Source organism: Mesoplodon bidens, assembly GCF_964165515.1.
Source record: "Mesoplodon bidens genome assembly, chromosome: 13".
NCBI lineage: Eukaryota > Metazoa > Chordata > Mammalia > Artiodactyla > Ziphiidae > Mesoplodon > Mesoplodon bidens.
This window is the reverse complement of record NC_138169.1, coordinates 37,542,200-37,643,893: the sequence shown is the minus strand read 5'-3', so window position 1 is coordinate 37,643,893 and position 101,694 is coordinate 37,542,200. Positions and strand designations below refer to the sequence as shown.

Here is a 101,694-nt window from a genome sequence, read left to right as displayed (position 1 = left end):
TTTTTCAGAATGGGTCTCTGGCCTGGGTGATATATTCCGAGTACTTTGTGTTCTGAAGATGTCTTTGTTTTTCTTTCAGATTTGAAGGATTTTATTGTATAGAATTCTTAGTTCAAATGAATACTTTTTAAAGTAATGTTAAGTCTCATTCTTCAAAGAATAAGCTGAGTTTTGTTTTTTTTTTTCCACTCTCCGGAAAATGTTTGGATTTTCTCTTTATGGTTTTAAAATATTACTAATATATGTTTAGGATGAACTTAAGTATTAATCTTACTCTACAACTGATGGATTCTTTCAAGTCAGAAGCAATGTATTGCTCTGGAAAGTTTTCTCTACTGTTCCTTTCACTGGTTCTTCCTCTTCATCTGGAACTTATGTTGGTTTGATATTAAACCTCTGAATCTGTCACCCGTGCTTTAACTTAAACAAAAACAAGAAAACCACAACTTTTTTGACTCTTTGTTGAGTTCTGGGCATATCCTTTGGTTTAATATTCCAGCTCACTGACTGGATCAGTTTATCATACAGGGAGAGGCCTGGCTACCCAGCTATTCCAAATGCTGACCATACCCCCCATCCAAATCCCTATAATTAATAGCCCCATTACTTCTAAGAAAAATAAAGTAAAAGGGACAGGATTTATACTCCCATCTTACACAGCTAGAAAACCAGTTAAAATATTTGGAAGAAAGGACTTCAGACACTGGACCACAGGAGAGCAGAACTGTGATCTTGGAGAGAAGAAAAACAAACAAAGCACCCTACAGTTGCACCAGCTTACTGTCTGGAGGCTGGAGGCTACTGGAAAGGGGGGTCCCATACTGAGTCTAGCAGGCTTACTGACTTGAGAAGACTAATATTAGTGTTTGAGGAGGCCAATGTGGCTGTAATCTGAGAGGCAGAAAACAGAAGGATCTCTTCTAATCTTTGGCTAAGTGTGGATATGCACATGAATTAGAGGAAACTATTCAAATTTGAGGAAAGTCACCAGAAAGGAATAGGCAAAAAAATTATTGGAGGTTGCACAAGGTAGGGAATGGTACCTATTCCTGCCAGCCAGAGTGAGAAGATTTAGTAATACATGGGGCATCAGGTAGAATCCTCAATGGGTACTGCCTTACTGGCAGAAAAAGTCTCCTAAGACTAAAGATTGTTTTGGATCTAACAGAACTTGAATGCAAAACTTGGAAGGATTCAACTGATTCCAAGTTAAGAATAGACAAAATAATACCTGGAGTTTCCACAGGGCTTAAAATAGTTCCTGTCCCCACGAGCCAGGGTAGAAAGTGTACATGAATCAAAATTCAACATTATTTAAAGGAATGCCCCCCCTCAAAATTCTAGCAACCAAAAATTACAATTTATAGTGTCCAGCATCCAATCAAATTTACTAGGCATATATAAAAGCGGGAACATATAGCCCATGAACAAGATAAAGGTCAGTGAATAGAAACAGACCCAACAGTCCTAAAATCAGACAAGGACCTTCAAGATGGAAACCACAAGCATAAGGAGGAGAGGTATGAAGGATACAAAAAAGAAAAAAATGAAAGCTACAATTTCTAAGATTAAAAAAATACATTGTATGGGATTATAAGCAGAAAAGACACTTCAAAAGAAAAGATTAGTGAATATGAAGACAGAGCAAAAGAAAGTATCCATAATGAAGCAAAAAGAAGGATTAAACAGAAAAAGAATAGGACAGAGCATCACTGACCTGTGAGACAATAGTAAATGGCCCAGTAGACATGTAGAGTTCCAGAAGTGAATACAGAAAACAAATTGAAAAATAATGGCCCCAAATTTCCAACTTTGATGAAAACCATAATCCACTGAATCAAGCATCTCAAACTCTAAGTAGAATAACCTTTAAGAAAGTCATGTGAAGGTACATCATAAATAACTTGCTGAAAACCAGGAATAAAAGACTAGTTTTAAAACATTCTGAAAAAAAAAAAAGACACTCTACATTTAAAGAAATAAAATTGAGGACAACAGAAGACTTTTTGTCAGGAGTAATGCAAGTTAGAAGACAGTGAAGACATCTATAAAGTACTAAAGGAAAAAAAAAACCCTGTCAACCTAGAATTCTTAACTGAACTAAAACATTTCAAAAAGGAAGTCAAATAAAAACTTTTAAAATGCAGTATGATCAGACCTGTGCAAGAAGAAATATTAAAGGAAGCACTTCATGGAGAAGGAAAATGGTATCAGAAGAAATCTGGATCTATACAAAGGAATATTACCAAGGATAAAGGGAAATATTTAATAATGATAAAGGAGTCAATTTGTCCTGTGACACAATAATCATAAATGTATACGCACCTAATAAGAGTTACACAACACATGAAACAAAAAAGATAGAATTAAAAGGAGAAACAGAAAAATCTACAATTATAGTTGAGGATTTCAACATTCCTCTTTCATTAATTGATAGGAAAAGCCAACAGAAAAGCAATAAAAATATAGAAGACTGAGCAATACTATCAATTAATTTGACCAAACCGACATTTCTAGAACACTCTAGCTGACAAGAGCAGGATGCATATTATTTTCAAGTACAAACAGAACATACATCAAGGTAGAACAGATTCTGGGCCATAAAACAGAGTTTTAATACAGTTATACATTTGAGAGGATTGAAATTATACAAAATATGTTCTCTGGCCAAAACAGAAATAAACTAGAATAAAAGAGAGATATCTGGAAAATCCCCAAATAATTAACAATTAAATAGCAAACATGTAAATAAGCCACGAGTCAAATAAGAACTCAGAAGAGAAATTAGAAAATATTTTGATATGGTAAGAACATATCAAAATATGTGGAACGCAGTTAAAGTAGTATTTAAAGGGAAATTTATAACATTAAATGTTTGTATTAGAAAAGAAGGAAAGTCTCAAATCAATGATCTGAACCTCCACCTTAAAAAAAGCTAGAAAAAGAAGAGTAAACTCCAAAATGACAGAGCAAATAAAACCCAAAAGGATGAAATAAGATAGGAAATCAGTGAAACAGAACACACATGCACATGGGTGATCGTGCACACATGCACACATACACACACACAAATACACGCATATAGAGCAAATCAATAAAACCAAAAGCTAGTTCTCTGAGACAAACTAAAATTGATAAACCACTAGCCAGACTAATGAGGAAAAACAAAGGAGAGAAGACACAAATTACCAAGATTACAAATAAAGTGGAGGCAGCACTACAGATCCTACAAACACTAAACAATAATAAGGGAAGATTATGTACAAACCACCAAAGTTCATTCAAGAAGAAATAGATAGAGGGTGGGAGGGAGGGAGATGCAAGAGGAAGAGATATGGGAACATATATATATGTATAACTGATTCACTTCGTTATAAAGCAGAAACTAACACACCATTGTAAAGCAATTATACTCCAATAAAGATGTTAAAAAAAAGAAATAGATAAATAATCCTATAACTATTACGAAGTTTAATAATTTAATTCAAAGTGAAAAATTTTCCCTCAAAGTAAATTCCAGGCCATCTCAGCTTCACTGTTTACCAAACATTTATGAAACAATAGCAATTCTATGTAAACTCCTCAAAAAAATATGAGGGAACGTTTCCCAGCTTTTAAATAAAGAGGTTAGTATTACCCTGATACTAAAACAAAGATATTATAACAAAACTGCAGAATAGCACTCATGAACATATACACAAAAATCTTTTTAAAAAATAGCAAATCTGGGCCTCCCTGGTGGCGCAGTGGTTGAGAGTCCGCCTGCCGATGCAGGGGATACGGGTTCGTGCCCCGGTCTGGGAGGATCCCATATGCCGCGGAGCGGCTGGGCCCGTGAGCCATGGCCGATGGGCCTGCGCATCCGGAGCCTGTGCTCCGCAACGGGAGAGGCCACAACAGTGAGAGGCCCGCATACCGCAAAAAGAAAAAAAAAAAAAAAAAAAAAAAAAAAAAAAAAAAATAGCAAATCTGACACTAGCACTATATAAAAAAGAAAAAACATCACGACGGGGTGAGATTTATCCCAGTAATGCAAGGTTAGTTTAGAATTCAAAAATCATTAATGTAATTATTCTTCTTAATAAAGACTAAAAAAGAGAAACTATATGATCTTCATACAGACTGAAGAAGTATTTGACAAAATTCAACAATGATTCATGATTTTAAAAAAAAATCTCTTAGCAAAGTAGCAAAAGAAGAAACTTCTTCAACCTGATAAAGGACATTTGGAAAAAACTATTGTCACCATCTGACTTCACAGTAAAAAAATGAATGCTTTCCCCCTAAGATTAGAAACAAGGCAAGGATATCTGCTTTCACCACTTCTATTCAACATAGTTCTGAAAGTCCTAGTTAGTGTAATATGGCAAGAAAAAGAAACAAAAGGCATATTGGAAAGAATAAAGTAAGCCTCTTTATTCTTGGATGACATGATTGATGGTCTTTGTACAAAATCAACTTTGACTCACAGACACAGAGAACAAACTTACGGTTACCAAAGGGGAAAGTGGGGGTGGGGGGGAGGGATAAATTAGGGGTTTGGGATTAGCAGATACAAACTACTATATATAAAACAGATAAGCAACAAAGTCCTACTGTAGAGTACAGGGAACTCTATTCAATATCTTGTAATAACTTATAACGAAAAAGAATATATATATGTATAACTGAACCACTTTGCTGTATACCAGAGACTAACACAACATTGTAAATCAACTATACGCCAATAGAAGTTTAAAAAAGAAAATCAACTTTGTAGAATTTACCAAAAAAAGCTACTAGAATTAACGAGTTTAGCAAGTTTTAGGATTCAAGGTCAATTTAAAATCAATTAGGGACTTCCCCGGTGGTCCAGCGGTGAAAATTCCACACTCCCAATGCAGGGGGCCCTGGTTCAATCCCTGGTCTGTGAACTAGCTCCCGCATGCCACAACTAAGAGCCTGCATGCCGCAACTAAAATAGCCTGCATGTTCCAACAAAGATCCCGCGTGCCACAACTAAGACCCTGTGAAGCCAAATTAATTAATTAAATATTAAAAATATAAAATAAAATCAATTACATTTAATATAACTAAAAACTGGAAATTAAAATTAGAAAACAATACCTCTTTGTATTAAAAGTCTGGAATACTTAGACACAAATTTAACAACGACAACAACAACAAAAAAGCAAGATCTATACACTGAAAACTTAGACCTAAATGTACAGAAAGTTCATAATCTTGGATTGGAAAATTCAATACTGTTGAGATATCAGTTCTTCCCAAATTGAACTACTGATTTGATGCAATCTAGTCAGAATCCCAGCAGGATTTTTTGTAGCTATTAAGGACTTGATTCTAAAATCCCCATGGAAATTTAAAGAACCAGAATAGCCAAAATAATCTTGAAAAGAAGAACAAAGCCAAACAATTTAAATTACTTGATTTTAAGACTTAACTATTCTAAAAGCCACACTAATTAAGACAATGTGATATTGGCATAATGATACATGTAGATCAATGAAACAAGAGTCCTGAAATAGACCCACACATATATAGTCAACTGATTTGAAAAAGATGCCAAGGAAATTCAATGTGTAGAAGTCTTTGCAACAAATAGTGCTAGAACAAATGGATATTTGTATGGAAAAAGAAACAAAACACTACCCTTGGCCGTTACCTTACATCATATACAAAAGTTATCTTGGAATGCAGACATAAACATAAGAGCTAAAATTATAAAACTTCTGTAGAAAACAATGGAGAATATCTTTGTGAACTTGGATAAGGCAAATTTTTTAAGATACAAAGAGCGTAAATCATCAAAGGAAAAAAATGATAAACTGCACTTCATCAAGATTGAAAATGTTTTCTCTTCAACAGACACCATTAAGGACATGAAAATGCAAGGTGCAGAATGGGAGAAAAATATTTGTAAAACATTTATCTGGTAAAGTACTTGTATTCAGAATACTGAAAGAATTACAACTCAGTAATAAGACAAACAACTTGGTATCAAAAGATGGGCAAAACAGACCCTCCACCAGAGAAGATATATGAATTTGAAATAAGCTTATGAAAAGACTCTTTTTTAACATAGCAGCCTTATTCATGATACCCCAAACATCCATCACTTGGTAAATGGACAAAATGAAATTGCAGTACATTCATACAAGGGGAAATTTCTAAGCCATAAAAAGATGAATCTCAAAAGCATGTGCTAAGCGAAAGATGCCAGACACAAGTGACGACATACTGTGTGATTCCATTTATGTGAAAACCTAGAATGTAGAACTGGAGTGGCAGAAGGCCCTCAGTGGTTGCCACGGGTCAGGAGTGAATGGAGAGGACTGACTGTAAAGGGGCATGAGGGAACTTTTTGGAAAGATGAAAAAGTTCTAGATCATGATTCTGGTAGCGGTTTCATGACTGTATACGTTTGTCAAGACTCATCTAATTGTACACTTAAAATGGTGAATTTTATTTTATGCAATTATACCTCAATAAAACAAACAAAAAAATGTTGCACTGGGGCTCCCTCCTCTTTTTATTTGTTGATTTTGAGTCTGAATTCTCTGAAATTGCACTTAAAACTCTCCAAGAATTTTCTCTTGTATTTATTTTGGACTGGGTTTCTTCTGGTTCCAGGAGTTTCTCAAAATTTCTGGATTGATGTCATCTTTCTAATTTTCTAGCAGTGGTAAGGATTAAGAAAACAAGACAAACCAACAACCCAAGATCTTTGATCCTTTCAAAGGGATCGGGAGACGTAAAAGCATACATGTAGTTTGCTAATTCCACAGTATATTCTCTCAATGTTTTAGGAGACAAAGGCTGAGGCTGTCCTTGAAAACGGTAATTATAAATAGCAATTGTAAGAAAATAAAAGGACTCTCATAACATTTAAGGGACACACCACTTTAAATAATTCAGTTTTTCTATTAGGATCACTGTCACTCCTTCTGGCCAACTGCAAAGTTGTTTATTTCTCTTGTCCCTATTACCACTTGGGCTGGAGGCAATTTTTTACTTCGGATTCTCAAAGTCCTCCAGCTTCCTCAGGCTAACTTGACCTTTAAGATGTGAGTGAAGCTGTACTGAACTGCTCCCCTGTGTATGTGGGAAACCTAGTGTCTGTCCCTCCCAGTGTCTCTGAAGCGCTTGGCGGACTTTTATTTCGTCACAAGGTTTAAACTCTTCCGTGTGAAATCCACCCATCCCCTTTTTTGTACCTTGTCAACCTTCTGGACATTCCCTAATCCCTTTACTTCCCTAGATGCCACCTACCCAGGGTGTGTAGCAGAGTTGAAGGAAAGTTTGTGGTAAGAGAGGAGAGCTGATCAAGCATCTTAGACATCTTGTTTCTTGAAGGTCGGCCTTCCCTGCTACTGTGGGGTTCTCATACCATTTAACTTGGCTTTTATTGTTTTACTAATTTTCTGGGTACCTCCTTTTTCTTCCATTTCCTCTTTCTCTTAGGTCAGCACTCCCACCCCCTCATTCCTATTCATTTTTCATTCTACTCATGAATTGAATGATTCATTCATTCTTGGAGTGTTACATCTAACTAGTCTGTTCAATGGAGTTTTAACATATATAGCTACCAATTTTTGAAAAATAGAAATTTAATTGAAAAATTCTTAAAGGTTCCAATTTAGAAATTAAGAGTTTTGAATATGCTCAACATTTGGTATGTTCTCTCCATTTAATAAGGTCTTATGGTAACTTTACATTTAACAGAATATTGTATATTGCTACTGTACCAAAAATGTTACTGTTTTGTATTAACTCTCACTTTGACATATAACATAAAAGTTTCCAATTTTCTACTGATACATCTAGTGGTGGCATGATGAGCATCAGTCAGGGTCCCAGCTGGAAACAAATGGCACACTCGAATTAAGATAAATCAAGGATATTTACAAAGAGGGGGGGAAGGATAAGGGAACCACAAGAATTAATGCAACAACCAACATTAACAGAAGCACCCCTAAGGCAGAAAAGATAGGGGATGGGAGGTCCCCCAAAGGAGAGGAGGTCCCTTCAGTTGGAGGACATAGCCAGCCCAACCTCACAGGGAGTGAACCAGGGGAATAAATACCTTGACCTCTCTTTCAGATTTCCTCCGGTCTTCTGCTAGAGCTCCTCGTTGGCTCAGCCCAAGAGGAATCCAGAGCGAGGGAACCCACTGGTGAGTACAGGCCAGCCTTCCAGCAGAGTATGGCTGTGGAAGGACAAATGGAAGATACCAGGCACACATTGCTTATTTTAATCAGAAATATTCCTTTCTGTATCGACAATTTGAATGTTAATCGGGACTCTGATTGCTGTTGAAGGAAACTCAACTTGATGTCTTAAAAAATATATATATAGAAAGAAAATGGAAGAAAGGCAGGGGAGAAGCTGATTTTAGGGAAATAAATGCTGTTCAGGCACTCACTCTCCTCCTCATCTCTGCATATGCTTGTTTGTTTTGTATCCAAGTGGGGACCTGGACTCCAAGAGCATTGAGCATTGGGGTAGATCTTTAGAGCAGTATAATCAGACAAAGGATGACTCATCTTCCAACTCCATGGAGAAAAGTCTCAGAGAACTTTACTAGGAGATTTAAATCTTGATTAAAAGAATAAATCAAGGGATGAATAAACATTTGAATAGACAGGATGGGAAGACTGATTGGAAAGATATTATTTCTTACAAGTTAACTTATAAACATAATGTAATCCTAACCAAAATCTCACTTAAACTTTTTTGGAGTATGAAAAATAAAGTCTAAACTTCATCAAGAACTTGCCAGAATACCAAGATGAAGAAAAAAAAAAAAAAAAAAGAATCACAAAGGCAACTTGCTTAATTATTAAAATGCATTATCAAGTGGTTAGTCATTTAAAGTATTATACTGACATCAGAATGGCCAGTTAACTGGACAAAACCAATACAGTGGGCATGGATTAACCAATAATTGGTGCTGGGAAAATTAACTGTATGGGAAACAATCACGCTAGACTCATAAGTCACATTTTATACCCAAATAACTTCCAAAGGAATTAAAGAGTGATGTAAAACACAAAAGCATAAAATGTAACAGATGAGATGAATATTTAATCTTGGGATGCAAAGAACTGTTTAGGCATAAAAAAGATTTTATAACATACAAATGTACAACTTAAATGTCAAAAAAATTACATGCAAACTTAAAAGGCAAACAGCAAACTAGGAAAACATTCTTAAGTTGAGAAACTATTACTGTACTGTATAAGAAATATTTAATAAATGTTTACTAAATGATGTGTTTGTTGATTAAATGTTACTCTTCTGAAATTAGGGAAAAACAAAGCTAAAAATTTTGATAATATAACAGTAAATGGCAATTAATATTATTACCTTATTGAAAATAACAAATGCTTTTGATTGGCCATTCATAATTTAGTATCTTATTTTCATTAAACCTATAATAGAAGTGTAAAACAGATAGAAATAAGGCTCACACATTTTTCATTTTTAGAAAATTGAGTCCCTTATGATCAAAAGTAGTTATTCTATTTTATACCCTTCACACAGATTCTTCTGTGAATAGCTTCACTTAAATCACTTAGGTTTCTCTGTATAATACATTAAAACTGTAGTTGCTGATATAATTAAAAAAAAAACCTGTAAAAATAATGTCACTCACCTGACATGGAAAATTAACCACACAGAATGAGTTCAATAATGTTCTGAATTTCATAAAGAATTGATTTAACTCTGCTCAAGAGTCATAACTCAACACTTTTTTTCCCCAACGGAAGAAGAAACAGAATATACTTTGCTTCAAATACCAATTCTTAAAACACTGATGAGAAAGTATGAGTAGTGGCTAAAAAGATAAATGGGTGCATTCAATGAAAATTTTTATTTCAGTTATCCACAAAACAATATAATAACACTTTATAAAAATATTAAGTTTTAGGCTACCATTATTCATTTAAAAAAGTGTGCTAGAAGGCTGTTTTTGCCAGCTTCCTCTTTTGGTAAGGAAAACACATTAAGAGGTTGAAGAAGAAAAGCTGTTTGGGAAAAATCTTCAAATGTACAAAGTTGTTTATTTTTCTCAGCAATTTAAAAATACATAACCATTTAAACTGAATACACATTAAGTTAGTGTTTTATTTCCTAACTATACAATCGATATTATAAAGAACTGCTCCATTCAGTTAAAACCTAATGAATATCATCAACTTTTTCTGGCCTATTTTTCTGAGGAGAATTAGTACATAAACATATAATTTTATCCTTTTTAAAATGCTTAGAAAAATTGTAATATCATAGTTCACACAAAGCCCTTTAAAACTCTGATGTCACAGGTTGTAGACGTTAAAGGTAAGTGATGACAGCAGAATTCTTGGGAAAATCCTCTTGGAAGAGGGATTCAATACTAAGCAGGTTACGTAAACATAAGAAGCCACCACAATTTTTAGTACCAGAACTGCTGCCAACCTGCATGAAGTTCATCTGTCACATTTTAAAATGGTCTGAATCTCAACATAGATACCACAGCACAGAATTTTAAATTTAATGATCAAATCAGGTATGTGATGGTAGTCAGTAATAATATTCCTAAAATACTGGGACCTGATGTGTTGCTTTATTTAAAGTGTGACTATAAAAGAGAGTATTTTAAAATGTAAATACCAGACTTTTGTCAGATTCAGTCTCTTTGCTAGACACTTAAACCAGTGATGCTGCCATTCAAATTTGTATTTTGGAATTTTCTTTTTGAGTTAGTCATAAAAATCAGTATTATTCTGTACATTTCACTTCTGTACTTTAAATAGGCAAAATCTGTCCCCCTCTTTTCACCACTGCTATTATTCCGAATATGTTTTCCTCCTCAAATCAACTAAATTCTAGAAGGGAAAAAATGATCATCATTAAGTATATTTAAAAAGTGAATGTAGATTCAAACATGGATTTGAAAACTGGAGTTCTAAAAATGTTTTGCATAAAAAGCTGTATCACTGGAATTAGTGGGAAGCCTTAACTTAGCTATTTTGAGGCTATAGCACTCATTTAGTATTTATGTTAAGAAAGATTAGTTTTATAGTCATACCTTATAACTCTTAAAATCTCAGAAAATAAGTGAGGAGCTTTGAGTGCCAGCAAAGCCATTTTGTCACTCTGTAACGTCAACATTAAACATTACATTCCATCTCTATATCTGTAAAACTTTCACATTTTCTTTTCTCATATTTCTTTAAATACATTTTCCTCTCTGTTAGTCTATATTCAATAAGAGCAAAAGTGCATTCAAGTCCCTGATCTAGTGATATTTTATATTTGTGGCACCCATCATTATAAGTACATATTAGCAATCTCACAGTACCAGTCTGTTTTTCAAAAAGGACTATTTAAATGCTGGGTTTATTTTTTTTCATGCTATCTAAAGATTAAAAGATTTCCCCTTGGATTGGATAGTATGATTTCAATTATATATTGCCTTTAAAAACATCAGTGCAACCTTATAAAAGATTAACCCATATTCTAGTTACCTTCATTATTTTAAACTGAGCTATTCAGAAATGATTAAAGTGAAAAATTTCTTCTACTTTCCAGTTCCATGAGTATACTGAGTATTAACATAGTGCATTATACTTTCAAATTCCACTGCTGTTGTCTAACATTTAATCAAGTTTTAGATGCTGTTTATATTCCTTTTTGCTTCTAAAGACCTGGCCCACTTCCATGCAAACAGAGGCATATATTAAGGTTGCATATTAACTGTTCAACTTTGAAAAAACTTTTAATAATAATAAATGCAATAAATTTTTAAAAATTGGAATGGAATTGTTTGGTCCCGTTAAGTTCCATAATTCTAGATTTTAGTATGGTATAACTTTTTAATCTCCCAAGTTTTGTCTATACTGATTGATAAATTTCTCTTAATTATGAATTTGGGGAATAAAAGGTAGTGATTCATAAACAGTAGCCTTGTTGCTCTTCATTGTCATGCTATCACTCACACAGTCATCAATATCTTAACTATACTTTCTTTGGACCCTGAAGTAAGCTGAAAAATTCACCATTGGTACTTTAGAGTTTAACACTTAGGAAAAAAAAAGTGGTTTTGTGCAACCATATCTGTAATTCCAGTTTACCATCAAAAACATGCAGGGTGAAGAAGATTTTCTTCTTTTGATTCCTGTACGTGAGGAAGCCTACACAAGTTCTTTACATTTTGGCAGATTTGTGCATATAAAATTGGCTTCTTGGATTATAAATTTTCTCCTGGCTGGTACTGTGGCTCTGTAGCAGTGAAGTAGTCTTCCAAGAAGGACTGGATATATTCAAACGTTGGTCTTTCATCAGGGTCCTTCTTCCAACAAAGATTCATCAATTCATGTAGGGACTCTGGACAGCCCTGTGGGCACGGCATCCTGTACCCTCGTTCCACCTGTTCCAGCACCTCGCGGTTTACCATACCTATCACGCAAGATTCAAACACGAAAAAACAGTGACGCCAAATACCACTAGCAAAAAGAACAAATCCCCTAACCACTAACTAATTGGAGGTATATTTGAGTGAGTTTATTTAGTGAAACGATTCTTTCAACAAAGAAATAAAGTAAATTTTAAATGTCAAAGTACATCAACAAGAGCTTAGAAAATGCTAATCTGTTTCAACATATCTTTCTTCATTCCACCTAAAATCTGGCTTTTAATACTAATGAGAATTTTAATACAATGAGAATTCAGAGTGCTACTCTGAGGTACTGATACTTTCTGATACTAACAGTTAATAATGACCAAACTTGGGCTAATGAGGAACAGTGGCAAGACAGTGTCTGAAAGAACTTTCAAACAGGAATTCAGAAGAAAGAGTGCTAGTCCTGGTTTTGCCAGATATACTAATTATGTTATTTTATATCAAGTCACTTCCTTGAAACAGTTTCCTTATCTACTGTCACCTGTTTGACTTACCTCAAGTTATTACACAGTTCCTTTCTTGTATTCCTCTGTAATCCCCACCAACCCCATCAGCAGTGCACCCTGTGTTATCACAGGGTAAGCACACCCTCAATTACCTGGGGAAGGAGAGGACTAGGATATATTTATGCTCATCTCCTAAGAGAACAGTAGAGCGAAAAGGTCCTTTTAGAAAATGCCCTAAAGGGAGAAAACTGAGCACACCTTACCCTATCTCAAGGACTGTGGCTCTCATAGACTGCTCCCCATCCAATGACAAAAAAAAAAAAAGAGACGGAAAAATAAAGGTCTCCCCCAACCCCTTACACTTTTGCTCATAATAAACTCCAGTTATATGAAATGCAAACTTACCTGGATATGGCACTCTGCCCTTCGTTACCAGTTCCGTCTGCAGAATTCCAAATGACCATACATCAGACTTTATTGTAAATCGACCATATAGTGCAGCCTCAGGAGCTGTCCATTTGATTGGAAATTTTGCACCTAAAACAGTATTGACAAGCTTGCTTCAGTAATTTGTTTTTCCTCTATTTGTGTAAATATGGCATAAGCAAGGTTAATTTTCTGTCACTATCCCTACTGTACATGTCATGTGTCAAATTCTTCAAAAGTACAAGATACATGGGAAAATTTTCTTTAGTACTATTTAAAATTTGCATTAATAAAAATCACATTTCTTCCTGATAAGATATTCAATGACAGAATGGCTGGTGGGGATAGAAAATCATTCAAGAAAATAGAGGTGGGGGCGTCCCTGGTAGTGCAGTGGTTAAGAATCCGCCTGCCAATGCAGGGGACACGAGTTCGAGCCCTGGTCCAGGAAGATCCCACATGCCATGGAGCAACTAAGTCTGTGCGCCACAACTACTGAGCCTGTGCTCTAGAGCCCGCAGGCCACAACTACTGAAGCCCATGTGCCTAGAGCCCATGCTCCGCGACAAGAGAAGCCACTGCAATGAGAAGCCCGTGCACCTCAACGAAGAGTAGCCTGCGCGCAGCAACAAAGACCCAACGCAGCCCAAAATAAATAAATAAATTAATTTTTAAAAAAGAGAGCGGTAAAAACTCAAGTAAGAAGCAACCAAATACATGGGTTATAGGATCTATAACTTTTAAGTCAGTCTAGCTCCTAGTAGTTCTAACTATTGGTTGCCAAGAACCTATTCTATCGGTTCTAACGTCTACTGGTTTTCGACCACAATCTCCTTTCTAAATATTTTATGATATCTCTCTGGAAAATTTTATTGTACTATCATTTTTAAAAGCCTAAAAGACTAAAAAATATTTAGTCAAACATTTAGTGTATACTTACTTTTTATGCACAAGACATTATGCTAATTGTTACAGGAGACACAAAAACACAGCCTTTGTGACATTTATACACTTAAAGTGAAAATGAGATTATAGGTGTCTTAAATACTTGAAGTTGCTTGTATATGTATATAATGTTGTAAAATAGTTCTTTAGATGTTCAAACAGAAGATCAATTTTCATTAGCACAATCACAAAAGGTTTCATTTAAAAAGTGGAGGCTAAGTTTAGCCTTAAAGAATGCTTAGAATTTTTGCAGGTAAAGATTAAAGAATAGGAAGATATTTCAGCTGGAGGGAACAGCACAAACATATGGAGATTGAAAAGAAAGCACTGTGTTGAAGACAGGGTTTCTCAACCTGGGGACTACTGGCATTTGGGGCTGGATAATTCTCTGCTTGGTAGGGGCTAGCTTGTACTTTGCAGGGTGTTTAGTGGTATGCTGGGCCACCCCCAGTAGATGCCAGTAGCAGCCTCCCAGTTGTAACAACTAAAAATGTCTAAAGGGACTTCTCTGGCGGTCTAGTGGGTAAGACTCCACACTTCCACTGCAGGGGGCACAGGTTCGATCCCTGATCGGAGAACTGAGACCCCTCATGGTGCGTGGCGCGGCCAAAAAAATAAGTAATAAAAAAAAATAAAAATGTCTCAAGATGTTGCCAAATGTCCCTCGGGGAGCAGTACCACCACCCCTGGTTGAGAACTGTGATTTAGGGAACAGTTCCCAGTGGTCTGTGTACCAATATAGTCAGTGACAAAAAGATACAGTCCAATGAAAAAAAGAGAAAAAAGATCACATATCAATTCATAAAGCTAAAATCATTAATTTATAGGTATATCCTGTATTCTGAGATTACATTCTTCCCACTTGTATAGTGTTAAAATGCTCTTTCTTATATGAAATGATGGTAATAGTGGATAGCTGAAAAAAAGTTTTTTTGGGTATATCTACTAAATAAATCTTTGCTAACCTTTATGTTGGTCTTACTAGTTTGTATTGAAATAGTCTGTTTATAATTCAGTTGCAGACAGACATTAGTCAGTGAGCTCCCTGACAGCAGAAATCATGCCTCTTACAGCTGTGCCCTGACGTCCAGCACGTGGAAGGACTCAAATGTTTGTTAAAGACAAGCTGGAACTAGACAGTAGGAGATACTGAATGCCAAGGTATCTTTTTTATAGGTGTGGAGGCCTGAAGGTTTCATCAGGATGAACAACCTATGTGCTGATCTGCACTCGACCTTACTTACTCTCTGCCTGTCAAAGTTACACTCTTTCTTTTCATAGTGGACTGAGCGTCCACTATGTTAGGTAATGTCAGGCACTCTACATCTATTAATGCATTAAGTTTCACAACAATTTTGAAAAGTAAGTATTACCATCTAATATTTATAAGTGAGGAGACTGAGGCCCAGTCAAAAAGGTTAGGTAACTTGGGTGAAATCTCTGGGCTAACAGGAGATGGAACTGGAACTCAAAAACCCACACTCTTCCTGTATGCATATATTTTGCCCTTTACTGAATGAGAGCTCAGAGAGATAGACACCAAATAAAAGAACTGACCTGTTGTAATTTCTGTAAGCTCCCCTCCCTCACTGTTTACAGTGTCAATCTTATTAAGTGTTTTTTTTTCTTTTTTCTTTTTTTTTTTTTTGTGGTACGTGGGCCTCTCACTGTTGTGGCCTCTCCCGTTGCGGAGCACAGACTCCGGACGCGCAGGCTCAGCGGCCATGGCTCATGGGCCCAGCCGCTCCGCGGCATGAGGGATCTTCCCGGACCGCGGCACAAACCAGCGTTCCCTGCATCGGCAGGCGGACTCTCAACCACTGCGCCACCAGGGAAGCCCTTATTAAGTGTTTTTATTTACTACAATTTTATATATAATAAAGAATTATTGTAAATCTGGCATGGAAATGGTTTCCAAAGCCTTTATAGAATTGTATGCTATTTCTTGTAATATTAACTCCTAGTCCTTAGTGTAGTAAAAACTGGATGGTTCTGAAGTTCGTTACAAAAGTTATTTTAAAATGTTTCTTATTTGTTGGCATGCCAAAGGAAGTGTGAAGAGGAGAATACTGCTTGCTATATTTATAATGCAAAGAACACCCACAGTCAGATTCTTCCTTGGGGGAAATAACTATCAGAAAGCCACAGTACTATGCACCGTGTATAATTTTATGAATAAAAATCAATGTTTTTATGACTCTTTTTTTTTCTTTTCCTTTCTTTTTTATTGGAGTACAGTTGCTAATGTTTCTATGACTCTTCTGAGCAGACCGAGAGCTGTTCTTCTTATTCTGTAAAACCCTGTATATTCAAAAGAATGGTAAGAAAAATCCATGGAAAACGAGGTTACAAGCATTTATTGAAAAGTCATTTTACCTTGTCTAGCTGTATACTCATTGTCTTCAATTAACCTTGCTAAGCCAAAATCTGCTATTTTGCACACAAGGTTTTCTCCTACAAGAATGTTAGCAGCCCGAAGATCTCGATGAATATAGTTCATTCTTTCAATATACGCCATACCATCAGCAATCTTGGGAAGAAAAAAAACATATATGATACAAAGGGAAGGAGGGAGAGGACAATTCTGGTTAATGTTATGTCAGATCGCTGAAGAATCATACATCTTCAAAAGAGATGATGGTAACGGGGCATAGTCTAGCAGATAATAAGAAGAACAGAAAACCTTTTAATGGAGGGGGAGGGACAGAGGGAGAGAGAGGGAAGGAGAGAAGGAGAGGGGATAGGGGAGTAGGAGAAAGGCCCACAAAGCCTGAAGCATTTACCTGGCCCTTTCCAGAAACAGTTTGCCGGCCCCTAGTATAGAGGGGCTCAGAGCCTTGAGCTCAGGTGTGTGGATGAGGCTTGACATATGCTAAAGTCTCACAGGTATGGTTTCTTGGTATAAAGTTTCTCTAAATTGCTAGATCCCATGGACATCTGGACACTCACTGAGAGAGGAGTCTTAGACCCAATGTGTCAACCAAAGCCAATAAAAGGCCCCCTGAATACCTACCACACATCTGAATATAACTTTTAATAGTTTTCATTTATATTTAAAAACAAAAATCCAGAATAGTAAAACTATCCCATCTTTAACTGTATACTGCCATCTTAATTCTTGTTTTGGACTATATTAAATAAGAAATTCAGCATATACTTTATTTATTTATTTATGTATTTAAAGACCAATATTATTAATTATTTTAGGTATATTACTTTCCAACCTTCTATCCTGGTAGGATCAGTATGATACTATGTTGCTTAATATCTGCCTGTCTACGGCATCACACTCCCAGCTTTGTTCAGTGCCTTTTGCAGCACACACTTTAGATTTCTAATATTTTCTTTGGAATAGTGATCATTCATTGTCTTAAAATTTATCTACTGAAATATAAATACATATAGATTTTATATTTGTGGATGTATATGTTTCTGAAAGGCCGTATGATACAGGACAGCACTGTACTGGGAGTTACTTACCTGATTCTAATACTAATAAGTTATATGACGTTTAGATACCTGGGTCCTCAAGATACTACAGTATCTGTAACATACGGAGTTCAGACTGGATTATCTGTAATGTTCCTCCCAGCTCTAAAATTCCATGATTTCACTATTTGAACAATAGTATCTACTAAGGTTAGTTGACATTTTTAATGTACACTTGCAATTCAAATGGACACATGTATAAACACACAAGTACCTGAGCAGCCATGTCAACCAGTTGTGGGAGCTTCAAGTACTTTCCATCTCCCTCCTTCAGGAAATCTAATAAGCTCCCTGTAACAGACAGCAAGACATTCATGAAAAATAAGCAAATCTTAAATCAGAATTGCAACAAACATTCCCCTACCTCCAAACAAGTCATATCACAATACAAAACTTCAGCTTTTTATTCTTCAATATTTTTTGCAGCTTTGGAATTTCTGAATAATTATCTTTAAGATTCTAAAAGAGGGCCCTAAACTGAATTTTTTAAAACTTCTGATAACATGGGAAAAAAAGGGAAAATGCAATCATCTCACCAGATTACAGACATTCTTTCCTTGTTTGCTTTGATCAAAATCAGTCCAATTTTTAGTCAAGAAGTAGTATTAGATACTTATATTTTTAAGTCAATCTGTAACAAGAGCTCAGACAACTTGAGGACATCTTGGGGTACTTGAAACTAAAGCTAGGTGGCTAAATAAATGAGGTGATGTGAAGTGTTAGTACAACCAACTTCTCTCAATTTTAGCAGAAGATACCATGCAACAGCAAAGTACTATGCATTACAGCAGAGATAAAGGCTGGAAAGAAAATGTCTAATTGCTATTCTATTACAGGTTAAAAGCTTACCATGTACCTGAATTTAATCACGAGAAAATGTCAGACAAACCCAAATTAAGGCACATTTTATAGAACAACTTTGTTCTCTTAAAAAAAATAACAATGTTATGAAAGACAAGAAAACCTGAGGACTGCTCCAGATTAAAGGAGACTAAAGAGATGGATGACTAAAAGCAACGCATGGCCACGGACTGGATACCAGATAGGGGGGAAATTGCTATAATCATCACTGGGACAATTGGTGAAATCTGGATATGAACTGTATTTTAGGCAACAAAATTGTAACCATGTTACATTTCTTGAATTTGATCATTGTACTGTGGTTATGTAAGACAATGTTCTTGTCTTCAGAAGACAAACTGAAGTATTTAGAGGTAAAGCGAGCATAACGTCTGCAATGTACTCTCAAATGGTTCGGGAAAAAACCCTCACATTTATTCATACATATATATAGCACTGGGCGAATCTGGCTGAAACATACATGAGAATTCTTTGTATTATTTTTGCAACTTTTCTGTAAGTTTAAAAGTACTTCAAAATAAAAGTAAAATAAAACAAAAAACCAAGGCAAGGCAAAGAAAGCCCTTTCCGTGTTGACAGGACTATGAAGCAAGGCGCAGTCATGACTTGGTCTCTTCATTTATAGAGATTCAAAGTCAGGAATATCTCTTTTCCTCTGGTCCATCTATGGCAGGGAGGACATGTTACTGTGTTTGCCCATTTATCTGCCCTTTCAAATATTTACTGAGGGTCTACTACATGTGAGGCACTGTAAAAGGCATAGAAGATACAAAGATAAATAAGATCTTAAAATACTATATGAAAGTATAGTATATAGCTCTAGAAACTATATGCACACAAATAAATAATGTCCAGTAGGTGTTATAAAAGTTACGAAATTGAGCTATTTGTAATGAGGTGGATAGACCTAGAGTCTGTCATAAAGAGTGAAGTAAGTCAGAAAGAGAAAGACAAATACCGTATGCTAACACATATATATGGAATTTAAGAAAAAAAAATGTCATGAAGAACCTAGGGGTAAAACAGGACACAGACCTACTAGAGAATGGACTTGAGGATATGGGGAGGGGGAAGGGTAAGCTGTGACAAAGCGAGAGAGAGGCATGGACATATATACACTACCAAACGTAAGGTAGATAGCTAGTGGGAAGCAGCCGCATAGCACAGGGAGATCAGCTCGGTGCTTTGTGACCGCCTGGAGGGGTGGGAGGGAGGGAGACGCAAGAGGGAAGGGATATGGGAACAGATGTATATGTATAACTGATTCACTTTGTTATAAAGCAGAAACTAACACACCATTGTGAAACAATTATACTCTAATAAAGTTGTAAAAAAAAATAAAGTTACTGTAAAACTACAGTGGAGACACGATGGATCTGGTTAATTCTATGGAAAAATCAGGAAAGGCTTCACAGAGGAGAGGCATCTTGAAGAAGAATGGGGGCAGATAGGAAATTCCAGGAAGAGAGAATAACAAGTACAAAGGCAGTAATTAATGAAACGGCACAGTAAGTTCAAGGAACTGAAAACGGTCCTTCCTATGCAAGAACATGGGCCCAAAGATGGGAACTGATGAGAAAGAGGCTGCAGGAGTCAGAACACAGAAGGCCATGCATAAATGGACTTTATCTTTTTTATATGAAGTTTTATAGAGAAGCAATATGATCAGATTTATGTTGAAAAAGCAATCACTCCAATTTGATGAATGAAATTGGACTAAAATTGCATAAAAGAAGTTTAAAAGTTCCTGCAATAGTCTAGGAAAGAGTGAGAAGAGGAACATTTCCAGAGACACTTAATAAATGGAATTAACAGCCTGCAATAGACTATTATTACATAAGGGGGTGGGAAAGTGAAGACTGCGGGGCCTCACTGCCAGAGTCTGTGTTTCTAACAAGCGTCCAGGTGATGCTACTGCTGCCGCACCCAATGTTCCAGAGTCTCTTTCCCCTTTCCAAAAAGGGCAAGTTCAAGAATATTCACTGCAGCACTGTCTGTGATGCTGCAAACTAAAAGCAACCTAAATGTTCATTGGGAAAGGAATGAATAAACAATGGAATACTCATAGAGAATTTCATTCAATAGTTAAAAGTACACAAATGAGATCTTCCCTTATCCACATGAATAACTCTCAAGCACGTAATGTTGAACGAAAATAAAGCCGGTTAAATTTATGTAATTTAAAAACATACAAATACTGTTAATAGGTAACTATATATTAGTAAAAGTATATCAACATGAAAAACAGAGATGGGAAAAGCAACAACTTCAAAACTGAGGTTACCTCTGAAGGGAATGGGCTCAAGGAGGGGTAAAAACAAGGATTCAGTTAGATCTTTAATGTGTTGTTTCCTTAGTAGAAAGATCTGAAGCAAATATGGCAAAATGTAAACATTAGTTAAATTTGGATGGTAGGGACATGGGTGTTATGGTATTCTTTGTATGTTTGAAATATTCTGTAATTTAAAAAGAGTAAAATGGCTAGTTAGGAAGTAAAGATGTAATACTGTCTGTTCTTTAAAGAATCTTGGGGCTTCCCTGGTGGTGCAGTGGTTAAGAATCCACCTGCCAACGCAGGGGGACAGGGGTTCAAGCCCTGGTCCCGGAAGATCCCACATGCCACAGAGCAACTAAGCCCGTGTGCCGCAACTACTGAGCCTGCACTCTAGAGCCCACGAGCCACAACTACTGAAGCCCACGTGCGTAGAGCCTGTGCTCCCCAACAAGAGAAGCCACCGCAATGAGAAGCCCACGCACTGCAACAAAGAGTAGCCCTCACTTGCCGCAACTAGAGAAAGCCCATGCACAGCAACGAAGACCCAATGCAGCCCAAAATAAATAAATAAAATAAATAAATTTTTTAAAAAAAGAATCTTGGCTGTGAAGGGAAGCAAAAGGTAAAGAGAAGTTGGTGAAAAGCAGATGTTGGGACCAAGAGAGGGTTTTCTTTTTAAACAAAAGGAAGGATTTAACTGTCCTTAAACAGAGGAAGGAACACTTCTTTTTCTTAGCCTGCAAGACAGACTGATGTTATATAAATACTCTGCATGACAATGCTGAATATACAGAAAGAAGCAAAAGCTACAGTTCTTTGTTTTGGGATTTAGAATCTAGATAAGGAGCCATGATCAATCCACTATGTAGAACATCATTCAGTGTAATGATATTTGCTAAAACAGCGCAAAGGCTGCAGAGCTCAGAAATCCAGGACTGGAATGTGTGTTATTTTGACAATTCTTTTTTTCTGATCTTTAACTAATTACAACAAATCCCCCCTCCCTTAAAAGTTTCTTATATCCATTTATCAGAGCATTTTGGATCATATCAGTGGGTCCTTAACCTTTTTTTGGTTATGGGTTATTTTGAGAATCTGATGAATGAGAGAGTCTATGGACTCTCTTTCTAGAAAAACATACATAACTGTGCAAAAATTGACAGAGAACTTCAGAGGAAGTTCACTGATCCTCTGAAGCTCATTCATGGCAGAGAGAGCATGTACTCGATAAGTAATTATGAAACCAATTCAGAGCAGTCCTTAAGTTTGTCTCATATACCTCTTGGGCCTTATTTCCAACCAGTTACCTTCTACACTTTCCACTACCCATGGTTTTGTTCCCCATTTCCTCATAGCTCTGCAGAAAAATACTGATACCCCTCACTATACTTATTTGTGTCCTTCATAATCTTAAAGGGTATTTCAAGACTTGTCTTTTCTACTGATATTTCTCATTTTATTCCAACCTATGTTATCTCTTCCTCAATTTCTATGTTACTTACTGAATGTGTCAAAACACCTAGAAATCCATTATGCTTTGAACTTGTTTGTTTATAGCGAGCTGTTATTTACTTTTATACTGAAAATTAACTTATCAGGTTAGGTCTTTTATCTCTTAATTCAATGTAAGTTGAATAAAGATGGCTTTATTTCTTTGATACCTTATAATACTGGCACACTGTTTATATATTAGAAGCATTCAATACATTTTAATTGTTAACAATTTCTAGAGCTTTCTGATTACAAAGAGAACACATGAAGCAATGAGTTTGGATAGATTATGGAGAGCCAAGTTCTAAGTGCCTGAATAGCAAGATGGGGAATTACAGAGTTTAAAACTAGAAGGGCCTCTCTCGCCTCCCTGCTTCCAAGATGACCAAGAAAAGAAGGAATAATGGTCGTCCCAAAAAGGGCCGTGGCCACGTGCAGCCTATTCGCTGCACCAACTGTGCCCGATGCGTGCCCAAGGATAAGGCCATTTAAGAAGCTCGTCATTCAGAACATCGTAGAGGCTGCAGCCGTCAGGGACATTTCTGAAGTGAGTGTTTTCGACGCCTGTGTGCTTCCCAAGCTGTATGTGAAACTGCATTACTGCGTGAGTTGTGCCATTCACAGCAAGGTAGTCAGGAATCGTTCTCGGGAAGCCCAGAAGGACCGAACACCTCCACCCCGATTTAGACCTGCGGGTGTTGCCCCATGACCTCTGCCAAAGCCCATGTAAGACGCTAAGTCCTTAAAGACTAAAGAAATACTGTCCCCTGGAAAGACAATAAAATGGAAATTATACTTTAAAAAAAATAAAAAAATAAACTAGAAGGGGCATTTGTGATCTTGTATTCTAAACCTCCCATCTAGAAATAATCCTAACCCAGCAATCTGACAACACAGACTTCTACCATATTCCCCAATTAAATATTTCTTGAAATCAATATACAAAGCTAAACGAACCATTAGCTTTATCTCCACTATATTCTTATGCTATCAATATCCTGACTTAAACTTTCTCCTTGTCCCTTTTCTCCCTTCTAGTTCATCTAATATACTCTGACATGGGATATTTGGCAATTGTTTGAAGTAGAGATTCTTTGCCAAAAGTGCCATGTGCTTTGGGAGCTTTAGGTAATGTTTTGGCTCTCAATTAGTAGGCTATGTCAATTCTTAACTTTTGGTTTTTCTGTTTCTTTTGGGGGGAAATATTTTCTTATGGTCAGTGTGTAGCTTGTAGTTGGTCCTGTCACCGCTAGATGGAGTTACATCACTGACCAAGATAGACAAATGGTGAGGGATGACTCCATCAGTGGCTTTAACTGCAGATTAGTGACTCATTAAGACTAAAAAAAGGAGATAAAATTCAAAAGGATAAAAAGCAGGCCTGTCAGCAAGCATATTTGGTGACTTACTAGTTCCTCTTCTAATGCATCATCAGCAAAGGGAAAAAGAGAGAACAGTGACAGCCTTCCCTTCTCCTTCCCCTGGCCCTAACCAACCCTGTTACTGAAGATCCCACACCTTGGGGTCTGGGGTGTGGAGAAACAGAGAAATTTCAGTTGACAGTAGTGGAAAAAAGCAGTTTCTAGGATTCCTGAGTGAGATTATATTAAAACTAGATAAAGTTAATTTTCTTAACTTTCCCTGATTTCTTTGCTTTAGTACTAAAGATATAAATAGCCTTCTGATTCCATTATTTTAAATCAACTAGTGTGAATACTTTTCTTCTTTTTCACCTTCCCAGCTATTCCACTGACTTTAGTCAAATGGAATGAAGGACTGTTTACTTTCAAAATAAATTCAGTGCCTTATTTCCTTTTTAAACTCTGTACTATCATTTGGAATAACTGGAGCTAATTTCCATTAAACAAAATGTCAGGGGCTTCCCTGGTGGCGCAGTGGTTGAGAGTCCGCCTGCCTATGCAGGGGACACGGGTTCGTGCCCCGGTCCAGGAAGATCCCACATGCCACGGAGCGGCTGGGCCCGTGGGCCATGGCCACTGAGCCTGTGCGTCCGGAGCCTGTGCTGCGCAACGCGAGAGGCCACAACAGTGAGAGGCCCGCGTACCGCAAAAAAAAAAAAAAAAAAAAAAAGTCAGGTTTTCTCTTTTCCCATGTCTACATAAAAAATCTTAAGTTAGAAAATACAGTAAAAATCTGTATGCATAAAAATAGAGATGAAGACTTAAAATTTATAATAACATGCATACCCCATGAGATACTAACATACACATACCTTTTGACATAAATTCAGTGACAATGTAAATTGGCTCTTCAGAAACAACAGCATATAGTGGAACAAGTTTATCATGTCTTAACTTTTTCATTATCTGAGCCTCCTGAAGAAAAGCTTCTGGCATCATTGTACCTGGTTTTAGTGTTTTGATTGCAACTTTTGTGGTTCCATTCCATGTTCCTAGAGAAACAACCCACATTTCACTATTTTAACCTATATTTTAAGAGATTTACAACAAACTTCAATGAGTAGCAGTAACCTCAAATATTTCAACATATCTTATCATAAATTGGGGCATTTTCATCTATGGCTAAACAATGACAAAAAACAAAAGTTCAGGCTCCTTACCCATCCATACTTCACCAAAACATCCTTGTCCTAGTTTAACCTCCAGTCGCAAAGATTCTCGAGGGATTTCCCAAGCATCTTTTGCTAGACCTTGAGTCTGGGGTTTCACAGTTGGACACACAGTTGTTAACTTATGGCATAAACCATCAGCATGTTCTAGATAAATGAATAAACTACACTGTAAAATGAATAACTTACAAAAATTAAGGTACATATAATTGTACCAGTGTTTTTAAAAGTTTATATTATAGGAAATAAAAACAATGTTCTATCAGTTTTATTACAAAAGCCCGAACACAAAAAGGGAGTTCCATAAAAGAAAAACATACAAGAAGTCAAACATTTTATTAAATACATTTTAAAAGTTATTATTTATTAAATATTTATTATGTCCCATTATGTACCAGCTATTGTGCTAATTCAGCCCTTTACAAATATCTCATATAAATAAAAGAGACTTAGAAAACTTAAGCAACTTTCACAAGGTGACCCAGTAAATACATGATAGAGATGGGTTTCAAACCCTAGATCTGACTGCCTCCAAAGTTCTGCTTTTGACCACTGTGCTTCATTTCTTCCCAAAGAGAATGTTACCATTAATTGTTATTTCTAAAAACCACAAGCAAGGAACTTCCCTGGTGGCTCAGTGGTTAAGAATCCGCCTGCCAATGCAGGGGACACAGGTTCGATCCCTAGTCTGGGAAGATCCCACATGCCGCGGAGCAACTAAGTCTGTGCGCCACAACTACTGAGACTGCATGCCACAACTACTGAAGCCTGCATGCCTAGAGCCCATGGTCCACAAGAGAAGCCCCTGCAATGAGGAGCCCCTGCACTGCAATGAAGAGTAGCCCCTGTTCTCCGCAACTAGAGAAAGCCCACGAGCAGCAATGAAGACACAACACAGCCAAAAATAATAAACATTTAAATAAATAAATAAAATAAAAACCACAAGCACAAAAAGCACACCGAAAATCAAGGAAAAACTTCTTTACTTAGAGGACTGATCTTCAAATAAAGGAGACACAAAAACAGTGAATCCCAAATTTTTAATGGCTTAACTTGTGAATCCTGCTCAGACAATCTTTCTTATGTAAATATGACGTGCTCCCTTCCATTCTCAACATCCACATCACATCCAATTACAACTGATGACACTGCTTGGTAACATGTTTAATCAGTGTCAAGATTGGTGATTGACTTGATAGACTTAATTTGCAGTTAGCTGTCACTGAAGAAGAAATCGTCATGGAAGCTTCCCCTCCCCTAGTACTAAACATTTAAAGACTTTCAGATTCATTCATGTATCAAACTGAAGATTAAAAATTTTGAGAGAGAAGACTCTAATACTGAATACCTTTCAAAAGTCCTTGAAAGACTGATGAATGTCTACAGTTGCTATAACTTAATTTTCCATGACAATAAAAATGCATCTTCAGATCAAATTTCATTGGATTTACACTTTAGGAAGTCTTACGTGGTTCAGCCCACGCTGAGGAACGTAACCCAACAGGACATATGATACAGCTTCTTACTTAAGTGTTTAGTTTTACCTACTTAGTAAATGTCCCGAAATAAAATTTTTGCTTTTTTATTTATTGTCACATCTATTTGGTATTTAGCTGTTATGAAATGGAACTCCGATGTAAACAAACACTGTGCCAGTAAGATATAAGGATGCAAATGATGATAGTCTGATTTAGCACATCATCCAAGAACCCAACTCAGGGACTTCTCTGGTGGTGCAGTAGTTAAGAATCCACCTGTCAATGCAGGCGACACGTGTTCGATCCCTGGTCTGGGAAGATCCCACATGCTGCGGGGCAACCAAGCCCGTGCACCACAACTACTGAGCCTCCACTTTAGAGAAGCCACCACAATGAGAAGCCCGCACACCACAAGGAAGAGTGGCCCCTGCTCGCCACAACTAGAGAAAGCCCACATGCAGCAACGAAGACCCAACGCAGCCAAAAAAAAAAAAAAAAAAAAAAAAAGAACCCAACTCAATAGTACTATCTGTTCCTCATTTTAAAACTAAAATAGGGCTTCCCTGGTGGCGCAGTGGTTGAGAGTCCGCCTGCCGATGCAGGGGACACAGGTTCGTGCCCCGGTCCGGGAGGCTCCCACATGCTGCGGAGCGGCTGGGCCCGTGAGCTATGGCCGCTGAGCCAGCATGTCCGGAGCCTGTGCTCCGCAACGGGAGAGGTCACGGTGGTGAGAGGCCCGCGTACCGCAAAAAACAAAAACAAACAAACAAACAAACAAAAAAAACTAAAATACATTGGGCACATACTGGGTATAAAGTAGCATGTTAGACCTTAAGAGACATGACATGGATGCTGTCCTCATAAAACTGAACATGAGGAAATAATTTTCACCTTTGAAATATTCACGTACCTGTATAGTGTTTTACCAATTTCTGCAGGGTATCAAATTGTGCTCTGGTTGTGATATAGTATCCACCATTGTCAAGTTTCCTAATTTTGTAGTGTTTCACATTGTCACCCCTTACCTCATCCCAATCACGAATAGAGAGGGAATAAGCACCTAGAAGGGAAAATGAACACTTCTACTATACCTTTCTTAAAATACTGCCCAAGAAAAATTTTATATTTATATTAACAATATTCATACCTTTAGTAGTTTCACTCTCTCTTACTAAGAAAATACCTCGTTGATTCCCAGGATTCAGAAGTAATCTTTCAGCATCTTTTCTTCCCATTTTGCCAAAATACCATCTGGAAAAAAAAATGAGTAGTGTTCTGAGTTAGAAGGGTGTAATAAGCATCAGAAAAATTATACATAGGTATTAGTAAGAATGGAGTGGGATAGGGAGGATGACGAAAAATAGAACACAGCTTTAAAATACAGTAAAACAGAATGAAAGATCTTTCTTAAATATTACAAGTATTACTATCAGAATATATTCTGTCATAGTATTTTCATGTATTAACTACTCAACAAGTCTCTTAAACTCCACCTGGCAGTCACAGGAACCATAAATACAGAAGGAAAGGCAAAATGACAGCCTTTTAGTCAATGACAGATGAAAATATTAAGATTATAGTTGGAAGAGTAAAAGTGGTTCTCTGGCAAGTGTGATCATTTGTATTCAGTAAGATGCAAGTAAACCATATCCAAATTATTAGGGACTCTAAATTAGTGTGGGTTCATTTAATACAGTTTTGTGAATAAAAATGTAATTTTTGCTGAGGAGGAGCCACAGAATAGTGGAGAAGAAAGACCAAAGGACAAAATGGAAAGTAACAAGTGCCAAAGCAGAACAGAGAGTTATGGAGACAAATTATACATCACTAATAAAAAAGCAAACAAATATTGACAGAGCACCTACTATGTGCAAGATGCTGGGTTAAGTGCTGTGATATGAAGATGATGTATTATTTATGGATCCCAGATAAACCTGCTTTGACATAAAAGTACAGGCATACCTCATTTTATTGTGTTTTGCTTTATTGCGTCTTTTTAAAAATTGTAGGTTTGTGGCAACCCTGGTCAAGCAAGTCCATCAGAGTCATTTTTCCAATAGCATTTGCTAACTTCGCGTCTCTGTGTCACATTTTGCTAAGCCTTGCAGTATTTCAAACATTTTCTTCCACGTAAGACAGCAAACTTAACTGATAAATGTTGTGTGTGATCTGACTGCTCCACCAACTGGCTGTTTCCCCAACTCCCTCTCCTCATGCCTCCCAACTCCCTGAGATACACAATGTAAATTAGGCCAAGTAATAACCCTACAATGGTCTCTAAGTGTTCCTTTCTCTGAGTGAAAGGAAGAGTCAATCAACGTGGCAAACTTCGTTGTTGATTTATTTTAAGAAACTGCCATGGCCACCCCAGCCATCAGCAGCCACCACTCCGATCAGCAGCCACCAACATGGAGGAAGGACCCTCTATAGCAAAACAACTATGGCTTGCTGAAAGCTCAGACAATGGTTAGCATTTTTTAGCAATAAAGTATTTTTAATTAAGGTATGTACATTGCTTTTTTAGACACAGACTGTTGCACACTTAATATACCACAGTGTAGTGTAACCATAACTTTTATGCACTGGGAAACCAACTCACTTTACGGCAATATTTGCTTTATTATGGCTGTCTAGAACCAAATCCACAATATCTCTGAGTATGCCTGTAATATGTCACTGAAGGTGAACTTTAACTTTTTGGAAGTTTTAAGAATGGTACATAGAACTCCCATATACCCTCCACCCAGGTTTCCTGTTAACATTTTGCTTTGTCATATTCTCTTTTTCCCTGTGTATGTGTGTTTGTGTGGGTGTGTGTATTTCCTTCTGAACTGAATGATAGTTGCAAACATGCTGAATCATTACCTCTAAATGCTTCAGTGTGTACATCCTAAAAGACAAAGATACTCTCTCTCCATAGCCATGGAGCAAGCACCTAAGTCAAGAAGTTAACACTGATACAATAACATCAACAGAGGATAAATTTTTGAAGTGAAAGAGTCTGCAGAATACAAAAAGGGTTAATGCAATTATTTTAAAGTGAAAAAATAAAGGCTACGGACTAGGCATAATACAGTATTATAAATGCAGATTCATTTATGATCCTACTGTAAGCAAATACTATGGCATTAATTATTAATTTTCAAGTAACATCTCCTATTAATACGATACATTAGCTGTATTAAGACTGGTATGTAATTGCACATGTGTAAAGTTGTGGCTATGTGCATTAAGACATTTTAAAAATCAAAATAATTAATAAAATATGAAGCAGTGCCATACTCTTCTGCCTGAATGGAATCTGCAGGGGCTACATAATTGCTAGGGATATAGCCATTCTTTCCTGTAGCAATTGATCTTGCTTCCCACCAGTCTCCTTCCCTGCAACACATAAAACAACAATTACCACAAGGTAGACCACAGCTCAGGACACGATCTATTGCAGTGCCATCTTGTATCTGAAATAGACAAGAAGTATTACTTCCATTTTTATTTATGCATTCATTTGATCAAGAATCAAACTCCAAGAAGAATATTAAAAAAATAGGTTACAGGACATCACTGGTGGTGCAGTGGTTAAAAATCCGCCTGCCAACGCAGGGGACATGGGTTTAATCCCTGATCCAGGAAGGTCCCACATGTCGTGGAGCAACTAAGTCCGTGTGCCACGACTACTGAGCCTGCGCTCTAGAACCGTGAGCCACAACTCCTGTGCCCATGTGCTGCAACTACTGAAGCCTGTGCGCCTAGAGCCTGTGCCCGGCAACAAGAGAAGCCACCGCAATGAGAAGTCCACACACAAGCACGAAGAGTAGCCCCTGCTCGCCGCAACTAGAGAAAGTCCGCACGCAGCAACAAAGATCCAATGCAGCCAAAAAAAATAATTAAAAAAATAGATTACATGAATTAAGGGAATAAGGCCAAGCAAAATCACAATTGCGTTGTTTCTGTTTCAAACCAAAAAACAAAACAAAAACCCTGAAAAACAACAAAAAAAAACCCACTTTTAGTTATAAAATCTCTTTACGTAACCTAACCTTTCAACCTAAGACAATAAACTATGCTGAATAAAACAATTTGGGAAGTAAATCTTTCAGATTACTCAGTTTCGATGAAATGTTTTCTCATTTAAAAGCTTTACTGAGATATAATTTGTATACCATAAAATTCTCCCGTTTAAGATTTTTTAAGAGTTTTGCAGCCATTACCACTATCAATTTTAGAACATTTTCATCACCCCCAAAAGAAACCCTGTACCCATTAAGAGTTGCTTCCCTGGTGGCACAGTGGTTGAGAGTCCACCTGCCGATGCAGGGGACACGGGTTCGTGCCCCGGTCCGGGAAGATCCCACATGCCACGGAGGGGCTGGGCCTGTGAGCCATGGCCACTGAGCCTGCATGTCCGGAGCCGCAATGGGAGAGGCCACAACAGTGAGAGGCCCGCGTACCACAAAAAAAAAAAAAAAAAAAGTTACTCCCCATCCCACCCCTCCCCCACCACTTCCAACCACTAATCTGCTTTCTATTTCTATGGATATGCCCATTGTGGGGGCATTTCATATAAATGGAACGATACAACACGTGGTCTTTTTGACTGGCTTCCTTCACTCAGCATCATTTTTTCAGCATTTATCAGTTGCTCATTCTTTTTTTATTGCTAAATGATTTTTTTTAAATTTTTTTATTCTTTATTCTTTATCAGTTTTGGCTGCATTGGGTCTTCGTTGCTGCGCGAGGGCGTTCTCTAGTTGTGGTGAGCGGTAGCTGCGGCAAGCAGGGGCTACTCTTCGTTGTGGTGTGCGTGCTTCTCATTGCAGTGGCTTCTCTTGTTGTGGTGCACAGGCTTCAGTAGTTGTGGCTCGCGAGCTCAGTAGTTGTGACTTGCAGGCTCTAGAGCGCAGGCTCAGTAGTTGTGACTCACGGGCTTAGTTGCTCCGCAGCATGTGGGATCTTCCCAGACCAGGGATCGAACCCGTGTCCCCTGCACTGGCAGGCGGATTCTTAACCACTGTGCCACCAGGGAAGTCCCGATGATTTTCTTTTTAACAATGCATAAAATTACAATGTTTCTTTCTATCATATTAGGAGAAAAAACTCAGATGCCCTAGAACTACTGTAACCAAAATACTAGCAATGAGCAATAATAAAAAGATTTAATTCCTGGAATAAAGGATATTTACAAGAATGTTATCCATGAATATCCAAATAAGACTAAAATCAATTCAGAACATGAGAACTACATGTAGTTTGTAATAGATAAGCCTTGACTTTTCCAAAATTGATGTGAACGGAGAGTATATTATCAATCTGCAATGAGGAAGACATATGGGTTCTGCTACTATAGATTAGATGCATGTTTTGCTTTACCAGAGATAAGTATTGAAAATATTTTGTCTACATTGAAATTTTATAAATTCTTGAGGTGAATCTGATCTTTAAAAAATGAAATGGAAAATCCTTTTGTAATTCAAATGTTTACAAACTCATATACTTGGCTTGTAACTTCCTAGTATATATTAAGTACTTTCAGATATACAAACTGAAAACTTTGATCCTGATAATCATTCACTGATTCATTCAAACATTCACTGAATATCTTTAAGTAACAGACCTTACAATAGAGTGTGCTAGAAACAGGTAAAAAGTCCTTATCTTCAAGTAACTCCATCTAGAGCAGGATTTCTCAATCTCGGCACTACTGACACTTTGGGCTGGACAACGCTTTGTGGTGGGGTGCTGTCCTGTGCACTGCAGGATGCTGAGCGGCATCCCTGGCCTCCACCCATTAGATGCCAGTTGTAGCACCATGGATGTAACAAACAAAAATGTCTCCAGACATGGTCAAATGTCCCCTGGGTGATTCTGCCCCCATGCTGAGAACCACTGGTCTAAAAGGATGATAGGCAAGTGATAAATTTTAATTCAAAACTGTGATGGCAGCTATAATTGAGGTTTGCACAGGTTGCTATGTAAACATGTAAGAGAGACACCAAATCCAGCAGGAGGTGGGGACTGGGCCAGGCAGGAAAAGTAGAAAGAATATCAAGAAAGGCTTCCTTGAGAAAGGACACAGGAATATACACTTTGACGGATGCATAGGGTTGGCCAGAAGAAGGAAGAAAAGTGGAGGGACAAGAAGTTACATTCCAGAAAAAAGAAATCGCATGTGTGAAAGCACAGAGAAGGGGAGAACCCCCAGTGTATTCAGAATCATAAATAAGTAATTCAGTCTGGCTGGGCAGTGGAGTGAGGAAGGGGAAGCAGCTCAATGAATGACGCCTGCTCTTATTGCTCTTTTATCTTGACAGCAGCCAGTAGCTACTGAAGGATTTTTTTTTTTTTTTTTTTTTGCGGTACTTGGGCCTCTCACTGTTGTGGCCTCTCCTGTTGTGGAGCACAGCCTCCGGACACGCAGGCCCAGCGGCCACGGCTCACGGGCCCAGCCGCTCCACAGCATGTGGGATCCTCCCGGACCTGGGCACGAACCGGCATCCCCTGCACCGGCAGGCAGACTCTCAACCACTGCGCCACCAGGGAGGCCCCGCTACTGAAGGATTTTAAAGCCGAGAGACAGAATCACATTTCATGTTCTCAAAAAATAATTGGTAGCAAGTGGGAACAAGGATGGAAGGAAACATGACTGGATGCAAAGAGACCATAAATGTCTATTCTGAGAAGTTACAAAGTGGTCGCTGTGCCTGCTAATGAAATTATGGGATCTATTTTCCGTAACAAGCACTGAATTTTCTACGGTGGCCCACTAAATGACAAGAAGTCTGAGAGTCACTTAAGGAAACAGCAACATAACATGGTCAGTTTGGGACTGCAGGAGGTCCTTAGCCTTTTTAGTTTGTTTTTTTAAGAGAAAGAGATTAAGATCTTTAAATCATCGAGTACTTAGATAAATGGGATCATAGAAATATCTTTATAAAGGTTTTTTTAAGTAAGGTACTTACTTACATATACTCCCTCAATCCTCACTCTTAAATCTCTACTGTTTATGGCAGAACCACAGCAACACAATTTGTAGAAACCATAACTGCTGGCTCCGGCAGTAGTATTATGCCGTATGTCTAAAGAAACCAAATGTATCATCCAATCCAGTGGGCAGAGACCCACGCCCCACTACTCCCATCTCTGAATCATCAACCAGCTCAGTGGTTTCAGTGTAAAGTAGGCTGCCGTTGGTATTTCTCCCCCATAAAATGTTCATAACACTTACGTATTGTTAATTATTTGAAATCTTTCACCCTTCTTAAATGAAAGGTCTTCTGTAGTTCTAGCTTCATAATCATATAAGGCCACAAATACAGTAACACCACCTATTGGGGGAAAAAAAGACCAAGGTAAATTATATAGACAAATTAACAACAGAGAAATTTAAAAACATTGCCAACACCAACAAAAAAAGCTTAAGCATAGTTCTTTTCTCCTGGTCTCCAGAATCTATTTTTAAAAGTTGGAGATTTAATTCGCTGAAGTTTTCAAGTTATTAAGATGCTATCTTAAGGCCTTCCATGAGACTACTGTACTCTACAAATTCTAAAATTCTATAGACCCAGAGAGACATTTTTAATCTTGATTCATAGCTGCAACATCTCTAGCTTGAAAAGACAAAGTTCAAATCAATTCCTTGGCAGAAAAAGCATTAACGAGTATTATAAACTAGCATTGATCATCTCAATTTCTTAAAAACAATAAGTGAACATTCCCATCCTTAAGACTAATCATTCACTGTATAGCACAGGGAACTCTACTCAATACTCTGTAATGACCCATATGGGAACAGAATTTAAAAAAAGAGTGGATATATGTATATGTATAACTGATTCACTTTGCTGTACAGCAGAACACAACATTGTAAATCAACTATACTCCAATAAAAATTAATTAAAAAAAAGACTAACAGTAATAACTAGGGTTTTATTAAGATTATTTATTATATTTAATACAAAGATAAAAACAGCATGTTTTTCTTAGAAATTAAATGGTATGGCTGATATGGATTATAAATTCCAAAAATAATTTTGTCATATAAAGCACTGTATGTAGTTGCTTAAGACATAAGCAACTTAAATAGCCAAACTATTATCTGCAAGCGAAAGAACAGAATCTCATTTATCTGGCTTCTCCCCTGAGGCCCGGTCATATATTAACTACCTATTTGACATCTCAAATGTCTATCAAGCATTTAAAAGTTTTTAGGTACAAAACAAAGGTGTTGGGCTTCCCTGGTGGCGCAGTGGTTGAGAGTCTGCCTGCCGATGCAGGGGACACGGGTTCGTGCCTGGGTCCGGGAAGATCCCACATGCCACGGAGCGGCTGGGCCTGTGAGCCATGGCCGCTGAGCCTGCACGTCCGGAGCCTGTGCTCCGCAACGGGAGAGGCCACAACAGTGAGAGGCCCTCATACCGCAAAAAAAAACCACAAAAAAACAAAAGAAAACACAAAGGTGTTGACTTTTTTCCTCTAACCTGAAGTATTACTGAAGTCTTCCCTACCTCAGCGAACACTTCCAGTCAGGTATTCAAGCCAAGTCCATTACCAGCACTGTCAGTTCTACCTCTAAAGTACCTTATCTAATTCCTTTTCATTTCCAGCTCTTCCACCCTAATCCACGTCCCTGTTTTCTCTTACTGGGAAAGTAATAGCCTAACTCACTTCTATATCTGGTTCCCTACATCCACCCTTCATGAAGCTGCCAGAGGGAAGTTTTTAGAAAGGGAATTCAATCGTGCACATTCTTTACTGAAATCTCTTCAATAACTTCAATAAAATCATAAAATTTGAAAATATTGAAAATAAAATTTTCAATAAAATCATTCTAGTTAGTTCCTTCATAGTATTTATGAACCATTAATCCTCCTGTTCAGTTGTTTCTGTAATTATTATCCAACCCTCATTATAATGTAAACTCCATTAGGGCAGAAATCTTGTTTCTCTTGCTTACAACTCACTATACCTGGCACACAGACGCTCATCAATAAACTAATACCCATGAATGGACTATTTCCCGTAAATAAACTGCTTTAGGTAACTCAAGTATGTCTTCTCAACATTTAATCATTTTGGATTACTATCTTTCCAGAACATATAATCCTGAAAATAAACTTTTACTGGTGACTGAGAAATACCATCATGACCAACTATTACTGAAGTATTTAGAGTCAGGGGACTGGAATTAAGACTATAATTGACTCTTTGAAGTCCATAACTTCTCAAATGAAGAGTCTAACAGAATTTGTGATTGACATTCTCTGGTCACTATTTTTGGTCTGGAGGTGAGCAGAGTGAAGGGACACATTTATAGTCCATGCTTGTAGAAGAGATTCTTCTTTTGTCCCCTCATGTTGCTCAATTTGGTGCTGGCAGCTGTTCTGCCAAGCCTAAGGATAAAGTGGACACTCCAAGGGCTGCAAGGGAGACACCAAAGAAACTCGAGTCCTTGATGATATCAAGGAACTGCTGGATCAAGGAATCCTGGAGCTCACCCTACTTTTAAAGCCAGTTGTGCTTTGTTACTCAAGGGAAAAGCATCCCGACAGGGGACCCTTCACAAAAGAACCATCTCTCTTTTTGAAGTTTCTGACTACGTTTTTAGAGCATTTCTGCCTCCATGAAAGGTTGTTGGCCATCACTTCTTGCTGTTCTCTGAAAGGATATTGTAGGGTAATAAATGAAGTTCTAGAATAGGGCATTAAATCTGTGCCCTCCTGCTTATTATCTGTGACTCTGAAAAAAAAAATCATTTAAACACTGAGCCTCAGGATTTTTCTTTTTTTAGGCAGTAGTATCTAATAGGAAAACTGTATTATCATCACGAAACTGCCATTTACCTAACATTTATCAAGTAACTACTATAATACTTTAATAATGGTTAGCACTTTACAATCCTCAGAAGTTGTAATATTCTAGAGGGAGGGGTATACATTTTTCAGGGTTGTTCTTTTTTGGCCGTGCTGCATGGCATGTGGGATCCTAGTTCCCCAACCAGGGATCGAACCTGTGCCCACTGGACTGCCAGGGAAGTCCCCAGGAGGGAGGGGTATACTTTTTTTTAAAATAGATCTTTATTGGAGTATAATTGCTTCACAATACTGTCTTCGTTTCTGTTGTACAACAAAGTACATCAGCTATACATATACATATATTCCCATATCCCCTCCCTCTTAAGCCTCCCTCCCACCCTCCCTATCCCACCCCTCTAGGTCATCGCAAAGCACCGAGCTGATCTCCCTGTGCTATGCGGCTGCTTCCCACTAGCTACCTGTTTTACATTCGGTCGTGTGTATATGTCCACGCTACTCTCACCTCGACCCAGCTTCCCCCTCCCCCACCAGTCCCCAAGTCCATTCTCTATGTCTATGTCTTTATTCCTGCCCTGCAACTAGGTTCATCAGTACCATTTTTTTTTAAGATTCCATATATATGTGTTAGCATACAGTATTTTTCTCCTTCTGACTTACTTCACTGCATATGACAGAACCTAGGTCCATCCCCCTCACTACAAACAACTCAATTTCATTTCTTTTTATGGCTGAGTAATATTCCATTGTATATATGTGCCACATCTTCTTTATCCATTCATCTGTTGATGGACACTTAGGTTGCTTCCATGTCATGGCTATTGTAAATAGAGCTGCAATGAACACTGTGGTACATGACTCTTTTTGAATTATGGTTTTCTCAGAGTATATGCCCAGCAGTGGGATTGCTGGGTCATATGGTAATTCTATTTTTAGCTTTTTAAGGACCTTCCATACTGTTCTCCATAGTGGCTGTATCAATTTACATTCCCACCAACAGTGCAGGAGGGTTCCCTTTGGGGTATACGTTTTTAATCTTTATATTTCCAGTGCCTGCCAGTCAGCACTCAATAATTATTTGAAAAATGAATTAGTGAAATAATTATATAACCCAGTACATAATCACCATCAGATTACTACCAAATTTCCCAGAATAATATCCATGTACACAATAAGACTCGAATTTATGTTGGAGACACTAATTTTTACATAAACTTATTTTAATAGTCCCCCAGTAAGTTAGTTCTCTTACAGCAGGCAAACTTTATGTATTGCCCAAGGTCACATTCTCAAACCAACAACAGGATTGTCCATTTAAATCTCACCTGTTAAACCAGCAGGATAGGAACTTGGCACCCCTGAAAATGAGGAAGATGCTCCTCCAAAAGGTGTCACCCCTGAGGATCCTCCAAATGGTGTCATGGAAAGGTTGCTGAAGTTACCGGATGTGCTCTTTGTGGAGCACGTTGGTGCCAGCGCAGTGTGCTCCGCTCCATGATGGCTGACACTTGTACTGACCAGTTCTGGAGTGTTTTCTGGTCTGTATTTAATGGCTGGACTCTTGTTCTCTTTACTTTTAATGCAGCCCATTATCAAATCTACAAAGGTGATAAGGCAAATTTTGAGAAGCAGTTAACATAAAGTATACTTCAAAAGGTGCAACTCAATAGGTGACTTTAAATGAGGCATTTTCCCCCTGCAAATAAGTTAACAATAACGAAACAAACCAAAAAGAACCTAGACAGCTGCAAATAAAGTCTCGCCACCTCATTTATCTTTATTACAATTCTGCTAACGTATCATTCCAATCATGTCATTCTCCAGCTCAATCTCCTTTAATGGTTCAACGACAACATGCCACAGTGTATTGGGAAAACCATGGGCTCTGATGCCAGAGGCCAGAGTTTGAATCCTAGCTTCCTACTTCCTAGTGCAGTGACTGCAGGTATGTTGCTTAACTTCTCTGCACCTCAGTTACTTGAAAAAGGAGAACAATAATATCACCTACTTCATAAGGTTTTCTCTAAGGATTAAATTTCTCACAACTTCTAGACAATCTCTGGTTCTACATAGTGGGTACTAGCAAATTCTGGTTGTTTTCCTTCTACCTATACCAGCACTGTGTAACAGAAATATAATCTGAGCCATGCATATAATTCTAAATTTTCTAGTAAATACATTTAAAAAATAAAAACAGGTAAAATTAATTTTAATAATATATTTGATTTGACTCAATAAATCTAAAATATAATTATTTTAACATGTCATCAATATGAAAAATTTTAATGAGATGTTTTATATTCTCTTGTACTAAATCTTAGAAATCTGGTGTGCATTTTAAACTTACAGTACATCTCAAGCACATTTTAAGTGCTCAACAGCTGTATGTGGCTAGTGGCTACTACACGGGATAATGCATCTCTATATCTTTTCCCTTCCCTACCAATGGATACACTCTCAATGCTTGCCAAATTGGACTTCAATTTATCTTTCCCACTTTATCATTTCCTCACTTATCTTATGCACACATGGAGAAAAAATAAATTCCTGTTTCTCCAATACATATGCCCTGTGCTTTCCCATTTTTGTGTTTTCCGTCCTAAAAGTGCCTCTGTCAGTTAATAATCTCCTCACATCTCTACCTGCTAGTGAATTTATCCATTCACTGAGGGTCATTACAAATGTTACTTTAACATTCAGGCTGTCTCCATAACTGGTAAAATACCTTCTTCCTTAAAACTTCTAATGTACTTTTGGAGAGATTTTTTTTTTTTTTTTTTTTTTTGCGGTACGTGGGCCTCTCACTGTTGTGGCCTCTCCCGTTGCAGAGCACAGGCTCCGAACGCGCAGGCTCAGCGGCCATGGCTCACGGGCCCAGCCGTTCCGCGGCATGTGGGATCTTCCCGGAATGGGGCAGGAACCCGTGTCCCCTGCATCGACAGGCGGACTCTCAACCACTGCGCCACCAGGGAAGCCCTGGAGAGATTTTTGTACGAGACTCTCACTTGCATCTTGTTTTTTGCTAATTCCCAGCCTACCCTCAAGTCACTGGCAACACACTTCTTAAAAGGCAAGAGTTTCTCACCTCTTATATACTGTACAGCCTACCAACATGACTTGCATATAGTATGTTTACTGAAAATACAAAATCTGCATTATTCCATTCACTTCCTGCAGAAGAACTAATGGTGATTTCATTAATTCACTTTTTTTTCCCCTGGCTGTGATGCGCAGCATGCGGGATCTTAGTTTCCCAACCAGGGACTGAACCCGCACCCCCTTCAGTGGAAGTGCAGAGTCCTAACCACTGAACTGTCAGGGAATTCCCCTAATTCACTTACTTTTTACACTATTTCCCTTCTTTTACAGCATTCAAAAAAGGAAGGAGGTGAGTGATAAGATGACTGCTTCATCAATTCTGAAAGACTGAACATTTTTACAGACTCAACTACATAATATTGATTTAAAATGTAGCTATAAATATTAAAAGAGAAACAGTCTCAGAAACTCAAAGTTGGAAGGTTTTCACATCTATCTTAAAACAGGTATATTCTGAAGACGTGACAATAAAGCACAGGATTGGAACATGACTGGGACTGGAAACTTAAATATCTACTGAAAACACTATGAGAGAATAATAAACTAAATATATAAAAGGCAGTCTTCTAAATGTGTTAGAAAAAACTAAAGGTAAGCTGTTTCATAACCTAGCAGTTGGAAAAGCCTTTAAAGCGTAAAAGTAGAAACCTTAAAGGAAAAGACAGAGATACATAATTAAGTTGGGGGGGGCAGATGTGGACACAGAAACTCTTAAGTGAAACTAAAGACATGAGAAGTAGAGAGAATATCTTTGCACTTGCTCATGCTCTTACTTGTTCTCTCAACACATAAATGTACTCATATGAAAACTGGTTGACATTCTTAATACAGACAACTCTTACACATTAAAAAATATATATATAAGCCCCTTAGAAAAATAGGAAAGCCTATCAACAGGCAATTCACAAAGGAAATATGAAAGGCCAGTTAGCATATGAAGATACGTCCAACCATCCCAGTCTTCTAATAAATGCAAATTTTTAGGGAATTCCCTGGGGGTCCAGTGGTTAGGACTCCGCACTCTCACTGCTGAGGGCCTGGGTTTGATCCCTGGTCAGGGAACTAAAATCCCAAAAGCCGCGTGGCACGACAATCAATCAATCAATCAATAAATGCAAACTTTTAAAGGTATCCTTTTTGCTTATGAGATTGGCAAATTTTGGTTCAACAGTCAAGGCTGAAGGGTGAATTTTAATCAACAATCAATATATACCCACAAAATATGTTAAACTGCAAAAATATTTTAAAGTCTATACAAGACTTTCACTATTACCTATATCCAAAGCCTAAATATTAAAAAAATATTTAAACAATTACATAGACTTTGAAAGAACAGCAGTTGTATGACAGAGAAAAAATTATGAAAGACAGTAACGGTGCTAACATTTTAAATTTGATAACAGACCAACTGAAATACATCAATTCATAACCGAGGTTACCATAACTATTTACCCACCCTCATTTCTATTTCCAGCTTCCTTAATTCCTCATTTTCACCTTTTTCTTCACTCAGGATCTTTGCTAAGGTCTTTTCTCCCCGTAAGAAATCACTCCTAACTTAACTCCTCTTCCTTCAAAAGTCATATCTTTTTTCCCTCACTCTACCAGTTTTTCATTACTACTGTCCTCCAGTCTCTTTTTCTTAGAGTCTTTGGTCCAGCTTCTCACATCTACCCACTTATTCTTTTCAATAGCTCCAGGACAGAACATCATTTTCAGTCCAGTTCCAATAGCACCCAGTATCAATACACAGGAGCCATCACTGCTGCCCATCTCCTTTAGAAATATTAATATATATATGTATATAAATGTGTGTATATATATATATATAATATATATATATATATTGGCCACACTGCATTGCTTGTAGGATTTTAGTTCCCCGAACAGGGATTGAACCCGGGCCCCTGGCAGTGAGAGTGCCAAGTCCTAACCACTGGACTGCCAGGGAATTCCCTAGAAACATATTATAAATGTAGGATGCGATTTACATTTTTAAGTAAACTTCAGGTGCAATGAGTTATACAGATTTTAATGGACTGTCTTAGAAACATAACATTATTTAAAATATTTACATGGGAAAAGCCTCTTTCAAGTTCCAAGCTACTAACTTACAGATACATATTTATTAACAACATATATTTATTAGACACTACAAAGGGAGCTAAGGATGGCAAGAATGGTTCTTTTTCTTTAAAAAGGTCACAAATAAGTGAAGGAAAAAAATACAGTATTGTAAAATTTGAAAAATGCCAGAGTGAAAAAAAACACTAGAGCAGAGGTACGTACAGAACATCATGGGAATACAACAGAAGTCATGAGCTCTGCCTTGAGTGCTTGGGAAAGAAAATTTTGCAGACAATGTCATCTGAGCTAGGTCTTGAAGAGTTGGACATTTAGGGAAGAAGAACTAGGATATTCCAGGAAGAATGAAGTGGGAAGAATGGTTCAGATGTTTGGAAAAGCATGGTGTATTTGGGGAACAGAAAACCCTGTGGCAGGAGTATAAGGGGGTGTTTTTGAGAATGGTGGGACGGATGGCTAGTGTTAGAGGAGAATTTACACACAAAGAGGATTATTTGCTAAGCAATAACTTTTAGATTTATCCAGGGAGCATTGGAAAGTTAAGATTCTTAAAAAGGTGAATAGCAGAAAATATGTGTTTTAGAATAACTGTGGTAAAAGGACAAATTATAGAGTGGAAAGAAAGGAAGAATGGCGGCAGTTAGTCAAGTTACAAAACTACTGCCATGACCCACGTGAGGCAGGACAAAAGCAGGAATACTGGGGCCAAAGATGAGGGGAAATGAGAGGTACACACCAAGTAAAATAATCAACTCTAGGGGATCGGCTGGGTATGGGTGGAGGAGACATGAAAAAGGAGTCATTTACTCAGTCCCTACAATTCACCAAACACTTTAAAAGTAGTTACTGTGTGCGTGCTAGGGGCTGGATGATGCCAAGGTTTCTAAGTTTGAACTGAGTGGGAAGTAACACCATGAGGTAGAGAAAAGAGAAACAGGTTTTTCTGGACCAACCAGTTCAGTTTCAGATGTTAGTTTCAGGGGTCTGTGGGGCATGATGTTGAGAAGTCTAGTGGGGAATGACAGTAAGTGTAAAGCTCTAAAAGAGGTAGAAACCAGAGAAAAGTTAAAAATCTTTTCACAGTGTGACCACACTTTTTGGAGATAATAAAACTCACCCAAGGCACGGATTTGGAGGGGTGTGAAAAATTAATACAGTGTTGCAGGACACCTACAGATAAGGGATAGACGGGCAAGGAAATTAGGAAGCAGCAATTAAGAGTTGGGAGTGCTTTCATAAATACAAAAACACAATTGGAAAGGATAATCATTAACTTCAAGATAGTGGAAAGGGTTGGGGAAGAGTTTCAACTGTATCTGTGGCACTTTTTTTTTTTCTTGAAAGATAAATGAAGCAAATAGAGAAAAATGTTAATGTGTTAAACGTAGGTAATAGACATAATTCTTTTTGTTAGTTTGGAGTATTTAATACATTTTTAACAAGTAGAATAATACAGTGGGAATAGAGAAATAGACTTTCAAGAAGAAAATGACTAATAATGGTAAAGACCAACATGAAATCAAGTGGCATTTAAACTGATTTTAAAAGGCCAGCTGACTAGTAATTAGGAGCTCACTGATGACTTTCACAAGAGCATTTCTCAGCATCATGAAGGTAAAAGAGCGCAGTTAAGTTGAATAATAAAGTAATGACTAGGCCATGAAAATATGGTGACTTCTGGAATGCAACATCTTCCTAAGCTGGGAACATATACTTTGTATCAAAACATTTTCTATGATTTCTTTGTCTACTTCACAGATCCTTTCCTTCGCAGTCTTGGCGTAATCTAATTCGGCAGACACTTGGTTACTCAACAGCCATCCTGCTTTGATAAAAGAACCCTGATTTTGTTCACCTTCCTTCATTTGTCCAGCCCCAGGTAATAAATAATGACTGATTTAAGCCACTCTTGGTCCTATCCCTTTGCCATTAACTGTGTAAGCCATGAGTATGCGCTTCTAGGAAGTTTTTCCTCACTTGTAAAAAGGAATACAAGACAGAAGTAGTCCATTTTCACTCCCTAGATGTTATTGTGTTGATGCCTAAATCTGAGACTACCAAGCACCCATGTGAAAGGAGGACACAAACATACTGAAAAGGGGAGGGCAGAAAGATGAAAGGAACTTGGGTCCCTGATGCTGCTGCTCAGTTACTGAACTATATAACCCTACAATAACCCGAGAACACAATTTAGCTCCAGAAATCTTACTATGTGAGATAAATATCTACTCTAAAAGTCAATTTTTTGTTTGGTTTTCAGTTACTTGAAGCTGAAAGGATCTTAAATAATAAACTATTCAAATCACATGACAATGGTTAATATATTAAATCCCTTTCAACATATCAAGATTCAATACCTTAACAAAAATAGATCTTCTCTCCAAGTATTTACATAAATCTGAGCTATCCTTAAAGACTGTAAAATTTACAGTCTATAAAAGTAAAATTTAATTTTTAAGCAAATGATTTCATATAGATATTTGCTTGAGTATAAGATGTATGAATAAGTTGCTGAAAAACAAGGCTTTACCTCAATTTGAATATTACTGTTACTTTAAGATTTTCTGAGAAATATGAATTTAAAATTTAGATTACAGAAATTTCTTCCCTTAGACACTATCAGATATTCTTTCCTAAAATGTTCTTTTTTTTAAAAATTAGCTTTGGGACTTCCCTGGTGGCGCAGTGGTTAAGAATCCGCCTGCCAATACAGAGGACACAGGTTCGATCCCTGGCCCAGGAAGATCCTGCATGCGTGAGGCAACTAAGCTCGTGTGCCACAACTACCGAGCCTGCGCTCTAGAGCCTGCGAGCCACAACTACTGAAGCCCGCATGCCTGGAGCCCATGCTCGGCAACAAGAGAAGCCACCGCAATGAGAAGCACGTGCGCTGTAACTAGAGAAAGCCTGCATGCAGCAACGAAGACCCAACGCAGCCAAAAAAAGAAAAAAAAAATCAACTTTGAGGTGTAATTTACATACAATAAAATGCACCCATTCAAAGTGCACAGTTCAATGAGTTTCGGCAAATGTCTGTAACTGTGCAACCAATATTATAATTACAATACAGAAGATTCCAATCACCCCCAGAAGATTCTGTTGTACCCTTTTCCCAATAGGGAAAATCCCCAACCCCAGCCCTAAGCAATCACTGATTTGTTTTCTCTAACTATAGATTTACCTTTTCTAGAGTTTCATATAAATAGAATAATACTATAGTCTTTTTTGTGTCTGGCATTTTTTTTTTTAAATTAGGCATTGTGTACCTGAGATACTTCCATATTGTTGCATATATAGGTAGTTCATTAATTTTTATTGCTAACTAAACCCTATCATATACCATAATTGTTTTTCCATTCACTTGTTGTTCCAGTTTGAGGCTATTATAAATAAAGCAGCTACAAACATCCCCATACAAGTCTTCGGGTGGGTAGATATGTGCCTCTCCCCCCTCTCCCCATAAATACCTAAGGAATGGAATTGCTTGGTCATATAAAGTTAAGTTACTGTAATAAGCTGCTAAACTGGTTTCCATAGTGACTGTACCATTTTGCATCACCACCAGCAGTGAATGTGAATTCATTCTCCACATTCTCAACAACACTTCTAAGTCTTTCTTTCCCCTCTCAGAAACCTATCACATGTTTACTTGGGTTTGGATATGATCCAAGTAGTCTACACAGATCTTTGACTTTTTATTCTATCTAAAAAGCTTTGACAATTGAAATCTACTGATATCAAAGGTAGCTGACAATATAAAATGCATATGGCTGAATTGATGTTACACACATTTACAACATGAGCATTACCAAAATCATTAGAACTGTTGATTTACCACTGATTTTAGTTCACTGATATAAACAATGGTCAGGACTTAGGTAACTGCCAAACACCTTTACCACCATTCAATTTGCCAATGCTATCAAGAGCATTTCAATCTCAAGCCTGCCCTCTAAAATCCAGTATTATTTCTACTCTCAGATTAGATCCAATGGCAATCTAAGACTGCATGGTTACTAAGATGCAATGATGATTCTTTCATATCTTACTACATCAATAGGTCAGTTTCTCACTTTTAAAACCCTATCTTTAAAAATTAAGGCATAAATGTGTAAAATCCACTCATATTAGTATACACGTCTGCAAGTTCTGACACATGCATACAGTCGTGCAACTGCCACCTCAATGAAGATAAAGAACAGTTCCATCCCCACCCCCATCCCATGACACCTCCAGGCACTTTTTGTAGTCAACCTCTCCCTCCAACCCCAGGCAACCATTAATCTGTTTTCTGTTCTTACAGTTTCACCTTTTCCAGATACCACAGAGCATGTAGCTTTTTGATTCTGGCTTTTTTCAGTTAGCATAATGCATCTGAGATCCACCCATGCTTTTGCAGGTATCAGTTCATTCCCCTCCCCCACCCCCTTTTTTTAGTTCATTCCTTTTTATTGCTGAGTGGTATGCATATACCACAGTTTATTCATTCCCCAGTTGATCTGGGTTGTTCCCAGTTTTTGAAAATCACAAATAGAGCCACTATGACCACATACACATAGGCTTTTCTGTGAACACAAGTTTTCATTTCATTTGAGTAAATACTTAGGAGGGAAACTGCTGGGCTGTATGGGAAGTATAACTTTATAAAAAACTGCAAACACTTTTCCAAAGCAGCTTTAACATTCTGCATTCTCACCATCAAAATGAGAATTCCAGTTGCTCTACATCCTCATCAACACTTGTTATTGTCAGTTGATTTTTTTAGGTGTGTAGTGCTGTTGTTAAGGTTTTAATTTATATTTTCCTAATGACTAAGTACCTGATATTAAGCATCTTTTCATGTGCTTATTTGCTACTCATATCTACTTTGGTGAAGTATCTGTTCAACTCAATTTTTTAATTGGGTTGTCTTCTTTCTAATATATTCTGGAAACAAGAATATTTACTAATATAATACTACTTATTATATTATTTAATATTCTAGAATCAAGTTCTTTGTCAAATATAATATTTTTTCCCAACCTATAGGTTGCCTTTGCATTTTTATAACAGTATCCTTGAACATGATTTTTAATTTTGATGCTCAATTAAGAAGTTTTAATTTTATGGTTTGTGCTGTGTCCTAATTGAGAATTCTTCACCAGAAGAATTTCTCCTGTTTTCACCAGAAGTTTTAGCTCTTTATATCAGGCCTACTGAGCCATTTTAAGTGGATTTTTGTATACGTTGTGAAGTCTATGATCCCATATTTTTAAACTGGATATACAATTCTTCAACTGCCATTTGTTGAAAAGACTATCCATTTCCCATTGAATTATCTTGATACCTTTGTCAAAAATCAATTAATCATAGGGCTTCCCTGGTGGCGCAGTGGTTGAGAGTCCGCCCGCCGATGCGGGAGACACAGGTTCGTGCCCCGGTCCGGAAGAATCCCGCATGCTGCGGAGCAGCTGGGCCCTTGAGCCATGGCCGCTGAGCCTGCACGTCTGGAGCCTGTGCTCCGCAGTGGGAGAAGCCCCGGCAGTGAGAGGCCCGCATACAGCAAAAAAAAAATCAATTAATCATAAATGCAAGGGTCTGTTTCTATACTATTAGTTCCACTGTTTTATATTATATGTCTATGCTTATGTCAATTATCACACTGTCTTCATCACTATAGCTTTACAGTAAGTCTTGAAATTAGGTAAAGTAAGTCCTCCAGTGTTTTTTTATCTTCTCCAAAATTGTTTTGGATACTCTATGGAAGGGGGTCAACAAACTTTTTCTGGAAGGGGTCAAAGAATAGACATTTTAAACTTTGCAAACCAAATGGTCTCTGTCACAACTACCTGACTCCACCATGTCACTTGTTAGTGCATAGACAATACATAAGTGCTAAGTGTGGCAATGTTGTAATAAAACTATTTCCAAAAACAAACAGTGGGTCAGATTTGGCCTGGAAGTTGCAGTTTGCCTGTGCACTAGGGTCTTTCATTTCCATACAAACTGTAAAGTCAGCTTGTCAATCTCTAGAAAAATGCCTGCTGGAATGTTGACTGGGATGATATTGAATCTACAGATCAATTTGGGGAGAACTGACATCTTGAAAATATTGATCTCCTGATCCAAGAATACAGTACTCCATTTATTTAGAACTTTAAAAATTTCTCTCAGCAATGTTTTGCAATTTTCTGTGTATAGATAGGTCTTGCTCAATTTTTGTTAAACTTATCTCTAGGCATTTCATGGTTTTTGTTATTACTATAAATGGCATTACTTTATTTCTATTTCTAATGGTTCATCACTTATATAAATATATATTAATATATTAATAATATATATACTTGGTACTTACATATTGACCTCATATCCTGTGACCCTAATAAGTTCACATCTTAGTTCTAATAGCTTTTTTTTTAGTTCCATAGGATTTTCTATATTCAAGGTCATGTGTACAAATAAACACTTTTTCTCTCCTTTAGCACCTCTAGTACATGCTGAATAGAAGTGAGGAGAGAGAACATCTTTGCCTCGTTCCTGATCTTAAGGGAAAAGCATTTAGTCAACACCATTAAGTATATTAGCTATGGGGCTTCCCTGGTGGCGCAGTGGTTGAGAGTCCACCTGCCGATGCAGGGGACATAGGTTCGTGCCCCGGTCCAGGAGGATCCCACATGCCGCAGAGCGGCTGGGTCCGTGAGCCATGGCCGCTGAGCCTGCGCGTCCGGAGCCTGTGCTCCGCAACGGGAGTGGCCACAACAGTGAGAGGCCCTTGTACAGCAAAAAAAAAAAAAAAAAAAGTATATTAGCTGTAAGACTGTAGCTGACCTTCATTAGGCTGAGGGACATTCTCTTCTAATTCTGTGTTTGCTGAGAGTTTTTGTGGGTGTTAAATTTTGTCAGATATTTTTATGTATCTACTCAGATGATAACATGGGTTTTCTCCTTTACTCAACTGATATGGTGGATTAAACGAATTGATTTTTGAGCGTTAACCCCACCTTGGCACCTCTACATTCTTGGAATAAAACACACTTGGTTATCATATATTACCCTTTTAATATATTCCTAAAGGCTAATATTTTGTTCAACATTTTTATGTCTATAGTCAAAGAGATATTGCTCTTTAGTTCTCTTCTAATTTGTCTGTGTTTGGTATCAGGGTAATTTTGGCCTCATGAAATAAGCTGGGAAATGTTCCCTTCCTCCTCTATTATTTTAAAGAGTTAAAATTAGTATTACTTCTAAAATATTCAAAAGAATTCACCAGTGAAGCCATCTGGGCCTTGAGTTTTCAATTACAAATTTAATATCTTTAACATACAGGGCTACTCATATTTGATTTTTCTTGTGTTACTTTGGTAACTTTTTCAAGATTTGTCCAATTCACCCAAGTTATTAAATTTATATTAGCATAAAGTTGTTCATAATATTCCTTTATTAATCTAGTCTAGCACCACAGCCCTTTCAAGGTTTCTCTTAGAAGTCCAGAGTAACCAACAAGGACTTTTTCTCCTCCAGTTGGTAAAACCTCACATGCCTCCCAACCCTCCGTGATCTCAAAGGGCCACCAGCTCACAACAACAAACTGCTCTTTGCCTGACTTTACAGTTTCACACTCTGCAGGTACCTTCCAGAATTCAGCAAAAAATCAGAGAGACTCCTATGCAGACTGTTAGCCTTATTTTTCTTTTTTTTTTTTTTTGCGGTACGCAGGCCTCTCACTGCTGTGGCCTCTCTCCCGTTGTGGAGCACAGGCTCTGGACGCGCAGGCTCAGCGGCCGCGGTTCACGGGCCCAGCCGCTCCGCGGCACGCGGGATCCTCCCGGATCGGGGCACGACCCGCGCCCCCTGCATCGGCAGGCGGACTCCCAACCACTGCGCCACCAGGGAAGCCCTAGCCTTATTTTTCTAAATAGTGGTCTTTCTGCTGGAATTCTCCCCTGCAATTTCCAGCTGCCTTGGCCTCCATGAATTCTGATCTCCTCAACTTATTAAGACCACTCTCAGGCTTCCCTGGTGGCGCTGTAGTTAAGAATCCGCCTGCCAATGCAGGAGACACGGGTTCAAGCCCTGGTCCGGGAAGATCCCACATGCCTTGGAGCAACTAAGACCGTGTGCCACAACTACTGAGCCTGCGCTCTAGAGCCTGTGCTCTAGAGCCTGTGAGCCGCAACTACTGAGCCCACGTGCCACAACTACTGAAGTCTGCATGCCTAGAGCCCGTGCTCCACAACAAGACAAGCCACTGCAATGAGAAGCCTGCACACCTCAACAAAGAGCAGCGCCCCCCCGCCGCTCACCACAACTAGAGAAAGCCTGCGCACAGCAATGAAAACCCAATGCAGCCAAAAATAAATAAATAAAATAAATTTTTTAAAAAAGAAAAGAAAAAAAAAAAGGACCATTCTCCTTTGCCCAAGATCCCTATCCCTGCTCTGCAATTCAGACCATGCCTCTAGAGAAAGCTGGGGTGATTAGGTGACTGTCCAGCTTACCTCATTTGTTTCCTGTCTTTCAGGGAATCCCAGTCCTGTATTGTTACTGTTCAATGTCTGAAAACAATTGTTTCATATAATTTGTCCAGATTTTCAGTTTTTTGGTTTTGGGGGAGTGATAAATCCATCATGGTAAATCCATCATGGCCACTTTAAATGTTCTTAAAGGGGACTTCCCTGGCAGTCCAGTGGTTAAGACTCCACACTTCCAATGCAGGGAGCATGGGTTCAATCCCTGGTCAGGAAACTAGGGTCCCACATGCTGTGAGTCACAGCCAAAAAAAAAAAAAAAAAGTTCTTAAAAGTTAATCCCTAAAAAACACATTTCATTCCTTGGTTTTAATATCATTAAAGTGCAGAGAGTATTATTTCTTTTCTTTTCTTTTTTTTTTTTTTTTGCGGTATGCGGGCCTCTCACTGTTGTGGCCTCTCCCGTTGCGGAGCACAGGCTCCGGATGCGCTCCCGGACCGGGGCACGAACCCATGTCCCCTGCGTCGGCAGGCGGACTCTCAACCACTGCGCCACCAGGGAAACCCAGAGAGTATTATTTCTAAATAAATTTAAGTCAGTTTATGTAACAGATAATGGACTTATTCCTTAACAATAACCACTTTCACGACTTCCCTGGCGGTCCAGTGGTTAAGACTCTGCGCTTCCACTGCAGGGGGTGTGGGTTCGATCCCTGTTCGGGAAACTAAGATCCCACATGTCACTCCACATGGCCAAAAAAATCATCATCATCATCACTTTCAAACAAATTAACATTTTAAGTGTTTTACTGTAATTGGTTAAAGTGCACTGTAGTATTTTCATTTTAATTTCAAGAAATAATTTTTAAGGTAGCATTTATGTACCCACTTGGTAAGTCTAAAATTTATACTCACCTTAATGAGTTAGGCTCTTTTAGACTCCAGAAGGTTTTTATTCTAAACATAAAAACGGTAATAGGGAAGAGGCAAGAGTCTCATAAAAATCATAAACTACAGAACAATCTAATCATACAGATTAATCCCAAAAGGCTGATGGTGTTCAAGTTTGAATGCAGGTCTTGATACTGGGTAATCATTGGTTTATTGTTAGGAGCTTATTGCTTTCCTTCTATAACGTGGATTCAGCATCTCTATTTCCATACCCTTGATGCTTCAAACAACTATATCACTCTCTACTGGGATAACAGTTCCCTACTTCTAACCCCTATTTACTCATAATTTTGATTCATTTACAGTCTATTCCAGGTTTCCTCAAACTCCCCCAGCCACTGCCTAATTCACTTATTTCTGAGTTTGCAGTAGCATGAAGAAGAGTAAAAGCAAAAGAATGTAAGTTGCTATCTCATAGCCCTAACCTGCTGACCAGATTTGGCCGTCAGGTGCTCACCCCATGGTCTCCTTACGAGATTGTGGGCCTAGAAGTTACCGTGATGATTAGTCTGTTCATTGTGAGCTCTTGCTTTAGTACCTAGTAAAAATACATATATTTTAGCAAAATGTACTAAAAGTAAAAACTTTTCGAACTGAAACAAATTTCTGTGTTAGATTTTTTTTCTTTAGTGGAAAGGAAGTCAGAGATATGGAAGATTAATGTGTAATGCTGATCTAGCCCCACTAAGTCACCAGCCATTACCAGAGGGTAGAGTCAGGCGGGTTAACAAATGCAAAGTTTTACTTTGATCCCTCATCACACCTAAACTATTGTACTTTCTCATCTTCCCTGGATAAAGGGCAAGAGAAGGTAGAGTGGAACTAAAAACATCAACAGAGCTTTGCTGACGGGGCAAATTCTCAAAAGCAGAGAAGTAAAATGGCCCCTTTCTATTTCTCATATGGCTGTCTTGTCATCCCCCAAAAGAACATAAATTATAGTACTCGAAAACCCTTCGTTTCAAAATGCTATAGGAAATAAAGGATTGATAAGGTAGTGACAACAAGAAGAAATGCTACCAGATATTTAAGATGGTCAGGCATTCTCTTTTCAAACCTCTGGCCTTCATAATCCTGTCCATTTCAACTTTCCCTCTTCTCTCCACACATCCCACTTATTTTGGCAAAATTTTTTCTAACTTTCCTATGTTTCTCATACTCACTTAAAATATAATCCGAATTTTCTTGATTTCTGCCAATGCTTGCTGCTTCCACTACGTTAAAACTGCCCACTAAGGTCCCCAATTAACTTCACATTACTAAATCAATTCAGTCCTCATCTCACCTAACCAGTCAGCCACAGCCCATACAAGGGATCCCTCCCTTTTCCACCTAGTTTCTAGGACACACCCTCCTCACCTCCTGACATCTAAACACAGGCCTTCTCCATCTACACTCACTCCTTTGGTGGTACACCCAGTCTCATATCTTTAAATACCTGTACCATTTATACATCAACGGTTACCAAAGTCTCCTCACTTGAGCTCCAGATTAGTTTTCTAAGTATCTACTCAATATCCCCACTTGGATGTCTAAAAGCACCTCAAATTTAACATTTCCAAGACTCCTAATCTTTTTCCCCAAACCAGCTCCTGCAATCTTCCCCGTATCAGTAAATGTTAATGCTGTTCCTCCAGTTGTTCAGGACAAAAACTCTGAGGTATCCTTTAATCTCTTTATTTCACATCCTATATCCAACTCTACAGCAAATCCCTAGGCTTTATTTTACAAATATATCCAGAATCTGAAAACTTTTCTCCACCTCCACTGCTAATCTGGTCCAAGTCACACCATTTTTCACTAATTCAACAACATGGAATTACTCCCAACAGCCTAGATAGTCTCCCTGTTGCTGCTTTTGTGCCCCCTCACAGGCTTTTCTCAAAGTAACAGAGCTACTTTGAGAAAGTAAACAGAGTTTATGTTTTAAAACATGAATCAGGGACTTCCCTGGTGGCGCAGTGGTTAAGAATCCGCCTGCCAATGCAGGGGACACGGGTTCGAGCCCTGGTCTGGGAAGATCCCACATGCCGCGGAGCAACTGGGCCCGTGAGCCACAACTACTGAGCCTGCGCATCTGGAGCCTGTGCTCCGCAACAAGAGAGGCCACGACAGTGAGAGGCCTGCGCACAGCAATGAAGAGTGGCCCCCGCTCGCCACAACTAGAGAAAGCCCTCGCACAGAAACGAAGACCCAACACAGCCAAAAATTAATTAATTAATTAATTTAAAAAAAAAAGAAAAAGAAAAAGAAAAAAAAGAATCCGCCTGCCAAAGCAGGGGACACGGGTTCGATTCCTGGTCTGGAAAGAACCCACATGCCACGGAGCAACTAAGCCCGTGCGCCACAACAACTAAGCCTGTGCTACAGAGCCCGCGTGCCACAACTACTGAGGCCACATGCCACAACTACTGAAGCCCATGCGCCTAGAGCCTGTGCTCTGCAACAAGAGAAGCCACCGCAATGAGAATCCCGCGCACCGCAACAAAGACTAGCCCCCGCTCGCCACAACTAGAGAAAAGCCCATGCGCAGCCACAAAGACACAGCCAAAAATAAATAAATAAATTAATTAATTAAATCATGAATCATTTCACATCACTCTGTGGCACAATCCGTCCAAGACTTTCCACTGCACTCAGAGTAAAAGCCAAAGTTCTTACGATCGCCTTGAAGATCCTACTACAGAGCCCCCATTACTTACTTCTCTTACCTCATCTCCTACTACTGTGTCCTTATTTGCCCCATGGCCTTCTTGCTGTCCTTCAGACAGGCCAAGCAACTCCCATCTCAGGCCACTGCACCTTCTTTTCTCTGCCTGGAAAGCTCTTCTGCTACATACTGGCATGGCTCATACCCTCAGCTTCTTCGGGTCTTTGCACTATTACGACCTTCTCAATAAGAACTTCTCTGACCGCCCTATATAAAGCAGCAGTACAACATTCCCTAGAGTACTGCCTATTCCCCTTTAACCTGCTTTATTTTTCTTGATAGCACTTATCACTATATAAAACATAAGCATTGACAGCATAGACTATTCTGTTATTTGCTTATTGGATGTACAGCACAGTGCTTAAGAACAGATTTTAGAAACAGAATGTCTGGGTTCAAAGTCTGAGTCCATCGCTCAGCAGCTTTGTGAGCTTTGGCAAGTTACTCAACCTTTCTATGCCTGTTTCCTCATCTGTAAAATGGGAATAATAAAAGTTAAGACTCAAGAGTTATTGTGAGGATTAAATGAGTTAATACATGTAATGCGCCTACAACAGTGCCTAGCATATAATAACCACTAATGTTTGCTATAATGGTAATGACTTTGAGGATAATGATGGCTCTCCTCTCCAGAATCTAATGGGCAGATTTTGTTTTTAAATTTTATTGACGTATAACACATATGCAGAAAAGTAAATATAACAAATGTACAGCTAGACGAATTAGCACAAACCAAACACCAATGTACTCACCACCCAGATTAAGAAACAAACTTAACTGCCAGCAACCATCCTACTGGAAATATACCTTGCAGGAGATTGCTGGGTCACAGAGTACACACTGCCGAACAGTTTTCCAGGGTGGCTGCACCAGTATATAATCCCATCAGCAGATTATGAGAGTTGCCATTGCTTCACATGTTCATCAATACTTGGCATGTTCAATCTTTTAAAATTTACCTGTTCTGGTGGGTATGTAGTGGTCTCTCACTGTGCTTTAAATTTTATGTTCATAATTATTAATGAAGTGAGCACCTTTTCATATGTTTATTGGCCATTCTCTTTTGTGAAATGTCTATTCAAAACACTTATTATTTTTTATAGGGTTGTCTCTTTCTCTTATTGATCTATAAGGCATTCTCTATAGTATTCCCAGAATCTAGAACAGAGCCTGGAACATAATAAGCATCAATAATATTTTTAAAATGAATGAATGCCTGCTCTGTTTTTCTTCAGATCCTAATCATCTCTGTTTCTGCAACTATGCTACATAACTGGATAATTTATAGTGATTCTCAACCTCTAATCCAATCCAAGGAGGTTCTAACTTGTGAACTGCTTAATAATTTTTATAAAGGAGACCTTGTCTAGAACACCGTCCAGGATTAAATCTTTCAATGGCTTCCTACTAACTACAGAATAAGACCCCAACTCCTTAACCTGGTACTCCACGTTAACTTCCCCAATTTACCTTCCCAACCTGCTTTCCCTACCACCTGCTAATCTTCCCAAACACAGACCTGGGGTTGGGGGAGACAAAAAAGCCAATTAGACTTTCAGTATGTAAATCAGGGAGCAGAGACTGTCTTTTAGAGGCAGAGCTAGCAGGATGTACAAAAGCCCACAGACAAGAGAGAACAAAGTGGGATTTTGAAACCGTAAGTAGTTTGGTGCTGAAGTACAATGTGTAAGAGTAATAAGGGGAAAGATGAGGCCAGAAGAGACAGAAACAGGGAACAGAGCCTATACTACAAGGATCTTCTTCTGCTTAATACAAATTGCTTTAGTTGTATGGGTATTCATTTAATTTTTGTTGAAAGAATAAATCAGGGACTTCCCTGGTGGTCCAGTGGTAAGACTCTGTGCTCCCAATGCCTGGGGCCTGGGGCCTGGGGCCTGGGTTTGATCCCTGGTCAGGGAACTAGATCCCACATACCGCAACTAAAAAAGGCCGCATGTTGCAACTAAAGATCCCGCATGCCGCAACTAAGCCATGGCGCAGCCAAACAAATAGTTAGAAAAAGAAATAATAAATCACCGAATTGTAACTTGATTCTGACTTAATTCTTTCCAACAACCTGCCTAACATTTGTTTCTCCCCAAAAGGCCAAGCATAGCAAGCATTCTAGAAATACTTGTAGGTTTTTCAACTATTTCCTTAACTTATCAATTCCATAAGTCAGATAAAAGTTTTTCAAATTTCTATCAAGCAGTCATATATCAGAACTGCCTATACTATATCAGAACCTGCTTTGTAACAGTATGTTTAGTAGAGCTGGAACAGATTTGAAATAATTTTTAAAATGCACCTGGCTCAATCATTAGCAAGTAACACTTCACATTGTACTTTATGTTAAGGTATTCTGTCTTAATAATATTTTACACTTTAACAGTGTTTTACGTCTCCAAAGTATTTTTTTTTTTTTTTGCGGTATGTGGGCCTCTCACTGTTGTGGCCTCTCCCATTGCGGAGCACAGTCTCTGGACGCGCAGGCTCAGCGGCCATGGCTCACGGACCCAGCCGCTCCGCGGCATGTGGGATCTTCCCGGACCGGGGTACGAACCCATGTCCCCTGCATCGGCAGGCAGACTCTCAACCACTGCGCCACCAGGGAAGCCCCAAAGTATTTTTTATTATTTAATTTGACCCCATAATGATCCTAATATTACCAGGAAAAAAAAAAGTAGGTATAATCTCTACATCTTTTATTTGAAGAACCTGAAGTCTGGGTGGGTGAAGTCACTTGCTCAAGGAGATGAAGCTAAAAGTGAGCACAACTGGGGAACTGGGTCTGAGTTCTAGGCTGCCCTCTTTCTACTACCCATACACCTCTGAGGAAGCTTGTGTGTAACATTTTCTGTTCTTTGATAAGTTACTAAACATCAGCCCTTTAGAAAATGTTGCAAACATGATAATGCTATTGGCAGTCAGCCTCACTGCTCTACCGACAACACAAATCTACTAACTCTGAAAACAGCATCCCACCCCTCTCCACCATAACCATGTTGTTTTATTATTAGTAATAGTGATTAAAAATTCCCAGATGACTTAACACATTTTTGAACTCTTAAAAAAATTTAAATGTACATTATTTCTATAAACTAACTCTAGCAAGTTAACCAACTGTGACATTATATGCTGTATCCAGTAAGGGGGTAAAAAGCCCTAGTTAGACACAGTGCTCTATGGATCATAAACATAGATTTTTTCTCTTACTTTCATTTTTAAATCCCTTCCCTTTAGCATAAAGCACAAAAGATAAGCAGGACCATGAAAGAATAGAAAACAGACAGAGAGGAGGAAACATCACACGACTAAAGGGCGTGCACTTTGTCTAGTAAAAGCAAACAAAGAACTTAATTTCCCAAGAGTCAAAGGAGAATAGAAAATGTGAGCAATGGAAAACTGAGCTTGCAGTCTCACTGACAGCAATTTTCTACCACCATTTTTTTCTTTTTTTGCACTTTAGATGTGCAAACACAAGTGACCTTAAAGAAAAAGCCAACTCATTCTAAATTCTGGGTTGTTCCTCATGGTTTCTTTAATGAAGTCTGGCACAGGATCAGCCATAAGGACCTGATGTAAAGAACTGTAAAGAACACTTAAAATTTATTGTGTTAGGAAATATAGTAACAAATTACAAATTAATGTAAAGCCACAAGATATTTATTACTTGTAAGTATTTATAAGCATCATTCTCTCTACAAATTCAGTCAACTCTTGAAAAAATAAGCTGATTTTATACCTATCTTAAGATTTTTTTTATCGTTCTTTGTCAAGATTTTGGACTTAGAAATTATAGCAAACAATTAGTTAATACTTTCAAGTCCTTATGGAAATTAAATGCTCCTCAGACACTGTATGGATTCTTCTTTAGTTGTAGTTTTAAGCCTTAAAAATATATCATTCAGGGCTTCCCTGGTGGCGCAGTGGTTGAGAGTCCGCCTGCCGATGCAGGGGACACGGGTTCGTGCCCCGGTCCGGGAAGATCCCACATGCCGCGGAGCGGCTGGACCCGTGAGCCATGGCCGCTGAGCCTGCGCGTCCGGAGCCTGTGCTCCGCAACGGGAGAGGCCACAACAGTGAGATGCCTGCGTACCGCAAAAAAAAAAAAAAAAAAAAAAAAAATCATTCAACTATTTCTATAATAATGTATATATCCCTTCTGTTTATCTTTTTAAGACAAAAGAGAAGAAAGTAGATACACACACGATTTTAGAAACATCAGTTTATAAACCTGACCCAGAACTCTTTAGCTTTCTCCAAATTCCTGTAATATTTTTTTTCCACTATGCTTTTGCTGTAACAATATTTTGAGTTTCAATGCATGTTTTAGTCAATAAATTTAAACCTGAGACATCTATTTGGTAAATAAAATATACAACTGTAAACATGAAATTAATGCAGGTCTGAGGAAAGGGAGCTTTGGCAACAGAAGCAACAGCAAGGAATGGTTAGATATATTTCAAAAATCAAAATAAATCACATGATGAGGGGCATGGCTGGAGATGAGTTTAGGGAAGCAAGGCAAGAAGCAAATCAGTTTAATCTGTTACCACTCTCAGAGACCAGGAACCTTCCAGACCTTTGATACCATTTGGTGCAGGTCTTATATTCTATAAAATCAGGAATAAGCAGAAACTGTATCCTTGCCTCTCGAACTCAGGCTAGTTATTTCTACTAGTATGAAAGAAGTTTTTAAAAACACATTTTGGGGAGTTCCCTGGTGGCACAGTGGTTTAGACTCCGCCTGCCAATGCACAGGACACAGGTTCAATCCCTGGTCCGGGAAGATCCCACATGCCACGGGGGAACTTAAGCCCACGTGCCTAGAGCCCGTGCTTCGCGACAAGAGAAGCCACCGTGATGAGAAGCCCGCGCAACGCAACGAGTAGCCCCCGCCTGCCGCAACTAGAGAAAGCCCGCGCACTGCAACCAAGACCCAACGCAGCCAATCAATCAATCAATAATACATTTTGATTGGTATCCAGGAATTTAATTGTAACTTGTGCATATTATATAGGTTTAAAACCATCATTTATTTAAAAACTATTGTGAAATAATTGTAGATGTATGGAAGAATTATAACCTTCTTTTTAAAACACTGTCCTTTTTAGCTTATTTTGCTAACTTCTCAAACAAGATGTTACATTACTACATGAAGCAAACAGTTTACTTTGGTTTTCTCAGAGGTTAATAGTGTTTTAAAATGCTTGCTTCAAAATTTTAATTACCAAGTATGTTAAAAGATATTTTAATTTTTAACTTCCATGAAGAAAGTTCTGTCCTGTCAGCAATAATTTTTTTTTAAACTGTGGTTTTGTCATACAATATGTACTCAATAAATGTTTATTTTTCTCTTTCCTGGCACTGATTTTTTTTATTTTTTTATTTTTTATTTTTTTGCGGTACGCGGGCCTCTCACTGTTGTGGCCTCTCCCGTTGCGGAGCACAGGCTCTGGACGCGCAGGCTCAGCGGCCATGGCTCACGGGCCTAGCCGCTCCGCGGCATGTGGGAACTTCCCGGACTGGGGCACGAACCCATGTCCCCTGCATCGGCAGGCGGACTCTCAACCACTGCGCCACCAGGGAAGCCCCTGGCACTGATTTTGAAGGAAATAAAAGCTAATATAATTCTCTGGATATCTACTAAGTAAAAGGATACGTGAAGTACCAATTTTGCCTTTAAATAGGTTTGTTTTTTTCTTCTAAACATAAAAGTCCACAGAATAATGGTAATTACACAGTAGAATGGCAAAGTCAAGCAATGTCTTTCTAGCGATTTGCTGGAAGAGACCATGATTTTACTTTTTTAAAATTAATGGAAAAAGTCTTTCAGATCCTCTAAAATACCCAAATTCATTAGATACCTACAGGCACTGCCCTCCAGAAACATGAAGGATGAAGATGAAAGACTAGTTCCCATTTTGTCAAAATACCCACTCTCTGCAGGAGGCTTTGTTAGCTGGGACAGCTATCTTCCAAGAACTCAAATTCATCACGTCCGAAATGGAACCTGCCATCGTTCCCACCAAAATCCACTTTTCCTTCTCTGTCACCCAGGTGTCAGTGAATGGTGAGTATACTGTTCCAGTCCACCCTGCTGCGCCTCAGTCAGAAACCTGAGAGTCATTCTTAACTCATACCCCTCCCACGCTCCCACACATCCACTCAGTCACCAGGAACTGACTATACTACCCTGTAATCTCCAACATTCTTCCACTTTTCCCTCAACTAATTACTACTTCCCTCGGTACTAACCATTTACTGTCTGGATTACTGCAAAAGCTTCCTTCGCTGACCTTCACTGCCTCTAGTGTTAAGAATTTCTCCAGTCTTTTCTGGGTGTAGTGTGAAGGATGTTTGTGTTTTCTAAAGAGAAAATGATTAGGAGCCTTCAATGGTCCTGTCCATATACTGCTCCCAATATAAAGTCTAAATTCCTTAATACGAAATAGGAGACCCTGCATGATTTGCTTTATTTACCTCTCCTGGCTCACTTCTTTCCATCCATCTCCTTGCTCCCCACATATGAATTTTTTTTAGATCCTCAAATGCACCATTTTCTTTTCATAAATGCTCACCACAACCTACCTCTTTCCTTATGCTTGGCTTATGACTACTCAACCTTCAGCTCTTAGCTTAAATGTTCAAGGCATCTTCCCTGACCTCTCATGTGCTCTTATAGCCCATTTTATTCCTTCCCCACAGCATTTACTAAATTGTCACTGCCTGTTGGTCTCTGTTGTACCTTGGCCCAGTGCTAGCTAGCCCACAGAAGATGGTCAATAAATGTCTTTAGAGTGAACGAATAAGAACTGACTTGGAATTAGACCACATTTCAATTCTGGTTTTGTTTCTTATTAGCTACTGGGATTCTTGATCAAATTAGTTAATCTCTCCTAAACCCAGGTTCCCTCGTTTTTCTGGAGGAATGATACCTATCATGCAAGGTTGTGAGAATTAACTAATATTGTATGTAGAGCAGCTAGCAGTACCCTAACAAAAACAAGTGTTTGCTTTAGTTAAGACTATTCTGAGGGCCTCCCTGGTGGCGCAGTGGTTGAGAGTCCGCCTGCCGATGCAGGGGATACGGGTTCGTGCCCCGGTCCGGGAGGATCCCATATGCCGCGGAGCGGCTGGGCCCGTAAGCCATGGCCGCTGAGCCTGCGCGTCCGGAGCCTGTGCTCCGCAACGGGACAGGCCACAACAGTGAGAGGCCTGCATACCGCAAAACCCCCCCCCCCAAAAAAAAAACACACACACACACAAAAAAAAGACTATTCTGGCTACAAGGACAGAACTAACTAGAGGTAGATTAAGCAAAAAGAGCATTTTAAATAAAGGTTACAGCAGTGTCTCATGGAATCCAATCCAAGGTCATAAGAAAAAACCAGAATCAGGAGCCCAAGTCATAAAAAGTTAGTTTGTTCATTTTTCTCTCTTCCTCCTGAGTCCTCCTCTCTCTGCTCACTCCTTCCCCAACCCCCTCTTCTTTCCTCCTCTCCTCCCTATTTATCCCCCTCTCTTCTCCATTCCCTTCCTATATTTGTCTCAGTCCCTCTCCATCTTTCACCTCTGCTACTCTGTTCATCTGTCTTATTCTTTTCTCCTGTGGGAGAATGGCTTTTTGGCTCTTGACTTCACATGGTAGAACATGGCTGTCAACAGTTCCAGAGTTATGATCTTCATTTTAGAGCCAGACAGAGAATTCTAAGTATCAATTCCAAATTCCTAAAGGACTCTGGCCCATATTGGGTCAGCTACCTGCCTCTGGGTCGGTCTCTCTAAGCCAAGAGGTGGGATCACCAGCAGAAATGGCAGATCCCACTTTAACCATGAGATGGTGGAGAAGGTCCTAGAAAATGAGGGAGTCTGAGCAATCAAAACACTTGGGGTTTACTGTTCCATCAAGTGAAAGCTATTAACATTTAGAGAGAATTATTTTAGCTACAATAAGAATATATTAGTAATTAGTCATGTTTTAAGTTATACTTCTTTGATTTTAAATTTTATATGAATGGAAAACTTGATAACAGCATATATAAAAAGGATTATATTCTCTTTATTTCTAACTTCCTGAACTTCTGATCTCAATAGCTAATGATGTAAAACAGACTACTAAGGTAAATTTATTTACTTAATTTTTTTTTTTTATTGCCTCACTGCACAGCTTGTGGGATCTTAGTTCCCGGACCAGGGATTGAACCCGGGCCCTTGGCAGTGAAAGTGCTGAGTCCTAACCACTGGAGGGCTAGGGAATTCCCAAACATTTGTTTTTTATAAAGGAAGAGGATTCAAGGATATTCTAAGAACGTTTTAAAATTATACAGTATACTTAAGCTAGAGACCCAAAGACAAAGTTGAGAAAAGACGTCAAAAACACTTCTAAAAATTTTAACTAGCACACTCTAAATGCCTTCCCCATACCTTGTTCCAAATTGAACAGAAAAAAAAAACCTTAAGTGGAAAAACCATCACATAACCTTTTACAGCTCTCTAGCAATAAATAGGGATACAATGTTATAACAAAATTAAATCTGAAAGCTCAATTTAGTTGATTGGAAACACTAGGAAAAAACAGTAAGAAGCGAGTTAATTTCTGCTTCCCCGCCCCACACACAGATTCTCCTGAGCTTGTATCTCATGCTGGTCAATTTTTCACCTGATAATGATATTTGTAATATACTTAGTTTTTTAGCTTTTTCCTTTAAGGATAATAAAACTGGCATGATAAATTACTAACTCTTCCAGTCGAATTTCACATTGGCAAAAAAACCCCAAAAAACCCATTTTTGAGATATATTTTGTCACACATATAGCCAAAACTTTTCTTGTAATTCTATATATTTTGTCATACATATAGCCAAAACTTTTCTTGTAATTCTAAATGTTCATAAGACACTTACTAAATATAACTTCTAATTTCTTCTTGTAATAAAGTTTTTTTTTTTTTTTTTTTTTTTTTGCTGTACGCGGGCCTCTCACTGCTGTGGCCTCTCCCGTTGCGGAGCACAGGCTCCGGACACACAGGCTCCGCGGCCATGGCTCGCGGGCCCAGCCGCTCCGCGGCATGTGGGATCTTCCGGGATAGGGGCACGAACCCGTGTCCCCTGCATCGGCAGGCGGACTCTCAACCACTGCGCCACCAGGGAAGCCCTGTAATAAAGTTTTTACTTTTTTCTTTTAATTACAAATTTCCTACATGCTCACCATATTAAAATTTAAATAGATGTATACAAAGTTAAAAGGTGTTGGATGCACTAACTTATTTAATCCAGACAATATCCATTGAAGATATGTCCTATTACCCCTGTTTTACAAATGAGGAAACTAAGGCCTGAGAAGCTAAGTAACTTATATCACAAAAGGGCCAGAAGTTGAGCGTGAACTCAGAAGATCTTGTCTCAGCGTTTTTTATTTCTATTTCTACCACAACAAATTATCCATTGATAACCTCTATTCAAATTACCTATTTCTATAACTGCCTTAACAAATTATCATAAATGTACTGGCTTTAATCGACACAAATTTATTATCTTACAGTTCAGAAGTCTAGCTGGGCTGCTTTCCCTTCCGGAAAATCTAAGAATTGGTTTTCTCGATCCTTCCAGCTTCTAAGGGCTGCTGCACTCCTTGGCTCATTGACTACCTTCTTCATCTTCAAAGCCAGCAGCATTGCCTCTCTCTGGCCTTGCTTCTGCCATTTACACTTCTTCCTTTGACTCTTCTGGCTTCCTCTTCCACTCTTAAAACCCCCTGTTCTTACAATGGGCCCACGGCCCCCCTGAATAATCCAGGCCCCCCTGAATAATCCAGGCTAACCTCCGTATTTTTTTTTTTTTTGCAGTACGTGGGCCTCTCAATGCTGTGGAGCACAGGCTCCGGACGCGCAGGCTCAGCGGCCATGGCTCACGGGCCCAGCCGCTTTGCGGCATGTGGGATCTTCCCGGACTGGGGCACGAACCCATGTCCCCTGCATCGGCAGGCGGACTCTCAACCACTGCGCCACCAGGGAAGCCCTAACCTCCGTATTTTAAAACCAGTTTATTAGCAAGCTTAATTCTGCCTGCGACTGTACAGTAATTCCACTTGGCTGTGTTAACCTGATGTATTCACAGGTTCTGGGAATTAGGACATGGATCTCTCTGTGGAGCCATAATTCTGCCTGCCACTGTGCCCATATTTGTAATCAATATAGTCTCAAAATCACACTGATCTGAGGGCCTCCCTGGTGGCGCAGTGGTTAAGAATCCACCTGACAATGCAGGGGACAAGGGTTCGAGCCCTGGTCTGGGAAGATCTCATGTGCCACGGAGCAACTAAGCCCGTGCGCTACAACTTCTGAGCCTGCGCTCTAGTGCCACAACTACTGAGCCCGTGTGCCACAACAACTGAGCCCATGTGCCACAACTACCGAAGCCTGCACAGCTAGAGCCCGTGCTGCGCAACAAGAGAAGCCACTGCAATGAGAAGCCTGCGCACTGCAACGAAGAGTAGCCTCCACTTGCCGTAACCAGAGAAAGCCCGCGCACAGCAACGAGGACCCAACACAGCCAAAAAAAAAAAAAAATCACACTGGTCTGTCAGGGTTCAGAATTTATTATGATTTAAAGCTAATTCTGTACTAAGCAACATAACTTTGCTAAATTAGGAGAATGGTTTAACTAAGTAGAACAAAGTAGTTGAATCAATCAAATGAACAACTCATTCATTTAACTAGGTTTTAAAGGGAAATAAGCCAGTAAGAGTACCACCTTCCTCTTCCCTAACAAAGGGAAGTACTAGCCTTGGAGGAAGAAATAAGAACGGGCAGAGCTGGCCTGGCTCTAAGTGCTGGAGGAGAGAGAAGCACTGTAAAAAGTCCGAGTCCTGGTAACAGGGCTGTGGTTGGCATTACGAGCAGCCTGTCTGGATGACACTCTGGACCCAACTGTTCTTTTAGTGTCCCCTGAATAGGAATTCAGTAGGAAGCTGGTCTCAGCATAGCAATTACCAAAATCACAAGGACTCAAAGACGGGAGACTAAGTGGGTGGGTGACTTCCTTGACAGCATAACACCAAACTCGGAGGCATTTTCCTTTTTTCCCTCTATGGAGTGAGAGGGAGGGGGGCTTAATATAGGAGTACTGAATTTGGGTGACACATGCAGGAGAGCTAAGGAAATCTGAAATAGGACCTTTGTCTCTTGTGGTTAGCCCAGAAAATATTCTGCAACATACACTACTATAAAAATGTCATCATTAATAAATCCTCATTATCATGGATTCCATATTTGCAAAATAGCCTGCTTGTTAAGATTTATTTGTAACTCCCAAACCAATGATAATTTATGGTGTTTTAGCAGACACTTGCAAACATGAGCAGAGCTATGAAAAATGAGTTGCGAGATCCACACGTACCCAGCTCAGGGCAAGCAAGGCTCTCACACTGTAAACTAGTGTCCTTTCCACAGTCTATCTAGTGCCACTTTCTTTTCTTTTTTCTTTTTGTGTTTTTGTTGGTGATGTTACTGTTTAAAATAGTATCCCAGGTGTTGCTGCTGAAGCGCTGTCCTCTCTCTAAATACAAGAAGGCTGTGATGTACCTTATGGAGAAAATGTGTGCTGGATAAGCTTCATTCAGACATGAGTTATAGTGCTATTTGTTAGTTCAGTGTTATTGAATCAACAATACACATTAAATAAGGTGTGTTTTTAGTAGTTTTCTCCCTACTTGTTGAGCCTTCTAGGGCAGACTTAAGATGTATTACTGGAAGGAATCTTAGTTTTTTCAGGAGAGCTCAAAAAGAAGGCTAAATAACTGTAAACTTGGTGAAATCTAATTGTATTTCTCTGTTTTGCTAGATAAACTATTTGCCTCCTCCAAAAAAAAAAAAAAGGTGTGTTTTTAAATCGAAGCACACATAAAACAGATTATACATTTATCAGCTGACAAAACGTAATCAGAGGCTCACAGGGACCTAACCTCGTATTTCCTCTAGGAGCAATGGTTCAGTATTCACTAAATCAGTGTTCAAGGTGACTTTCTAGAACATAACTACTGCAAATAATGTAAACTGACTGTATATAAATACTTTGATAGAAAAGACTTCCATAAGCGAGTCAAAACTTGTGCTTTTTGAAAACTGATTACATACTGCTAAATTTCCCTCTAATAAATTTTTTAAAGGAAAAATCTAAAATGCTGTACTTTTAAAATGTATAGCTTTTTGTTCTGCTTTAAAATTATATCTTTAAATGTAGTAAAGCCCTCCAACAATTTCTATACCACTTTTGCATTTTTAAGTGAATTAAAATTCATTCAAACGAATTGTTACATTATATTGTTTTGCTCCAAATAGAAAAGTATTGAATTTGCTAGCCATGTATTTAGTTATCAATGACTAAAACAAAAATCAATAATTTAGCAAATCAAGAACAAGTAGTTAAGACATTCTTTTTTTTGTATATCTAATACTGTGCACACCCACTACATTTCAAAATGTTTTTCTGAATAAATGAATGAGCAAAAGAAGTAATATACACAAGGTAATATACCAAAAAGTAGTCTGATTAAGCATGTAGGGTAAAATAACTAATGAATTTAATCATAACCTAGTAATAAATATATTTCTCTTAATTAGATGACAATGATAATTTCAGAAAGAGCTAACACTTACTGAACAGTTAGTGTGTTATAGCCACTGTGCTTACCACTTAAAATGAATTATCTCATTTAATTATCAAAACACTCTAAAAAACAATTACTGTTACTTTCCTCATTTACTAATGCAGAACCTGATACACAGAGGATTAAGTAACTTGTCCAAGGTCACACGGCAAGTGCGACAGTAAGACTCCAGACCACCAGTGGTTTACCACTGTCAAATTGAACATCTTTAAAGCTTCAAGTTGTATAAATGGGTCTCTATTTTCAATTTTTCCATACCACCTGCGTGATAATGGTTTGAGGTACTTATTACAAATGAAGATTCCTGGCTCTCAGTCCAGGTTTACTGAATTAAAATTTCTGGAAGTAGAACTCAGGAGGCTACACCTTAACAGACATCTCAGATGATGAGCAGGCACTCATTTTTAAGTAATGATGAGAGCCACCATTTTTAAGTATATGATTGACCCCTTAATTCCTATGCTCCAAGCATACCTATTTACTATAACCAGAAAGCATCTTGCTTTCTCCATCTTCTCTGTGTCTTTGTTCCTATTACCAGCTCCCTATGGAATGTCCATTTTATTTATCCTTCAAAATCTTCCCAAATCTTACCTTCACCTGGCCTCTCCTGAATGGGCCTTTCTCTTGATCTGCCATTGAACTTTAAGACTCCAATACAATATTTCTCTCAGGTTATCTAAAGAAGTGGAATACTTAATTGATAAACAAAAAGGAGAGTTTCCTTTTTACCTCCTAAAAAGCCTTATTAATATGGTGCCCTGCCTGGAGTAGATGTAATTTTTTTTTAAGTTTGTTGAATTGAATTACAGATTCTTTTCCCCATCAATGTTTAAGACTTGACCCAAAAGATAAATATTAGTCAACAAATTAATGTTTGAATCTGGTTTCTTTAACCAAAGGGAATGGAGATAAAAAGACCGTAGTACAAAAAAAAAAAAAATCACCCTAAGTAAAAATAAATTTAGGGCTTCCCTGGTGGCACAGTGGTTAAGAATCCACCTGCCAATGCAGGGGACACGGGTTCGAGCCCTGGTCTGGGAAGATCCCACATGTCGCGAAGCAACTAAGCCCATGCGCTACAACTACTGAGCCTGCACTCTAGAGCCCGCGAGCCACAACTACTGAAGCCCGCACACCTAGAGCCTGTGCTCTGCAACAAGAGAAGCCACCTCAATGAGAAGCCCGGGCACTACAATGAGGAGTAGCCCCCGCTCGCCACAACTAGAGAAAGCCCGCGTGCAGCAACGAAGACCCAACGCAGCCAAAAATAAATAAATTAAAATAAAAGATAAACTTAATCCATAATAATTAACAAGATTAATTTACTAGTTATCTACATCTCCTTTAATCTGTGAAGACTGATAATGCTTATGACCTCAACAACTGCTCTAGCCTCAAAATGTCAGTATAAGGTAGGTGACAAGAAAACAGCAGCTATATGAGAAAGCTAAAATGCATGTTGACCATTTCCAGACATTTCTGACATCATTTTATCAATTCAAGGTGGCAACAACAATTGATAATATCGTTTTTCTGCATTATTATTTAGCAACTGCTATTACTCCACTTAGAAATAGGTAGGAACATTATAGACACGAGTAAATGAAAACTTATAGGAAAATAAGATTTGGTACTTATCATATTTTTATATAGTCAAGCTCCAAGGACCATATCTGTATCATAAAATCAAACAGATCTACATGACATATTTTCTGAAGGACTTCATTCCATTTACATTTGAATTTCCAAAGAATATCAATTTGCCTGCTTTGGCTCTTGGGAGTAAAAAATTAATGTGGAAGTAGTGTGAATGGTTTTATTATAGTCCAAGAGCTGTCACATTAAAAGGAGATGAAGTCTTTGGCCTCTCACCTTCCGAGATGGCCCACACACTGTCTATGGAGCGCGTATCTCCGTGATTAAACCTTCTTTCATTTAAAAAAAAAAAAAAAGGGAGACATGAAATTTTTAATCAAAGAAGAGTTGATGTTTTCTTTCTTTCTACTTTCATATTACATGAGAAGCCTTTTACCTTAGGCTATAAACGATCACAGTCTTTAGTTCCTTAGCATGACCTAAGAATCAAAGCCAGAACCTTGGTACAGTATTTCTGAACTGTTCCTTACTTCTGTGCTATACTATTTCAATCCTGAAGTCATTTTTAAAAACATGTATGTAATAACTATGGGAATATATGTCAACATTTAAAACATCTTATTAAAAAGTTAAAAGACTGCATTTGATTTTTACGGTTTATCATATAAAGGAGTACAAGTTTCCAACCAGAGCCACAAAAACTGTATTAGAATTGGTTAAGATTTTTTGCAATACTAATACTATTTTGTGCTCTTACCAGAATATTACAGTAGTATTAGCAGTATTTGCTTGCTTAGAGCAAGTATATAAAAAAGGTGGGTTGTATTATTATGGCCCACATTTTATAGTATTATTTATTTGAGGAATGGGTACTTAAAGTTCCATGAGACAAGTTACCTATAAATGCATAAACTATTTCTGACTGGAAACAATTTTCTCCTGTTTATCATTTTTGAGTATTGACAACAGAACACTATATGCTATAAAACCTAAAGAAATGGCACACAAGAGTGTTTTTTTCAAGTTTTCCTAAATAAGATGAATACATAAGATTTTTCATGATCCAGTATCTTGTGTCAAGGAGGAAATGCAAACTGAAATTATAAAATAAAAAGAATAACAACTTCCTACCACATCAATGAGCTATAGCAAAGGTTGTATTCAGAGCAAAATTCATAGTCTTACACACCTATTACTAAAAAGAAATACAAATAAAATTTAGGGAAAAACAACAAAGAAACTCAAAAAGAGGATTTTTACTTGTAAATCATACTGAGATTTCTTTTCCTGTTGTTTCTAATTAATTTTTCTTTTAATTTTCTTTTATTTCATTATTATAATGGAAAAACTTCCAATGTGATTTACAAATAAAAATCAATGAAATAGATAAACCACTAGATTTAATCTTAATCAAGAAATGAAAAGGGAGAGTACACAGTTTTAGGTGTGAAGAATGCTAGAGCAACAGAAGATTTGAAAAAACTATAAATGGGAACTTTAAAAATGTTTTAGCAATCCGATGAAAAGGATGACTATCTAGGCAAATGGAAATTAATAAAATTAACTCAGTTAAAAGATAGGAGACCTAAATAAATCAATAAACATGGAAAGGGTTTAAACCTTGTCAAAAATTCAATCAAAAATTGTTAAATATTTTATGGGTAAATTATCTGACACCTGTCAAGAATAAACTAGTTCTATGCTCTTTAATCTCTTCCAAAGCATACAGAAAAAAGTTTCCTTATTTTTTTTTTTACTGACAGCCAAATCCTGACAGTTGGTTTGGGGTCTCTACAGAGCCAAGAAGTTGGGGAAACAAGGGAAAGATCTAGTGAAGAGTTCCTGAGTCAGGTGAATCTTCACACTCTCTGGGACTGCTAGCAAATATCAGTCCCTAGCAAATTAAGAGTTTTTCTGAGGAAGCAACAGCACTGAAAAGCCCTTAAAATACCAAAGCCACCAAGGACCAGCAGCAGCATGCTCTTCTAGCCCACCACCAGATATTTGATCACTGACTTAGTATTGTTTTTTAGTTTTTTAGGTTTTTTTTTTTGCAGGCTTAGAGAATTTTTATTAAGAGTCTCGGACAGCCTGGAAAACGCAGTGCAAATAATAATATATATTTTCTACTTTTTAATCTCAAAATATATCTAATTTGTCTTTTGATTTTTCTAACCTTTTGATATAGATTTTTCCTAAGAGAGAAGTCCAGGCCACCTGTCTTTTAGGGATGCAATTTTCTTGGTTGTAATATTTTTTCAACAGACATTTTGGATAATCAAGAAACCTCCTTCCCAATCACTACCTACGTTACTCAAAAACTCTTCATATTCATTCATTCATTCATTCAAAAATACTTACTGAGAACCTAAGAAGTGGAGATATAGCAGTGAACAAAACAAAGTCCCAGCCCTCATGCAGTTTGCGGTCATTGGGAATAGTAACAGACAACATTAGGCACTTACTATGTGCCAAGCACTGTTCTAAGTACTCCTGCACACATTTAACCTACTCAATCTTTAAAACAACCCTGTGAGTTAAAGGCTTTTCCTTTTTACTTTTCCTTTAAAGGTGAGAAAACTGAGGCATAGAGATTATGTAACTTGCTCCAAATCAAAGATAACTCCCAGGGGCTTCCCTGGTGGCGCACTGGTTGAGAGTCCGCCTGCCGATGCAGGGGATACGGGTTCGTGCCCCGGTCTGGGAAGATGCCACATGCCGCGGAGCAGCTAGGCCCGTGAGCCATGGCCACTGAGCCTGCACATCCGGAGCCTGTGCTCCGCAATGGGAGAGGCCACAACAGTGAGAGGCCCGCGTACCACAAAAAAAAAAAAAAAAAAGATAACTCCCAGGTAGCCTGGATCTAGAGCAATGCTATCCAACAAAAATATGATGTGAGTCACATATATAACTTTAAATTTTCTAGTAGCCACATTAAAAAAGGTGAAAAATAGGGGAATTCCCTGGAGGTCCAGCGGTTGGGACTCCGCGCTTTCACTGCAGAGGACCGGGGTTCGATCCCTGGTCGGGGAACAAGGATCCCACAAGCTGTGTAGCAGGAAAAAAAAAAAAGGCGAAAAATAAACAGGTGAGATTAACTTTAATAATATCTTACTTAACCTAATCTATCCAAAATATAATTTCAACATGTATCAACAAAAAAAGTTGAATTAGTTTACATTCTTTTTATCATATTAAGTCTTCAAAATCTGGATGTATTTCACACTTACAGCACTTTTCAACTGCTCAACTGTCCCATGTGACCAGGAGCTACTTGACACATTGTGATTAACAATAAGAAGTATGTATTTGGTTTTCCTCCCTATCCCTAGCCCAGAGCTCCTAAAACCCTTGGAATTTCCTGACGGATAAGAGCAATAAAGGTGAAGGAACACCTTTTGTTATTCACAAGTCCCTGAGTTTGTGTTAGTGGTAACTAGTAGAAAGCCCCTAGGGTGAACCCACCAGTGGGCTGAGTGGTTGGAACTTTCAGCCCCACCACACACTCCCACCTCAGGGGAGGTAAGAGGAGCTGGAGCTTGAACTAAACACCAACGGTCAGTGGTTTAATCAGTGAAGCCTCTGTAAAGAGGCCTCCATAAAAATCCTAACTGAAGGAGTTCAGAGACCTTCCAGGTGCTGAAGAGACCTGGAGGTTCTGGGAGGGTGGCTTACCTGGAGGCCCCACACCCCTTCCCACATACATTGCCCTGTGCATCTCTTCCATCGCCTGTTTCCGAGTTGTATCCTTTTATAATAAACAAGTAACCAAGTAAATAAACTTTTCCTGAGTTGTTAGCCATTATAGCATTATCAAACCCAAGGAGGTGTCATGGGAAATCCCAATTTACAGCAGTTGGACAGAAGTTGTGGGTAATGTGTAAACTCACTATTTGCAACCTTGGTATTTTCATAAGTAATGAAATAGAGATAAATGAGATAGGAAATTTTAGGTGAACTCTTAAGGCATAATTATGTTTTAGGTATGTCTATTTCAAAATAGATTCTCCAAGGACTTCCCTGGTGGCCCAGTGGTTAAGACTCCACGCTTCCAACGCAGGGGGCCCGGGTTCCATCCCTGGTCAGGGAACTAAGATCCTACATGTCACGTGGCGTGGCCAAATATGAAAAAAATAAATAAAAATTGAAAATAAAAATAGTTTCTCCAGACTTTTGGTAACTTGAAACTTTAAAGTTTTGCTAAATTAAGTTAAATGATGGGAATTCATTGAATATCCAGATCATTTCAAATAAGATAAAATACTGAAAACATTAACTGCTAAACAAGTCTATATCTACTTTTGTCTTCTTACGAGAGAAAAACTAAAGATGTCTGGGTTTATTAGACACATCCTGTACCACGTTGAGGAAAGAAACTATGTTACGAGAAACTAACATAATATTGTAAATCAACTATACTTCAATTTAAAAAATTATGCTCTGAGGAAATGTATGTTTCCAGAGGTTATAGAATATGTTCATAAAATTTGCCAATGGGGAAATGGTGGTATGACAAACAGGCCACAATGGCTTACTTCTTAGTTTTCATCAGAAATTAAGGTTTTTAAGAGTTGAGAATTTTAATTAATGTAATTAAAACTAAAAATTAATATGGAAAACATCTTTGTATGCAAGGAAAAAGAAGGTATAAGGAATGGAAATGCATTTTGTTAAGGGAAAGAAAGTAGGGGACAAATTAATATGGATACAGAAAGTTGCAGAAAATTTGCAAGAGAAAATAAAGAATCCATAGAAAGGAATTCTATGGGACTTCCCTGGTGGCAAAGTGGTTAAGAACCCATCTGCCAATGCAGGGGACACGGGTTTGATCCCTGGTCCGGGAAGATCCCACATGCCGCGGAGCAACTAAGCCGTGTGCCACAACTACTGAAGCCCACGCACCACAAGAGAAGCCACCACAATGAGAAGCCCGCACACCACAACGAAGAGTAGCTCCCACTCGCCGCAACCAGAGAAAGTCTGCATGCAGCAACGAAGACCCAACACAGCCTAAAATTAAAATTAAAAAAAAAAAAAAAAAGGAATTCTATGTGTGGTCAGGATTAAAATCAGAATGAATTTAATTGAGTCAATGAATTTTAAGATTAAAGGTAATATGGTACAAAACTTGAATATTTTTCTTTGTTAAGAGAACAAATTTTTTTGTGGGGAATACTGAGCTGCTAACTTTCTTTACCTTTTAAGTAATTTGTTCTAACTCTCTATATTTGCTTTTGAAATCTTTTATTGTCACTTTGTTAAGTGAATAAGTATTGTTTCATGGTGACCTATGATCTATTTGACCAAGTGTTTTGAAAGTTGGTATGCAACATTTCCATTTCCCAAATTGAGGCAAGAATACACCCTGTTTCAGCAAGAAACAGAGCAGAGCAGCTGTTGCCCCATTCCCTGAAAGATTTGGGGAAAGTTAAAACAGGAGTGGGGACTGAAACCAAATTCCCCTAAAACCAAGTTCCATTACCAAGTTTATGGTTAATATCTATATCCAAAACTTTATCCCCTTTCTTGTTCCCCCTGACCTCAATGCGGTGCTAACTGAACACTAATCAACCAGAGCCAGATGACTAAAACTGCTGATGTAGATATCATCAGTAATATACAAACTCAGGTCATTTCTCCAGGGCAAGATGAGCTAACAGACCCCCGAGCCATGGACCACCTGGCTGGGAGAATCATAAACCAGAAACATCCTGACTCCCAAAACTATGACTGAAAAATGTCACAAGACCATGGTTAATCCCAGCCTCTTTGTTCTTCCCCTTTAAGAATATCCCTAACTCAAAGACCAAGCTGGAGTGGGCCTGAGGCTTGTCTCCCACTCCCCTGCATGGCACCCTGTAACAAATCCTTACTTTGCTACAAACTCCTGCTGTCAGAGTTTGGCTTTCTGCACTGCAGACACACAAGCCCTCTGCTCAGTTTCAGAGCCTGGGACATCTTAACACCAAGAAAATTAAGTACTACTCAAAATATGATGTGGATATATCAAAAGTGTACAGGAACCATCTTGAAGAGGCTCTTGCTGGCTAAATATAGGATGAATTTGAGCATCAAAATGAATGACACTAATAGATTATAACCTGTTGACTAAAAAGAAAATCCAAAAATCACTCTGCTATAAATAAATGAGGGAGAAGGGAAGATTTTCTTTCAGAATCCCAACTAATAAACATAGAAGGAATTACACAGTTAGAAAAGTATTACTTTGCAGCCATCATTTCAATAATCAATTCAGGCAAGACTCATTCATGGAGTCTAAAACTATTTTCCCACATATCACTTATTAATGAAAAAGAGAAAAATGCTAACTTTACAGTGGAGAAACCTGACAGATATCACCTTACCTAAGCAGAATTAACATTGCTAATAGTGGGACAGACTAACAAGGTGTGCCTCCTGATGGGCTATACCAGGAACGACACAATACCCCTGATATATCAGTAGTATTCCTGCCCTAATTCGTAATCTCAATCTAATCACGAGGAAGCACAGACAAATCCTCAATGAGGTACCCTGTACAAAACAAGCACTCTGACTTTTCAAAAATATCAACATCATCAAAGATAAAGGCTAAAGAACTATTCAGATTAAAGGAGACTAAAGAGACATAACTAAATGCAGTGGGTTACATTCTGGATTTCTGTTATAAAGGACACTATTAGGACAACTAGAAAAATTTTGATTATGGACTGCGACATTAACTCCTTAGGGCTGCTGTTTAAAAATAAGTAAATATGGGCTTCCCTGGTGGTGCAGTGGTTAAGAATCCACCTGCCAATGCAGGGGACACGGGTTCGAGCCCTGGTCCGGGAAGATCCCACATGCTGCAGAGCAACTAAGCCCGTGCGCCACAACTACTGAGCCCATGTGCCACAACTACTGAAGCCTGCACACCTAGAGCCCGTGCTCTGCAACAAGAGAAGCCACCGCAATGAGAAGCCGTCGCACCGCAACAGAGTAGCCCCCGCTCGCCGCAACCAGAGAAAGCCCGCACGCAGCAACAAAGACCCAACACAGCCAAAATAAATAAATAAATAAATAAATAATAAATAAATAAATAAATAATTTTAAAAAGGCTTAAAACAACAGAAATGTATTCTCTCACAGTAATGGAGGCTAGAAGTCCAAAATCAAGGTGCCAGCAGGACCACGCTCCCTCTGAAACTCTGGATAGAATCTTTCTTGCCTCCTGCTACCTTCTGGCTGTGGCTGGCAATCCTTGGGACTCCTTGGCTTGCAGCTGCGTCACTCCAATCTCTGCCTCTGTCACATGGCATTTTCCTCTTCTTATCAGTACACCAGTCATACTGGATTAGGGCCCACCCTAATTCAGTAGGACTTCATTTTAACTTGATTACATCTGCAAAGGCCCTATTTCCAAATAAGGTCACATTCACAGATATTGGGGATTAGAACTTTTGGGGGAACACAATTCAACCTACAACAATTGTCTATTAGATAACTGTTTTATAGTGATGTTAAAATTCCTGAATTCGATTGACTGTACTGTCGGTGTATAAGAAAATGTCCCCGATTTAGAAAATGTACACTGAAGTAATTAAGGGTGATGAGAATGATGTCTGCAACTAACTTTCAAGGTGGGGATGTGGGGAGGATACCCACACACATATACAAGAAGGAACTGACAAAATCAAATGTGGCAAAATGTTAGCAACTCTTCTGTAACTTTGAAATTATTTCCAAATAACAAGTTTTTCTAAAACCACACATGAAATAATACCTATGAATAAGCTTACCAACAAATGTTCAAAGTCTATATTAAAAAAATAAAACTGTGGGATATAAAGAACCTTAATAAATGAAACAAACCATTTATTTTTAGATAGTAAGATCCATTGTTATAAAGGTGTCCATTCTTCCCTAAATAAATCTAAATAATTAACATTATCTAGATCAAAAGCACAATGTTCATATGGAAAAGTAAATGTATAAGAATAGCTGAGAAATTTTTAAAAAAAGAAAAATGAGGAAATTTGTCCCACTAGTAATCACAACCTCATGGTTAAGAGTATAGGCTCTGGAGTCAGAGTTGGTGACAGTCCTAGCTTGTAACCTGAATAAATATAACTTCTCAAAACCTATTTCATCACCTGTAAAAATAAAGATATTGAGAATACTTAACTCAATTGCTTGCTTTGGCAGCACATAAACTAAAATTTGAACGATACAGAGAAGATCAGCATGCCCCCTGTGCAAGGACAGGCACATTTGTGAAGTGTTCCATATTTAAAGACAGAAAATCCTTTCATTAAATAAGATGGCTACCGGTCAGAACATTTAAGCCAGATTTTCAAAAGAAAAAAGAATACCTAACTCTGGGTTTTGTGAGAAATGAATCAGGTAAAATATGTTAAAGTATTTACCACTGTGACTGGTACACAGGTAATACTCAATACGCATTAGCTGCTGCTCCAGCAGTTGTTATCGGGGTCATGATCAACCTCATCATCAAGCTATGTGGTACTGGCATAGGAATAAATAAGTAAATATCGGGAAAACAAAGAGTGCCCCAAAACAAGCCTGAGAGTATAAGAATTTGTAAATGCTAAATGTGGCATTTTGAATCTGTGGTAAGAGATTTAGATTTAATAAACAGCATTGGTGAGTTCTATCATCTGAGGAAAGAAAAAAGGAATTGGATCCTTATCTCACAACATATATAAGTTTCAGAGTAAACAGCTAAATTATTTGTAACATAAAACAAAACAAAAACCTATAAATAGAATTTTAAAAATTATTGTCAGCTGTGGAAAGTATTCTTAGAACACAAAATTCAGAAGTTACAAAAGGAAAATTATTTGTAATACTTTAAGATAAAAGAAAAACATTAAACAAAATAAAGACAAGCAGAGATATGAAGTGTTTGTGACATAAAGGATTAATATCCATTGTACAAGAAGAATCTGTAAAAATCTATAAGAAAAAGACAACCCAAGAGCAAGATTGGCAATGGTTATGAGCAAGCACAGAAAAATGCACAGTGGACTTCAACTGAAAAAGCAAATAAAAATAACTTTGAGGTATCTTTGTTCATATATATAACTAACAAAAATAAAACAATGTTCACAGATATTATGGGATAAACACAAATGCTTATCCCATACTCCAGTTTAATTTTCCTTAAAAAAAATCCAGAAATACATAAAAAGAGCTTTAAACCTGTTAATATCCCTGACTCTGAATATCAAAAAGATAAAGCAAAGTCTATAGTGCCATTAGAAGACTTAATTACAGAAAAGGGAAAATAAAAAGAGCAAAAAAAAAAAATTGGAAAAGGAATCACTGACCCTTGCTGTTAGAAGGAAACTAAGCTTTATCAGGTCCGACCACTCACCAGCACAGGAAAGTACCACTGACAGATGATCTAGAGCCAGTATTTACTCAGACTACAAAGAGGTGGTTCACAATTCAAGAAAGCACTGCTGGACAACTAACTGTTAAAAATTACTTCTCTGTAACATTCCAATTGTTTATAAATGGTAACTGTTTAATAAACTGTTACAGAATCTTGTCCAGATTCAAAGGCAACTTTCAGTGTCTGCATTTATTAAAATTCACCTTTTAAGGCATCATTTAATCATTTTTCTTTCTTTTTGAGATGTCTGTCTCTATGATTTCTTTTTTTTTTTAATTTTGTTTTTATTTTTGGCTGCGTTGGATCTTCATTGCTGCACGCGGGCTTTCTCTGGTTGTGGCAAGTAGGGACTACTCTTCGTTGCTGTGCACGTGCTTCTCACTGCGGTGGCTTCTCTTTGTTGCAGAGCATGGGCTCTAGGCGTGCGGGCTTCAGTAGTTGCAGCACGTGGGGTCAACAGTTGTGGCTCGCAGGCTCTAGAGCACAGCTCAGTAGTTGTGGCGCACAGGCTTAGCTGCTCCGTGGCATGTGGGATCTTCCCAGACCAGGGATCAAACCCTTGTCCCCTGCACTGGCAGGCAGATTCTTAACCACTGTGTCACCAGGGAAGTCCACCATGATTTCTTTCTATTACCGGTGGGGTCCTGGGAATATCAGAAATGTCTTTCAGAACCTTCAGATGGAATTCTTCTGGACCTAGAAGCCTGAAATCAGTCAAAGCTAGATGCCCTCTTACTATCTACTATCTAGTTTCTTATACTTTTTTCTAGCTTTTCCATTCAAGAGCACCCTCTTGTTACAGAAGTTAGGAGATTAAAAAGAAGACATGCTAGCTGTTTCTTATGATCTATCATTTCGAATTTCTGAAGTTGTGGATCTGTGGCTTCTTTCTTCCTTCTGGCTGTGATTATCTCGAAGAATCGTCTACGTTGTCATTAGTTTTTCCTTCTTGTAAGCATCAATCATCCTAAAAATCCTATTCATCCTCTGACAACCTAAGAGGCTCCTGACTCTCTCTTCTACTTGACCTTTATTACGAGTTCCTCCTTCTGACTTAAGTTCATTAAAAAAAAAATCAAAAACAAATACTAAGCCCCAGTAGGAGTGGCTTAAGGGGGTGGGGGGAAGGGGAAGTGTGAGGTGAGACTGGGGAAAAGGAGGTTTAGCTCCATCATAATTTCTACCTGCCACTATTCCCCACCAAATTCTTTGATATGGCTATACTGTCTTTTCTCAATCACTAAAAGTGCTATCTAAATGTATTTAGATAAAAGCCCCATTCTACTCTGACCCCCTTCCCTACCAGGGTGCTTCTCAAACTTTTCATATAAAAAAGCCTGGGGAGGGGCTTCCCTGGTGGCGCAGTGCTTGAGAGTCTGCCTGCCGATGCAGGAAACGCGGGTTCGTGCCCCGGTCCAGGAAAATCCAACATGCCGCGGAGTGGCTGGGCCCGTGAGCCATGGCTGCTGAGCCTGCGCGTCCGGAGCCTGTGCTCCGCAACGGGAGAGGCCCCAACAGTGAGAGGCCCACGTACCGCAAAAAAAAAAAAAAAAAAAAGCCTGGGGAATTCATTCCTTTAGGTGGTATATTGCCCATGAGAATCTTAAACCATCACTGTTAGTTTGCTTCTGTACTAATAATATTGTTGCCCGAATTAAGAAAATACCACCTGTGCCCACACCTTTCAAATAAATATTCTAATCATGTTTATACAACTAAATAGTGTATTTCCATATATCTAACTCATTCAACTACTAGGTTACTTGCTGTTCTCTTTTGTGGCAGAGACAGTTACGTTTCCACTAAAAATGCCTTCTCCCCTTCTATGGTGTAAAGCTGTCACTGGAAGGCAGCTGCCCTGCCAAGGACTATTTGTCTCAGTTCTACCTACAACCAGATACAAGCATATGACTCAATCAGTGTAAGGGGAAGTGATGTGTGCTACAGTTTTTAAGAAGCATGGCTGCTAGAGATATAGTTAGAGACTACGATATAAAGAAAAGAAACCCACTTATTCTTACTTCTCCTTAACACTTACGAGTCACTGCTAAATCAAATCTCAGTTTCTTTTTTTTTTTTTTTTTGCGGTACGCGGGCCTCTCACTATTGTGGCCTCTCCTGTTGCGGAGCACAGGCTCCGGACGCGCAGGCTCAGCGGCCATGGCTCACGGGCCCAGCCACTCCGCGGCATGTGGGATCCTCCCAGACCGGGGCACGAACCCGTGTCCCCTGCATCGGCAGGCAGACTCTCAACCACTGCGCCACCAGGGAAGCCCTAAATCTCAGTTTCTTCATCAGACTCAAGTAGAGTGTTTATCTGAATTCATCCTGAGCATTAATGCCATTGTTTAGCACTGGGCCTGCCATTCCAAGGAGTCTTGAGGTTACTTACTGCATGAGTTTTCAGTGAGAAGCTGGCTGCTGACACTCCTTTCTCCTAAGCCCATGATAAGCAAATATTGCCAGCCAACTGCTGTACTTGCCCATATTTAAAAACTATTTAATATGTGCCTACTATGTGCTGTTGTTCTAGATACTTGGGATAACTTCCTACCCTCGTGGAGCTTACCTAGTGGAAGCCATTCTAAGCTCATAGAGTTGGCACAACAGGGTATTTTATATATTTATTTTTTGGCTGCGTTGCGTGGCATGCGGGATTCTAGTTCCCCCAACCAGGGATGGAACCCGTGCTCCCTGCAGTGGGAGTGTGGACTCTTCACCACTGGACCACTGGGGAGTCCCTGGCACAACAGTGTAAAGCCTATCTGCTAATCCTTATGTAGACTCAATAAACACAGGCAATGATGGAACTGTTGGCAGTGATGTGTGGAGTTGTACTGCGGATATTCTATGTGGGATAATAATGCAACAAAATCAAGCTGTATTCCCAGAGAAAACAATGCTCCAGCTTATAAGAGAGGACAAAGGGTACATTCTTAGATACAACGGAAGAAATAAAAGGAAGCCAAAGAAGAAAAGGCTTCTAAGGTGGTGAAGGAAATCACTGTCAGTGCAACTTGACACAGTGGCAAAAGAGTAGCAAACAAAATTTCCATTTAGAGCTTTAGATGAGGCTCTTCATGCAGAGTGAGGAATTCATGGAACAATAAGATTTAAAGGAACAAGCCAGGGCTTCCCGGGTGGCGCAGTGCTTAAGAATCCACCTGCCAATGCGGGGGACGTGGGTTTGAGCCCTGGTCCGGGAAGATCCTACAGGCTGCGGAGCAACTAGGCCCGTGTGCCACAACTACTGAGCCTGCACGCCACAACCACTGAAGCCCATGCGCCTAGAGCCCGTGCTCTGCAACAAGAGAAGCCACCACAATGAGAAGCCTGCGCACCGCAACGAAGAGGAGTCCCCGCTGGCCGCAACCAGAGAAAAGCCCCTGCGCAACAACGAAGACCCAATGCAGCCAAAAAATAAGTAATAAAAATTTTAAATAAATAAATAAAAGAACAAGCCAATGTGGAAGAATTCTACTGGATTTCCTTAAGAAGGAAGTGCAGCTTTGAATGTTGGGGAGTCTGTAGCAAGGTGCAGGAAACCACCATCCTACTGACAGAGCAAATCAGAAAGTGTGCTCTCTTTCTGCAGCATGTGCCTGGAACATGATAGAGGACAATTTAGACAATACAGAGCTTCCGTCTATTTCTACTAACTCATCTAGGAATAAATCATATACTTAATAGAAAAGAAGGCAATATTGCACAGAAGGAAAACTGATTTGACCATAAACTATACATATGTATATAAATATATATGGGGGGAGGCTGACTATATACATACAAACTATATATATACTTTACAAACCCAAACTTACAAAAGAACCACATTTACTCCAGTTGAGTTAGAGTAATAACCCACTTCTGCATGCTCCTTTGTTCCTTTGATGAATTTTTTCTTTTTGGCTATGCCACACAGCTTGTGGGAGGCTAGTGGGATCTTGGTTCCCCGACCAGGGATTGAACCCGGGCCCTTCGCAATGAAAGCGTAGAGTCCTAACCACTGGACCGCCAGGGAATTCCCTGATGAATTAAATTTAGATAGGAAAAAAACTTGATTGGAAAAACATGCGAACACTGTCTCTGTAATGTGGGCTGTAGCTACAGTTTAGTTATTGTAATAACCCAATTTTTTAGCTCATATAATAGTTGACCTCAACACCCATTATGAAATATGCACCATAAAGCTAATTCCATTAAAAAGAAAAGTGTAAGTGTTGAAAATTCTCAGCCAGATACAAATGTACAATTTAAGGAAGAAGGAAAAAGATAAAAAATCGCCCTTCCCATCATTGCTCCTTATCCCTAAGGAAGGTGTCTTATAGGAAACAGTCTTGCTGTCAGTTATTCAGTCACATCAACAAGTCATGTAACCTTATCAAATTACATATACTTACTGATCCTCAGGTTCTTTGTGTGTAATAAAAGCCTATCTTATGCATGATTCCTCTGTGGTTTTGGAATGCCATTTCAAAGATTTAAGTTAAACGTGAAAATGTATATGAATGTATAGCAAAGCATCTGACATAAAACAGGCTTTCTTGGGACTTCCCTGGTGGTCCAGTGGTAAAGAATCCGCCTTCCAATGCAGGGGATGGGGGTTCGATCTCTGGTCGGGGAACTAAGATCCTACACGCTGCAGGGCAACTAAGTCCCCACACCACAACTACTGAGCTCGCGCGCCTCAACGAGAGAGCCCGTGTGCCGCAAACCACAGAGCCCACGTGCTCTGAAGCCCACACGCCACAACTAGAGAGAAGCCCGCGTGCCAAAATGAAGAGCTTGCGCTGCAATGAAAGATCCCGCATGCCGCAACTAAGACCTGATGCAGCCAAAAAAATTTTTTAAAGAAAATAAATAAAATCTAAAAATAAAAAATAAAACAGGTTTTCTTCCGTCTTTACTCAATACCTAACAGAAGGAGTGAATGGGTGCGAAAAAGAAAAAAGGACACAAAAAAGAAAATTATAAACTTCCTACTACATCCACTTCTCATTTTTCCTCTTCTACTCTCCTCATTTTTGTTTCTCATTCCCCATCTTTTGACCTGTTTCCATTTCTCACACTGGGTCAGGGTAGGAAGCAAGTTTCACAGTGCCTAGCAAGCAGGTGGGAGGAACTAGGGAAGCTTCTGTCCTTAAATTAAGCTCAGAGTCCTAGCATCCTAATATGGAGCTCATAACAGTGATTTTTAAATAGTGAAAAGCAGGGAAGGTGGGGAGGGAGGACGACTGGCAAGGCTACACGTTATCCACTGTATAATCAGAGCATTTAGTAGGCCAAGTATTTCATTTGCTCAAAGAGCTCAGCAAATTAAAAACACACACACAAAACTTAAAATCAATCAGAACATATTTACCACAGAAACACTGTTATATCTTTATGTTAGGTTTTTACAGGTAAACTCTAATGGGCTGCTCAGAAATCTAACCAAAAAGGCTAACCTTACAAAAAGAACTTTTTCTGGGAAAAATAGACTGATTTTCCACCTTATAGTTTTAGTTTCTTTTCTTTTCCTTCCTTCTCTTTCTTTCGACAAAATCTATTATGCAAACCTTAAAAAGCTAACCATTTTCAAATGCCCATGCTTATTTTGTTCTAAACGTTAACTACATGTATTAAAGAAAAATATCTTAAACAATTAGTCTGCGCTTTTGTCAATTAAAAAAGATGTTTTAATTAATGTCAGTGGCTCTTTTCCCGATACAATGCAGCAAAGCTGTCATCCAGTCATGACTACCTGTTAACTGACATCACAACTATGTGCTTCAAATGAATCATTCAGTCCTTTTCTAACTTTACTGCAAAATAAATCTGAAATGTTTTTTTAAAAGCCTTGCTTTCAAATGTGTTTTCTTATAGTAAAACTTCTGTATAGGTATTGTGGAGCCTGTGTATGTGAGTCACAAGTATCTCTAATGAACTAACATCTAGAAAAACATCAAGTCTTCCTGCCTAGAGAACTGAATTGGTTTACTTGAGGCTAAATCTATGTAGTACAAAGGGATTTACTAAAGCTTCAGATGTATCACACCCTAACACCATCAAAAATCAGAGAAGTATTCTAATGGATTATCACACTAAAAAGATCAATCCAAAAAATTTATAACAGCCTCATAATTATAGCCAGTTCCACCCAACTGTGAATTCCTAGAAGGTAGCAGTCATGCTGCAATCATTTTTATAACATCAAAACTGGCATACTATTTGTTGCACCATAGGTTTAATAAATGTCCACTTAATGAATGGAATACACTTTATTTGCCTGAGAAAGTCCAGGGTCAAGTCTGTGGGTCAGTTTTTTACACTAACTTTTACTTACCTGATATCTAATTGTATTTCAAATTCTAGACTCTAAAACTTTAACTGCAGTAGAGCCACATATTTAAATAAGGCTGAAAGAATATTAGAAAACATCTGGCCCAACTGTACCCCCGTTTCAAATGGTGAAACTGAGGCCTATGAAGTTCAGTGAATTGACCAAGGCCACATAGCTCTTCACTGTCACAAGTGGAATTAAAATCCAGATGGTCTTCTGCCTTTTAGTCTTGTCCTTATTACACCATGTTACCTTCTCTGCTCCTTTTCAAATGCCTGACTGCTATTAATTAAAAAGTATCCATAATGTGAAAATACTAATTACATCAGAACAAATGTAAGAAATCAATAAACTTGGGACTTCCCTGGTGGCGCAGTGGTTGAGAATCCACCCGCCAATGCAGGGGACACAGGTTCGATCCCTGGTCCGGGAAGATCCCACATGCCACGGAGCAACTAAGCCCATGTGCAGTAACTACTGAGACTGCGCTGTAGAGCCCACGAGCCACAACTGTGCCCTCGCGCTGCAACTACTGAAGCCTGCATGCCTGGAGCCCGTGCTCCGCAACGAGAAGCCAGCGCACCACAACGAAGAGTAGCCCCCACTCTCCACAACTGGAGAGAGCCTGTACAGCAATGAAGCCCCAACACAGACAAAAAAAAAAAAAAAAAAAAAAAAAAATCAATAAACTTGCCATGAAACAGTTTTAAATATTAACTTATGAAGCAAAAGCCACCAATTTTCTCCACCCCACCCCAATTTCTACTTAACGCTAAGAAACTAAAAGTTACATTAAAAAATTAGAGAAGTGACTAGCCTCTGTAATCAGTTTAAGAAAACCTAAGGTCTACATATATTGTTAGGAACAGAAGCTGAAACCAGACAATCTTTAGGTTTCAGTGGTCAGTCTTTTCCTCCCAGTACTTCCTGCCTCCACCCCACCAATAATTCAGCAGACATACCCTATGACCTATGCATTCTTTCACAGATTACATCAAGAAAACAAGGATTTCTTTTTCTTTTTGTCTTGGAATATATGAATATTATCACAATTATAATACTGTCACTAATACCATGATAGGATACCACCCCCCCAAATTTTTTTTTTAATTTTTGGCTGCACTGCGTGGCACCAGGATCCCCGTTCTTCAACTAGAGATCGAACCTGCACCCCCTGCAATGGAAGCATGGAGTCTTAACCATTAGACCACCAGGGAAGTCCCCCAGATGTACTTTTTTTTTACAATCTAGGATCTTGGGCTTTCAACATTCACTAAAATAGTAAAAAAAACACTTATTTAAAATAAACCTTACTAGAAACTAGTATAACTTCAACTACAAAGAGTTTCCAGTTTATGTTAGAAATATCAAAATGACCTTTAAGTTCACAGTTAAAGTTTAAAAACAGTTTTATAAAATCATTTTCTAGACCAAAACTTTTGAGGGTTAAAGATCTAAAGAACTTGTTTTAACATCAGCTTCTGAAAAAGTACTAAGCTACTTTTGTAAAATTTTACTACAGTTATACCTTAAAAACATGTTGTGTGTGGGGAAAGTCTGTATACATAAACTCATATAAATATACACAGAACCACATCCCTGAATACAACTCAAAAGGATTTACTCTATTAGGGACTGTTCTCAAAGATTCATATAAAACAGTTCCTTGAGACAGTGAGTACTAGGTCAAGTATATCACAGTCATGGAAAGAAATAATTAGAATGCAAGGAGAAATGTGCTTTGATACCAGCGTTCTGTGGGAGCACAGAGGAGGGGGTCAACACACCAATGTCTTGTTAAGTATGTGCCACGATAACAATGTGTACTTGTTAATGTTCAAGTGGATACAGTCTTCCGTACTTCTTCCTTCCTTCTGGTTACACCAGTTTGCGAGCTACTTCTCCCAATACTCTATTCCCCATCCCAAATTAGCCAAATCCTGAACCACTAAATTCCAAAGCCAGAACTAGCAATAGGAATTGTCTAGATTTTCCAACGGTAATGGTAAACGAGAGGACAAGATGCTGCTGCTCTTTGCTTGGCACACTGAGCAACATTTCAGAAGCAGCAAAATTTGCCTGCGGCCTCTTCCAGTCTGGGACTTGCCATATAGAGCTGATGCTGTATCTGCGTTTGTTGATGTCCATCTTCTCACACCCCAGGAATAAAGAACAACAGGAAAAATAATCTAGGGTTCCTACTTGCAAAACCCCAGCAGTCACAGGGGATATGCCATGTGCAGCTAGTTCTAGAAATAATCCCTTTTGAAGGTCTTCCACTTCCTGGAAGAAAAGCAGGGAGTCCAAAGAACCTGCATATCAGCTCTGCCACCCGCCAAGCAACAGTAACAGCAGCAGCACTTCGAAGAGACACGGGTTAAAACAGCACAGAGTATATGGTATACGCTTCAGAGAACCTGAAATCACATATATACTCAAATTAGGGAAACTGAAGGGCACTGCTTTTCCGGGTTGGGGGGCGGTGCGGGGGAGCAGAGGCATAGCTCAGCCCATCAGTAACCTCATTGTACATTATCCTGTACTCTGAAATTACAGGATTCCCTTTCTTTCCTGGAGTGAGCTTCAAGATCTTAAAGAATAACACCAGGTAAACCTAACCCAGACCAGGATGTGTTGCTATCAAGTCTGCTAGTTCCAAGACAACAGTGGCGCTGCTGCAGCCAACGATTCCTTGGCACACAGACACGTTAAAATGATCCTGGCAGCGGCATTGGCTCTTCTCTTTCACCCTCTGTTGTTACTCTAGCTCCTTTTGCTAAATCTGCCTCTGAGTTTAGACAGGAGCTGGATGGTTCATAATCACCCAGCAGCTGTAGCTGAGCAATAGGCAGCCTAATTGTGGCGCCGGAGCAGCTGAGAGGAAGAAAAGAGAGACTACATACCCTACCATAGCCACACAAACCGCCGCACACACTACCAATCAGATACCAAGGTACTTTAACAGGAACAGATGATTTCCTTTAAAGAAAAGCAGTTGTACCTCGCTAAAGGAACTTGTATTTGTATTACAGACCTGTTTAAACGTGAACTGAAGGTGACCTAAGCCATGTAGGGTTCCGAACAATGGAAGATCCTAACTAAAACTTCCTGTAAATATTCACACAACAAAGCCAGCACCACAAACATCACCTTTGTAACATAACTGAAAGTTCCTGTGATATAAGAACTTGGTACAGCCATGATCTTCTCTTCAGCTCTACATTACCACAATGCAAAGCAACCACACCAACAACTAACACAGCAAGCCATTACACAAAGCAAGTAAAGTAGCATAAAGCAGCGATTCACAGCATTTTGGAAACTCTAACACCATAATGTCATTTGAAACAAAACACCATTTCTTTAGGTGCTATACGGCACATCTTCATAAAGTCTGAGTAAATGAAAACTTATTTTATGCTGAGAATTTTAAGACATCCTCAAGAATATCAAATCGCAGAATGAAATTACCAATCTAAAGAATTATTGTTCCAGAAAACTGAAAATGGATGAAAGACTTATTACCTTGATGCCATAGTTAAAATTTGAGTCTTAACTGTCATGTTACCATAATCTTCTGAAAAATATATTTATATATTTACATTTTATATATATATTATACATATATTTATATATTTATATTTGTTGACAGAACAGTGTTCCCTAGTTTAATAAACATATTTTGATTACCTACTATTTGTCATGTACAACATACAAAACTGAAGAGGATTTAAAGTTAGTTAAACCTGGTGTCTTTCCTCAAAATATTAACATAATTAACATGTTATTTACCTGTGAAAGTAGTTACATACACCAGCTGGTATTTCCCAGTTATGGTTTAATAGGTCTAATCCTGTTTGCAAAGGGCAGCCCAGCAGTATTCTAAAGTCAGTCACCAAATACTAAGTCCTTTAGCGAAACACCTTATACACTGTAAAGTACATTACACACAGGCTTCTTTAAAAAGGAAATTAAAAAAGTTTCACATAAACTAAAACACAGACACAGAAAAGCAATCATGGCTTAATGAACTATACGACCATCAGGTTAAAGAACTTTGCCACCACTTCAGGAGCCTGGTCCCAATCAAAGCCTCCTCCCTCCTCTTTTATCTTTACTTTTACAGAAATCACTTCCTTGCAGGTTTTTAAAAAATACATAGTTTTACCCCCCGAGTTTGCATTCCTAGATACCAGACCTTAATACTGCTCTCTAAAAATTTTTGACGTTAGGCTTCTTTTTTTAATATAATGCTAATAGAAACTAATAATAAATAACGTCTACGCTAAACAGACTCACTAGATTAAGAGCTAAACATATTTATAAAGAAAAATTACATTAATGAATTATTTACTGCCTAAAAGGATGCAAATTTGAACTCTACATAAACAACTCTTAAAGCATGTGTCGGTAATATTTCATTTACACTGGGTCCTTGCTATCTTTTAGAATATTTATTCTTTTAACATTACATACCATGAAGGAGATATATTTGCATAGACGCTGATTTTTCAGCTTGAGAATTCACTGATTAAAAAAAAAAAAACTTGAACCATGTATTAATATTATACTTCAGCCATAAGACAAATTCCACCTATCCCAGAAGATAGGTCAAAGCTGTAATTTCACTTTCGGTTGAACAGAAAGGAGTCAATTTTGTGGTTTATGAAGTCAGCAAAAACGTACTGCAAAATTAAAGCTATTATAACATTATGGTGGTTACGGCAGAGTACATATTTTAAGAGCCCTTTTATACTTTATCCTGGAAACATGAATGTGAACTGCCTTGTACTTAGATTCAGATCAAAGTCATTTGTTTTTTTTCAAATTTAGGACCCAATGAATTGACAACCAGCATTCAAAATCTCCACTGAGGTTTAGCTAATGTCCAAAAATTAAAATACAATTACACTTCCTTTTCTTAAAGGGTCAACTATGGCAGGGGTCTAATATATTAGTAAAAACAGAACAAAACATAAATAATGAAATATAACTTTCTTACAGAACAGATGAAAATCTTGTATGTGACACATACAAGATCCTTGGCTTCTAATACAAGACACTCATTCATTACCTGTCCATTCAAAATGTTTCCTGTCCACTGTGTGCCAACCATTGTGCTAGTTCATACATTAGATTTACCACATACTTTGCCTTAAATGCCTATAGTCACATGTACCTATTTAGTAATATTTTCCTTAGCGTGTAATTTAACCACAGATAATTTAACAGGATGGTTTAAACACACTTAGAATTATCAAGTTAACTTTGCCACTGCAATCCTGCAGTTGCAATGCACGAGTATACCACCATCATACACATGTATATGTGAGATCATTTATGTGAACACACATTCCGGTGGGAACATATATACACAAAATAAATGGCTTGAACATAAAGTTTGATTCCAGTGGAGACTCAGCTTTTCATTTCTCTAACAATTTATAAATCGTCAGACCGTGTGTTATGCCGTGCCTGTATTAATTAATGAAGCAGAAAATAATTCTACCAAATCCAAACCGTGTTGGGTCCCACACACTACAGAACAAAAATTAAAGCAGTCCCTACCCTACATCGGATTTGATTTTCTAAGAGCTTCTTAAAACAACGTTGCCCCATGCCCAATAAAGCAAAAGCTGGAAGCAATTATCAAGAAGAAAAACACACATTAAAACAAAATTTTCTGTAACACATGTGGACAGAGAACCGAACCAAATGGGAGGCGGAGCGTCATAACACTAAAAGTGCACGCTGAACAGCATATTTCCCAACCCCCAACCCAAAACAAAGGAAAACTTTAACATGTTGCGGTTTTCAATCAAACCTAGCGCAGCGAGAGGCTCACCCGCTCGCCCCCCCTCCCCCGCCCGCTCTCCCGGCACAGTTGCCACCCCGCGTCCGCCGACAGGCAGACCCCCGACCCCGGGGACGGGAAGGGGCCGCTGCTCCCGCCCCTTACTTCGGCCAAAAGAAACCTCGCCGGCCCCTCGCCGGGCGGCCAGAAAGACCTCAGAGACGCGGGTGCGGGTGTCCCAGCGCTCCCAGGACCTTGGGTCGGACTTGGGCGGGACCGGGAAGGAATGGACTGGGCGGAGACCGAGGCAGAGGGCGAGCAGGTAGCGCCGGGAAGGACACACGCCCGTCGGGCGAGCCGGGCCGGGGGAGGGGAGAAGTTTCTCCCCAACTTCCCGACTCGGAGCCGGCGGGGAGCGGCGGCGCCTCCGGGCGCGGGCAGGCGCCGGGCCTAGCGCTGCGGGGCCGGGGTCGGCCGCCTCCTGCTCCGCCCGCGGGGCCCCGAAGCGTCCTTACCTGCGCTCCAGCGGCGCTCGCATGAGTCGCCGCAGCGGCGGGGAAGGGTGGCGGGGAGGGGGCGGCGGGCGGAGGGGAGGCCCGTGGGGCCCTCTCCGTCCTCCACCTCCTCGTCCCGGGCGACGAGCGGCAGCGACGACGGCACAGCCGGCCGGGGACTAGCTACTTCAGGAGGGAATTCCCGGGCTCCCCGGCCCCGCGGCCTCACGCTCCACCTCCTCCCCACGCGGTGCCCGCCCTCACTCCCGGCCCCGCCCCCCCGTGTAGGGGCGGGGGCGGGCTACCTGCGCGCGCGGCCGCCCGCTCACCGGAACTCGCGCCGCGCCCGACCGGGCTCCCGCGACCTCGCCTTCCGACGCCGGCGCGCGCCCCCTCGGGTTGCGGGCCGCCCTCCAGCTGTCCTGGTCGGCGGCGAGACCGAGTCACTAATCCCGACCCAACATGGCGGCGGGGTCCGGGGCGGATTCCCGAGGCGGCGCAGGCTGAGGGGGCGTGAGGAGGAGGCGCTTCTCCACACGGAAAGCAGGCCCACAGCGCCCCCTCCCCACGCGCGGAACCTGCGGCTCGGCTGCCGCGGAAGATAGGGTGGGGTGCCTCGGCCTTTCTCCTTTCCCCTCGCCCCGCTCTCTGTAGTGCCGAGGGCTTTGTTTTCGTGGGGGAGTATAGGAGCTTGGGGGGTTGGCTGTTTGCTCTTCAGTACTATGCTTCCGCACCCTTTGTCGTGGATAGTAAAATCTCAGCCCAGCCAGGGGGGTGTTACTAACACCCTCATCACCAGCCTGATCGCCGTCCAGAAACACTCGCGTCTGGCCTCCTTCCGATCCAGGGATCCTGTCCCAGCCCCAGGAGCTTCCTGTTGACTGTAGGTCGAACCAGCCTTGCCGGGAGAGGGAACCGAAGCCGAGTTTTGTTGGCGACTCTCCCAGTTAATGGTGGCTTTGGCTTGTCTTGGGACAGCGTGTTCTTAGGCGATGCTGGCAACGTCCCAGCGGAGGAATTGGGGCAGGTATTATTGTCCCGTTTGACAGCTGTGGAAACTGAGGCTGCCACCCCAACGAACGTGGAGCAGCCACAACTAGAATCCTGCTCATCTGAATCCAAGCACCTTTCCTAGTGGCCTTGCCGCCAGTCGCTGAAGCAGAAGGAAGAGGGTCCAGAAGGTCCAGAAGGAACTGGGAAAAAATGAGGGTCAGTCAGTGTCCAGAACGGCTGAATATTGAGTGTCTTCTGCTAAAATCACTTCTGCCCTGACAGACTCTCAGATTAACTTCCTCTTCGTATTTCCTCTTTGGTGGCGTTATCAGAACTATTAATGTTTCCTTTGTGGTTTTTAGCGAAATTCAGAATCATCTTCGACAAATACGAAATGGTACAATCATATGTGTCAGTATTCGGGTATTCTAGAAACTTAGGAAATGCATATAAGGGTTTGAAAAAAAATTTCAGCTCACTAAATGAGCCAAAGATAGGCATAGGCATTCACATTAACTAAAAGGTAACATCGTGCTTTGTATTATTTAGCTGCTAAAACTTCATTTGCCCTTGACTGTCTTGGTTATTAAAATTTTCATCTAAGTTTATATTTAGCTTTTTTTAACTAGAAAATAAATTCCTTGAGCTGCTACTTTTCTAAACTTCTGTGTAAAATAGAGATAGTATTTTTTTGTCCTAAACTCTCAGCCTCAAAAAAATCAACTCAAAAATACTAGTTTACTCCAGTTCAAGGGATGAAGTGGCTTTGAAGATGTTCTGTATGGAGTTTTAAACATGGGAGAGGGTGTCAAAATCCTACATGTTTTGTTATACTCACTTACCTTCACTTTTCTTCCCTTAACCCTCATTTTAATTCTTTTTATTACTTCATTCCCTGTTTTCTCTTTTTGAATATTTGTCTAACAGCATCAAGCTTCAGTCTGTAAATATTCTGGAGACTTTTCAATCTGGAGGCTCACTTATTTCCAGGCGTATTTAAAACAAACGGGACAAAGAGAATCTCTAAAGCCTCACTGAGTTTGGTATAATAGAAATTGCTTTCAAGTGAAAATCTGTTCATTTGTGGAAAGGACAAATGAAGAAGCACACCCCTGGGTCCCTCCCACACAGCAGGGAGGTCTGGTATGTATGGGTTAAGGAGTGGTAAGGAGCCTAAATCATGGAATCCCTGGGCGGGTCTGCTGGATGAAAAAGCTAGGGGAAAACTTGAAATAAATTAATGAAATAGGTTAAGTCCCTACAAGAGTGAAACACATCGTTTATTTAAGTTTATTAATGCTTACAATTATTTGACTGATGGAAAGTCTGAAGGATTTGGAGTTTCCTTGGGGCCCACTCCCTCTCACCCTGGAACATGTGATTTTGCCAGGAAGTGATTGTGGCAGAATAAACCTCTCCTGCCTGTATCAGTCATCTGCTGCTGTTGCTGCTTGCATCACTGAGGCTGTGATGATGATTTTCTCTTCCTGGTAACTAGAGAGCCTGCAGTCCTACACCGGGTGCAGGCACTGGTCTCTGCTCTTTAATGACTATCCTCACTACCACCCCCTCCCCCCCAAATGCCTTCCACCATAACCATTCAAAGCTTGGATCTCCTTAAGTCTCAGTGCCTCGGGTTATCTACACAACCTCAGCCTTGCCTCCTCCACTTGGCCAATTAGGGCAAATATGAGGAGCCCTCTAAGCAAAGATAGGGAAAATCGAGCAAAAGGCAAGTATCCCTCCTTGAATGTTAGGCTTGTTGTGCCAAGCTCTGTGGCGAGATGCTGTACAATTTCTGATGCCTTCATCACCTCCAGGACTGGTGCTCACCTGGGCAAGGTCTGTCTAAGAGAAGCACTCCACTGGATGTGTAAGGACACCTCCTACAATGAATAGATACGAGAAACGGCGATCTGGATCTGTGAGCTGCAGCAAATCCAGCCCATCATTTTGCCCTGTTTTGTTGCTCTCTCCAGCGTCTTAACTTATTGCCTGCCTGGTCTACAATCTTAGATTTCCACCCTGTGCCTGGTGTGCTTCCCCAGCTCTGGGACTATTTGTTGGAAATCTAGTCTTTGCTGTTGGAATCTACTTCGGCGTCATCTAGGTTTATTTTTCTGACTTCAGTTCTTCCTAGTTCTCCTGTAGTTTTGTCCCAGGCCTGTTATACCTAGTGAAGTCCCTACCAGTGTCAGCAGCTCTAGCTCCCCGGGTACCACTCTGCCTGTTCCTAGATAGCCTTCGCCATCACTTCAGACTTTCCTGCTCTCAACCTGGTTCATCACTCTGTTCTGCGACAGCAGTTTCTAAGCTGGATGGCACTTGGCATCTTCTCACATGCTGTCCGCCTTGCAGAATATAGCATGCAGTGGACACCTTTTGGGGGTGTCTGTTTAACCCAAGGTCCTCCACTCTGAGAACCAGTCCTCTCCCAATAGCTGGAGTGTAGCCCCTTGATCTAAGTACCCCCTACTCTCAGGCTCCAGCTTGGAATTTGGAATTTTGAGGGAGTGACACAAAGGTGACTTAGAGGTTATTCATGACGGTGTGGTGGAGTTCAGGGTCCAGTGGCATAAGGTGAGTGTCTAGGGGTAGGGAGGGCCCAGGAGCAGCAAGTGTCCAGTGCTGCTGGTGCCTGCATCCTAAGCAGACCATCCCTATGGCAGGACCTGGACTCTGCCCCACCTCCCTTGGTTCCTGCCTCAGCCTGCTCCACCAATCCTCCTGTTCATTCTCTGAACTTCCAAAATTAAATTCTTTTTCTGCTTAAGTTAAGTAGAGACCTTCTGTTCTTTGCAAATAAGAGCCACTGTTAGTTTCTGCTACTTACTCATACTGCTGACAGTAAACTCAAGTGCTGTGCGGGCAGCACCTCCTGCACCCTGCACACAGTGGGGGTGGGTGAGGGCTGGGGGGAACTCGTTTTCAGGGAGACGATGAAGCAGATGCATAGTGAGAAGCTTTTCTGGGGATAAGAGCTTGTAAGACCCCAATGTCAACTCTAGTTGCCTTGAGCCACATGTAAGACCCCAAGAGTAGAACATAGCTGGCAAATCAGTCCCTCCTCCAGCTGCCAGGGGCAGTCATTGCTTTTTTAAAATTTTTAATTTATTTTTGGCTGTGTTGGGTCTTCGTTGCAGTGTGTGGGCTTCTCACCGTGGTGGCTTCTCTTGTTGCGGAGCACGGGCTCTAGATGTGCAGGCTTCAGTAGTTGCAGCACGCAGGCTCAGTAGTTGTGGTGCACGGGCTTAGTTGCTCTGAGGCATGTGGGATCATCCCAGACCAGGGATCGAACCTGTGTCCCCTGCATTGGCAGGTGGATTCTTAACCACTATGCCACCAGGGAAGTCCAGTCATTGCTTTTACATCACAGCAGGCATCTACCCTTTCTCCCAGAGCACCACCTCCATCCTCAAAATCCTTCTCAACACAACGATTCAGGCCGCAAACACCTGAAATTGATGTTAGATGTTGAAACCCATTTGATACCTCTGCCCTATAGGCTTATAATTTCCTCCCAAGATCTATATGTACAAGTCCTGTAGCCACTCCCAAGTGTTTGACCTGATACATTAAGCTGATGTGTGGTCAGTGTCTCTGACAGTGAGTATAAACACGACCGAAATTGCTACCAGATTGCTACTTCCTGGAAATCTTTACAAATGGGTTATAAAAAGTAGAACATAACTTTGCTTAAAGGCGAGAAGTTAGAATGTTTACCTACATCAAAGCTTTAGAAAAGAAACTATACATCAGTCATGCTCTTATCTCTTAAATTAACTAACATCAGATCATGAAACATAAAGGACTGGAATCAGGGAACTCTTTTTTATCAGATATTTTGCAAGCTAACACTGCGGTTGGGGTTTAAAAATACGTTTGGAATGAATCTATGGCTTTGAAAAGCTCTTTTAACATTGTTTTAAAGCTAGGTTTTCTTTTTGTACTTTCAGTGGTATAGATCATTATTTTTTGCATTGTGTCTGAGCAATTAAAATCTGACAAGATCGTATTATATGATGTACACCATAATGCACTTTTAATTCTTTAGCAAAGTGTATTTACGCTTCTTTTACTTGTATATGAAGAAGGCTTTTGAGTACTTGCAATAGCTACTTAATTGCTCTTCTTTCTAGGGGAATATTTTACATAACGAATATCTAACATAAGATCTATGCTTTGATGAAATGTCTTAGGCCATGTGAATGAATTAATGTGACTGCAACACCGATACCAGGGTTGTAAAAACCATGGCTGTCTGTTATTGAGCCCTTACCATATGCCGGGTGCTTTACCTGAGTCATTCACTGAATCCTCATAATCACTCTGGAGGTTAGTAGTATTATTCCCATTTGCAGATTGGATCCCATTGCAGAAAAGAAATTATTTTTTAAATGTATTTCAATGACTATGTAAAACAGCATTTGTTTCTCCAAATTCTAAAATAATTAAAATTGGTAAACTGCCTTTATAATTAGGAAATATAAATAAGAAATGTGGGATTCTACAAATTTCATAGGAAATTCTTTAATGTATAATCTTGTATCTCTAAGAAAGGGTTGGGGACAAACTTAAAAGATGCATGAGATTAACCTAAAAAGAATGAATTCAATTTAGAAAAAACTATGAATTGAATATTAACTTTCTGGAGGTTAGTATTTGGCATCTATCAAGGCAGTCTTCCAATGACACCTCCCTTGAACCATGGTCTTCAGTTGAAGAACCAAATATCTGAGAAATGACTATATATACAGCATATATAATTACCTGGCCAAATAAAAAGTATGTAGGTTAAATGAATGTTAAGGTTTATATTTTAATCTGCCAAGGCTAGGTAACTGTAGTTAAGCCTTGCATGGTAACATAACTCAGTGATTAGAGTCAGTAAAACAGCTAGTAACCCAAACTAGGTAAGGTTGTTTAATATTTTAAAAATCAGCTGATTCATTCATTCATAAAGCATTCATAGACTATCTCCTGACAAATTCTGTATATTTCAGTTTATGCTGTATTAAAAGAGATCTTACGACTTTATTAACTTGAAGAATTGGAAAATTAATGGCAGTATACTTTCTTTGTATTGAAATTCAACAAATTAAATATTAATAGATTTTCAAAGATTTTATGTGGACTTTTTTTTCAGGGAAAAAGGAATTAATATCCTACCACATTTAATGTTAAAATACATAGGTTTTTTTTTGGATATTCATTGGAGACTAATACAATCAGTTTTTACACTTTATACCTAATTTAATTAAAAAATTTTTTTTTTGCTTAGAAGAGCTAGCCACTATATTTTAAAATTATCTTTTATCATCATTTCCATTTCTTTATAGTGGACTAATCTACAACCATTTCAAATTTTTGAACGCTGAGTTCTGGTCATTAATTCCTGTGGGCCTATGTCCTTCTGAATATTTGAAAGCATGTTTACTAAAGAATCAACAGCCATGCACTGAAGAATCAAAGAGTGTACAATGACTCACACTAAAGAGGATGCTATTTAAATAATCCAAATGTGACTAACTTCAAAGTAGAGATTTTTTTTTTTTGGACACCTGGTAATTTTGGCATAAAATAGAAAATTGGCACTCATGCTCATTTCACGTAAAATTAATTCCAACAAGTTAAAATAGAAGCAGAGCTGGAGACCAAGGAATGGATGTTTTGTTTTGAAAACCAGACTGGGAATTCTGTTTATATTATAGTAAGGCCCTTTTAAAATTTATTTGAACTTCTGCTCAGGAAAATATTTAGATTTTCCTTAGCCCTCTTAAGGACCTATTGTCTAGTTGTGGATTTTATTTGAAAACCTTAAAACAGAAAAAAAAAATTCCTCCTTTTGTCAAAGTCTCCAAGCCTCACATATTCTCTTTAAAAATCACCAGTCTCATTTCCTTTGAGATGATGAGCTATACATCCAAAGAACAAAACATTTCCTGAGTCTGTTTAGAGTACATAGGATTAGTTCCTAAGTGTTTGTCATGTACCCTCAAGAACCTGGTAGAAAGTAAAAAACAAAACAAGAAAGCCAGAAACCTCCCAAAGAATACAGAAATTTATATAAAATCTTGAGATGGTAAATAGCACAGAATTACGTAAAGTCCTAGGGAGTATTTGATAAGTTTGGTCATTTAGACACATAAACACTTATTAAGCTTTACGTTCCTTAAGATAGAAAGCTATGACAGTGGAAAGATGTTTGGACTGGGAATAAATACTAACTCTGGTCCAACTGCTAGTGGATATGGGGTTTCTTCTTTTTTTTTTTTTAAATTTGTTTGTCATTTATTTTTATTATTGAGCTGTAATTATTCTTTGTACATTCTGGATACAAGTGCCTTATGAGACATAATGATTCGCAGTAATGTTCTCCCATTCTGTGGGTTGTCTTTTCACTTTTTAAAAATCAATTATTTATTTATTTATGACTGTGTTGGGTCTCCGTTGCTGCATGCGGGCTCTCTCTAGTTGTGGCGAGCGGGGCCTACTCTTCTTTGCTGTGCGCGGACTTCTCATTTCGGTGGCTTCTCTTGTTGCGGAGCACAGGCTCTAGGTGCGCGGGCTTCAGCAGTTGTGGCACACGGGCTTAGTTGCTCCACGGCATGTGGGATCATCGCGGACCAGGGATTGAACCTGTGTCCCCTGCATTGGCAGGTGGATTCCTAACCACTGTGCCACCAGGGAAGTCCTGGACATGGGGTTTCTTTAGGGGTGAAGAAAGTATCCTGGAATCAGATAGTGGTAATGGTTGCACAACTTAGTGAATAAACTAAAAACCACTGAATTGTACACTTTAAAGGGTGAATTTTGTGGCATGTAAATTGTATCTTGATTAAAAGAAAATTCTGGTTGCAGAATTTTATTCCCTTCTGTAACTATGTAATCTTTTCCCCCCAGCTTTATTGAGGTATAATTGACACATAACAATGTGTGAGTTTAAGGCTTGCAAGGTGATGATTTTGATACCCGTATATATTGTGAAATGATTACCACAATAAGGTTAGTTAGCACATCAAACACCATTTATGCTACATAGACTAGATCAAAGGAATAAGTATAAAGTACATAAATGTAGGGAACTAAATGCCATTATGTAATTTGCAACGGAAAGAGTAGGATACTGGGACAACTGACTATCCATTTGGAGAAAGAAAAATTTCTCTTGAAGATTTTGTGTAAATGTATTGGCCATTCATATTTCTAATTTTGTGAATTGTCCTTTACCAGCTTTGCATTTAGGTGTGATTATCTTTATGAATTTGTAAGTGCCCTATTTTGAGATTTTGAATTCTTCATTTTTCATAAACAATGGCAACATTTCCCCCAAGTTTTCATGTGCCATTTAACTTTATTTGTAGGTTTTCTTTTAATACAGGGAACTTGAGAAATATTTTATTCCATTTATCAATCTCTTCCTTTTTGGTTTCTTTTAAATCACCAGTCTTAAAATTTCCTTTCCAACCTAAAATTATTTATATATTTTTTCCTAGTATTTTTGTGATTTTTTTTGCATTAAAAAATTTAGTCCGTTTGAATATGTTTGATGTTGCAGGACATGAAGTAGCAATCTTATTTTTCTTTTTTTTTCCTAAATGGATAGTCAGTTGTCCCACTATTCTCTTCCTTCCACTAGGATTACATTTATCTCTTTTTCTTGCCTGATTGTTCTGACTAGGAATTCCAGGACTAGGTTGAATGGGAATTGTGAGAGTGGGCACTTTTGTCTCATTCCTGATTTTATAGGAAAAGCTTTTCGCTTTTCACTATTGAGTGTGATATTAGCTATGAGTTTCTTAGATATAGTTTATATTATGTGAGCTATGTTCCTTCTACACTCAATTTCTTGAGAGCTTTGATCATGAAGGTGTGTTGAATTTTGTCAAATGCTTTTTCTGCATCTATTGAGAAGATCATATAATTTTTATCCTTCATTCTATTAATGTGATGTATCACGTTTCTTAGCTATATAATCTTAAGTAAGTTTCCCAGGTTCTTAAGACTTCAGTTTTTCCACTGTAAAGTGAAGGGGTTTTATTAGAGCAATGCTTTTTACACCGTGGTTTGCAATCCTTGGTGAGTGGCAAAATCAATTTAGTGGAGGGCAACCAGCATCTTAAAAAAAAAGAAAAAGAAACAAATATCTGAGTGTATTGCATATAAGAAGTATTATTTTGCCAAACTCTTATTTCCCTTATATGCGAATACATAAGGAGTCATGATGTAAAATATGGGTTTTTTTCACTGTTGGTTACAATAAAAAAGTTAGCTGATTTGTAATCTCCCTCTTATAAAATTCTGTCAATTTACACTGTTCAATTTGGTAGCAGCAAAATCTCCAATCCTAACTGCAAACTATGAAGCAGTATAATCATTATGATCCTTCCCATTTTATAGGCAAAGAAAATGTGGGAAAGAGAAGTTAATAATTAAAACAAAAACATACAGCTAGAAGTGATAGAGCTGGTAATTGAACCCAAGTAGCTTAATTTTAGAGCTGCCACTTTTAACCACTATATCATTCTATCTAGAATTTTGGCAATACATTTTTTTTTTTTTTTTTTTTTTGCGGTAGGCAGGCCTCTCACTGTTGTGGCCTCTCCCGCTGCGGAGCACAGGCTCAGCGGCCATGGCTCACAGGCCCAGCCGCTCCACAGCATGTGGGATCTTCCCGGACCGGGGCACGAACCCGTGTCCCCTGCATCAGAAGGCGGACTCTCAACCACTGCGCCACCAGGGAAGCCCTGGCAATAAATTTTTAAAGTTTTAAATTGACCTACAATCCTGTAGCCCTTCTCCACTTAATATTATAGAATTTTGTATTTTTGGTGAATATTGGTTTTGTATTTTTGGTGAATATTGGTTTAAAAAAAAAAAGAGTTTCCTTGATATTAAATAAACCTCATCTGAGAAATCATTAAAAAGGGTAGGGGAGGGAGTATCAGCACATCAGTTCAGACCATCAACTCACTTCTTAATGCCCTTTGTAGATCCCAAGATTTTGGCTGAGTAGTAGAAACTTTTCACTTAAAAACAAACAAAACAAACAAACAAACAAAGGTGTTTCTGCAATAAAGAATCTTCCCCTAAGAATAAAGCTCCTATAATTCCTTTGCTACATTCTATTGAAATAACGAGTTGTTCAACTTTAGCTCAGTTGAATTTGGCCACAAAAATACCTAGTATTTTTCCTCAGATCAAAATTGTTCTAATTAGCTCCCCAGGAAGGCAAAAGAAGCCTGAGAAATAAGATGCAGAATTTAGATGATGCACTGAAGTCAATGTAATGAAAACAGTAACAACAAAGGTCAAGTTCTGTCTTCCTATCTTATTTCTTCTTGATGATAGCTGTATCCTGTGACACACACACATACTCACTCTTCTACTAATTCAACAAACACAAAATTATTTTGACATGGTCCCAGCTTCTCAAGATGACTCCAATCTCTTGGCAATAAAAATTGGAAACCATCATTTGTTAAGTGTTTGTTTTTACTAGACTTTTGCCCTGATTTATATGCTGATTTTTTGTTTGTTTTTTGTGATACGCGTGCCTCTCACTGTTGTGGCCTCTCCTGTTGCGGAGCACAGGCTCCGGACGTGCAGGCTCAGCGGCCATGGCTCACGGGCCCAGCCGCTCCGCGGCATGTGGGATCTTACAGGACCAGGGCACAAACCCATGTCCCCTGAATTGGCAGGCAGACTCTCAACCACTGCGCCACCAGGGAAGCCCTTATATGTTGATTTAAATGGTCTTCACCGCAATTTGTGAGATTACTCCACTTTTTATTTTCATTTTTAAAAAGTATTTATTTATTTATTTGGCTGCACTGGGTCTTAGTTTCAGCACGCTAGGTCTTCATTGCTGCATGCAGGATCTAGTTCCCTCACCAGGGATCGAACCCAGATGCCCCACCCCTTGCATTGGGAGCGCAGAGTCTTAACCACTGGACCACCAGGGAAGTCCCTACTCTACTTTTTATTTTATTTTATTTTAAATTATTTATTAATTTATTTTTGGCTGCGTTGGGTCTTTGTTGCTGCACATGGGCTTTCTCTTTTTTTTTTAACATCTTTATTGGAGTATAATTGCTTTACAATGTTGTGTTAGTTTCTGCTATATAACAAAGTGAATCAGCTATATGTATACATATATCCCCATATCCCCTCCATCTTGCATCTCCCTCCCACCCTCCCTATCCCACCCCTCTAGGTGGTTACAAAGCACCGAGCTGATCTCCCTGTGCAATGCAGCTGCTTCCCACTAGCTATCTATTTTACATTTGGCAGTGTATATATGTCAAAGCTACTCTCTCACTTTATCCCAGCTTACCCTTCCCCCCTCCCCGTGTCCTCAAGTCCATTCTCTACATCTGTGTCTTAATTCCTGTCCTGCCCCTAGGTTCTTCAGAACCTTTTTTTTTTTTTTTAAGATTCCATATATGTATGTGTTAACATAGAGTATTTGTTTTTTTCTTTCTGACTTACTTCACTCTGTATGACAGACTCTAGGTCCATCCATCTCACTGCAAATAACTCAATTTTGTTTCTTTTTATGGCTGAGTAATATTCCATTGTATATATGTGCCACATCTTCTTTATCCATTCATCTGTTGATGGACACTTAGGTTGTTTCCATGTCCTGGTTATTGTAAATAGTGCTGCAATGAACACTGTGGTACATGACTCTTTTTGAACTTGGTTTTCTCAGGGTATATGCCCAGTAGTGGGATTGCTGGGTCGTATGGTAGTTCTATTTTTAGTTTCTTAAGGAAACTCCATACTGTTCTCCATAGTGGCTGTATCAATTTACATTCCCACCAACAGTGCAAGAGGGTTCCTTTTTCTCCACACCCTCTCCAGCATTTATTGTTTG

General features: G+C 39.0%; 1 protein-coding gene and 1 pseudogene across 3 annotated transcripts; one reads left to right on the top strand and one right to left on the bottom strand.

The window, feature by feature from the left end:
• Positions 1 to 9,347: 9,347 nt before the first annotated feature.
• YES1 (YES proto-oncogene 1, Src family tyrosine kinase) lies at positions 9,348 to 90,506 on the bottom strand. 2 transcript variants are annotated; one of them, XM_081251698.1, is made up of 12 exons: positions 90,152 to 90,506; positions 37,578 to 37,850; positions 33,669 to 33,768; positions 29,729 to 29,827; positions 27,594 to 27,697; positions 27,357 to 27,506; positions 24,960 to 25,115; positions 24,612 to 24,791; positions 17,966 to 18,042; positions 16,639 to 16,792; positions 13,297 to 13,428; positions 9,348 to 12,441 (listed from the first exon to the last, which is right to left on the bottom strand). In XM_081251698.1, the coding sequence occupies exons 2-12, from the start codon at positions 37,840 to 37,842 to the stop codon at positions 12,233 to 12,235; spliced, it is 1,626 nt and encodes a 541-aa protein (XP_081107824.1). In that variant the 5' UTR covers positions 37,843 to 37,850; positions 90,152 to 90,506; the 3' UTR covers positions 9,348 to 12,232. The 2 variants fall into 2 exon arrangements, with proteins under 2 accessions (XP_081107824.1, XP_081107825.1); XM_081251699.1 differs by lacking the exon at positions 90,152 to 90,506 and adding an exon at positions 89,844 to 90,059 and having other exon boundaries at positions 9,349 to 12,441.
• LOC308626525 (small ribosomal subunit protein eS26-like) lies at positions 22,760 to 23,523 on the top strand (annotated as a pseudogene). Its single transcript has one exon. The product of its transcript is annotated as a small ribosomal subunit protein eS26-like (transcript).
• Positions 90,507 to 101,694: the final 11,188 nt, after the last annotated feature.

Excerpts from the sequence above, each read along its gene's own strand:
- YES1 (XM_081251698.1), bottom strand. The coding sequence starts at position 37,842 with ATGGGCTGCATTAAAAGTAAAGAGAACAAGAGTCCAGCCATTAAATAC. Across the intron at positions 18,043-24,611 it reads CACTGAATTTATGTCAAAAG|GGAGCTTATTAGATTTCCTG; the intron begins GTATGTGTATGT and ends TGTCTGTTACAG. Across the intron at positions 12,442-13,296 it reads GGGCAGAGTGCCATATCCAG|GTATGGTAAACCGCGAGGTG; the intron begins GTAAGTTTGCAT and ends CTTGCGTGATAG.